The sequence below is a fragment of the Hemitrygon akajei genome, chromosome 5, assembly GCF_048418815.1.
Source record: "Hemitrygon akajei chromosome 5, sHemAka1.3, whole genome shotgun sequence".
In the NCBI taxonomy this organism is placed as follows: domain Eukaryota; kingdom Metazoa; phylum Chordata; class Chondrichthyes; order Myliobatiformes; family Dasyatidae; genus Hemitrygon; species Hemitrygon akajei.
Genome location: NC_133128.1, coordinates 123,447,309 through 123,591,487, shown reverse-complemented (window position 1 = coordinate 123,591,487; position 144,179 = coordinate 123,447,309). Strand labels below are relative to the sequence as shown.

The window sequence follows — 144,179 nt, the reverse complement described above, 5'->3', positions numbered from 1 at the left end:
ACCTACCACATTTCAATGGTTTTCCCAAACGATTGCATGTTTAAATTTGGAAAAGATTAGGAGCAGTACTATGGATCCCTCGGTTAAATTTGAAGAAACTTGGAAGTCTTTTATTCAATATTTTCATATGATGTAAGTTGACCCTTTCTGAATCCTTTTCTCAGTAATTTTTTTATGTATAGAGGAGTGGAGTTAATGACAAAATATAATTTTAACCGATGAATTATGGCAGTCCAATCTTTGTTTTTTAGGTTAGTTTGTTTTAGTTTTTTTTTTCTTTTTCTCTTTTTTATAATTATAATTATCTTTTTCATGGTTAATTACTAAGAGATTGGGAGGTTAGACTCCACTTGTTACTTGGAATATGTGTTTCTACATGTTAACCGTTATTAATGTAGTCCTGATCTCTATGTATTAGTATTAATATTGTTTATTGGAAACTTAATAAAAAGATTGAAAAAGAAAGAAAAAATTCAAAAGTTTGAAGTAGATTTATTATCAAAGTGTGTATACGTAACCACATACCATCCTGAGATTTATTTTCTTGCAGGCATTCACAGTAGATATGAAGAAACATAACAGAATCAATGAAAAATTACAAACTGACAATCGACCAACGTCCAAAAGAAGAGAAATAGAGCAAATGCAAACCCCACCCCCAAGTAATAATAAATAAATAAATAAATAGTACTGAGAACATGAGTTGTAGAGTTGGAAGTAACTCAGAAATAGCTCCGGTGGTCTCTAGTCTTGGCCTTCCATCTGCAAACATTTCATCGCCATACGAGGAGACACCATCAGTGCGCTGTTTGTTTGTGATGTGTCCTCCAATCGCTTGGGCCTTTATATACTTATCAATCAGCTGAATGGTCATCATTACAGAACCCAATTGTGACATAGGGAGGGATCTCATCGCTGATTGGTTGGGTCGCGAACTCTGAACATTGCTGTCTGGAATTTTGCCCACATTGGCTTAGGAATAGGATTGAGGTCTACATGTCTGTTTACAGAACTGTCTGCGGAAAACCATGATCCTAGGAATTCGCTTGCATGCTGCGTGCTTTCATGTGCCATGTCTTTCACTGATGCCCAGTCGAATTTGTGTCCCTCTCAATCTTCATGGGTAGAGACTAGGGAAAATTGGTCATGCCGCTTTACAGACAGTTGTTGCTCATGGGTCCTTGTGGATAGTTTGCTCCCAGTTTGGCAAATGTAATATCTGCAGCAGTCCCCACATTGGATTCTTTAGACCACATTGGTCTTGTCCAATAGCTTGGTTCATTCTTTTGGTCAGCAGAGAACTCTCCTCAATGTTGCATTTGGCTTCTGCGTGACTGAAATTCTATGTTCTTGGAGCAGTTGGGCCATCATTCCGAGCTGTTTTAAATGTATGGATGGACAACTGTTTCCTCGCTTCCTGGTTGTAAGTAAGTCTGTAGGTTGTGGAATCAGTTCTGAGTTGAGGTGAGGTTATCCACTTTGATTCAGGAGCCTGATGTGGTAATAACTGTTCCTGAACCTGGTGGTGTGGGACCTGAGGCTCCTGTACCACCTTTTTGATGGCAACAGTGAAAAGAGAGCAAGGCCTGGATGGTGGGGGTTCTTGATGATGGACGCTGCTTCCTTGTGGCAGTGCTCCTTGTAGATGTGCTCAACGGTGGGGAGACTCCAGAGTGAAGTTTTTCCAAGTCCACCCTATCCACGCCCCTCTTAGTTTTGTATTAATTTATCAGGCTCCCCTCTCCTCAGCCTCCTCAGCTGCAGGAAAAACAAACCCCGTCAATCTGGTCTTCACATATAACCGAAGCTCTCAGTCCCAGGCAACACTGGTCAGAGTTAGGGCATTGCTGGGGAGATAGTTAGTCTTTTTCTCAGGGTAGGGGAGTCTAAAGCCAGCAGGTATTAGTTTATGGTGAGAGGAAAGATCTAAAATGGACCTGGAGCAATTTTTTCACACAGAGGATGGTGAGTCTACGGAAGGAGTGAGATAGGTATAATATCAACACTCAATAGAGGGATATGGGCCAAATGAGGCAATTTGGCATCTGGTGGGCATTGGTCTGTAAGGTCCGCTTCCACACACAGTAAGGTGCAGTAATGTAGCATTTAGCATAATGCTTTACGACACCAGCGACTGCGAGCAGGGTTCAATTCCCACCATTGTCTGTAAGTAATTTGAACATTCTCCCTGTGAACGCAGGGGTTTCCTCCAGCTGCTCCAGTTTCCTCCCACATTCCTGAGACATATGGGTTAGCAGGTTAGTAAGTTGTGGGCACACCACATCGGTTCCGGAAACACGGCGACACTTGCAGGCTTTCTCCAACGCAATTCTCAGTCTGTGTTGGTCATTGATGTAAACGACACATTACACTGTATGTTTCGATGTACATGCGATAAATAAAGCTGATCCTTCAATCTCTATCAATCGTTTCTATGAAAACACCCTGATGAATCACTTCTGCTTCTTCTCTAGTGCGATCACATCTTTCCCAGTGAGTGGCGACCAGAACCACATATTGTACTCTAGCTGCGGCCTAACCAGCATCTACAAAGCGTGCCATAACTTCCCGGCTCTGGCGATCAAGGCTATTAACCTGTGTGTCTTCTTCACTGCTTGTGAAGGTAAGAATTTAAGAAGCAGGACCTTAAGGGTGATGATCTGTGGATTGTTCCCACTGTCTGCACGCTAGCCAGATATTGAAGGATAGCCAGATAAATTTGTGGCTGAAGCGCTAACACAGAATCAGGGATTCTGGTTCTTGGAATATTGGAATCTCTTCTGGGATAGAGGTGACCTGTACCAGGGGAACAGGTTATACTTGAACCAGAGAAGGCCATGAGGAACCAATGGTTTTGCTGGAGGCATGCTCTCCCAGCTCAAAGGCTTTGGACCCTTCTTCAGTGAATTGTTTCAGAATACCCAGGAAGAGATCAGACTCAGAGTCCGAAGAGTCATCGTTGGCCGTATCCATGTGGAAGAGTCAACCTGCCGCAGAGGCCTACGTAGTGTGAGTGCTGGTGACTGAGGATGCATTCAGTCAGGAGTTGGGACTTCATCCACCTTAATTTTCTATAAGTCTGTGCTATAGCCCTATTCCCAATTTTTCAACCACTAAATATCCTTCCACCATCAACCTTTGCCTCCCACAACCAAGTCAATTTTGGATCCAATTTGCCAACATCCTTGGATTGCTTGTGGCTCCTTACCGTTCAGACTGGTGCCCAATGTGAGACCATTTCAAAGGCCTCACTGAAGTGCATATAGACTACATCAACTGCACTGCTCCCAGAAATATACTATGGTTACCTCTCAGAGGGAGGGTCTTGTGAGTAAGAATCTTCAGTGAGGAGAGCATGTGGGTCTTCCTGAGCACCATATTTTGATTAGACAGTGTGGCATTGGTTCCTGTTAGGCATGTGGTTGGTGAGTATGTGGACTTTCACAGATCAAGAGTGCATGGGGTAAAGAGCATTGGTTATATATTAAGAGGTCCTCTCCAGAGAGACATTTCATTGAGTTGTACAATTACTGTACAATAGGGAGGTCTGAGACACTCCATGTGAACCGATTGACCACATCTGCAGGAATTGCTTCCTATTTGACCATTTGGGCATATCGGGCTTCAGTGCATCTGTGAGGCCGAGGACTTTGTCAGCGGAATGTTTGCAACATTTAAGGAAAGGCAGTCAGAGCAGGAATGGGTGACCAGCCAGTAGAGATGGGGAATGCATCTCACTACAAGACCACTTTGGAAAATGGTGAGTGTGGATATATCCCAAAGGAGTACAGGCAGAGCAAGGAGTCGTGTTCCACACTGGTCCTAACGACATGGGTCAGGGGTGGGGAGGGGGCACTAGTGAGGTTCCTCAACACAAATTTAGGGAGTTAGAAACAGATTTAAGAGCAAAACTTCTAAGGTTATAAGCTTTGGATTCTTGTGCCAGTGAAAATAGGAATAGAAAGGCAGGTTAGATGAATGTGCGGTCAGAGAAATGGAGTGATTTAAACTCTGGATCACTGAGACGGTTTCAGGGGAAGGTAGTCTGCACAAGGTACATGGTGTATGGGTTACACCCAAACCAGAAAAGATCCAAAATTCTTGCAGGGAGCTTTGCAAGTGTTATTGGAGATGAGTTAAACTCATTTGGCAGAAGAATGGGGCTCATAGTGGATACAGCAGTAGGGAGAGGGAAGGAGTAGTGAAATATAGAAGTGAAGCCAATGAGCCAGTCAGGTAGAGCACCATGGGTGTGGTGAGACACGTGGAAGGGATGTAAGGCTAAAATACAACTATTTAATGCAGGGAGCCTGACCAATAAAGAGGTTGAACCTAAGAGCTATGATCAAAGTTATTATCAAAATGCTTATATGTCACTATATGCTGCCCTGAGTTTCATTTGCTTGCAGACATTCACAGCAGAACAAAGAACTACAATTCACAGTGAGAAGCTGTGCATAAATACAGGTTAACAAACAACCAATGTGCAAAAGAAGACAAACTATGCAAATCAACAACAATAATAATACTGAGAACATGAGTCATTGAGTCCTCGAAAGTGAGTCTATAGGTTGTGGAATCAGTTCAATGTTGAGGTGAGTGAAGTTGTCCACTCTGGTTCGGGAGCCTGATGGTTGTAGGGTAATAAGTGTTCCTGAATCTGGTGATGTGGTACCTAAGGGCTCCTGTACCTCCAACGTGATGGTAGTAATGAGAAGAGGGCATGGCCTGGATGGTGGGGGTCCTTGATGGTGGATGCTGCCTTTTTGTGATAATGCTTCTTGTAGATGTGCTCAATGGTGGAGTAGGCTTTGCCTGGGATGGACTGGGCCATATCCTCTGCTTTCTAGTTCTTGAGCATTGGCATTTCCATACCAGGTTGTGATACAACCAGTCAGGACATTTTCCACTTGGCATCTATAAATGTTTGTCTAACATGGAAGTGCTGTTAACACTGAGATATGGCTAAAGGAAAGGCAGGACTGGTAACTAATCATTCTAGGGTACTGAAGCTTCAGGTGTAATGAGAAAAATATAAAGCAGTAGGAGGAGGTTTTGCAATACTAAGGTGTCGTTTATTGGGCCAACGTCTTTTGAAGCCTTTGGATAGAGCTCAGAAACATAAAGGAAGTGATTGCTTTGTTAGGGCTAGAGCTACACAAATTAAATTAAAATTCAAAGCAAATTTATTATCAAGGTACATATGTCACCACATATTACTCTGACATTCATTTTCTTGCAAGTATTCACAGTACATAGAACATCCAAGCACCTTAAAACTGTGCCACCTCATGCCAGCCATTTCAGCCCTGGGAAGAAACCTCTGACTATCCACACGATCAATGCCTCTCATCATCTTATACACCTCTATCAGCTCACCTCTCATCCTCCGTCGCTCCAAGGAGAAAAGGCCGAGTTCACTCAACCTATTCTCATAAGGCATGCTCCCCAATCCAGGCAACATCCTTGTAAATCTCCTCTGCACCCTTTCTATGGTTTCCACATCCTTCCTGTAGTGACAGAGATTTTCCATATTTATTAGCCACAAGAGAGGGCAGCAAATGTGGTGCCTTTCTTCAGAAGGTAAGTAGATGTAAGGGTAACAATACAGGCCAGTGAGTTTAACATCATTATTAGGAAATTATTGGCAAGGATTCTGAGGGACAGAATTAATCTGCATTTGAAAGGTCAGGGATTGATCAGGAACTGTCAGCGACTCGCCTCGATAGTTCTGGTGGACAAGAATACCCTCTCTGTCAAAGTTCCCTGCCACTTTCCAGGTCTGTTTTTGCCTGGCTTTTCCAGAATTTTCTCTAAAGTGCAAACAAACAGAATCAATGTTTGCAGAGTTTCCATATCAGTCTTCTCAAAGTCTCTCTTTACACTCAGAACAAAGAGCTTCATTATAAACTTCCCCTCTCTTTTCTCCACTTGTTTCCTCTGCAGTTTTAAATTAACTCGTTTACTCATTTGGCAGTTCTGACAAAGAAGGTTTCTGACCTGAAAGTTGCCTAACCTGCTGAATGTTTCCCCCATTTTTAGTCCGTACTATACACTTCCGGAATATGCAGTATTTCTCTTTATGATTGGTCCACTTCAGCCGCTGCTCAGTCCTGTGACACTGATATTCCGTGGCAGTGCTGTTGAAGAGAGGCTGGGATGGGGTTTAGAAAGTTTTGTAGATTTGGAACCAATCTTTTCCCTGGTGCTGTTTCAAATCATCCGAACAATTAACTATTCACTGGCAACCAAGACCAAGTCAGTCAGTTATTTAATTTCGATGGACGTGAGTCATACAGCACAAACCAGTTCCTTTCTCTGCCTCAACTGGTCCAGGCCAACCAAGGTTCCTCACAAAACTACTAGATATATTTCTGCTGAACTAAAATCATTGCAATCTGCAGTCTGTAACTTCGATTTGAGAGACATACATTTAACCATCTAAATGAACTTGGGATCATACGGCCTCTTGAAAGACTCAGCGAATTTGACTCTCAGGAAAGCAGGTATAACGCCTCGAAGTAGATGAAGGAAGAGCACCAGGGCTAGACTTCAAGCCAGACTAAAGCATCAGGGAGTGTGACTACCTCTCCCTAGCATATTAAACTGGAGAACAAGATAGAGGATATAAGGGCAAACTTGCTGCATTGGAGGAAAATAAGAGATTGCTGCATTCTCTGTCTCGCTGAGACATGGCTCACCCCTGATATTCCGGACACGGTATTCCAGCCTGCGGGCTTCCCAATCCACCGGATGAATCAAACTGCAGAACATTTGGGAAAGGCAAAAGGTGGTGAGTTGTGCTTCATGATAAACTCCTTGTGGTGCTCGGAAGAAGAGGCCTTCTTGCACTCTGGTTCTTCCAACCTGGAACATCTAATAATTAAACGCTTTCCATTCTACTTACCAAGGAGATTGTCGCTGGAATGCTGACTACAGCTTGCATACCGCCAAAGGCAGGTATCAAGCAAGCACTCAATGTATTGATTGCCATGATTAACAAACAAGAGACAGCCTTCCCCAATGCCTTTCAGATCCTTGCTGGGGACTTCAAACAGACTAGCTCGAAGAAATCACTGTCCAATTATCACCTGCAGCAGCAGAGGTCACAACACACTCAAACATTGTTCCATTGTGATCTGGAATGCCTACTGTTCCATCCCTAGACCACAGTTCAAGAAATCCGATCATCTGGCTGTCGTCCTCCTATCTGCACACAGGCAGAGGTTAAACATCTGCATACAGGCAGAGGCTAAGCATCTGCATACAGGCAGAGGCTAAACAGCAAGGCTAAACATCTGCATACAGGCAGAGGCTACACATCTGCATACAGGCAGAGGCTACACATCTGCATACAGGCAGAGGCTACACAGCAAGGCTAAACATCTGCATACAGGCAGAGGCTAAGCAGCAAGGCTAAACATCTGCATACAGGCAGAGGCTAAGCAGCAAGGCTAAACATCTGCATACAGGCAGAGGCTAAACATCTGCATACAGGCAGAGGCTAAGCAGCAAGGCTAAACATCTGCATACAGGCAGAGGCTAAGCAGCAAGGCTAAACATCTGCATACAGGCAGAGGCTAAACATCTGCATACAGGCAGAGGCTAAACATCTACATACAGGCAGAGGCTACACATCTGCATACAGGCAGAGGCTACACAGCAAGGCTAAACATCTGCATACAGGCAGAGGCTACACAGCAAGGCTAAACATCTGCATACAGGCAGAGGCTAAACATCTGCACACAGGCAGAGGCTACACAGCAAGGCACCGGAGCTGAGGGCAACAAAGAAGTGGCCATGAGAGGCAGAGGAGTGGCTTTGGGATTCCTTTGAGCCAGTAGACGTGGTCACGTTCAATGACTCATCGGAGAACCTGAATGAACACTCCACAGTTGTCATAGACTTCGTAAAGACACAAGTGGATCTGCTTGTCCCCACAGAATCATTGAGTCTTACACACAAGAGAAAATCTGCAGATGCTGGAAATCCGAGCAACACCCACAAAATGCTGGAGGAACTCAGCAGGCCAGGCAGCATCTAGGAAAAGAGTATATTCGATGCTTCGGGCTGAAACCTTTTGGTAGGACTTCTGAAGGGTCCTGCCGAGTCCGGCTGAAGGATTAAGGTCCAAAACATCGACTGTACCCTTTTCCATAGATGCTGCCTGGCTGCTGAGTTCCTCCAGCTTGTTTGTAGGAGCTGTTTTGTACTATATAATTCTATGTTTATTGAAATCAAATAACTGACTGTTTTGACTTTTATTGCTAGTGAGCAGTTAATAGATTGGACGATTTAAAAAGGCGTCATGAAAAAGATAAGTTCAAACCTCCATGTCAACCTCTCCTCTGCGGCATTCCCACCGGACATCAGTGTCACAGGGAAATTAGCACCGAGTGTAGACTGGGATGGACCAATCATAAAGCAGAATACTGCAGATGCTGGAAGTGTATAGAGCAGACGAAGAGAGGTGGAAGCATTCAGCAGGTCAGGCAACTTCCAGGTCAGGAAGGTTTTTTTTTGACAGAATTGCCAAATGATTAAACGAGTTAATTTTAAACTGCAGAGGAAGCAAGTGAAGAAAGCGGAGGGTAAGTTTGTAATGCAGCTCTTTGTTCTGATATTGGAGTGAAAAGAGAGGCTGTGAGGGGACCGTTAAGGAAATTCTGCAAATATTGGGCTTAAGAGAAATTTCCGGACAAGGTATGCAAGAAAAAAACCTGGAAAATGGAAGGGAACTTTAGCAGAGGGAATCCTTGTCCACCAGAGCTATTGAGGTTAATTACTGACAATACCTGATCAATCCCTGCCTTTCTAAATTCTGACCCTCAGAATTTTTTTTTCCAATTATTCCCTATCACTGTTGTTAAACTCACTGCTCTGCCTGGCTTGTGAAAAACCGTTGTGATGAAGTGCTTCTGGCCTGAAATGTTAACTCATCTTCTCTTTCCCGAGACTTGTCTGACCTGTTGAGTACTTTCAGCTTTTTCTGCTTTGATGAGATGTAGAAACAGAGTTCCTCCAGCATTTTGTGTGCGTTGCTTTGGATTTCCAGCACCTGCAGATTTTCTTGTGTTTAGAAACAGAAATGGAGTGCTTAGCTCCCATTGTCTGCTGTGCTAATGTTGGTCCTTTGCCTTGGTGTCGTTTCCGAATAAACACCATATCCCTCAGATCCATGAGCTTTGAACTCCAATTTGCAGATGCTCTGAAATTTGCATCTCAAATAATGATGAATTGGATAACAAGAAGCAGGTAAGAGCTTAGGGGCATGGTGTTGTGACAACAACCTTTCCCTCAATGCCAAAGCAGCAAAAGTGCTGGTCGTTGACTTCAGGAGGGGAGACAGTGCACATGCTCCTATCTACATCAACGGCCAGTTCCTAGGAGTGAATCGTATCAGTAGTCTGTCCTGGTCCAATCACATCGATCTCACAGCCAAGAAAGCTCACCAATGCCTTTATTCCCTCAGGAGGCTAAAGAAATTGGGCATGTCTCCGTCGACCCTTACCAATTTTTATTGATGGGAAGCATAACGTAGTCTGGATGCGTAACAGCTTGGCGTGGCAACTGCTCTGCAAGTGAGCATAAGAAACTGCAGAGCGTTATGGACACACACAGAAACTAGCCTCCCCTCTAATGGACTGCATCTACACCTTCTGCCGCCTCTTTAATCAAAGACCCCACCCACCTTGGACACCTCAACCATTGGGGGGAAGTTACAGAAGTCTGAAAGCATGTGCCACCAGGCTCAAGTATGGCTTCTGTCCTGCTCTTATCAGATTCCTCTGAAATGGTAAAATGGACTCTTGACCTGACAGTCTACCTCGTTTGGTTGAGAAACTGGTGCAGGGGGCAGGGCTTCAGGTTCTTGGATCATTGGGATCTCTTCTGGGGGAGGTATGTCTGTACAAAAGTGACGACTTGCACCTGATCCTGAGGGGAACCAATATTCTGGCAGGCAGGTTTTTAGGGCTGTTGGGGAGGGGGTTTAAGCTAACTTGGCAGGGGAGTGGGAACCGGAGTGAAGGGACTCAGGATAGGACAGAAGGTAAAAAAGCAAAGATAGCGTGCAGTTAGACTGTCAGGAAGGACAGGCAGATGATAGGGCATAATTGCAGCCAGCAGGGTGAGTATCAGTGCATTAGAGATGCAGAATCTAAAAGGGTAGCAAATACAGTACTCAAGGTGTTACACCTCAATGCGTGGAGTGTTGAAATAAGGTGGATGATCTTGTTACACTTTTACAGATGGCCAGGTATAACATCACTGAATCGTGGCTGAAGGACGGTTGTAATTGAGAGCTGGATGTCCAAGGTTACACGTTGTATCAGAGGGGTAGGAAGGTCGGCAGAGGGGATGGCATGGCTCTGCTGGTAAAGAACGGCAACACATTGGTAGAAAATGTGACATAGGATCGGAAGACATTAAATCCTTGTGGGTTGGGTTAAGAAACTGCAAGGGTAAAAGGACCCTGATGGCAGTTATATACAGGCCTCCCAACAGTGGCTGGGATGTGGACCACAGATTACAACAGGAAAAAGATAAGACATGTCTGAAGAGCAATGTTATGGTAGTCAAGGGAGATTTCAACATGCAGGTCGATTGGGAAAATCAGGTTGGAAATGGATCTCAAGCGAGTGAGTTTGTTGAATGCCTACGAGATGGCTTTTTAGAGCAGTTTGTCATTGAGCCTACTAGGGGATCAGCTACACTGGATTGGGTGTTATGAACCAGAGGTGATTAGGGAGCTTAAGGTAAAAGAACCCTTAAGAGGCAGTGATCACAATATATAAAGTCTGACACAGCAGTATTTCAGTGGAATAGAGGAAATATCAGTGGTACTGGCAGGGCTGACAGCAGAACGGCAATGGTGTGAGTTTCTGGGAAAAGAATGAGGTAGGTGCAGGATAGATGTGTTCCAAAAACAAAGAAATACTCCAACGGCAAAATAGTACAACCGTGGCTGAAAGGGAAGTTAAAGCCAGAGGGCATACAACAAAACAGAAATTAGTGGGAACACAGAGGACAGGGAAGCTTTTAAAAACATATGGAGACCAAGTAAAAGAATCATTAGAAGGGAAAAGATGAAATATGAAAGCAATCTAGCAAACAATATCAAAGTGGATATTGAAAGCTTTTTCAGGTATGTAAAAATAAGAGAGATGACAGTGGATATAGGACGCTAGAAAACAAGGCTGGAGAAATAATTACGAGAGACAAGGAGATGGCAGATAAACTAAATGAATATTTTGCAACTGTCTTCACTGTGGAAGACACTAGCAGTGTGCCAGATGTTGAAGGGTGTGAGGGAAGAGAAGTGAGTGGAGTTACTATTACAAAGGAGAAGGTGCTCAAAAAGCTGAAAGACCTGAGGGTGCATAAGTCACCCGGACCAGATGAACTGCACCCTAGGGTTCTGGAAGAGGTAACAGTGGAGATTGTGGAGACATTAGTAATAATCTTTCAAAAATCATTGGACTCTGGCATGATGTCATTGGACTGGAAAATTACAAATGTCACTCCACTCTTTAAGAAAGGAAGAAGACAGCAGAAAGGAAATTTTAGACCAGTTAACCTGGCCTCAGTGGTTGGGAAGATCTTAGAGTCAATTGTTAAGGATAAGGTTATGGAGTGCTTGGTGACACAGGACAAGACAGGACAAAGTCAGCATGGTTTCCTTTAGGGAAAATCTTGCCTGATGAACCTGTTGGAATTCTTTGAGGAGATTACATGTAGGATAGATAAAGGGGATGCAGTGGATGTTGTATATTTGGATTTTCAGAAGGCCTTTGACAAGGTGCCACACATGAGGCTGCTTACCAAGTTAAGAGCCCTTGGTATTACAGGAAAGTTACTAGTGTGGTTAGAGCATTGGCTGATTGGTAGGAGGCAGTGAGTGGGAGTAAAAGGATCCTTTTCAGGTTGGCTGCCAGTGACCAGTGGTGTTCCACAGCAGTCGGTGTTGGGACAGCTTCTTTTTATGCTGTATGTAAATGATTTAGAAGATGGAATAGATGGTTTAGTTGCTAACTTTGCAGATGATACGAAGATTGGTGGAGGGGCAGGTAATGTTGAGGAAACAGGTAGGCTGCAGAAGGATGAATATGCAGACTCTTTTCTAAACAGGGAGAAAATCCAAAAATCTGAGATGCAAAGGGACTTAGGAGTCCTTGTGCAGAACACCCTAAAGGTTAACTTACAGTTTGAGTTGATGGTGAGGAAGGCAAATGCAATGTTAGCATTCATTTCAAGCGGTCCAGAATACAAGAGCAAGGATGTGATGCTGAGGATTTAAAAGGCACTGGTGAGGCCTCACCTTGAGTATTGTGAACAGTTTTGAGCTCCTCATCTAAGAAAAGATGTGCTGGCATTGGAGAGGGTTCAGAGGAGGTTCACAAGGATGATTCCAGGAATGAAAGGGTTGCCGTATGAGGAATGTTTGATGGCTCTGGATCGGTACTCACTAGAATTTAGGATAAAGGGGGGGGATCTCATTGAAACATTTCGAATGTTGAAAGGACTAGACCTAGACAGAGTAGATATGGAAAAGATGTTTCCCATGGTGTGGGAGTCTAGGGCAAGAGGGCACAGCCTCAGGATAGAGGGGTGTCTATTTAAATCAGAGATGCAGAGATATTTCTTCAGCCTGAGGGTGGTGAATTTGTGGAATTTATTACCACAGGCAGCTGTGGAGGCCAGGTCGTTGGGTGTACTTAAGTCAGAGTTTAATAGGTGCTTGATTGGACACGGCATCAAAGGTTATGGGGAGAAGGCCAGGGAGTGGGGCTGAGGTGGGGAAAAAAGAATCAGCCGTGATTGAATGGCAGAGCAGACTCGAAGGGCCAAATGGCTTAATTCTGCTCCTATGTCTTATGGTCTTATGGTTATGATCTTGTACCTTATTTTGCACTGCTATTGTTTTTATCTCATTCTACCTCAATACTGTGTGTAAAGATCTGATTTGTACGAACAGGACGCAGGTCAAGCTCGCCCTGCAAGTGGCTGGGTGAGTGAGTAAGTTGCGCCATCTTGTGGAGACGGAAATCAGTGCAATGTGGACCTGCATATAGAGTGATTGAATACCTCAGCTGCTGTTAGTTCATGACCAGGCCAACTGGCAACATCAGTTATCCTCGACACTAGGGTTACAGTTTCTGGGTTAAATGATTTACTGGGAATTGGAAATGCGATATGTTTACTAATACCTTCCAGCATGGAATTTTCTTATAACACTTAAGGATTCCTTCATTTTAGCAAGTTGCACCAACACAGATAGTTGGAGTTTATGAAGGAAGATCATTGTGTGGAGAATAGCTCACACAGCTGGAGAATGAAGATAGCCGGTACACAGACACTGCAGCCTTTTATAAACATGAGCCAAGCGAATGACAATTTGCCACAGATGATCATGTTTCTATTTAAATCTTTAAACAAAGTCAGATAAATCAGGAATTTGGAACTCTTTAACCAAATAGTTTGTGGAGGCTCAGGCACTGAGAATATTTAGAACATACAGCACAGGAACAGGCCCCTAATCCCATAATGTTGTGATTATAATGCCTCACAAAATGAAGCAAATCATTACACAATGTCCACGTCCCTCCATTCGCTGCACATTCATGTACCTAAGTGCCTCTTAAATGCCTCTATCACATTTGCCTCCATCCCACTGCAGCCAGTGCATACAGGCACTCACCACTCACTGTGTAAAAAAAACCTTGCCCCAGTTCACCTCCTTTGAACTTTCCCCCACACATGGCCTCCAGTATTAGATATTCCGACCTGAGGAAAGAGATACAGGCAGTCAACCCATGTCCCTCTTAATCTTATAAACCCTCTGTCAGGCCTCCCCTCAGCTTCTGCTGCTCCAGAGAAAACAACCCCAAGTTTGTTCAGCTTTTCCTTACAGCACATGCTGTCTAATCCAGGCAGCATCCTGAACTCTCTCCAAAGCCTCGACATTCTTCCTATAATGGGGTGACCTGGAATGTATGGAATGCTCCGGATGCGGAAAGTTATGAATAACTTCCTGACTGGGGCTCAATTCCTTGACTAATGGAAGCAAACAGGTGATATGCCTTCTTTACCATCCAATCAACTTGTGCAGCCACCTCGTATATTATAAAAATCAAAGGATACGGAAATAGGAGAGGTAAGAGTCTCTCGTGCACGGTCTCACTGAATAGCGGAGCAGGTGCCGGGGGGTTCTCCTTCTCCTGTTCCTTATGTTTATATTCATTAGTTTTCATGTTTAGAATGGATCAATACATTATAATACGAGGAAATGCAAAAGTAAATCAAGGAATGCAACAAAAATTCAAAGTTCAAAACTCAATTTAAAGTAAATTTAATACCTAAGTACATACAGTGGCATGCAAAAGTTTGGGCACCCCTGGTCAAAATATCTGTTCCTGTGAATAGCTGTAAAAGATGACCTGATTTCCAAAAGGCATAATGTTAAAGATGACACATTTTTTAATATTTTAAGCAAGATTACTTTTTATTTCCACCTTTTACAGATTCAAAATAACAAAAAAGGAAAAGGGCTCAAAGGAAAAGTTTGGGCACCCTGTATGGTCAGTACTTAGTAACACCCCCTTTGGCAAGTGTCACAGTTTGCAAATGTTTTCTGTAGTCAGCTTTCTGTCTTTCAATTCTTGTTTGGGGGATTTTCACCCATTCTTCTAGTTCTGTGAGATTCTTGGGCCGTCTTGCATGCACTGCTCTTTTGAGGTCTGTCCACGGATTTTTGATGATGTTTAGGTCGGGGGACTGTGAGGGCCACGGCAAAACCAGCTTGTGCCTCTTGAGGTAGTCCAGTGTGGATTTTGAGGTGTGTTTAGGATCATTATCCTGTTGTAGAAGCCATCCTCTTTTCATCTTTAGCTTTTTTACAGACGGTGTGATGTTTGCTTCCAGAGTTTGCTGGTATTTAATTGAATTCATTCTTCTCTCTACCAGTGAAATGTTCCCCGTGCCACTGGCTGCAACACAAGCCCAAAGCATGATCGATCCACCCCTGTGATTAACAGTTGGAGGGGTGTTCTTTTCATGAAATTCTGCACCCTTTTTTCTCCAAACATAACTTTGCTCATTGCGGCCAAAAAGTTCTATTTCAACTTCATCAGTCCACAGGACTTGTTTCCAAAATGCATCATGCTTGTTTAGATGTTTCTTTGCAAATTTCTGACGCTGAATTTTGTGGTGAGGACGCAGGAAAGGTTTTCTTCTGATGACTCTTCCATGAAGGTCATATTTGTGCAGGTGTCGCTGCACAGTAGAACAGTGCACCACCACTCCAGAGTCTGCTAAATCTTCCTGAAGGTCTTTTGCAGTGAAACGGGGGTTTTGATTTGCCTTTCCAGCAATCCTACGAGCAGTTCTCTCGGAAAGTTTTCTTGGTCTTCCAGACCTCAACTTGACCTCCACAGTTCCTGCTAACTGCCATTTCTTAATTACATTATGAACTGAGGAAACGGCTATCTGAAAACACTTTGCTATCTTCTTATAGCCTTCTCCTGCTTTGTGGCATCATTTATTTTAACTTTCAGAGTGCTAGGCAGCTGTTTAGAGGAGCCCATGGCTGCTGATTGTTGGGACAAGGTTTGAAGAGTCAGGGTATTTATAAAGCCTTGAAATTTGCATCACCTGGCCTTTCCTCACAATGACTGTGAACAAGCCATAGCCCTAACAAGCTAATTAAGGTTTGAGACTTTGGTAAAAGTTATCTGAGAGCTCAAATCTCTTGGAGTGGCCAAACTTTTGCATGGTGCTTCTTTCTTTTTTTCACTCTAAAATTGTACAAAACAAAAATAATATACTAATCTTGCTTAAAATGTTAAAAAGAATGTTTCATCTTTAACTTTATAACTTTTGGAAATCAGTTCATCTTCTACTCACTTAACTATTCACAGTAAGAGAAATTCTGACCGGGGTGCCCAAACTTTTGCATGTCACTGTGTATGCTACTCTGAGATTCATTTCCTTGTGGGAATTCAGAGTAAATAGAAAAAACACAATAGAATCAGTGAGAAATGGCACAGGACAGAGATGGACAAACAACCAATGTGCAAAAGACAACAAACTGTGCAAATACAAAGCGAAATGAAAAAAATACATAAGCAATAAATATTGAGAACACGAGCTGTAGAGTCATACAAAGTGAGTCAATAGGCTGTGGAATCAGTTCAGTGAGGGGGTGATTAAAGTTAGCCCCGCTGGTTCAAGAACGTAATGGCTGAGGGGTAATAACTTCTCCTGAACCTGGTGGTGTGGGTCCTGAGGCTCCTGCACCCACTTCCTGATAGCAATAGCATCTCCTGAATAGTGGGGGTCCTTAATGATGGATGCTGCTTTCTTGCAACAGTGCTCCGTGTAGATGTGCTCAATCATGCGGAGGGCTTTACCTGTGACGGACTGGGCTGGATCCACTACTCTCTGCAGTTTTTCCTGTTCAAGAGCGTTGGTGTTTCCATATCAGGCCGTGATGCAACAAGTCAGTGTCCTCTCCACTGTTCATCCATCGAAGTTTGTCGAAGTTTTAGATAACATGTCGAGTCTGCACAAGCTTCTGAGCAAGTAGAGGTGCCGCCGTGCCTTTGTAAGGGCACTGCATGCTGCACTCAGGGGAGATCCTCCGAAATGATAATGCCCAGAAATTTAAAGTTGCTGACTCTCTCCACCTTTGATCCCCTGCTGAGGTCTGGCTCTTGGATCTCTGGTTCCCTCCTCCTGTAGTCAATAATCAGCTCTTTGGTTTTGCTGACTTTGAGAGAGAGGTGGTTGTTGTGACTCCATTCAGCCATATTCTCAATCTCTCTGCTTTATGCTGATTCATCACCGCCTTTGATAGGGCTTCCAACAGGAGTGTCATCAGCAAAGTTAAACATGGCATTGGAGCTACACTTAGCCTCACAGTCGTACGTTTAAAGTGAGTAGAGTGGGGGCTGAGCACAGAGTCCTGTACTAATGGTGACTGCGGAGGAGATGTTGTCGCCATTCCAAACTGATTGGGGTCTACAAGTGAGGAGATCAAAAAATGGTCTTTGAAAAGAATACATCTCAAGGTTTACAATCTCTAGGATCCCACAGCATTACATTACAGCTCTCCACTCTACTTAAGGAGGGATAAATTAGCGGAGAGGAAAATCAGAGAAGGTTCATTAGATTGAGTCCTAAGTGAATGATTTGACAGATGAGGACAGATTGTGCCTAAGCTCATTAGGGTTGAGATCGAGAATGAACAGACACACAAAACTCCGAGGGAGCTGACGGGCTGATGCTGAGAGAGTGTTTTCTCTGGTGAAGGCATAGCAGGGAAGTACGGCAGAGTAGAGGTTAGCATAACACTTTACAGCACCAACGATCAGAGTTTAAATCTGCCGCAGACTGTGAGGAGTTTGCACGTTCTTCCCGTGACCACGTGGGCTTCCTCCAGGTGCTTCGGCTTCCTCCCACGTTCCAAGACATATGAATTTGTCATGGTCCGGTCCGTGAAATCCGCATTCCGGTTCAAGGGCCGGTCCATCTTCCTTATTCCACGTTTTCCAGGTTTCCCCAGTTTCTGTTCAGGCAACTGATTCTTGTTCGGGCTGGCCTCAGAAATAGCTTCAGGAATCAGCCTCTGGCTGCTGGATTGTTCCTGTCCAAACCTCCTATTGGTATCCCTTCCCTTCACCTTCCTGCCTGGAGCCTTGCCTCGCCTTGCTTCTGCCTTGCCTTGCCTCGCCTCGCCTCTGCCTGGATCCTTGCCTCACCTCTGCCTGGATCCTCGCCTTGCCTCTGCCTGGAGACTCGCCTCGCCTCTGCCTGGAGACTCGCCCTGTTTGGAACTGTCTGTCTGTGTCCACGCCTTCGCTAGGAAGGTCTGGCTGTTTGCTGCTTCCTAGTGTTGGGAACTGAGTCCACGCCTTCGCTAGGTAGGTCCAGCCATTTTGCCGCTACCTAGTGTTGGGAACTGTCTTGTCATGTTCAGTGTTCTGAGTAATGAGTCCCGGCCCTATGTCCTGTATCCAAGGAAGGGTCCCGGTTCGGTGTTCCATGTTCCTGTTTCTCCCTCGACCTAGGCTCTGGGTTCTCGTCATGTCCATGTACCTCGCCCAGCCCGGGAGTACCTTCCCCAGCCCGGTGCTGGGATTCCCTCGTCCTGTGCTGAGGTTCCCTTGTCCAGGAGCCTCACATCCAGTCCTGTTGTCTCTCCCTCGACCGAGGCTCTGGGTTCTCATCTTGTCCATGTGCCTCGCCCAGCCCAGGAATTCCTTGCCTGGCCCGGTGCTGGGATTCCCTCGTCCTGTGCTGGGGTTCTCTCGTCCCGTCCAGGAGTCTCTCGTCCCGTCCAGGAGTCTCTCGTCCCGTCTAGGAGTCTCTCGTCCCGTCCAGGAGTCTCTCGTCCCGTCTAGGAGTCTCTCGTCCCGTCTTGTGCTGCTCCTCGTCCTGTAACCTTGTCACGTCCTTGCCTAGTTCTGGGGTCTGAGCCCAAGTCAAGACCCAGATTCTGGGTCCTTGTCCAGTTTCTGGCTCGGAGTCCAAGCCCAGGCTCCTGGTTCCCAGTTCCATGTCCTGGTTCCGCTATCCTCGTCAAGTCCTAGCCCAGGCCCGGAGTCCTTGTCTCGTCTGGGGCCTGTGTCATGTCCAGCGTCCTTTCTTCCTCACTTTCCTTGCTTCCTTCTCACACCTAGTCCTGTTCCTGGTAGTTCAGTGTCTGTGCCTTGCATTTGGGTCCATTCTCAACGCCCACATTATGACAGAATTAGCAGGATAATTGGTCACATGGGTGTGATTGTGCACCATGGGCTTGTTGGCCCTGAAGGGCCTGTTACTGTGCTGTATCTCAACAAAAATCACAGAATACCAGAATAACTGCAGCCTAAGGGGTCACTGACGTCAGATGGTGACGAACAGGAATTTCTGCTCTCAGAAGGTCATGAGATCTAAAATCTGCCTTTAGGTATGAAAAACGATGACTTAGTACTTGGACAAATAGATAGTGATCAAATAGCCAGCACTGGTTTGTAACAAGCAACTCACTGTGGTCACTGATACAGTAACTTAGGGAATATTGCAATAGGAGTCATTAATATGAAAATCCAGAAAACGTCTGAAAAAAGTGAATTTGTGGTACAGGGCCAAAAGGCTCAGGAAATTCCACATGCCTCTGATGAACCTCGTTAATTGATACAGGAAGCATTCAATCAGATACATCACTGCGTTACCTCCTCTGCCTGAGGCAGCACGAATTGCAGGGTTGTAGACGCAGCCCAGTCCATCGCACACACCAATCTCCTCACCACAGCCTCTGTCTTCAATTCCCAGTGTCCTGAGGAGTTCACGGTCACCCGTGCAAGAGAAGTGCTATGACACAGAGAGTCCAGCGACCCGGAGGCCTCACACGCTGGCATTGAGGTGAGGACGGGCAGGAGGTGGAGGGCACGGGATGCAGTTGAACAAGCTGTGCCATGGTGTGCCAGGATGGGCAGGCCTGCTTGCCAACAGTCCGCTATGATACGGAGCAAGGAAGAGCGAATCACCGGCTGGTCCAGCAGGGGGTACGAGCTGCTGTGGAGGAGTTACGGGCCAGCAGCAACAAGGTGCTTGGACAAGTTGGGACCAGGTAACGGAGCACAACATCTCGCCGGAGGACATTTGGTGAGCTGAGCCCCACCGAGTGAAGTTCCTGATCCAGTCAGTCTACGACGTCTTGCCAAGCCCAGCGAACCTCTACTGCTGGGGCAAGGCCGAAGCACCAACCGAGGGAGGGGGACACTGGACACATCCTCAGCTGCTGCCCAAATGCCCTGGGCGAGGGGTGTTATCGTTGGCCCAGGTGCTGGAGACAGTGGCTGACACCTTGTGCACAGCCCTCGCCCAGCAAAGCAAGCAATTGCTTTTATCAAGGCAGAGGAGAAGGCTGAAACCCAATCCAAGGAGCATGCGGGCATCCTAGGAACGGCGTAGGGCTGGTAACAGAGTCGACCTAGGGAGGCAGCTCAGATTCCCAGAGCACATCTCCTGGACCGTGCTGAGCCAAACAGTGCTGTTGTCAGAGTCGTCTGGGCAGGTGGTCATGTTGGGGTTGACCGTTCCCTGGGAACACCGGGTGGACGAGGCCTATGAAAGTACCATGACTTGGTGAGGGAGTGCTGCAGCAAGGGGTGGCAGCCACACACGATGCCCACAGAAGTGGACTGCAGAGGGTTTATTGGTCAATCCCTCTGCTGGGCCCTCAGCCAGATGGGCGTCTCAGGAGCCCATAAGAGGAAAGCCACCAGGTACGCAGCTGAGCGAGCCTCGAGATGGCTGTGGATCAGGAGGAGTGATCCGTGGCTGAATGCCACTCAGGCACAAGCCAGGGCCCGATCAACCCCGGCCAGGTACCCGAAACACCCTGTGACCCTGGGTTACATCACTGATGACGTGTCTGACTGCATCACAAGATGCATCATTCTATCACTATGATATAACAATACCTATACAAAGACTGCGCTTGGAGACAGCTGTTCCTTTGCATATAAAGGGATTCCAATATTGAGATGTTTAAAAAATTGAAGCAAGTCATAATGGTACACAGGAAGCAGTGACATTACCTGGTGGGTCATCACCTTAGTGTTACAGTGCAGACATTGGGTCACACAGGAAGCAGTGACATTACCTGGTGGGACATCACCTTAGTGTTACAGTGCAGACATTGGGTCACACAGGAAGCAGTGACGTTACCTGGTGGGACATCACCTTACTATTACAGTGCAGACATTGGGTCACACAGGTATCAGTGCACTGTGTAAAGAGGAATGTCAGTCTGGTGCCCCCTCTCCCATAAAGATCAACTGCAAATGGCAGAACAGAGGCTGCTAGGTTGTTGTAAGTGTTAAATGTTGTTTCCACCACTTGTCCCATGGGAACGTGCTTTATTCTGATTGTCGAACGTCACTTCCATTGTGATTGGTTAGTTTAGAAGCTGCATCTGCTTTTCCCATTGGACAACTGCCTGGCGGACAGTTTCAAATATCCTGGGTATATAAAATAGCACATGGAAGGGGCCTGCTCGCTTCTTGCTTTGCTTAAGGCAAGGGTGCACATGATCTTTGGGAAGGTATGCTCAGCACAAACTTTTAACTCAGTATGTATGTTGAGTTTTCAGCTTTGTAGTGTCTGTAACTTGGGGAACATGAATGTTTGGGCAAATTTTTACTGTTTGTAAGTAAATGATTAATATATCTATTTGAAATCTGTGCGTTTCCTGTCTCACTTGCTGGACTCACAAACCTGATTCAACATTACACCACCTTCTCAAGTAATGTGTTCAGGACTTCATCTACCCTCTTGTTGAAGCCTTTTCCTCAGAACCATTCTAATCCTCTTATTCTCATACCTACGCCATTTAGTTTTAGGTCAAAATTCAAAGTAAATTTATTATCAAAATACAGATACGTCACCATATACAAACCCGAGATTCATTTTCTTGCAGACGTTCATAGTAAATACAAGAAACACAATAGAATCAATGAAAGACCGTACCCAACAGAATGGACAAGCAACCAATCTGCAAAAGTCAGCAAACCATGCAAATACAAAAAGTAATAATAATAATAATAATAAATAAGCAATAAATATTGAGAACATGAGATGAAAAATCTTGAAAGTAAATCTACAGCTTGTGAGAACAGTTCAGTGATGGGGTGAATGAAGTTTATCCCCTCTGGTTCAAGAGCCTGTTGGTTGAGGTGTAGTAACTGTTCCTGAACCTGTTAGTGTGGGTCCTGAGGCTCCTGTACCTCCTCATGACAGCAGTGAGAAGAGAGTATGGACTGGATGTTGAGGATCCTTGATGATGGATGCTACTTTCCAGTAACACTGTTCCATGTAGATGTTCTCAATGATGGGGAGAGCTCTACTAGTGATGGGCTGGGGCATGTCCACTACCTTATACAGGCTTTTCCATTCAAGGGCATTGACGATTCCATACCTGGCCATGATACAGCTGGTCAGCACTCTCCAGCACACATCTGTAGACGTTTGTCAGTTTTAAATGACATGCCAAATCTTTGCAAATGTCTAAGAAAATAGAAGCACTTTTGTGACCGTTCTGAAATGATAACACTGAGGAATTTGAAGTTGCTGATCCTCTCCACCTCTGATCTCCTGATGAGGTCTGGCTCATGGACCTCTGGTTTCCTCCTCCTGGTCAATGACCAGCTCCTTGGTTCTGGAGACATTGAGTGAGAGGTTATTGTGACACCACTCAGCCAGATTTTCAATCTCCCTCCAATATGCTGATTTGTCACCACCTTTGATTCGGCCAAAGACAGTGATGTCGTCAGCAAATTTAAATATGGCGTTGGAGCTGTGCTTAGCCTTCCGATCAAAAGTATGAAGTGAGTAGAGCAGGGGGCTAAGCACACAGCCTTGTGGTGAACTTGTGCTGAAGGAGATTGTGGGACAGATATTGTTGCCAATCAAAGCTTACTGGGGTCTGCAAGTGAGGAGATTGAGGATTCAGCTGTACGAGATATTGAAGCCAGGGTCTTGAAGCTTATTGATCAGTCTTGAGGGGATGATCATATTGAATGCCAAGCTGTAGTCAATGAAGAGCATCCTAATGTATGCATCTTCACTGTCCAGATGTTCCAGAGCTGAGTGAAATGGCATCTGCTGTTGACCGGTAGGCAAATTGGAGCGGATCCAAGTCGCTTCTCAAGCAGGAGTTGATCCATTTCATCACTAACCTCTCAAAGCACTTTATCTTAGTGTATGTGAGCGCTGCAGGATGATAGTCACTGGAGAAGGCTACTAAGCTCTTCTTTAGCACCAGTTTAGTTGAAGCTTGCTTGAAGCAGGTGGGTATCTCATTCTGCTGAAGCGAAAGGTTAAAGATATCAGTGAACAGTCGAGCCAATAGATCAGCACAGATGTTTAGTACTCAGCCAGATACCCCATCTGGGCTGGATGCTTTCTGTGAGTTCACCCTCCTGAAGGATACTCTCACGTTGCCCTCAGAGACTGAAATCACAGTGTCATCGGTGGTTACGGGAGATTGAAGATGTTTTGACTCTAAGCAAGCATAAGAAGCATTGAACTCATTTGGGAGAGAAGCTTTATCACCACAGCCGCCAGCTGCCTTATCTATGCTCTCATAATTCTGTATACTGCTGTCAGGACCCTCCCTTTATTTTCCTTGCTCCAAGAGATCTCATTGAAACCAATTGAATATTGAAAGACCTAGATAGAGTGAATGTGAAGAGAATGTTTCCTCTAGTGGGTGAGTCCAGGACCAAAGGACACAGTCTCTGAATAGATGGGCATCCCTTTAGGACAGAGATGAGAAGTTCTTTAGCCAGATGGTAGTGAGTCTGTAGAACTAATTTCTATAAACAAGCTATTGGGTATATTTAAAGTGGAGGTTGATAGGTTCTTGATTAATAAGGGTGTCAAAGGTTACAGGGAGAATGCAGGGGAATGGGATTCAGAGGGATAGTAAATCAGCCAAGATGAAATGGCAGAGCAGATTCGATGGGACAAATGGTCTAATTCTGCTCCTATATGTTATGCCTGTAGGTAAAACACACTCAGCCTGTCTGTTCTTTCCTCAAAACCAAAATGCTCCATCCCAGAAACATCCTGTTGGTTCCCCTCTTCACCCTCTCCAGAGCAGACGTGTCCTTCCTACCGTGTGTCAACTGGAAGTGCCCACAATGTTCCAGTTGTGAAGTTGCCCCATCGTCTCCCTGCTCTCATGTTCTATATCCTGGCAAATCAAGGCAAGTAGCTGGTCTGCTTTGTGTGCCACTCAATCTACCTGTGCCGTCAGCTTCAGGGATCTGTGCATTTGTAGACCAAGGTTCCTCTATTCCTTAATACTCCAAAGAAAGCTAACATTCACCAAAACGCATTAAATCATTCGGATCAGAACATGGAATACTACAATACTGTACAGGCCCTTTGCCCCACAATGTTTCGCCAACCATTTAGTCTACCCTAAGATTAATCTAACCTTTACTTCCTACATAACTCCATATCTCGATCATCTAAAATCAGAATCGGACTCAGGTTTAATATCATTGGCATATGTGGTGAATTTGTTGTTTTGCGGCAGCAGTACAGTGCAATATATACAGTAACAATAAAAACTATAAATTACAATAATGACAATATAATGGAGAGCACTCGGTAAACACACTCCTTGCACACAGAAACATTGCCTTATCATTCTGCTGTCGCTATGCACTTCAATGTTTTCTCGGCTGTATTCTCACAGTGGGTCCAGAACAAGATGTGTAGATGTATATATGTTGTTTGTATACTGCATTTAAGGTAGAAGCTCCTGTTTATTTTGTAATATGATTGTAACTGTATTGTGGGGTGTATCATAGTATGGGGCTGTTATTATGTTTTCTGGTAGCTATCTTTTTGTCAATATTGGCTGTTTTCTTTTCAATACTTTTTGTAAATTTGATTTTTGATGCACCCTTGCACTAAAGTGCTAAGCGACTCCAGCTATTTCTCTTTTGGTCATAAGCAGGTATTTAACACATGGTGGTCGCTGTGGGATGGCCAGTCGCAAAAGGGTGAGTTCAACTTGGAGAAGAGTGGGATTGGGGTCCCAAGTCAGGAAACCCCCTGAGGCTAATAATGAAGCAGATGCCTAGGAATTAGCAGAGACCTCAGAGCAGGAGGAACTTCAGCCCAGGCTCAAACTCAGGCCAGAAGCAGAAGGGCCTTCAAGTTGTACCACCTCCAGACCCTCCCTGGGAAATCTGTTCGGAGACTTTTCACCTGCGCGGCAGAGAGACGATGCTTTCAGGAAACTTTGACATCCAGTCAAAATGGCGTCTGCATACAATACTCCTTCAGCCAACATCTTCTAGAAAGATAGTGAAACATATATTTCCAAAGAAAATCTACAGATGCTAGAAATCCAAGTGTAACCCGAGGTTCATCTAGCAGCTTAATCTAGGGGGAGACAGCCCCCGGCCCGGCCAGACTTAAGAACTCTTGTTTGGGGGGATGCCGCGTGATGCGTCCCCTGTTTCAAATCAGTACCCCGAAACAACAAACAGTACACAATATGCGATTAAACAATTGAGCTTTATAATTCTTAATTTGACTATAGGGTTAGTAAAGAAACAGAGAAAAGGGCTCATTCTCATGAAGGAGTCTAATGTACATGTTGGAGCTCACAGTTCCATCCATTCGTTCCCTGTCAAACTTCTCCAAGCGCAACTGACCCTCGGACCCTTGCTCCAAGTCCACTCTGTCTGGCGGTTTACCAACTCTCTCCATTTGTGTCTTCTCTCTTCATTTCTCCCTGACAAAAGACTGCCGTATCCCTTCTCTCAGATCCATAAGAAAGAACAACATGTTTCTCATTGGACAGCATGCATTCCAAAGCTCCCGTTATCTTTAGTTATAACTCTAACATTGCTACTACAGAGAAGTCATTACATTAGCAGTGAAACCTTACAGCGCATTTCACAAGCAACACACACAAAATGCTGGAGGGACTCAGCAGGTCAGGCAGGTCATGGGTAAGAATACAGTCAACATTTCTGGCCAGGGGTCCTGCCAAAGGGTCTCGGCCTGAAATGTTGACTGTTCTCTTTTCCATAAATGCTGCCTTGCCTTTTGAGTTCCTCCAGCATTTTGTGTGTGTGCTGCTTCAAACCATATATTTCTTTTATGTTTGTATTTCCTCTTGAATGTGATTATGGAACTGTTGGGGCCTGTGATTGCTGTCTGGAGATTGTTTGGGTGTTCCAGCTCTCTGCAGTCTCCAAGAAGATTTTAGGAGGCAGATGTGGCATGTGTGAAACCCATGGTGGGCAGGCTGCGGGATGGGGTGCAAGCTGATGTTTGACTCCATTTCGCTGATTAAAGCTTCCATTGTGCAACAATTACGGCGATGAGGGAGATTGATGTACCTAGGCGAGTGCAGAGGGTGAGCTCCAGCCGCCTGCCTTTTGATCGCTCTGCTATGGAGAGGGAAGAGCCTGCCTACAGAGTGTTGCCCATGCTGTCTGCGTTTCGGGTGTGGACTTGGACTATAGACCACCCTCCCGCCCCACCCCCCCCCCCCCCCCCCCGTCTTGTAGCTTTTTATATTCTGTGTTTTCCTCTCGATCTTTCTCTTTTTGTTTTGTGTGGGGAATGCTATTTGGCGGTTGATGTGCCTATTCCGTTTTGCTTGATTCTTTGTGTAGGAGGAGGGATTTGGGGGTTTCTGGCCTGTTCCGTTTCTGTTCTTTTTTTGTGCGGGGAGGTGGGGGGGGATCGTGCTGCCTTTCTTCTCTTTCTTGGTTTCATGGCTACCCGGAGAAGAATTTCAGAGCTGTGTACACAGTACTTTGATAATAAATGAACCTTTGAACTCCAAAGCCTGGGGAAGGGCCCCAAGATGCCTTCCTATCAATAAGGTGACACCATTGGGAACTATCTCTTCAGGTTCGAGGGGTAATGGTAATAGCCAGAGGAGGAGTGGACCTGCCAGCCAGTGCACTACTGATGGGTAAAGCTCTCAAAGCCTGCACTGCAATGGATGAAGAAAGGTCCAACAACTGCCCTGACCCGAAGGAGGTGCTTTTGGCTAAATCTGATATCCTTTGCCAGCACTTCTGTTCCAGCATTCTACCACCCACTGAGAATACCGTCGCCTGAGGAGGTCCCTACCGGCGATGGATTTGACTAGAGCAGGAGATCGGTGAGATCACTTTTCTAGAGCAGTTGCTATGGGTTCTTCTTCCGGATACCAGAGCATGAGTAAGCGGATGGACCCACGGCAGCTCGACATACCCTGCAGTACCTCAATGCCCACAAGGGGGCACCCTCATTCAGCAGCAACAGAGACTATAACCAGCTTCCGACGGACTCTCAGGGCAACTCTGTGGAATTGGGGAGTGGGAGAAATGGGTGCAAAGAACCTTTAGTAGTTTCTTCTAAGACTTCTTGCTACCATTGTCAGCAGCCGTGTCATAATTCCTCTGTATGTCGTGTCAAGAAACCCAAATTGTCAAGGATGTGCGCTACGTACCAAGAGAGGGAGGATGTGATGATGACGATAACCACTGTAATGTTTGTGAGCATGGGAATGGAAAACAAGCAGGGTGTGAGGAGATAGAGCCCATGTTTATAATAGTCAAAGTTAATGGAAAACCTGCTGAAGCTCTTTTAGATTCTGGTAGTTCACTGTCATTTATTAAGAAAAATCACGCCTCTTCCTTTAGTGTCACCAAAGTACAGTCACTAAACACCCGTCCAAGGTGTCTTTGGTGACTGGAAGTTTCAGCCACCAGCAGAACTCGCTACTCAGCTGGATGACCACAAGTACTTAATGAAACTGGGCGTGCTGGGAAGATATTCGCCCACGTCACGTGAGTCACATCCATCTGTTACTCCAGGAGTAAATAGTGCTCTTTCTTATTTTGTCATGGCTCATGCTACGACCAAAGCAATGGCCCGTTACACTCTCTGCCTGCTTTTAATGCTAGTCTGCGTGAGGGAGAAACTGAAAGGGACAGGAAGTCATGACAGCAACAGCACCATGAGAAATATGCTGGTGTTCCTGTCTCTGTTGATACTTGCACAGATTTACCCATTGAGGATGACTCGGGAGGCGTTGCGAAGGACTGGAAGTGGCCTGGAGAGGTGGACCCCTCCCATCTTGATGGCAGTCAATCAATGTTCTGACTTTCCTCAGCTGTTCCAGCGGAGACCAGAGCTGACAAAGGTCCTAAAACATCCCATCAGGATCAGACCTGACCAGGTTCAGTACCCCCACGCTGCTACAGAGTGCCAGAGTGGTGCGGGGGCTCTGAAGGATGAGATTCAGACTATGCTGGAGCTAGGAGCCACTGAGTCTTCAAATTGTTGGTGGAGCAGTCCCATCATTATCGTCTCCAAGAAGAATGGCACCCTGTGAGTATGCACTGATTTCTGAAAGTTAAACGCCATTTCTTTTTTTTTATGCTTATCCTATGCTCTGCTAGACCTGCTAGAAAAGTTTGGAAGGACTAACTACGTCACCTCACTGGACCTTTGTAAAGACTAATGGGAGGTTCCGTTGGATGACCAGTCCAAACCCCTCACTGCCCTCTCCAGAGCCCTGTGTCTCTTTCAATTCACTGTGAAGACCTTTGGTCTTCATGGTGCACTAGAAATCTTCCAGTGGCTGATGGATTGGTTTCTCCAAGGCTTTGAAGACTCCAGTGTGGCTTACCTAGATGATGTGGTTGTCTATAGCCAGATGTGGTCAGAGAACCTGGTCGTCTGCATTGGGCTTTGGGAATATTCATGCTACCGGTCTCACCCTCAATCTACAAAAATGTGAGTGGGCAAAAAGGGAAACCAGATACCTTGGCTACCAGCTGGAATGTGGAGAGGTTCAGGCACAGGTGGACAACCTAGAAGTGATCCACAACAGTCCTCAACCTCACACTAAGAGGAAAGTCAAATCTGGTAGGGTGGTTCATTCCCCAATGTGCTACTCTGGCCGCACCCCTGAATAATCTTACTGGGAAGCTTGTAAGCAATCCAGTGACCTGGCCAAATGAGTGTGAGAACACTTCACAAACCCTTAAAGCTCAGGTCTGTTCTTCAGCTGCCCTCCAGAGCTCAGACGGTTCCTTGTCCAGATGGGTGTCTCAGGAGTCGGTGTTGGAGCAGTACTGGCCCAAGGAGAACCTGGAGAAGGACAACCTAGACTTTACCGGAGCCAAAAACTCCCCCCAAGGGAAACCAGGTACTCCACCATCGAAAAGGAGTGTTTGGACATTAGGTGGGCCTTGACATCCTCTGATACCAGCTCCTTGTCAGGGAGTTTGACCTTTACACAGACCACAGAGTGCGATTCAGACAATGAAAGACCATAATCCCAGAGTGACACAGTGGTACCTGGAGCTCAAACCCTTCAAATTCTGTGTCCACTGTAAAGCAGGGAAAGGAAATGATTCTGCAGACTACCTGTCTTTACTGCTGAGCGTTGTCGGCGCAGGAGAGAGGGATCGTAATGTGACGGAGGGCACTCTTCACACACACACACACTGCCTTGTCATTTTGCTGTGGTTGTACTGAGTGTATTCACTTTCCAGCACTGTTCTCGGAGTGGGTCCTGTGCTCGGGTTGGCTCTACAGTGCCTTTCCCACCACGTATGGTGGAATTCTCCATTTTTTAGCAATGGAGATGTTTAAATGTGTAAATGTTGTTTGCACACTGTATTTAAGGTAGATACTTCTGTTTGTTTTGTAATATATTGTGTTGTGCATCATTTTCTAATTCATGTGCAGTCTTACGTTAACTTTGTGGGCAATTAAAGATGATATGTCCTGGTGCCTAATAAATGGGGCTGTTAGCTCTCAGTTGGAGAGAGAAATTGGGGCTACCAGGAGTTCACACCGGACAAAGTACGATGCTGTTATTGTGATTTATGGTAGATATAATTTAATCAATATTAACAATTTACTTTTCACTATTTTTATTAATCTTTGTAAGTTTGATTTTTGACACACCTAATAAATATCCTTGCTCTAAAGCGTTAAGTGAATCCAGCCATTTTTCCTTTGGTCATAACACATGCGTTTTATATGCATAAATTAAATAAGCACTGCAAAAAGAAATATCTACAGCATAACAGTAGAAATCTTAACCAGGGCATTACACACGTTTACTATGTTTATTACGGTAACTGGTCAAATTAGTGGGGGCATGGTAAAAGCAAAGGGAATAAGTTACTTATTCTTGTTTATTTTGTAGCTCGGGACTGGTGGAGATCGTATCTTCTGCTGACTGCTGCAATAACGTTCAAAAATGCTCAATTGTATGTTTGCTAATTGCTGATTAAAAAATTGAATAAGGGTTCGACTTATGAGGATTGGAGAATGGCTAATGTTATCCCACTTTTTAAGAAAGGAGGGAGGGAGAAAACAGAGAACTATCGACCTGTCAGCCTGACATCGGTGGTGGGAAAGATGCTAGAGTCCATTATTAAGGATGAAATAGTGGCATATCTAGATAGCAGTGATAGGATTGGGCCGAGCCAGCATGGATTTACCAAGGGTAAATCATGCTCGACTAATCTGTTGGAGTTTTTCGAGGATGTAACCAGGAAGTTAGACGGGGAAGATCCAGTGGATGTAGTGTACCTCGATTTTCAGAAGGCATTTGATAAGGTCCCACATAGAAGATTGGTGGGTAAAATCAAAGCTCAGGGCATTGGGGGGAAGGCATTGACATGGATAGAAAACTGGTTGGCAGATAGAAAGCAAAGGGTAGCGGTGAATGGGTGTTTCTTGGAATGGCAGGTGGTGACTAGTGGGGTGCCACAGGGCTCGGTATTGGGACCACAGCTGTTTACCATTTACGTTAACGATTTGGATGAAGGCATAGAAAATAACATCAGCAAATTTGCTGATGATACTAAGCTGGGTGGCAGTGTGACATGTGATGAGGATGTTAGGAGAATTCAGGGTGACTTGGATAGGCTGGGTGAGTGGGCAGATACTTGGCAGATGGCGTTTAATGTGAATAAGTGTGAGGTTATCCACTTTGGGAGTAAGAACAGGAAGGCAGATTTTTATCTGAACAGTGTAGAGTTGGGTAAGGGAGAAATACAAAGAGATCTAGGAGTCCTTGTTCATCAGTCACTGAAGGTGAATGAGCAAGTGCAGCAGGCAGTGAAGAAGGCTAATGGAATGTTGGCCTTTATTACAAAGGGAATTGAGTACAAGAGCAAGGAAATCCTCTTGCATTTGTACAGAGCCCTGGTGAGACCATACCTGGAGTATTGTGTACAGTTTTGGTCTCCAGGGTTAAGGAAGGACATCCTGGCTATAGAGGAAGTGCAGCGTAGATTCACGAGGTTAATTCCTGGGATGTCTGGACTGTCTTACGCAGAGAGGTTAGAGAGACTGGGCTTGTACACGCTGGAATTAAGGAGATTGAGAGGGGATCTGATTGAAACATATAAGATTATTAAGGGATTGGACAAGATAGAGGCAGGAAATATGTTCCAGATGCTGGGAGAGTCCAGTACCAGAGGGCATGGTTTGAGAATAAGGGGTAGGTCATTTAGGACAGAGTTAAGGAAAAACTTCTCCCAGAGAGTTGTGAGGGTCTGGAATGCACTGCCTCGGAAGGTAGTGGAGGCCAATTCTCTGGATGCTTTCAAGAAGGAGCTAGATAGGTATCTTATGGATAGGGGAATCAAGGGATATGGGGACAAGGCAGGAACCGGGTATTGATAGTAATTGATCAGCTATGATCCCAAAATGGCGGTGCAGGCTCGAAGGGCTGAATGGTCTACTTCAGCACCTATTGTCTATTGCATATTGTCTATTGACTTTTGGAGCAATCACTGGAGCTGTGGGCATATTACACAAGTATAACAGTCTGCATATTCGCAGGCAATTGGCAATTGTTTTGTTTTGATTTTGGATTAGTTTTGTCAATACAAGGCCTATTGTATAATCCTAACAAAACTATCAGCCTATGCAGTGCTTATAAAAAGTATTCAACCCCCTTAGAATTGTTCATGTTGTTTTGTTTTGCAATATTGAATCACAGGAGATTTAATCTGGCTTTTTTGACAATGGCTTCTTTACAAAACTGCTCAAGCTCTGTCAAATTGCACGGGGATCGAGAGTGAACAGTCCATTTCAAGTCCAACCGCAAATTCTAAATTGGATTGAGGTCTGGACTCTGACTTGGCCACTCCAGGACATTAACTTTGTTGTCTTTAAGCCATTTCTCTGTGGCTTTGGCTTTATGCTTGGGGTCATTGTCTTGCTGGAAAACAAATCTTCTTCCAAGACACAGTTCTCTTGCAGACTGTATCAGGTTTTCCTCCAGGATTTCCCTAAATTTTGCTGTGTTGATTTGACCCTCTACTTTCACAGGCCTTCCAGGGTCTGCTGCAGTGAAATATCCCCACAGAATGATGCAGCTACCACCAGGCTTCATGGTAGGGTGGGGTTTTTTTGATGCAGGCTTAGTAATCTGATGGCCAAAAAGCTCAATTTTGGTTTCATTATACCATAGGACCTTCTTCCAGCTGACTTTGCAGCCTCTCACATGCCTTCTGGCAAACTCTTGCCAAGATTCATGTGAGTTTTTTTCAACAGTGGCTTTCTCTTGATCACTCTCCCATAAAGCCGTGACTGGTGAAGCACCATGCAACAGTGATATGTGTAGTCTCTCCCATCTCAGCCATTGAAGCTTGTAACTCCTTCAGAGTTGTCATAGGTCTCTTGGTGGCCTCTCTCACTAGTCCCCTGCTTGCACAGTCACTCATTTTTTGAGGAGGGCCTGCTCTAGGTAGATTTACAGTTGTGCCATATTCTTTCCACTAACTGTACTCCAAAGGATAGTCAGTGAGTTGGAGATTTTCTTATATCTATCTCTTGACTTTGGTTTTTCCTAAAACCTTTTTGCGACGTTGCTTGAAGTGTTCTTTTGTCTTCATGGTGTAGTTTTTGCCAGGATACTGACTCACCAGCAGTTGGACCATTCAGATACAGGTGCACTTTTACTACAATCAATTGAAACACCTTGACTGCACACAGGTGATCTCCAATTAACTAGTTATGTGACTTGTAAAACTAATTGGCTGCACCAGTGATGATTTGGTGTGTCATTTTAAAGGGGGGGGGGGTGAATACTTATGCAATCATTTTGTGTTTTATATTTGTAATTATTTAGATCACTTTGTAGAAATCTGTTTTCACTTTGACACGAAAGTCTTTTTCTGTTGATTAGTGTCAAAAAAGCCAAATTAAATCCATTGTGATTCAATGTTGTAAAACAATAAAACATGAAAACTTCCAAGGGGAGGTGAATACCTTTTATAGGCACTGTATATTTTTTCATTTTTGAGATTCCCTCTGTCCGCGTTTGAAGAGACTTCTGGGATATCTCCCCTCAGTATTGCGGTGATGTTGCAATGACCCCACCCTTGTATATTCCCCTTCTCTCCAGCCTCTTCATACATGAAGCTTCTATGCCCTAGAGTAGTGGTCACCGACCTTTTTAAGCCCAAGATCCCCTACCTTGGCTTCAGTAAAAGGCAAGATCGACCCCACATCAATTAGTTACACGCATGCGCACCGGGGCAGAAAAGACCGGAAGTAAAACCCCGCAGCCCGGAAGTAGAAATAATGTATAAACACCGGGGATACCCGCCCCTTTTTTGGCACCGCGGACCGGTTTAATATTGACAATATTCTTGCGGACCGGCCGACAAGGTGGCGGGGAGGTGTTAAACACAACGGGAGTACAGCGATACTCGAAGCAGGATCCTTATGTCCAGTATATTCCGCATTTTAGCTTTCGCAGCTCTCGGCACTTAACTTCTGCCCCACGTGCTCACGTTCTTTTCGCTGAAAAAACTCAGCAGGTTTATCTTTAAGTGCAGGGTGCTTGGACTCAGGGTACCGAAGCAGCTTTGAGGGCTTCATTGCCTCGGACAGCCTCCCGGCCCGAACTGCAGCCTCCGCCCGCCCGCCGCCAGCCGCCTTGGCCAGGTGCGGCTGGTCATGGGTGGGGTGAGAGGACAAGGTCAGGGCCGGAGGTCCCCATAGCGGGGCTGCAGCGGTCGCATTCCGGAACGAGCGGCCGACCAAGCGAGGAGTGCGACAGGGCGCCCCTCCCCCCCCCCCACCCGTAGGATCTATCGGCTGACAAAAGTTTGTTTCAGTAGATTGCAGCGCGGTAGCTGCTCTGCTACTTACGGAACCCTGAGCCCGAATTAGGTCGTCTGTGAATATTTTAGCACCGGGTTCCCCACGAACATTCGATGTGCTGAACAGGTTCAGAGGCAGCGCTTCAGGCCAGTAGCGACGGCACTTCCCGCCAGCCGCCAAGGGCGTGACCTCGCGTGGGTTCAAGTTCAACAGTGGGCGTGACAGGGAATGAGGAAAGGTGCAGCTGACTCGTGCTTGGGGACCACTGGGAGCTACACGCATGCGCACTGGGCAGAAAGAACGGAACTAAAACCCCGCAACCCGGAAACAATCTCTCAACAGTATTTGTGTATTTATTTTTCATTCTTTTTCGGTATCAACTGGGAAAGTCTCAAAGATTGACCAGTCGATCGTGATCGACGGGTTGGCGACCTCTACCCTAGAGTACTGAGTTACCAGTCTCATTCCTCTTTCAACATGTTTCAGTGATTGTAAGAATATCAGGGTCTCTTCCTATGATATATTGTTCTATATTCTTTCTTCTCAGATGCTGATCTACATTTTAAGTTCACCTGTCTGGTGAGTCAGGAGTCTTGTATCAAAATTTAACTTTCCAGTCCTCCCCTGTGTCTTACCAAACCTTGTTTTTGGTGGCTCAGGCATAGCAATATCACTGTCAGAGCCCTACCGGAGGCTGAGAGAGAGAGAGAGAGAGGTTGAGAGAGAGGGGCTGAGAAAGAGAGAGAGGTTGAGAGAGAGAGAAAGAGAGAGATATGAGTAGCCCAGTTAAGGCTGGTCTTTCTCGGCTGTACAGGCGTGGTAAGAGTTGGCATCAGAGGCCTAAACTCAACAGTAAATGAAAAGAAGATAGGATCAAGCGGAGTGGCCATTGTTGGTGTGTGCCAGGTTTAAGAGCGGGAAGGCTTTATCTTAACAGGCTTCGGCGAGAACAAGCAGAGGCACAGATAAGAAGAGGCAAGCTTTGTTTTCTTGTTGACTGTGAAGTTCTGTTTCTTTCATACAAAATAGTCAGGTTGGAATGCTCCTCCTGCCAGATGTGGGAATTCTGGATATCTGATGGCTTCCCTGTTGACTACATCTGCAGAAAGTGCACCCAACATCAGCTCCTGACTGACCGGGTCAAAGAGTTGGAGCTGGAGTTCTATGTACTCACGATGCAACTTCCACCTTCTGCCCCCCGCCCCCCCCCCCCCATTCTCCTTTTATATCTTTTCTAAAACTTTGAAAACCAGGTACATTTATTGCTCATTCCTGCCCCTCTCTCAACCCAGTCTCTATATTGCTCACAACATCATAGTTCCATGAACTGATCCATGCTCTGTTACCCATAATGCCCCTGGCATTAAAACACACACTTCAAACTATCCGTCCCATCATACCTGTTATTTTGATTTTGCTTTTCTATACTTTCCCTGACATCTACCTTCTTGTCCAATCCTTCACTTACTGACCTGGCGCTCCAGTTCCCAGACCCCTACAAAACTAGTTTAAACCCTCCTGAGTAGCATTAGCAAATCTCCTAGCCAGGATACTGGTTCTCCTCCAGTTTAGGTGCAACCCGTCCCTCTTGTACAGCACACCCCTTCCCCAGAAAAGTCAAGAATGCGCAAATCTGCCCTCCAAACTAGCCACTTTTTCATCTGTGCTTTCATCCCCTTCCTACCTGTATAGGCTCGTGGAACCAGGAGTAATCTGGAGATTACTACCTTGGAGGTCCTTCTCTTTAGCCTCTTTCCTAACTCCATATACTCACTTGGTAGGACCTCTTCTCTTTTTCTGCCAATGTCCTTGGTGCCAATATGCACCACGGCCTCCGGCTGTTCACCCTCCCCCTTGAGAATATTCTGCAGCTGTGATACATCCTGGACCCCAGCACCTGGGAGGCAACACACCATCCTGGTGTCTCTTCCTGGCCACAGAATCTCCTGTCTTCCCCCCCTAACTATTGAGTCCCCTATCACTACCAAACTGCCCGACTGTACCCTTCCCTGCTGAGAGTCAGAGCCAGCCACAGTGACACAAGCTTGGCAGCCGCAGCTGTGCCCTGACAGTCCCCCACAGCAGCATCCGAAGAGGTATGCTTGTTGTTGAGGGGCATGACCACAGGGGAGCCCTACAATTACTGCTTAATCCCTTACTCTACTGGCGGTCACCCATCTATTGTCTAAAGCTTTTACTCTGGGTATGATCACCTCAGTGGGCGAGCAGTTCGGGAACAGTGACCACAGCTCCTTGACTTTCAGGACAGTTGTAGATAAGGATAGGCACGGTCCTTGCAGGTTAGTTTTATATTGGAGTAGGGCAAATTATGAGGGCATTAGGCAGGAACTAAGGAGAGTTAATTAGGAGCATTTTTCTTCTGGTAAGTCCCCATCAGACATGAGGAGGGTGTTTAAAGATTAATTGTGTGATATACAGGAAAGATACAGGGATGAAAGATAAGAGAACCTTGGGCGTCCAGAGAGGTGATGAATTTCATCAAGGAGATAAAGGAAAAATATGTAAAGCTTTGGAAGTTAGGATCAAATGAAGCATAGGAGGATTATAGAGAAGCCAGGAAAGAACTAAGGAAGGGAATTAGGAAAGCCAGGAGGGGCCATGAAAAGTCCTTGACAAAGAAGAGGATAGGACCACTCACGCATAAAGAGGAGAACATTTGCTTGGATGAGGAGAATGTGAGTGAGATACTTAATGAGTACTTTACTTTAGTATTTACCACGTAGAAGGACATGGAGGGCCTGCAGATCAGTGCTGAGTGTATAAATAAGTTAGGGCGTTTAGAGGTCAAGGAGCGGGAAGCGTTGTGTCTCCTCAGGATCAGTTCCTGAGGATTGGAGAATGGCTAATGTTATCCCACTTTTTAAGAAAGGAGGGAGGGAGAAAACAGAGAACTATCGTCCTGTCATCCTAACATCAGTAGTGGGGAAGATGCTAGAGTCCATTATTAAGGATGAAATAGTGGCATATCTAGATAGCAGTGATAGGATTGGGCCGAGCCAGCATGGATTTACCAAGGGCAAATCATGCTTGACTAATCTGTTGGAGTTTTTCGAGGATGTAACCAGGAAGTTAGACAAGGGAGATCCGGTGGATGTAGTGTACCTCGATTTTCAGAAGGCATTTGATAAGGTCCCACATAGGAGATTGGTGGGCAAAATCAAAGCTCATGGCATTGGGGGGAAGGCATTGACATGGATAGAAAACTGGTTGGCAGATAGAAAGCAAAGGGTAGCGGTGAATGGGTGTTTCTTGGAATGGCAGGTGGTGACTAGTGGGGTGCCACAGGGCTCGGTGTTGGGACCACAGCTGTTTACCATTTACGTTAACGATTTGGATGAAGGCATAGAAAATAACATCGGCAAATTTGCTGATGATACTAAGCTGGGTGGCAGTGTGACATGTGATGAGGATGTTAGGAGAATTCAGGGTGACTTGGATAGGCTGAGTGAGTGGGCAGATACTTGGCAGATGACGTTTAATGTGAATAAGTGTGAGGTTATCCACTTTGGGAGTAAGAACAGGAAGGCAGATTATTATCTGAATGGTGTAGAGTTAGGTAAGGGAGAAATACAAAGAGATCTCGGAGTCCTTGTTCATCAGTCACTGAAGGTGAATGAGCAAGTGCAGCAGGCAGTGAAGAAGGCTAATGGAACATTGGCCTTTATTACAAAGGGAATTGAGTACAAGAGCAAGGAAATCCTCTTGCATTTGTACAGAGCCCTGGTGAGACCACACCTGGAGTATTGTGTACAGTTTTGGTCTCCAGGGTTAAGGAAGGACATCCTGGCTGTAAAGGAAGTGCAGCGTAGATTCACGAGGTTAATTCCTGGGATGTCTGGACTGTCTTACGCAGAGAGGTTAGAGAGACTGGGCTTGTACACACTGGAATTAAGGAGATTGAGAGGGGATCTGATTGAAACATATAAGATTATTAAGGGATTGGACAAGATAGAGGCAGGAAATATGTTCCAGATGCTGGGAGAGTCCAGTACCAGAGGGCATGGTTTGAGAATAAGGGGTAGGTCATTTAGGACAGAGTTAAGGAAAAACCTCTTCTCCCAGAGAGTTGTGGGGGTCTGGAATGCACTGCCTTGGAAGGCAGTGGAGGCCAATTCTCTGGATGCTTTCAAGAAGGAGCTAGATAGGTATCTTATGGATAGGGGAATCAAGGGATATGGGGACAAGGCAGGAACCGGGTATTGATAGTAATTGATCAGCCATGATCTCAGAATGGCAGTGCAGGCTCAAAGGGCCAAATGGTCTACTTCTGCACCTATTGTCTATTGTCTATAATGAGTGTTAAGGAGACTAAGACCCCAGAGCCTGATGGGATTTGCCTCGTTATTGAGGGAGGCAAGAGATGAGATTACTGGGACCTTGACCAGTATCTTTGTGCCCTCTCTAGGCACAGGCAAGGTCCTGGAGGACCAGATATGAATGCACAATATTAAAAAACACTGAACAATTACAACGTTTAAAAGACACAGACAGATACCCAGAAGCAAAAAGAGGATATGGACCAAAGTGTGTAGATGGGACTAAGTTAAGTCTACAACATAAATGAAGGACCTGTTTCCATGGTGTATAAATCAATGGCACTAATAAAGAAATAATAGTGGTGTAAGTGTTTGAAAAAAATCCTAGTTGTAACTTACTGTATGGTAACTTGTGAAATCATTCACCAATTTACTTTGAGATTTCTTTATTATCTGGAGGACACAGAAACATAACTTGGATTTCCTTCCTACTTGTGGCCTCTTTTCCAGTTTGACCAGTGGAGATGAGATTGCTTTGAGTTGCTTTGTGGATGGTTTTGGAGAGTGGAGTAGGGACTTTGACCTTTCTATACCCTGCTCTGTTTGTAGGTAACTCTGTGACTCTTTCAGCCAAACAACTATACAACCAGCAACATGAAAAAATTACCATGATGTTTCTTAACCATACAACCTATAAGTGTAAACACCTAAGCTTTCCAATTGCCTCTTCTTGCACACCCATTTATCTGTAAAATGGCAGACTCATCACCAGTGCCAACAAACATCAGTTCCTCACTAATAATATAATCACTAATACTCACTACTTATTTTCCTAGAAACATTTCACTCTGAGCCTCATTTAGACCATAAGACATAGAAGCAGAATTAGGCCATTCAGCCCATTGAGTCTGCTCCTCCATCATGGTTGATTTACTATCCCCTCAACCCCTGCCATTCTCCTGCCTTCTCCCGTTAACCTTTGACACCCTTACAATCTAGCCTTGATTCAAAGATTAACACAAAAATTGAATTTCTGAGTATTTCTTTAGTTGCCCTCACTACAAAAGAAACATCTAAAGGAGTTTTGAAACAATCACAAGAGAAGCAGATATCAATCTGAATTAACAAATCTGGCACAAGGTTATAGATATTAATGTGTAATCATGGGGCATCCACCTGTATTTAAAAAAAAGGATTTTTAATATGCTAAAAAGCTACAGAGAGCTTCACAAGGGTATTATCAAGCAAATTTTGACACCAATCACAGATATTAGGGGGTGTAACCAACATCTGAGGCAAAGTGTTATGTTTTGGTGGTGGCATCTGTTGGTCTTGAGAGACCATGGATCTGCCCTGGAGTTTCCAGGGCGCAGGCCTGGGCACGGTTGTATGGGAGACCGGCAGTTGCCCAAGCTGCAGGCCTTACCCTCTCCACGCCACCAATGTTGTCCAAGGGAAGGGCACTAGGACCCATGCAGCTTGGCACCGGTGACATCGCAGAGCAATGTGTTGTTAAGTGCCTTGCTCAAGGACACAAACACGCTGCCCCAGCTGAGGCTCGAACCAGTGACCTTCAGGTTACTAGTCTGATGCCTTGCCCACTAGGCTACGCGCCAACACATGTTTTAAGGAGCATCTTAAAGCAGCAGTGGGAGGCAGATATTGTCGGGGAATGAATTCCACAGATTCTGGCCTGAACAGCTGAAGGCACAGCTGCCAAGAGCAGGGTGAGTTCAGTCAGAGACTGGCAAACAGCCACAGCAAGTGGAGTGTCAACATCATGAAGGCTGTGAGGGGGGAGGGTGGTGCTGAGAGAGTTCAAGGGAAGCAGGCTTGTGAAGAGGAACTCTTAGACTGTGGTGATGGGAGACAGGAGGGCTCTACAATGGGTAGTTACAGTGGAATGCAAAAGTTGGGGCACCCCTGGTCAAAATTTCTCTTACTGTGAATAGTTAAGTGAGTAGAAGATGAACTGATCTCCAAAAGTCATAAAGTTAAAGATGAAACATTCTTTTCAATATTTTAAGCAAGATTAGTGTATTATTTTTGCTTTGTACAATTTTGAAGTGGGGGAAAAAAGGAAAGCAGCACCATGCAAAAGTTTGGGCACCCCTAGAGAGTTGAGCTCTCAGATAACTTTTACCAAGATCTCAGACCTTAATTAGCTTGTTAGGGCTATGGCTTGTTCACAGTCATCATTAGGAAAGGCCAGGTGATGCAAATTTCAAAGCTTTATAAATACCCTCACTCCTCAAACCTAGTCCCAACAATCAGCCATGGGCCCCTCTAATCAGCTGCCTAGCACTCTGAAAATTAAAATAAATGATGCCCACAAAGCAGGAGAAGGCTATAAGAAGATAGCAAAGTGTTTTCAGGTAGCTGTTTCCTCAGTTTGTAATGTAATTAAGAAATGCCAGTTAACAGGAACAGTGGAGTTCAAGTGGAGGACTTGAAGACCAAGAAAACTTTCCAAAAGAACTGCTCATAGGATTGCTAGAAAGACAAATCAAAACCCCTGTTTGACTGCAAAATAAACTTCAGGAAGATTTAGCAGACTCTGGAGTGGTGGTGCACTGTTCTAGTGTGTAGTGACACCTGCACAAATATGACCTTCATTGAAGAGTCATCAGAAGAAAACCTTTCCTGCGTTCTCACCACAAAATTCAACGTCAGAAGTTTGCAAAGGAACATCTAAACAAGCCTGATGCATTTTGGAAACAAGTCCTGTGGACTGATGAAGTTGAAATAGAACTTTTTGGCTGCAATGAGCAAAGGTATGTTTGGAGAAAAAAGGGTGCAGAATTTCATGAAAAGAACACCCCTCCAACTGTTAATCACAGGGGTGGATTGATCATGCTTTGGGCTTGTGTTGCAGCCAGTGGCACGGGGAACATTTCACTGGTAGAGGGAAGAATGAATTCAATTAAATACCAGCAAATTCTGGAAGCAAACATCACACCGTCTGTAAAAGAGCTGAAGATGTAAAGAGGATGGCTTCTACAACAGGATAATGATCCTAAGCACACCTCAAAATCCACAATGGACTACCTCAAGAGGCACAAGCTGAAGGTTTTGCCATGGCCCTCACAGTCCCCAGCCTAAACGTCATTGAAAATCTGTGGATGGACCTCAAAAGAGTAGTGCATGCAAGACGGCCCAAGAATCTCACAGAACTGGAAGCCTTTTGCAAGGAAGAGTGGGCAAAAATCCCCAAAACAAGAATTGAAAGACTCTTAGCTGGCTACAGAAAGTGTTTACAAGCTGTGATACTTGCCAAAGGGGGTGTTACTAAGTACTGACCATGCAGGATGCCCAAACTTTTGCTTTGGGCCCTTTTCCTTTTTTGTTATTTTGAAACTGTAAAAGATGGAAATAAAAAGTAATCTTGCTTAAAATATTAAAGAAATGTGTCATCTTTCACTTTATGCCTTTTGGAAATCACTTTTGCATGCCACTGTATCTGCCACCAAGGACTTGCATTCAGAAAGGTGCCAGAAAAAGGACAGTAATATCATGAAGGATCCCACCCACCCTACTTATGGACTCTGCCTCACTCCCATCAGGGAAGAGGCTGTGCAGTGACCATGACAGGTCCACCAGGCTCCTAAACAGTTACTTCCTCCAAGACATCAGGCTGATCAAGACCTCCACCCATTCATTCCCACCCCCCTCACCATCACTACATAACTTCACTTCGCGTCACTTTATGCACAGGTATAAAGTCTATGTATATAACAGTTGCTTGTACATTGCATTTTATAGGATTGCTTCTATATTTATATTTGTTGTGTATTTTTTTTTGCTTGTGTATTTTTATGCTGCAGTGTATTCAGAGTAACAATCATTTTGTTCTCCATTACACATGTGTGCTGAAGAGTGAATCTTGAGTGATGGTGAATAGGAGTTGCTGTGAATTACAGTATAAACAGAAGCATTTCGGGTGGGCACTAAGACTTACTGAAAGTGCACAATGAAAGAGCAGATGGGAGACTCTGCAAAGCCTGGGGCAGCAGTGCAGAATGTTTCTTAGAGTGCTGCTCCTTCCAAATTCACCAGCTGTGCACATATCCCTGTTGGCATTCAAACTGTTACACACCAAATATTTCGCCTAGCAGTACACACCAGTCTCATCTGAATCAGGTTGAAATAAACAAAATAATCATTAGACCGATTAATAATTTAACTATAAATAATCACATTTTGCAATGCTATTATAAAAGGGATACATCTGAAATAGAAACAGGAAATGCTGGAAATACACAGAATCTGAGAACAAACCAGGAGCTGGGGTAGGGTTCCAGTTTGCTCTGCCATTTGATAAAACCTTGACTGATCTGACTAACCACAACCCTATTTGCCATCTTTATTGTTGACATCCTTCATCTCATTGGCTTAAACCTGCCACAGGAGATCCCAATTACAAACGCGTTTGTACATATAGAAGGGACAACAGATTTTTCAACCTCAGCTGGTTCAAAGCCGACACAAGGTCAGCACTACCACTATCATGGAGCTTCAGTAGGTGGATGACAACACCATTGCAGCACTCTTTGTAGAGGACAAAAGACATATCATATATCAGGAACCACACACCCAGCCATTTATCCAGCTCCTCCATAAAGGTTGAATATATCACCCTTGAAAATGTAGACCATTTCCCCTTGGTAGCATTCTCTCTTCAAAAGGAGACATCAACTCAGAGATTAATCACATGGGTGTAGTTGGGTAGCATGGTCTCCTTTCACCAGAAGGGCCTGTTACTGTGCTGCATCTCTTAAAAAAAACTTTGTAAATTGGACAGGCCTAGATTTTCTTCTATATTTTATGAATGCATGAATAAATGAAATTAACTGGAGAGAGTTCAGAGAAGATTCACAAGGATGATTCCTGGAATGCAGGAACTAACATATGAGGAGCGTTTGTTGGCTCTTGGATTGTATTCATTAGAGTTTAGAAGAATGAGAGGGGATCTCATAGAAACATTTCGAATGTTGAAAGGGTTGGACAGAATAGACGTGGAAAGGCTGTTTCCCTTGGTGGGTGAGTCCAGGTCACAGTCTTAGAATTAGAGGGTACCCATTTAAAACAGAGATGAGGAGAAATTTTTTTAGCCAGAGGGTCGTGGATTTATGGAATTCGTTGCCACATACAGCTGTGGAGACCCAATCATTGAAGGTGTTTAAGGAGGAGATTGACAGGTATCTAATAAGTCAGGGTATCAAGGGATATGGGGAAAAAGCCAGAAATTGGAACTAGATGGGAGAATAGTTTAGCTCATGTTGGAGTGGCGGAGCGGACTCGATGGGCTGAATGGCCTACTTCTGCTCCTTTGTCTTGTGATCTTGTGATTTATTTCGGTCAGTACAAACGTAACAAAAAGCATCATTTACAATGATGATTTCATAACGATGATTTCGTAGGACAAAATTACAACAAAAAACATAGATATTCTTTAAAGCAGACCAAAAGGGTGTAGGCTAAAGATGCAGCTTATTATGCCTACCCCTTTTACTTACACAACAACATATTTAGTGTCAATCATCCCATCAAAAACAAACATTTCATAAACTTTTAACACAAAATCCAATTCCAAATGTTATTTATTTACATTACTCCCATTTATTTTAAATCATATATTTTATATATGTTCATTAAATAATTTTTAAACTTGTTAAGTGCGGTGCATGTTTTTAAATTCTCACAACAGTTCCATAGATTCACCCCTCTGACTGAAATACAATGATTTTTTACATTTGTTCTTATCCTGTTTTTGAAATATACATGTTCCTCTCAAATCATGTTGACTTTCTCTCATTTTAAACCACCTTTGGATACTTTGTGGTAGCTGTCCATGTTTTACTTGATACATAATTTGTATTATTTTAAAATCTACAAAATCTCTGAATTTGACTGAATATCTTCTCCCCTTCTGTGCATTTACTCTGTTTTCCATTCCCTTTTTAGTTTGGAAACTCCCAATAAGCATATCGGATTAATTGCAGCTTAGGTGCCAACTAAGCTGTGTTGTTGGAGTTGCAATTGTGTAAGTTGTGCTAAGGTAGGAGCACAGCAACAAATTCCAAATTGTTTGGGCATCAGTTTTCATACTGCTTTGCTGAGGTACATTGTTTTAAACTTTAATTAATAAACTCAGTGGCCACTTTTAATAAGGTACTGAAGAGGAACGCCATGTAGTCTTCTGCTGCTGTAGCCATCCACCTCAAGTTTTGACATGCTGTGCATTCAGAGATGTTCTGCACAGCACTGTTTGTAACTCTAGTTATTTGAGTTACAGTTGCCTTCCTGTGAGCTTCAAATCTTCAGAGAATATGAAGAGAATCAAGGGATGAGAATTGGTGGTAGCATCATCATAACCTTCATTATGCTGATGACACAATACTGGCTGAAGATGAATAAGACCTGAAGCCACTGCTAATCAACATGAAAGACCATCGGCTCAAGATGGGTCTGCACCTTAACCTGAAGAAGGCTAAGATTATGACTACAGGGAGGAAGAAACACAAGGTGAAACACCTTGTGTTTCTTCTTCCACCAACCCCCCACCCCCACTTCTTACTCTGACTTCTCATCTTTTTTTTCTCCAGTCTTGATGAAGGGTCTCAGCCCGAAACGAAGACTACTCTTTTCCTAGGTGCTGCCTGGCCTGCTGAGTTCCTCCAGCATTTTGTGTGTGTTGCTTGGATTTCTAGCATCTGCAGATTTTCTCTTGTCTAAGATTATGAATACTTGTGCCACTACCAATTTTAAACTTGATAGAAGGGAAATTGAAGTGGTTGACAGTTTCAGTTTACCTGGATAATTGATTAACACCAAAGTGGTAAGCAGTCAAGAAATTTAATGAAGCATTGCCCTTGGCAAAGCAGCCATGAAGGATTTAGAGAAGATCCTTGGGAACAGGAATCTATCTCAAAGTTGATAGATGTATAATACAAAGATTCAACTTGTGCAGACGATGATATTCTCAATGATGTCATATGGATGTGAAAGTTGAATAGTAAAGAAGGAAGATAGAAAGCATACCAACACCTTTGAACTGTGGTGCTGGAGAAAAATACTACGAATCTTGTGGACCTCTTATAGAACAAACTAATTGTACTTAACGAGATCAAACCAAGTCTCTTTCTGGAGGCTCAAATGACAAGACTCCACCTATCGTACTTTGGGCACGTGATACAAAGAAACAGCTCCCTGGAAAAGGATATCATGCTCAGCAACGTAGAAGGACAATGGAAGAGAGGAAGGCTGCTAATCAGATGGATTGGCACAATAAGGACAACTATGAACTCAATGTTATCTACAAGGAGCTGCCTTTGTGAGGATCAAATTAATTTAAGGCAACTATCCATGGGTAGCAATGAGTCGATGATGGCACACAACAACAACAGAGGATTGGGAAGTTTTTAACAATCAAGGTAATTAAAAAGTCCTAAAGAAGGGAAGGATAGACTATGAAGATAATATTAAAGAGGATATCAACGTTACTTCAGATATAAATTATAAATGAGAGGTGAGAGTAGATACTGGACTGCTGGAAAATGATGCTGAAGAGATGGCATTGGGGACAAGGAGATGGTGGACAAACTAAATAAGTATTTTACATCAGTCTTCACTGTGGAAGACACTAGCAGCACGTGGCCATGTTTGCAGACGATACAAAGATAGGCGGAGGGGCAGGTAGTGTAGTGAAAGCCAAAAGGCTATAGAATGGCTTAAGATAGATGGGCTGAATGGGCAAAGAAGTGGCAAATGGAATACAGTGTCAGGAAGTGTATGGTCATGCACTTTGGTAGAAGAAATAAAAGTGTAGATTATTTTCTAAATGGAGAGAAAATTTAAAAAAAAATCGAAGTGTAAAGGGACTTGGGAGTCCTCTTTCAGGATTCGCTAAAGGTTAATTTGCAGGTTAAGAGGGTGGTGAGGAAGGCAAATGCAATATTAGCAATCATTTGAAGACTAGAATATAAAAGCAAAGATGTAATGTTGAGGCCTTATAAGGCACTGATGAGGCTTCACGGAGTATTGATTTAAGAAAGAGTGTGCTGACCTTAGAGAGGGTTCAAAGGATGATTCTGGGATTGAAAGCCTTATGATATGAGGAGTGTTCGATGGCAGGAGACTGGAGTTGAGAGGGAAATGGATCAACCATGATGAAATGGCAGAGCAGACTTAATAGGCCAAATGGCCGAATTCTGCTCCTATATCTTATGGTCTTTAGCCCATTATGTCTGTGCCACACAGAGTATCAAATTAAACCAGTATTATTATAAAGATTAAAAAGATGTTAAAAACACGCTTAACTAGGTCACATCAAAATATATAATGAACTCTATTATTTGCATCAAATCAGATTAGTGAAGATGTGCTGCTCTGTCTGCGAGAATCCTGGCCTGTATGTCTTTGGAATGTGGGAGGAAACCCACACTGTCACAGGGAGAACATACCAAATCCTTACAGACAGCAGTGGTTGCTGGTGCTATAATAGTGTTACGCTGACCACTACACTACTGTGCCCCAATTTGCCTGCACATGATCCATACCCTTCCATTCCCTGCCTATTTGTGTGTCTAAATGCCTCTTGAAAATTGCTGTCATACCTGCTTTTACCACTTCCACAGTAGTGTGTTTTAGGCACTTACCATTTTCTGTATTAAAAAAAGAAACACCTCCCCCCTCCCCTGAAAGTTATCTCCCCTAGTATATATTTCTACCCAGGCAAAAATACTCTATTTACCTTAACTATGCCTCTCATAATTTCATTAACTTCTATTAGGTCACCCCTCAGCCTCTGATACTCCAGAGAAATCAACCTCGTGTCCAACTTCACCTTATCTTCTTCAGTCCTGGGAACATGCTGGTGAACCTCTTCTACACCCTCCACATCCTTCCTGTAATGCAGCATCCGGAACTGGACACAGTACTCCAAATACATTCATCAGAAGGCATGTCCCCACAAACACTACTATATTTGTTTACAGATGCAGTACATAAAGTGCTCCATCTGGATGCATCATGGGTTTGTATGGCAGCAGCTCTGTTTAAGACCTCAAGTCATTTTGAACACAACCCAATCTATCCTTGAAACCAGTTTCCCCTCTACTGATTTTGTCTACACTTTCCCCTGGTTTGGGAGAACACCAACATAACCTTTCACCCAGATTATTTTCCTTTGTCCTTCTATCAGGCAGAAGACACAAAAGCCTGAGAATGATCTGACAGCTCCTAACCTGCTGACCTGGCCTGTTGTATGATACAGATGAACACTTGATCTCTCATTCTATCATGTCATGCACTTTGTTTACCTGCACTGCACTTTCTATGCAACTGCAAAAATTATATTCTGCATTCCATTATTTATCCTTTTGTACTACCTCAACGTACTAATGGATGGAATGATCTGTCCAAATGGCATGCGAAGTTTTTCACTGTATCTTATTACATGTGACAATAATAAACTATTTACTAATACGGCCTCAGCAGTTTTACACAGCTGCAACAGAGCTTTACACTATAATGAAAATGAAATCCACCATTACATGGTTTCTTCAGTGGAGTCGTAGAGAAGGGCCAGGCTACAAAGAGAAAAGAGACAAATGATGTCCAGGATTTAATTGAAGAACGCCCTTGGTGTCTTTTGTGTACATCCAGCTGATCTATCAATGATTTTTTCCTTATACAATAGTTGGAATGATTTGTTCAGTTTTACCGATGCTCAATTGGATAAAGAAACAGCATGGTAAATCATATTTGGTTGGTAGGAGACAGGCAACATTCATATGCAATAATACCATCTTGATGAATGAAAAGCCTCTTCCTACATCTCAAGGAAATGAGAAGACTCTGAGCCCTCTCCATCCTGGTTACATTAGAAATTGAATCAAACAGCTATATCATCGCTGTGGTTCAGGAGGGCGGCAAAATCTGGACAATCTACAACACCATTTCATATCTTGATCCCTAAAATATCTCCAAGAATGAATAATTGGCCACGTGGATAGATGCTAGTGCAAAAACACTTTAAAAACTTAACACAATTCAGTACAGCCTGCATGATTTGTACCACTGCTATGTAACTCTGTATCACCACCTTGCAGGATGAATGAGAACTTCAACAAGATCTCAAGTAGAGGGAGGCAGGAGGTGATGAGATGAGAAGGTAAAAGGTATCAGTGATGCTATTGCAGGAGTTGCCAATACTGGACTTGAAAAATTATGGGCATGTGAATGGGACACACACATGTCCATAATTATTAGGAACATCTTGAGCATACTGTAGCCATAGAGAAGATTGTTCTGAGATACCTATCAGCTCATCCCGAGATGAGAAGAGAGCCCAGGAAGTGCCTGGTTGAGGGAATTACAAAAAAATCATTGACCTATAACAATATCTCACAGAAGTCAATTTCCTATTTAAATTGGAAGAGTCTCATTCAAGTGGGCAAGCCTACTCTTCCACAGTGTTGGGAATGTGCTATTGAATAAAGATCTGTGACCCCATTGCTGGGGGTGGGGCTGCTGGTACCACACAGAGGTGGAGAAAGGCCAGCAATATCATGAAGGATCCCACCCATGTTGCTCATGGACTGTTTGTTCCAATCTCATTAGAGAGGAGGCTATGTAGCATCCATGCCAGGATCACTAGACACAGTTACTTTCCCCAAGCAGTATGGCTGATCAACACTTTCACCCCTAATCCACTTCACCATGCACCCCACCATCAGTACTTTATTTCTTGTCAGTCACCTTATGTACAGATCCTCCTATACTTAGCGTCACTTTATGGACAGTCAATATACAGTGTGCATATAAGATATCTAAGCCATCTTATATTTATATTTATTGCTTTTTTTATTATTGTGTTCTTTATCTTAATTGTGTATTTTTGCGCTGCACTGGATCTGTACTAACAACTATTTCATTCTTCTTTACACTTGTGTACTGGAAGTGACATTAAACAATCTTGAATCGGAATCCGAGATAAAGGGATCACAAATAAAAACTTAATGTTTCTAATTATTTGAAAGTTTTTGCTTGACATTAAATATTTTAAATATTAATTGTTTACATATTTATAATAGCTTTAAATACTTCTGAATGGTAAAATAATTTTAAAACATGTCAAAATCCCAACAGCTTGGACAGCTGACTTCCAGAAGAGTTGAAGGAAAGACTTCTCCCTCACATCACTGAGGACTTAACACTGGACCCTAGAATAGTTCACGCCTGTAAGATAGTAAAATCTAGTTCAAAGGAAGCAGAATATACAACCAATGTATTTGAAGAAATTTTAATTTGCTTCTATTGACAAGTTATTTTGCAAATTGCTTTCTCTCAATTAAGTCATACATTTTGAGATAAAATCAACTTAGCACAGAATGTAGAGTAGAAAGGAAGCCATATCCCACAGTTAAGTGGTTATCCATATCCAGCAGTTACTCAGTTTTCAGTAAATATGGAACTATATACTTCTCACATCATGCCAGAAATTTAATATTTAACATCAGCAATGTTGAATCAAAGTTGAACAACACATTTATAGAATGCAAACAATATATTTGTTATGCAAACAACAGGTTAAACCAGAGCAATCAATACAAAAATAGCACAGGTTAACAATAGTTTTTCCTCACTGGCCAGTTCTCAATACCAGTTTTAAGATTGCTACAATCACAAAATAATGTATTTTATGTTGGTAATTGAGTGGCATTTTTTAATTACATTTTCCACATCATTTTTGAAATATATGTTCACGTGTCTTGGTTTTCAACAATCAACTAACATACTTCATAAAATGACTTGCCTTATTGGGCAACTGATCTTCAAAGATTATACAGCTATAATAAACGGTGACAAAAATACTTAAATATACGAAACAAAATTGTACACACCTCTGTTTTAATTTGTTACTTTGTTTCAGATAAACACATCAAACAAAGGTTTTAAACAAATTAAATGTGCAGCACTGTCAGTACTGTTATAATATGGCTATTCAAAGCTTTGAGAACTCATTGCATCTGCGGCTGGCAGACACCGTAGTACAGAAAAGAGAAATATTTCACTACATTCCTCTTAAGACATTGGAGTTAGCAGAGGAGCGCTACTGATGGCTTAAGTGAATCTCTCCATTGGCAGTATGTTCCACACCCAAAACAAAACTACGCATCATGCAATATGAAGATTGTATCACATCCAATAGCTTATATTCATACCATGTATGATTTATACTTCAAATGCAGGGAACTTTGCCTTTGTGGGCTGCAGCATGTCAGCAAGGAAGTAAATGGTTCCTGCTATTCCTTAAATGAAATTAACAAAATGATTAGTTCTGTTTAGCAATTGATAATCATAAAAATAAACTGCATTGTTTTTGTAACACACGAGACATGGATATATCAAAATTACTTGTAAAAGACATTAATTTCTCAATTCCTTTTAAAATGCATTGCCACCATTTAACTCCATGCTTTCTCTTAACCTTGATACTAAACAGAATATAAAGATACAACAAGCAAACAGAAAGGCAAATATTTATGTTGACTTCTAGAAGGCAGAAGGAGAGTAGAGTAGAAGGGCCTCTTCCTGTGCTGTACTGTTCAATGTTCTACTATAAGAAGGTTTGTGAACAAAAGCAGAGATGTCTTACTTCAGTTACATACAGTCCGGGTGAGTGGGCTTCTGGAATACAGGTGTACGGTCTGGTCAGGCTACTCAAGGAAAGCTACACTTGTGATAAAAGGATACAGTGAAGATTTCATCAGCTTAATTCCTGGGTTGGGTGAGGTGACTGCAGATTAAACGTCCTGGGCCTGCATTCTTTCTCTACTGTTGTGTCTCACACCAGGAGTCTCAAAATGAAGTGTCAGTCATTCTGGACTCCAGAGAGCGGTGAGTTTTTAGAATTTACTATCCAAGAAACCCAGTCACTAAATATATTCAGGAAATTATTGACAGATTTTTGTAAATCATTGAGTCAAGGGAAATGGTCTAGAGTAAGGAAGCAGAGCTGAGGTGAAAGATCAATTGTGAGCTTATTGAACACTGAGCGGGCTCAAGGGGCCAAATAATCCATTCCTACTTCCATCTGTGTTTTTATGCTTTTAAACAGGAAGAAGGATCCCACTGCCCCAAGCAGTGATCTTCAGCTGAGTATTACCGTAGATTCCGGACTACAGAGCGCACCTGATTAAAAGCCGCTGGCTCTAATTTTAGAAATAAAATCAATTTTTTACTTGTAAAGGCCGCACCGGATTTTTGGCCGCAGGTGTCCCACGTTGTAATATGAGATATTTACACAGAAAGATATTATACGTGAGGATTTTTTAACTTTTAATTAAATCCATATGGTAACAAAAACAAATACATATTGCAAATGCTTTTTTTCGAACGGTGCCCGTAACGCGGCTACTTTTAAATATACGTTGCGTATACTTCTTTACTGAACAACATTCCAATATCTCCTAACGACTGGTAAAAAATATATATACTGCAGCCTACCAGGAAAAGTTATTGATCGCCTTTAACTTAAAAGCAGCGTTTTCGCTCCGCCGCTCGACCCCCTCCTTCCCGTTTATCGCAAACCGGTATCCCACAAGACGCAGCGAAACCGGGTGTGACGTCATAGCATCCCGCGATGTAGTACAGAAAACAAATATAGTTAAAACTCTTCTAACTTTAACTAGAAAATGAATTACTAAGCGAAAATATTATAAACTAAATAACTGCCATAAGGCAGCACAATGCTTCGAGTGTTTTCCATGTTGATGAGGGTGAGTACAAATGACTGATTTACAATAATTTAATTGTGAAAGTGCGCTTGATTTATCGTACAATTTCATTGGACCTCTGTGAACTACTCATCAATTTTATTGGTCTACTGTTACGAGGCAAAATGTTTACGAGGTGGCATGAAAAAAAATAATGCATTAGCCGCTCCGTATTAAAGGCCGCAAAGTTCAAAGCTGTTCAAAATGTGGGAAAAAAGTAGCGGCTTAAAATCCGGAATCTACGGTAGTTGCTTCTATGTTTCTTTTGTAGCTTCAGGTTTCAAAATTTGATAGGAAAAGTGCTGTAAAACATTTGGTTGACTTTAAACCTTCAGAAACTACTTGCTCATGTTCGGGGCACAGAAATGGCTTTTTTTTTTGCTGGAAGTGAATGCAACTCTGAGAATGAGCAGAGGCACAAAGAATGAGTTGAGATAGCAGCAGTTGTCAGCAGCAGGCTTTAATCACTCAGGATGTTTTGGGACTAATCCACCTCCTGAATCTCAGTTATGAGCAGTGTTTCAGAAGCCTGTTCATGCGTGGATGTCATCACTGAAATGTGCTAATTTCTGTGGTCACAACTCCAACTTTCGACCAGCTCAAGGATCACAGCATCAGTGTCATCATATCATCCAAATGTGTGCCTGGCTCCTTCCGGAGCTTTTCGCAACATCACACCAGAGTGTAGAAAGTAGAACAAACACAATTTTTTTGCATTGGGGGCATCCCAGAGAACAAAGTGTGAATTGACTGCCTGCACATGACTTTGCTGAGCCACAGGTCATCTCTGGCATTTACTCAAAGCTCTCCTTTGAGATGCAGCTGGCTTGTGTGCTTACAGCCAGCACATTGTGCAAGTTAGTGCACTGTTTTCAGGTAAAATTCATCCAGTATCAGCACTTGCAAGTGCAACTTCCGGGACAGACTTCTAGTCAAGATGGTGCCTGCGTACAACCCTCCTTCAGTCAACATCTTCTGGATAGATCACGAAAGCATATATTTTACCTTTGTTTTATGGTTTAAGTATACTTTACATTTGTTTTTAAAAAAATTTGGAATGAGATTCTGGAACTGTTGGAGCCTTTGATTTGCAGTTTGGAGATTGTTTGAGTGTTTCAGCACTCTGCAGTTTCCAAGAGGATTCCAGATGGAAGAGGCAGCATGTGGAAACCTTGTGGTGAGAAGGCTGTGGATCGTGAGCAGATGCTTGACTCTATTTCGCCGATTAAAATGAAGAGCGAGATTGAAACATTGAGGTGAATGTGAAAGGCCAGTGCTGATTGCCTGCCTTTTGATCGCTGGTGGGACTACTCTGCTGCTGGACAGGGGAGACAGCTTTGCTGCCAGAGAGGGGAAATTGTCTTTTGATCACTGGTGGGAACGCTCTACTACGGGCAGCGAAAGGCCTGCTGCTGGTGCCGGAGAATGCTACCCAGATTTTCTGTGTAATGGATATGGACTTGGACTATAGACTTTTTTTTCAGTCTCAGTTTTTTTAATATTCTGTGGTTTTTGTCTGATCTTCCTCATTTTTTTGTGTATGAGGGAGGGGGATTTGGAGGTCAATGTGCCTGCACTGTTTTTGTTTGATTTTTGTGTGGGGAAGAGGGATTTGGAGGTTGATGATCATGTAGTTAAGATGGCGCCGGTATCTGGTGGCTCTGCGCGTGCTCTCCCGAGCAAACTGCCCTCTACACTATCCTATAACCGAGAAACCCTTCTAAACCTCCAATTTGCTACATCTAGCAAGATCAACAACACCCTAGCGAAGTTACTGACCCAGCTGGAGATCACCGATGTGCCAGAATTGCTTCAACTCTGGACGGCACCTGGACTTGATCATCAAGGCCTGGTCCGAGGTCCACCATGTTCCTGTAGACTCGTGGCCTGCTACCATGTTGGAGGGCCTGCAGATGCGGCCCATTCCGACCAGCACCTCTCCGAAGCAGACGACCACACAGAAGTGACGTCGGAGACCTCAAGGTACCCCAGACGCTTCTCTGGAGCAACCACCGTAGAGCCTCGTTGGTGGCCATCTACAGCTGCCAGAAATTAGGCCTCCGCCGCCGACCTTGGAAATCGAGCCTGGGGCTCAGCTGGAGCGGAGGCCCCCGCAACTGTGACTCAGTTCACTGACTTGTTTCAGCCCTCCGGGATTAAGTGTCGGCTTCGGGGCCCGACCCGATCGACAGCCTGGGCCCCCGACAGTTGGAAGTGGCAGCGGAGCCTCCCCCGTCACTCGGACCGACCTGGAGCGCCCGACGGCGCAACCCACCGATCGATCCCCGCAGGACGCGTCCACCAACCTCAAAGAGCTGCCAACAGCACACTGCATCGATGGAAACCTGGAAAGATGCACTTTTACTGAGGAAGCGTGGGAAAAGAGCTGGGCTGCTGGTCAGATTGAAGCAGAGGGGCTTTAGGGTCCATCTGCCTGCCATCCTACTAGCTAATGTGCAAGCCATAGGGAACAAGGTGGATGATCTTAAAGGGAGACTCACCTACTGGAGGGAGATGCAGAACTGCTCTGTATTCTGTCTCACAGAGACCTGGCTCTCCCCTGCCACCCCCGACTGTGCCATCCAACCAGAGGGATTTTCGATCCAACAGATGGACCGCATGGCGTCTTCGGGCAAGACGAAGGGAGGTGGTGTCTGCCTACTGATCAACACTGCGTGGTGCTCAGACACAGTGGCACTGACAGGCTCCTGCAGTCCGGACCTGGAACATCTGTTGGTGAAGTGTCGACCCTATTATCTGCCACGGGAATTCACCTCGGTCATACTGACAGCGGTCTACATCCCCCCCCCCCCCCCCCCCCCAGGCGGACGTGGAGTGTGCTGCGAATACACTGTATGCCAACATCAGTGAACTTGAGACCAGGTATCTGGAGGCTTTGCTAATTACAGCTGGGAACTTTAACCAGGCCAACCTCAGAAAAGCGCTGCCAAAGTTATACCAACATGTCTCCTGCTCCACTAGAGGCCCGAGTATACTTGACCACTGCTACACAGCAGTCAAGGATGCCTATCATTCCCTCCAACGACCTCACTTCGGAAAAATCGGACCATCAGGCCGTACTCCTCCTCCCGGCTTACAAACAGAAACTGAAGTGGGAGGTCATGGTGTCAAAAGTGGTGTTGTGTTGGACAGAGGAAACGGATGAGGTCCTCCATGACTGCTTTGAATTGGTTGACTGGCTAGTATTCAAGGACTCGGCAGTTAACCTCGAGGAGTATGCCTCAGCTGTCATGGACTTTATCTGGAAATGCACAGAGGACTGTTTGTCTCGCAAGATGATCCGGGTATTCCCTCACCGGAAACCTTGGATGAATTATGACATCCAGTCCCTTTTGAAGGCTAGAGCTGCAGCTTTTAGGTCCGGGGATACCAGTTGCTACATGGAATCCAGGCGTGAACTCCGGAAAGCCATTAAGGGTGCCAAGAGGCAATATCGAGCCAAGTTGGAAGCCCAGGCTAACCACAGGGATGCCAGTAGACAATGGCAGGGTCTAAATGAGATCACTGGGCGCAAAGAAAAGGCTGGGAATATCAATAACTGTAGCGCTTCTCTTCCTGACGAACTTAACGTATTCTACGCAAGATTCGAACAGAAGAGGAGCGTCCCACCCCCTCCGGATGAACCGGACCTGGTGGCAGCGAGATTCATCGTCACCGAGGAAGATGTTAGAAGAGCCTTCCTGAAGATAAATCCAAGGAAGACGACGGGCCCAGATAGTGTCCTGGGACGGGTTCTCCAGGCCTGTGCAAGCGAGCTAGCTGGAGTGTTTGCTGACATCTTCAACTGCTCCCTGCTTCAGTTTAAGATCCCCTCGTGTTTTAAGAAGGCAACGATAATCCTGGTGCCGAAGAAAAGCAAGGTGGCGTGCCTGAATGACTATCGACCTGTGACTCTGACATCAATTGCTATGAAGTGCTTCGAGTGATTGGTTATGGCACACATCAACCATAACCTGCTGGTCAACCTTGACGCTTTGCAATTCGCCTACCAGAGCAACAGGTCAACGGCAGATGCCATCTCTCTGGCACTACATTCCTCCTTAGAACACCTGGAGAATAAAGACGCATATGTAAGGCTCCTTTTCATTGACTACAGCTCTGCCTTTAATACCATCATTCCAAATAAACTGATTCCTAAGCTCCGGAACCTGGGTCTTAGCACTCAGATCTGCAGTTGGATCTTCAACTTCCTCACAGACAGGACCCAAGCTGTAAAAATAGGGGACAAGCTCTCCTCTACAATCACTCTGAGCACTGGTGCCCCACAAGGCTGTGTACTCAGCCCCCAGCTGTACTCACTGTACACCCATGAATGTGTAGCCAAGTTTCCATCAAACTCAATATATAAGTTTGCTGATGACACAATTGTAGGCTGTATCTTGGGTAATGATGAGTCTGAGTACAGAGAGGAAATTAAGAACCTGGTGGCATAGTGCGAAGACAATAACCTATCCCTCAACGTCAGCAAGATGAAGGAATTGGTTGTTGACTTCAGAAGGAGTAGCGGACCACACGACCCCATCTATATCGGTGGTGCGCAGGTGGAACAGGTCAAAAGTTTTAAGTTCCTCGGAGTGAATATCACAAATGACCTGACTTGGTCTAACCAAGCACAGTCCACTGCCAAGAAGGCCCACCAGCACCCTTTACTTCCTGAGAAAGCTGAAGAAATTTGGCCTGTCCCCTAAAATCCTCACTAATTTTTTTACAGGTGCACCGTAGAAAGCATTCTTCTAGGGTGAATCACACCCTGGTATGGAAGTTGTCCTGTCCAAGACTGGAAGAAGCTGCAGAAGATCGTGAACATAGCCCAGCACATCACACAAACCAATCTTCCATCCTTGGACTCACTTTACATGCACACTGTCAGAGCAGTGCTGCCAGGATAATCAAGGACACGACCCACCCAGCCAACACACTTTTTGTCCCTCTTCGCTCCGGGAGAAGGTTCAGGAGCTTGAAGATTCGTACGGCCAGATTTGGGAACAGCTTCTTTCCAACTGTGATAAGACTGCTGAACGGATCCTGACCGGGATCTGGGCCATACCTTCCAAATATCCGAACCTGACTTGCCCTACCTTACTTTCCCTTTTCTATTTTCTAAATATGATTTATAATTTAAATTTTTATTATATTTACTTCGATTTGTATTTCAGGGAGCACGAAGCGCAGATTCAAATATTGCTGTGATGATTGTACGCACTAGTATCAATTGTTTGGTGACAATAAAAGTAAAGCATAGAAATACAGTTGTTCTTTTTCTTGGTTTCACAGCTATCTGGAGAAGAAGAATTTCAGAGTTGCATACTTTGACAATTAATGAACCTTTGAACCTCTGAACTCAAATAGCCCTCTCACAACAGCGATACAAACCTTACCTTCACTATGCAGTAACCATTAATAATATTGTATTTTGCAATTCAGGTTTTTCAATAAGGCCATGCCATATTGTATAGCAAATAAATCAATCTTAACATGTATCCCCTTGGAGCCTCAAGAGGCTGCAGATGCTGGAATTGGCACAAATTTACACAAATAACACAATCTACCACAAAATCTACACAAAACACTGAATGAACTCATTGGGTCAGGCAGCATCAATGGAGGGAAACGGACAGTTGACATTTCAGGTTAAGACCCTTCATTTGGCCTGAAAGATAGAGGGGAGATGGCCAATATAAAATGTGGAGGGAAAGGGTGGCCCAGGAACTGGCAATGATGGGTGGTTTTAAGTGAGGGAGGCTGGGGAGAGTGGGAATCATGTCAGAGGCTGGGAGGTGATAGTTGAAAGTGACAAAGGGCTAAAGAGGATTGAATCAGATGGGAGCGTAAGGTAGAGCAATGGAGCAATGGAATAAAAGGAGGGAGATGGGGAAGGTGCTAGTGGGAGAAGTGGATGGGTGATAGGCAGATGGAGAGAATGAGGAGAGTAAAAGATACGGTGATAGAAACTGTTGGATAAGTAGGAATATAAAAGGGTCAATGGGGAATAGTTACCAGAAGTTTGAGAATTCAGTGTTCATGCATCAGACTGAAGACTGCTCAGGCGGAATATGATGTGCTGTTCCTATAATTCACATTTAGTCTTGATCTGGCAGTGAAGGAGACCAGTGACAGTCATGTCAGTGTGGGAATGGGAAGTCAAATTGAAATGGCTGGCTGAAGATTCAATCATCTTCAGTAAAACGATCCACCAATCTGCATCTGACTCAAACTTTCCTCCCACTTACTCCAAACCAAGGATGTCACCATGGGCAATTGCATGGGCCCCAGTTATGCCTGCCTTTTTAATTGACTACATGGAGCAATCCACGTTCCAAACTTACACCTACACTACTCCCGGTTCCTTTTCTGTTACTCTGATGACTGCACTGGTGCTGCCTTTTGTACCTATGCAGAACTTGTTAATTTCATCAATTTCAAGAGCCAACTTCCAGTTTGCCTTCAAATTCATTGGGTCCATCTCTGACATCTCTCTCCCCTTTCCTAATGTCTCTGTCCCCATTTCAAGAGACATATTATTCACCAACATCTATTAAAACCCACTGACTGCACCACCTCCCACCTGGTAATTTGCCTTGTTGATAAGGGAGGACATATCTGAGAGGATATTCTTGAAGGATCATCAAATAAAAAGTGGATAGTCACCTTGATATAAGAGACGACCAATGCTCCCATCTGACCCCCCACTCCTGCCCTCACCCCCAGTAGTTAGGAGGAACTTGAGAAGCAGATTTGTTGAAAAATTGCACACAAGAATAGTAGGGTAGTGGTAGTGAGAGGTTTACATTTTCTTGGTTTCAACTAGCCACCCAGAGCACAAGGCGCCTGGATGGGATGGAACTTATATGGTACACCCAAGACAGTTTCCTCAAACTATAGAGGAACATTAGTACATGGAGAGGAGCAACACTAGACTTCCTCTTACGGAACGAGGAGAGTCAAGTAACTGAAGTGGCAGTAGGGAGCCAGTTTGAATCCAGTGATCACAAATGTATTACACAATTCTGTTAGTTTTAAAACAATTATGGAAAACAGACAGAACTGGCCCACAGGTCAAAGTCTTGACATAGAGCAGGACCATCTTCGAAGGCATGTTTGGGGGGGACCTAGTTATTCTATATAAAGCTAAACGCACAGTTGACAAATGATCACCAAGATCTCCCTTGTTCATTCACTCCCAAATAAAGTACAATTACAGTAACTTTTGTTCATCTGAACATCAATGAATTTGCTTCAGATTATTACTTTAATTTCATATCAGAGATCTAATTCCAGTTCAAAGTAATCTATTATCAAAGTACATACATGTCAAGGTACAGTATACTACCATGAAATTCATTTTCTTGCAGGCACTCATAGCCGAAAAGGGAAATACAATGAAGAATCATACACAAACAAAGAGAGGCAAACAGCCACTGTGCAAATAAAAAATTAGTAAATAAATAATTCTGAGAACATGAGTTGTAGGGTCCTTAAAAGTGAATCCATAGGTTGTGGTGAATGAAGTGTTGACCATGACAGATTTAAAATATGGAAGAAAACGTCAAACTCGAATACGGTCAAGGACAATGGAAGCAGACAAATCAATTGTCTTTGTTCTTGCCATGTGCTTGGAGATGGAGGCTGCCATTTTGTGGAACTATTTTACATCCTCCATTTTGTGAGATGAAGTTGCTTGGCTTTTAGTGTTTTAAAGTATACACAAGTGCTTTGGGTAATCTGATTAGACTAAAGGCTATTTCCAAATAAGAAGTTATTTGTGAGGTGTTCTTTGATACAATATAACATGCAGGTTTGTGAATGTTGGGGTCTGTGCCTGCCTGGGATGATTTGAGCTGGTTACTGAAGAGAACAAAGAGCCATGAATTACCAGTTGTGATTTTTGGATCAGACCCAATAAACAGGTATTAAAGGTCAATCAAGTGACATACAGCTAATGACAGTGAAAGGCAATGTTTGTATTGATAAGGAATGAATATAAAAGCAAGAGCACTATCAGTGATAACTTTTTCCTGAGAATCACCATTGCAAGGAAGAACCCCTATGCCAGGGACAGGGAGAAGACAGGGTCAATCATCTGGCCATTGGAGACCCCTTATTTTGGTGTGGTAAATTGGGATAGTGGTCTGAGTGCGTATTGGTAGAGCAAACAGCAAAATTTATGTTTTAAGTTGTCAGCCCTGGGTCAACATAGTTATGTTGTTGTTTGTACACAGACAATAAAGTGCAAGCTTCGATTAATTATGAGTTGCATCATTAATTTCCTAACCTAGTTCTATTGATGAATGGTCAACGTTTTATTCACACTGGTTTGAGAGCCTGATGTTTGAGGGGTAATAACTATTGCTAAACCTAGTGGTGTGGGAGCTAAGGCTCCTGTAGCTCCTGTCCAATTAGTACTAGTGAGAAGAGAGCATAACCTGGATGATGGGGGTCCTTGTTGATGGATGTTGCTTTCTTGTGGCAGTGCTCTTTGTAGATATTCTCAGTGATGGGGAAAGTTTTGCCTGTGATGGACTGGGCTGTGTCCAGCACATTTTGTAGACTTTTCTGTTCTTGGGCATTGGTGTTTCCAAACCAGGCCATGATGTAACCTGGCACTCTCCACTGTGAGGTTTGTCAATGTCATGCCATTCCATGTCATCAGTCAATCATCAGCAATATGCTATCTGCATGCGAACTCCTCACTGCCTTTGCTATCTACCTTGCGATCCCTGCTGCACTTAGCCATTGTTTCTGGACAGATTGCAAGGGCAGTGAGATTGTAGGTATGCATTCACAAATCAATCAAGGTGACATGGCAATTTGGGCATAATGATCCCTACTGTTTCCTTTCATAGGTCAGAAGCTGAATGTGTGCCTCTTCTCCTTGAGCTTGTTTCAACAAGGAAGTTATATGGAACCTTAAACTAGAACAGTGCACAATTCAGGTCACTGCATTATTGGAAGGATGTGAAGACATTACAGAGGGTCCAAAAAGATTTAAGAAAATGGTTCCTGAGATAAGGAACTGACAGGTCCAAGGGCAGATTACACAAGCTGTGTGTAATTTCTCTAAGGAAACAAAAAGGAAGAGTAAGGAGCGATCTCATAGACACATACAAAATAACAGGGGTCTGGACAGAGTGAATCGTTGGAGGCCTTTTTTCCTTGGGTCACAGTTGTAAAATACAAGGATAAAGAAACAAGGACACAGGGGAAAACTTCCATATTGGACTCTGAATTTATTACTTACAGATATGAAGAAAAATAGTAAAATGATGGAGAAAGGGTTGAACAAAACAGGAAAAGCAGATTCTAGATATAAAGAGATTCTAATCCCTTATTACCTTCAAAGAGGGAGAAAGGAGAGTCCGGTGTCCGACAGCCATGTTTCCCATAATCAAGGCACCATTCTGCAAACTTAAAACCAAATATCTTCAGTTAGAGGAAATGCATTAAACATGAAACAAAGATACATAATAATGTGACAGTGGAAAAGCGTGTATGGAACTGGAGATAGCAGAGGTACTTAATGAATACTTTGCTTCAGTATTCACTACAGAAAAGGATCTTGGTGATTATAGGGATGACTACAGCGGATTGAAAAGCTTGAACATGTAGATATTAAGCAAGAGGATGTGCTGGAGCTTTTGGAAAGCATCCGGGACTGGACGAGATGTACCCCAGGTTACTGTGGGAGGCGAGGGAGGAGATTGCTCAGCCTCTGGCAATGATTTTGGCATCATCAACGGGGACAGGAGAGGTTCCGGAGGATTGGAGGGCTGTGGATGTTGTTCCCTTATTCAAGAAAGGGAGCAGAGATAGCCCAGGAAATTACAGACCAGTGAGTCTTACTTCAGTGGTTGGTAAGTTGATGGAAAAGATACTGAGAGGCAGGATTTATGAACATTTGGAGAGGCATAATATGATTAGAAGTAGTCAGCATGGCTTTGTCAAAGGCAGGCCATGCCTTACGAGCCTGATGAATTTTTTGAGGATGTGACTAAACACACTTGATGAAGGAAGAGCAGTAGATGTAGCGTATATGGATTTCAGCAAGGCATTTGATAAGGAACACCATGTAAGGCTTAGTGAGAAAGTAAGGAGGCATGGGATCCAAGGGTACACTGCTTTGTGGATCCAGAACTGGCTTGCCTACAGAAGGCAGAGTGGTTGTAGACGGGTCATATTTTGCATGGAGGTCGGTGACCAGTGGTGTACCTCAGGGATCTGTTCTGGGACCCCTACCCTTCGTGATTTTTATAAACGACCTGGACGAGGAAGTGGAGGGATGGGTTAGTAAATCTGCTGATGACACAAAGGTTGGGGGTATTGTGGATAGTGTGCAGGGCTGTCAGAGGTTACAGCGGGACATTGTAGAATGTAAATCTGGGCTGAGAAGTGGCAGATGGAGTTCAACCTAGATAAGTGTGAGGTGGTTCATTTTGATAGATCAAATATGATGGCATAATATAGTATTAATGGTACGACTCTTGGCAGTGTGGAGGATCAGAGGGATCTTGGGGTCTGAGTCCATAGGACACTCAAAGCTGCTGTGCAGGTTGACCCTGTGGTTAAGAAGGCATACAGTGCATTGGCCTTCATCAATCATGGGATTGTGTTTAGGAGCCGAGAGGTAATGTTGCAGCTATATAGGACCTTGGTCAGATCCCACTTGGAGTACTGAGCTCAGTTCTGGTGGCCTCACTACATGAAGGATGTGGAAACCATAGAAAGGATGCAGAGGAGATTTACAAGAATGTTGCCTGGATTGGGGAGCATGCCTTATGAGAACAGGTTGAGTGAACTTGGCCTTTTCTCCTTGGAGCAATGGAGGATGAGAGCTGACCTGATAGAGATGTATAAGATGATAAGGGGCAATGATTGTGTGGATAGCCAAAGGCTTTTTCCCAGGGCTGAAATGGCTAGCACGAGAGGGCGCAGTTTTAAGGTGCTTGGAAGGAGGTACAGAGGAGATTTTTAAAAATATAAATGCAGAGAGTGGTGAGTCCGTGGAATGGGCTGCCGGCGACAGTGGTGGAGGTGGATACGATAGGGTCTTTTAAGAGACTCCTGGATAGGTACATGGAGCTTAGAAAAATAGAGGGCTTTGGGTAACCCTAGGTCATTTCTAAGGTAAGGACATGTTCGGCACAGCTTTGTGGGCTGAAAGGCCTGTATTGTGCTGTAGGTTTTTCTATGTTTCTACATTAAATTCTCTTTTAATGTCCTATAATGCTGGTGATAACTTTGTTGAGGATCCTCTCAGCAAAGACTGGAATATAGTGGCAATTTGCAGATTGTGCAGGTGTGCAGCACTATGCTGCACCAAATCACTTTCACCAATGTTACTCATCTCATAGGTGATGAAGTACTTTAGTAAAGGTGTGCAGATATAAAATAACTTTCTATGCTCAATGAAAAAGCAGAACAAGCTTCTATTTGTTAACTGCAATCCCAGAATATAATAGGCAAATTATCTTCCCAATCTACATTTCCTCACAACAAACAGTGCTCAGTGCCAGAACAACGTGTAACGTGATCCCCAGCGCTGCCACCAGGAAGCTAACAAAATAATAAAATGTTTTGCTTTCCTGTTCTTTTTCCCAACAGTTCAATTCTCACAGCTTCCAGCTAACATAAAGCAGACCAAAGTGTGCCAACTGTAAATACGTTGAAGTGCCAAGTGAGTAACATATTAATGTATTTATATTTAAGCATTTTCTTTGATAAATAACTTTTATTTATTTACTTAGAGATCAGCACAGTAACAGGCCCTTCCAGCCCAACAAATCTGTGCCGCCGAGTTACACCCATGTGACTAATTAACCTTTGGAATGTGGGAGGAAACTGGAGCACCCAGAGGAAACCTATGCAGTCACAGGAAGAACTCTAAGACAGCAGTGAGCAGAGGAGCAGAGTTCCTTACAGACAGCCGTGAGAATTGAACCCAAGTTGCTGGTGCTGTAAAGCAATGCACTAATCACTATGCCACCATGCTGCCACAATAATGTGTTGGGAATGTCTGGTGTGTCTCCCTACAAATAGACACTACTACATACCTTGCAGGCTCTGTACAAATACTTCTTATCTTGAGTAAGATTGAACATGGCTAGAAATCCATAAGCATTCCCAGCAGGCCCATGGCATAGTCCATATCCTTTCTTTAACAGTCCTCTCTGCCAAATTACTTCAGTGGAATCAAAAGCGTCTTTCAGGTATTTTTCATCCTTGAACATCTATTGTCAAATTAAAGAACAGATTAAATAAAAGCAGACAAAGCCACAGGAAACCTGCACACATTACAAAAAGATGCCATTAAATCTGGTTATTTAACTCAATTCATAGCTGACAATGTTCAGAATCAAAATCTGGTTTATTATCAACTTACATGGTGTGAAATTGTGATTTTACAACAGCAGTACAGTATAAAGACAGAAAATACTAGAAGTTACAAAAATAAATAAAAATTGCAAAAAGATTAATTGCTCCTCTATCTCTTCCCCGATGGTAGTAATAAAAAGAGATGGTGAGAGTCTTTAATGATAGAAGCCGCCTTCTTGAGACATCAGCTCTTGAAGATGTCCTCAATGGCGGGAGGACTGAGTCGGCGATGGAACTGGCTTAGCCTACAGTCCTTTGCAGCCTCTCATGATCCTGTGCATAGGAGGCTTCATACTAGTGTGTGATGCAACTATTTAGAATGCACTCAACTATATGCCTCTAGTAATTTGCAAGTCTTTGGTGACATATCAAATCTCCTCAAACTCATAATGAAGTAGAGATGCCTGTGTGCCTTCTATGTGACATCAATGTATTGGGCCTAGGATAGATTCTCCAAGATGCTGATGCCCAGGACCTTGAAGCTACTCACCCTTTCCACTGCAGACCCCTAAATGAGTATGCATGTTCTCCTGACTTCCCTTGGTCCACAATCAATTCCACGGTCATGTTGATGTTGAGTGCAAGATTGTTTTTACAACACCTCAACCAGCCGATCTACCTTACTCCTGTACACCACCTTGTCACCATCTGAGATTTTACCAACAACTGGGATGTCATCTGGGAATTAATAGATGGCACTTGAGCTCTGCTTAGTGACACACTCATGAGTGCAGACAGCATAGAGGAGTGGGCTAAGTATGCATCTTTGATTGTTAGGAATGAACATGTTATTGCTGGATCTGAACTATGGCTACTCAATTTCAGATTCAGATTCCGTTTACTGTCATTTATAAACCACAAATACAATCCAGTTAAAAAATGAGACAACGTTCTCCGGAATGATATCACGAAAAAGCACAGAACAGACCACACAAGAAAAACCACATAACGTTTGGTAATCCCCAATCCAGAGTCCGGAGAGGCTGCTGCGTATCGATATCGCGCTACCGTCTTAGCACGTTCCCCGGAAAGGAACTACAAACCCATCGGACAAACCTAAAACTACAAGACCTACACAAAACCACGAAGTTACATATAGTTATAGTTAACATATAGTTTCAACAGTGCAGACAATACCATAATTGATAAAAGACTAACTGACAAAGACCACATAATTATAACACAGTTTCAACAGTGCAAAGCAATACCGTAATCTGATAAAGAGCAGTCCATGGCACGGTTTAAAAGAAAGTCTCAAAGTCCCGACAGCCCATCATCTCACACAGATGGTAGAAGGAAGAAAAACTCTTCTTGCCATGAACCTCCAGCGCCGCAGCTTGCCGATACAGCACTTTGGGAGCCCCGACCACAGCCAACTCCAAGTCTGTCCGAAAACTTCCGAGCCTCCGACCAGCCCTCCGACACCAAGCACCATCTCCACCGAGTGCTAAGATACTAAGAGATACTAAGGGATGATGGCATTGAATGGCGAGCTATGATCAATATTAACATTAGCTTGATATATGTTTTGTTGTTGTCTAGGCACTCCAAAGAGAGTGGAGAGCTATGGAGATTGCATCCGTTGCAGCAGTAGGCAAATAGTAGCGGGTCCAGATCCTCACTTGGGCACAACATAATACTAGCCAGAAGCAAATCTCAAAAGTAACCCATTACAGTAGATGTGAGAGCTATTGGCAGGCAATCCTTTAGGTAAGGTAGCACACCCTGCTCTTCTTGGGCAGCAGTATGGTTGCTGTCCTTTTGAAGGAACAATATTATTCAAGAAATGTTTCGTCCTTCCCCAATTTCCTTCTCCCTAACTGGCCAACGCTTTTTTAAAATAAATATTTAAAGATATGGTTAAACTGGAATGAGCGCAGAACCGATTTGAGGTTATAGCCAGGACTTGAGGATTGGACTGTAGGGAGAGATTAGCCAGGTTATGCCTTTACTCCTTAGGATGAAGGCTGAAGGGACATAGATAAGGTGCATGTTAACAGTCTTTACCCTCAGGTAGGGGAATTCAAAACTAGGGGGACATAGATTTAGGGTGAAAGGGGAAAGATTTAAAAGGGACTTGAGGGAAAAGCTTTTCAGGCAGAAGGTAATAACTTTTCCTTCCTGATTATCAAAGATATGTAATTAACCCACTGCTTTATTCTCTCTACACTAACGAAGGTGTGGCTGGGCTCAGATCAAATGGCATCTACAAATACGTCAATGACACCACTGTTGTTGGCAGAGTCTCAGATGGCAACAAGGTGGTGCACGGGAGTGAAATAGATTGGCTGGTTGAGTCCTCTCACAACCGCAGCCTTGTGCTCAACATCAGTAAGACCAAGAAATTGATTGTAGATTTCAGAAGTCAGGAGAATACACACCCCTCACTAAGGGGTAAACAGTGGGAAGGGTGAGCAGTTTCAAGTCCACATCTCTGAGGATCTATGCTGGGCACAACATATTCATGCAATCATGAAGACACACTAGCAGCAAAACTTTATTAGGAATTTGAGGAGATTTGGTATGGCATCAAAAACTCTAGCAAATTTCTATGGATGTACAGTGAGAGCATTCTGACTGGTTGTATCACTGCCTGGTATGGAGGCTCCAACGTGCACGGTCGGAAGAAGCTGCACAGAATTGTAGACACAGCCAGCTCAAACATAGGCACAACTCTCTCTGTCATCGAGAACATCCTGGTGACGCCTCAAGAAAGCATCCTTGATGTGTCCTCTTTTCATTACTACCATCAGGGAGGCGGTACAGGACCTGAGGACCAACACTCTGTTTTAGGAATACATTCTTCCCTGCTGCCATCAGATTTCGGAATGGTCCATGCACACTGCCCCACTATTCCTCTTTTGCAGTATTTACTTGTTGGAATTTACAGTATATTTATGTCTTGCACTGTACTGTTGCCACATAACACATTTCACCTGTGTCAGTGATGATAAACCTGATTCTGATGAATATTTAGAACAAGCTGACAAAGGAAGTGGTTGAAGCAGGTACAATAGTATCATTTAAGAAGTACTTTGATAGGTACATGAAGGAGCAGAGCAGAGAAGGATATGGACAGACTGCAGGAATTTGGAACTAGCTGAGTGGGTACAGTGGTTGACATGGATCCAATGGGCCAAAGGGCCTGTAGCTGCACTACATTGCTCTGTGACTCTACCTACTATTCACTTCAACCATTTATCCATTCATCATCAAAAGAGGTTTTCTCTGAAATCACCACTGGATTTCTAAGTGACCATTTCTAACTGACAGCCTCCAGTTCTGTTCTCCTGAGGTGGAAGCATTCCCATACCCATTCTGTCAAAAACTTTCACCAAGTAGTGTCTACTTCTCATCAGTCCTCTGAGTTACTTACACCTTTTTCTAATGAATGGTTCTGCAATAAAAGAACATAGAATAGTACAGTACAGCACAGAAACAAGCCCTTCAATCTATGACATTGTGAAAAACTAAACTAGTAATTAAATGCCTAACTAAACTAATCCCTTCTGCCCACGCAATATCCTTATTTCTCCATTCTCTGCACATTCATGTGCCTATCTAAGGAGCTATACTTTATTAGGAGTTTGAAGAGATTTGGCATGTCAACAAATACACTCAAAAACTTCTATAGTTGTACCATGGAGAGCATTCTGACAGGCTGCATCACTGTCTGGTATGGTGGGGTTACTGCACAGGACCGAAAGAAGCTGCAGAAGGTTGTAAATCTAGTCAGCTCCATCTTGGGTACTAGCCTACAAAGCACCCAGGACATCTATAAGGAACGGTGTCTCAGAAAGGCAGCATCCATTATTAAGGATCTCTAGCACCCAGGGCATGCCCTTTTCTCACTGTTACCATCAGGCAGGAGGTACAGAAGCCTGAAGGCACAAACTCAGTGATTCAGGAACAGCTTCTTCCCCTCTGCTATCCGATTCCTAAATGAACATTGAATCTTTGGACACCACCTCACGTTTTATTTCGGTTTTTGGACTTTTTAAAAATCTATTCAATATACAAAATTGACTTACTTGTTTATTTATTATTATTATTTATTTTATTCATTTATTTTTTCTCTGCTAGGTTATGTATTACATTGAACTGCTGCTGCTAAGTTAACAAATTTCACGTCACATACCAGTGATAAGAAACCTGATTTTGATTTTGATTTTAACTGCTTCTATCCTATTTGTTTCCACACCATCCCTGGCAATGTATTCCAGGCAAGTTGTTTTAAAAAAAACTTGTTCTTCACACTTACTTTTAATTTACTCCCTTTGACCTTAAATACATGCCTTATGCATTCCAGCCCTGGGAAAAATATACCAGTTGCCTACTCTATATAGGCTTCTCATAATCTTATGGAAGTTTATAAGATCAGGTCTCCTCTCAGCCTCTCCAACTTCAGAAAAAACAATGCCAGTTGGTCTAATATCTCATGGCATAAGCCCTGTAATCCAATCAGCTTCCTGGTACAACTCTTCTGCACCTTTAAAAGCCACCACATCTTTCCTATAATAGGGAACCAGAATTGAATGGAGTATGACGGATGCAGCTTAATAGGAATAATGTGAAGCTGCAACATACCCTTCCAACTATTGAACATAATGCCTCAACTACTAAAGGCAAGTATGTCATATGACTTCTTTATCACCCTATCAACTGTAACACATCTCTGCTATCTTGTTCTGAGAGTCCTTTAGGGTGACCAATGATTTTAACCTCTCTGAATGCGATTATTTGATACAGCTCATTCTTGTATTTTAAAAGCACTTATCCTATTACCCAGCTCATCAACAAAAGACATCCACCTGCACAATATACCCTCAAAGCAGTGATTTGATATGTATGCCACTTTCCTAGGCAAAGGTGGTATTGTCCTGTTTATGTCTTAAAAGCCTTGTTCACATTCCATCCTTCCTTGTTTACTGATCTTTCTGTCAGCTCACATTGCAATCACTGGCTTTAGGAAGCTTGAGCACTTCTGTCACTTTCACTTGTCCATTTAAAATTTCCTGATGTGTTACCAAATGTACAGCAATTATGGACTAGAAAAAATTAATTGGCCCATCTAGCCTGACTCACACAACTGCAGAGCTTTTTGTAAACAATCTTTACACATCCCGTTTTACTTTGGAGGCTCCAAACAGGAAATGGTACAGTATCTCACTAAAGTTGCTAATATCCAGAAGCAAGACACTCAGTGTTAAAAACAGTTTAGTTATTGGGCTGCACTGCCTCCTGATAGCTGGATGACGTATTTTCATGAATAAGTTGAGTTGGTTGGGTAGCACCATACAGATGGATAGCTAGTAGCACATTATTCTCTCCTGTCTTGCTCCCATTACAGTTTTTAAGGAGATGGTAACTGATAGTTTGTACTGCGGATAAGGCAATGTTTGAAATTTTTTTACTCTTCACTCTGCCTTTGGTGCAGCTTGCAGCTCCAACCAATAAGTTAATTAATTGGCACAAGTCCATGGCCACACTAAAGGCTTGCGAGGCAGAAATAAAAACAGTGTAGAGAAACACTGTTCATTCATTTTCCTTCCTTTTTTGTGGGAAAATGCTATACATGTATGTATTTCCATATATGTGTATTTCCATTCTATCCACATCCACAACACCAGCAATTCAGCAAATCATGCTAGCTATGAATCTATAGCTCACTGATCTGAGTGGCATTAACTGTAATATTGTGGAAAAATTTCAACTCCATAAATCTGTATACAAAATAACAGGCCTATAGAGCACATAAAATATACAGTGATGAAATGGACATATGATATTTATCTCTACATCACATGAGACTGTTCTCATTATATCCAACTCTGCATAATTTTAATTCCTTTATTCTTCATGTAATTACTTAGCTTCTCTTAAAGCTATGCTTGCTGATGGGAACACATCTTATTTACGGGAAACCTGAGATGCTCTTAGAAGAGAGGGATCCTTTCACCTTCAGTCACCTTCCAGAGTGCTAACTCCATGGCTGTCACAATGCAGCTCATTAAAAAAAAGTTGTCATTTATCATAAAACAATGCAAAAATAATGATGTTCTATCTGAAAAGTAAATTTAAAAGGAAAATATAACAAATCAAAATGAATGGCAGATCATTTCTGTTGAGCTTTAGTATTTGATGCTTGTAGTTATCAGGTTATAAAATAGTGATGTTTAATGTGGCTTTTCCTCAATCTAAGCTCAAATCAGTATATTTTTGAGAATTACTGATGATTATGTTACAACCTAATTTAGTTAAAACTATAGTTGACAAAGCAATCAATGGGTAGAATCCAGATCTTTGCTACAAACACAAGTTTACTTAAAGTTATATTTGCCTCAAGTGTAACGAACAAATTAATATAAACATAAACATTTTCTTTAACTCTTGAAATGATCCTGCTAAAATGATAAAAATGTAAATAACATAAAGTCACTATTTAAAATTCTTTGTATTTCCAATTAGATTGTTTTCAAGAGTACAAAGGATAAGCTGGATGGCCCCTTGAATCTATTTTACTGTACGATTATGGCTTACCTTCAAGTCATAATTTCTGTACTATCCCCACTTGCCTTCACCTTTTTAGTCCAAACATAGAATGATCTTAATCACAAAAGATTATTTTAGATTATGAAACAGAACATCATTGTCAATGTTGTAATTAAGGACAAATACCTTTACCTATTCTGCAAAGAATGTTAAATATAATCAATAATGCAGATTTTATTCATGATACTTGTAGTCACAGAATACCTTATAGGCTTGTATGAGCATATAAATGACTCCGGGTGACCCATGGCACCAGTGAACTAGATTATCTCTGGATTCACCGATACATGGAGGATAATTTCCAGATGAAAATTTCAGTTGACATACATAATCCACACTGGGCTTCACCATATTTTGGAGTATATCTTGTTCAATCCCCAACTCTGGCTAAAGAGAAGAAAAAAAGAGAACAATAGGAATAAGAGTTTTCCTCCTAAAGTGGCAATCAGGATTTGAAATAGTCATTCCTTACTTTCAAGACTGTATGCATAATTTTGGATAAATTGCTAAATCATTACCTGTCAGATAAATTCACAGCTCAGATTCAGAATGGGAAGATGTAATAAGCAGGAGGAATGCAGCTGCAATTTAGTAACTATTTATGGGAGGACACATCAGCAACAGACACTGCTTTCTTTCATTTACATTAATACAATCATTACGGGGCAGTCAAATTTGTAAATAAAAACTAGTTGTGAAGAGGCAATGCAGAATCTTGAAAAGTGATTTAGAAAAGTAGATTATAAAACAGAACATTAGCTAATGAAAATTAGTATAACTGGTATGAATTTATGTGTACGTGAATAATTAGATTTAGAACAGCACAGGAACAGACCCACAATGTCTGTCTTTATTTCAGAAACATAGACATAGAAAATCCACAGCGCATTACAGGCCCTTCGGCCCACAATGTTGTGCCAACCATGTAACCTACTCTAGAAACTGCTGAGTCCTCTAGTCCTCTAAGCTCCATGTACCTATCTAAGAGGTTTCTTAAAATACCCTATTGAATCCATCTCTACCACCTTCACTGTCAGTGCATTCAATGCACCCACCACTCTCTGAGTAAAAATTACTTCTGACTTCCACCATGTACCTACTTCCAAGCACCTTAGAACAATGCCCCCTCATGTTAGCCATTTCAACTCTGGGAAAAAGCCTCTGGCTATCCACATGATCAATTCCTCTCATCATCTTATACACCTCTATCAGGTCACCTCCCATCCTCTGTCGCTTCAAGGAAAAAAGGCCAAGTTCAGTCAACCTATTCTCATAAGGCATGCTGTCCAATCCAGGCAATATCCTAGTAAATCTCCTCTGTACTCTCTCTATAGCATCCACATCCTTCCCATAATGGGGTGACCAGAAATGAACACAGTACTCCAAGTGGGGGTCTAACTAAGATCTTATATAGCTATAACATTACCTCACTGCTTTTGAACTCAATCCCACAGTTGATGAAGGCCAACACACCATAAGCCTTCTTAACAACACTGTCAACCTGCGCAGCAGCTTTGAGTGTCCTACTGACATGGACCCCAAGATCTCGCTGATCCTCCACTCTGCCAGCCAAGAGTCTTACCATTAATATTATATTTTATCTTCAAATTTGCTCTACTGAAGTGAACCACTTCACACTTATCTGGGTTGAACTCTATCCACTACTTCTCAGTCCAGTTCTGCATCCTATCAATGTTGTGCTGACAACCCTCCAGACTATGCACAATACCCCCATCTTTTGTATCATCAGCAAACTTACTAACCCACCCTTCTACTTCCCCATCATTTGTCATTTATAAAAATCACAAAGAGGAGGGGTCCCAGAACAGATACCTGCAGAACACCACTGGTACCCGTCCTCCACGCAGAATACAAACCATCCACAACCACCCTTTGCCTTCTGTAGTCAAGCCAATTCTGGATCCACAAAGCAAGGTCTTCTTGGATCCCATGCCTCTTTCTGAATAAACCTCACATGGAGAACCTTATCAAACTTATTTAATAGTGCTGTGACATTCACTACTTTCCAATCTGTGGGAACTTCTTAACCACTCCTGTCAAACAGCATCAAACCCAGATCACGAGAGGTATGAAGTGGCAGCATTAATTCCTTTCACTGCCACATAGTCTTCTTAGGTTTATATGGATCCAATTATTAATTTGGTGGGATGATGCTCTGTCTTTCAGCAGTTAAAACATAACACCAACATCTATACATAACTTCCTTCAATGAAAAATTTAAAATATCATATGACAAGTTAAACATTAAAAGCTTTATGTGCTAAGCCATCAATCCAGTTGGCAGGTAAATTGGCCATTATAAATTCTGCCAATGAGCAGGTAAATCATGCAACTGGGGAAGTTGAAGGCAATGTTAGATTGGTCTTACAGTAGGTTAAGATGTTGGCACAACATAGTGGGCCAAAGGGCCCGTACTATGCTGTAATGTTCTATGTTAATATGAGAAGAATAAAATGAGATGATTGCAGTATTAGTATAGATGGGCATTTAATGATTGGTGTGGATTCAGTGGACCAAGGTGACTGTTTCTGGACTTATATCTCAGTTCTATGCCAATGTGACAGGTGGAAAGATGAAATCAGTCAGCTTTCTCTATATTGTTAGCTTTCTTTACAATTTTATTTTAACTGCTTGTTCTACTGGCATTTGATACACTAGGTGGCAGCCTATTCCACAACTGATAATTAATTGCAATGGAACTATTGTTAAACTAAAAGTATATTTCCATGAAACATACGGCTTCATGTACACAATCATGGGCAAAGTGAGAGCATTTAGAACACACACCTTTGGGTGGAGAACAGGGCTTACTTACCAGAATAATATCTTGATTAATTTACAAAAAAATTGACAGACAACCCAGGCCTTTCAGAAGTGAAGTTAAAGAATACTTACGCTCACAAAACATCTCCTTCTATAGCAAATGATACAATTGTTAACTCTAAATATGAAACGGACAGATTTTGTTAAGCAAAAACTAAGGAAGATAGCTATAGAATTGTAAGAAAGAAGTCACAAGAGTCTACAGATGCTGAACCTGGAGTGAAAAGTAAACTGCTGGGTAAACTGCAGGTCAGTATCTGTGGAGGCAGAGGAATGATCGATATTTCGGGTCAAGACCCTGCATTAGGACTGAGTGTGTAGAAGGAAGATGGCCAGTATATAGAATAAAAAGATTGTTGTTCCAGAACATTGAACATAGAAAAGGGATTGTTGGGCATGGAACATCTTTCAGGAGTTATGAGACAGTGCTTGCAGACAGTTAATATAAACAGGAACCAGTCTTCAGAAAGAAAGAACATTTAAAGACACTGAAACACGCCAATGGATGTGGGATAGTCTGATTTTGCACCACCGTAATAGTCAAAGTTAGACAATAATCAATTTATGTTAATCGTCCCTGATTAATACTCCTAGATGAGATCATGGAAGGTATGAAGTAGCCACCTCTGTATACACATAGTTAGAGACATATCCCTGCCACTTAACACATTCAAGGCATACTTGTTTTGTCAATTAATATTCTGGGTGTTTGTATATCCAAGGGGCAGCACCGTGCCCAACACTTATAAAAGAACTATATTCTGCATGTCTGGGGTTTTGTGCTCAGAGCTCTTCAGGCTATTCAGCAGTATATGAATAGTTAAAGATGTCTTGCAGCTGTGAACATAGGACATAGAAATCTACAGCACATTACAGGCACCACCGCCCACAATGTTGTGCCAACCATATAACCTACTCTAGAAACTGCCTAGAAATCCCCTACTGTGTAGCCCTCTATTTTTCTAAGCTCCATGTATCTTTTTAAGAATCTGTTAAAAGACCCAATTGTATCCACCTCTACCACTGATGCTGGCAGTGCATTCCATGCATCCACCACTCTGTGTGAAAAACTTAACTCTGACATTCCCCTTTGTACCTACTTCCAAGCACTTTAAAACTAATTATAGTTATGTGCTCATACTATAAATATCTAATTCTTCAAATTTACTTGTCTACACCCAAAATGTTAACATAGGTAATAACAACAATTCCTCTTGCTGTCTGTAAAGAGTTTGCATAGTCTCCCTGTGACCACTGGGTTTCCTCCAAGTGCTCAGGTTTCCTCCCACACTGCAAAGATCACATGGGTGTAACTGGGTGGCACGGGCTCATTGGACTGGAAGGGCCTGTCACTGTGTTGTATCTCTAAATAAATGATTGAAACTGTCTTCAATAACCTATTATTATCCTTCTGTTCATAAATTATAAATTTTTACATTACCACGGAGATAAAGAGAAATAAATATATTCTATAGAAGACCTTCTTGTCCTACTGAATAAGACCCTTCGCATCTCTAACTCAAGTCAGCGTGCGTGGCTCATTCACTGTCAAAACACTTTTTTACCGCCTATCCATTTGTGTCGCTATTGTCTGGGAGCTATGGAGTTGCACTCCAGGTTCTCTCTGTACATCAATTCTTATAGATTCTTCCAGAAAATATGTTGTACACATTGGCATCAATGACATAGGTAGAAAAGGGGGTGAGGTCCTGAAGACTGAATACAGGGAGTTAGGCAACAGGTTAAAAAGTAGGACATCAAAGGTTGTAATTTCTGGATTATTCCCAGAGCCATTTGGTAGTAAGGGTAGGAATTTTCCATCTGGGCACATTGCCTTCTGGACTCAATACTGAATATTGCAACTTCAGGGAGTAGAGGATAAGCCTGGCCTGAGATTCTGAGTTTGTCGTGTTGTCTGTATTTTGTAACTCCTACATTCTTTTCTCTAGGCTCCTCCCATTCACTCATTGACTAAATAGCCTTGTTTATTGCTTATTCCAAGGTTACTCTGGTTTTACCCTATCAGACAACGCTGCCGTCACCTTTGCTGCAGCTAAACAAGTTTCTTTTGTCTCCTTTTCAATTCTAATGAAGAGTCTCTGAGCCGAAACAATGACTCTATTACTTTTATCATACAGATACAGCCTGACTTGTTGAGTACTTCACCAGTTCCTGGGTTTGTTCTAAATGCTCTTTGCATATCATATCACTAAGAGCAAAAAAATCAGAAAGATGAGACAAATGTTGACATTTTTAGAATGGAGCAATACTTCCCTTCCTGCTATCTCTATCTTCCTATGTTCTCTTTGCTATCTCAATTTTGCTTGCATATGCTCTGGAAAACACCTGTCACTTACATTACAGCAGAGTATGGGCCTTTCAGCCCAAGATGTTGTGCCAGCCCTTTAACCAAATCTAAGATCAACCTAATGCTTCCCTTCTACATAGCCCTCTATTTTTCTATCATCCATGTGTCTATCTATGAGATTTTAAATGCCCCTAATACATTTTTAAAAAGTTATTGACATACAGTGTGGAATAAGCCCTTCTGGCCCGTCGGAGCTGAGCTGGCCAGTAATCCCCCAATCTAATCCTGCTCCAATCATGGGACAATTTACAATGACCAATTAGCCTACCAACTGGTATATCTTTGGACCGTGAAGGAAACCGAAGGAAACCTACGAGGTCACAGGGAGAACAAACAAACTCTGAACAGGCAATGGGGGAAATCAAACCCGGGTCGCTGGTACTACAATACATTGTGGTAACCACTACGCTACCAGGTCTCTATTACAACTCCTGGCTGGGCATTCGATGTACCCACCACTCCCTGTGTAAAAAACTTGCCTGTGAATATTCCCCATATACTTGGAAAAACTCTCTAGCTGTTCACTCTTCAAGTCACCTCTCACCTTCCTTCACTCCAAAGACAAAAGCCCTAGCTCACTCAATGTATTTTCATCAAACATACTCACTAAGCCAGGCAATATTCTGAAAAATCTCCTCTACACTCTAAAGCTTCTTCATTCTTCCTACATGAGGCAAATGGAATTGAACAAAATATTCCAAGTGTGATTTAACCAGGGTTACATTACTTTGCAGCTCTTCAACTTAGTCCCCAACTAATAAAGGCCAACACACTATATACCTTCTTGACAACCCTATCAACTTGTGCTGCAACTTTGACAAGTTCTATAGACATGGTCCCAAGATCCTTCTGTTCCACCACACTGCTATGAATCCTTCCATTATCTCCTTCTCAAATGTGGCTTTCCAAAATCAAACACTTCACACTTTTCTGGGTTGAACTCCATCGGCTACTTCTCAGCTCATTACCCATCGTGTCAATATCTCATTGTGACTTACGACAACCTTCAACACTATCTACAACACCAGTAACCTTCATGTTACCTGCAAACTTACTAACCCACCCTTTCACTTCTTTATTCAAGTCATTTATTAATATCACAAAGCACAGGGGTCAAGTACACATCCCTGCAGAACATCACTGATCACTGACTTCCATGTAGAAAATGTAGAAAATGTAGAAAACACCCTCTGCCTTCCATGGGCAAGTCAATTCCTAAACCACACAGCCAAGTTTCCCTAGATCCCATACTTCCTGCCTACCATATTAAATGCCTTATTAAAATCCGTATACACGTCATCCATCATCCAGTGCAATACCTTCATCAATGTGCTTTGTCACATCTTCAAGAATTCAATCAGGCTTGTGAGGCAAAACCTGCCCCTTACAAAAGCAATGCTGATCATTCCTAACCAGACTACGCTTCTCCAAATATTCTCAAATCCTATCTCTAAGAATCCTTTCTCTGTTTTGAAGTAGTGAGTGAGAGAGCAACATCTTGTAGGGCGGGAGACATTTGAAAACTGCAAGTCTCATTGGGAAGTACATTTTTAGTAGGTTTTTTTCCTGTTAGTACATAGTATGCTGAGAATGGGTTCAGAGTCAGGGGTATGTTCCTTGGGTTAAAATGTGGGAACTTCAGGAGATCTCCAGTTTCCTTGATACCTACATCTGCACGAAGTGCACAGAGCTGCAGCTCCTTAGAGAAAGTGTTAAGGAACTGGAGCTATAACTCGATGACCTTCGGCTCATACGGGAGAATGAGGAGGTGATAGATAGGAGCTACAAGGAGGCAGTCAACCCCAGGTTGCAGGAGGAAGGTACCTGGGTGACTGTCAGGAGAGGGAAAGGAAAAAGGCAGCTAGTGCAGAGTTCCCCTGTAGCCGTTCCTCTCAATAATAAGTATACTGCTTTGGATACTTTTTGGGGGGGGGGGGTGCAAGGATGACCTACCAGGGAGCAAGTCTCTAACACTGAGTGTAGAGCTGTGGGTCAGAAGGGAAGAGGGGACAAGGGGCGAACAGTAGTGATCGGGGATTTGTTAGTTAGAGGAACAGAAAGGAAATTCTGTAGATGAGAGCAAGATTCCTGGATGGTTTGTTGCCCCCCCCCCCCCCCGGCACTCCCCCAGATGCCAGGGTCAGGGACATCTCGGATTGAGACCACAGCATTGTTAAATGGGAGGGTGAGCCGCCAGAGGTTGTGGTCCACATTGGATAGGATGGATGACGAGGTCTTGCAAAGTGAATCCAGGGAATTAGATACCAAGTTAAAGGACAGGACCTCCAGGGCTGTGACTTCAGGTTTGCTACCTGTGTCACGTGCTAGTGAGGGGAGAAGTAACAAGATCATACAGTTTAATATGCAGGGTAAGGAGTTGGTGCAGGAGGGAGGGTTTCATATTTTTGGAATACTGGGTTCTCTTCCAGGGAAAGTGGGATCTCTACAGAAGGGACAGTTTGCATCTGAACTGGAAGAGGACTAACTTTCCTGCTAGGACATTTACTGTGCTGCACAGGGGTGTGTAAACTAGAGTTGCTGGGGGGAGGGGGGGTGTAGATAAGCCTGCAGGAATCAGAAGGTTGAGCAATGTGGGATTAATATCCTGAGCTGCATATATTTCAATGCAAACAGTATTGTAGGAGAGATGGATTGTAGCCGTTAGTGAGACTTGGTTGCAGGAATGGCAGGACTGGCAGCTCAGTGTTCCAGGTTTCTGTTGTATTGGATGAAATAGAGTGGGAGGGATTAAGTGGGGGGGGGGGGGGGAAGGAAGTGTGGCATTACTAGTGAGGGAAAAAAAAAATCACAGCAGTGCTCAGATAGGGCAGACTAGAGAGCTTGTCTATTTAGGCTTTATGGGTAGAACTGAAGAATAAGAAAGGTATGACCATGTTTATGGGATTATAACATAGACCATACAACAGTTTGAGGAATTTAGAGGAGTAAATTTGTAGAGAGATCAGCGATAGTTGCAAAAACATAAGGTTGTGATAGTAGGTGCTTTTAACTTTCCACATATTGACTGGAACTCCCATAATGCAAAAGGGCTGGTTGGGAAAGAACTTGTCAAATGTGTTCAGTAAAGTTTTCTTAATCAGTACATAGAAGTCTTTACTAGAGAGTGCAATACTAGAAATCCAATTAAGGAATGAGACCAAGCAGGAGACAGAAGTCTGTGTAAGGGAACACTTTGCATCTAGCGATCCTAATGCCATTATAACTTGATCTGAAATTTTGAGAGTACAGAGTTTGTATGTTCCTGGCAGAATAAAAGCCAAGGATAACAGGTTTAGGGAATCTTGATTTTCAAGAGTATTGAGGCCCTGGTTAAGAAAAAGGAGGAGGTGCGTAGCAGGAAAAGGCAGGAAGGAACAAATGAAGCACTTGAGGAGTATAGGAAATGCAAGAGAACACTTAAGAAGAAAATCAGGAGAGCTAAAAGAAGACATGGGATTGCTCTAGAAGACAAGGTGAAGGAAGATCATAAGGGCTTCTACAGATAGATTAAGAGCAAACAGATAGCAAGAGACAAAATTGGTGCTCTGGAAGATCAGAGTGGCAATCTACGCGTGGAGCCCAAGAGATGGGGGAGATCTTAAATGGATTTTTTGCATCTGTATTTACTCGGGAAACAATGAGGAAATGCAGCAGAGATGTCATGAGCCCTATACAGATTATAGAGGAAGAGATGTTTGCTGTCTTGAGGCAAATTAGGGTGGATAAATCCCCAGGGCTTTGCAAAGTGTTCCCCTTGGACCCTGTGGGAGGCTAGTGCAGAAATTGTGGGGTCCTTACAGAGATTCTTAAAATATTGTTAGCCACAGTTAAGGTGCAGGAGGATTGGAGGATAGCTAATGCTGTTCTGTTGCTCAAGACAGGCTCTAAGAATAAGCCAAGTAATTATTGGTCATTGAAGCTGACATCAGTAGTGGGAAAATTATTGGAAGGGACCTGATATAAAAGCATTTGGATAAACAGGGATGGATTACAGTAAGTCAACATGGCTTTGTGCGTGGTAAATTGTGTTTAACCAATCTTACAAGAATTTTTTGAGGAAGTTACCAGGATAGTTAGAAAGCAAGGCAGAGGATGTTGTCTACATGGTCTTTAGTAAGGCATTTGACAAGTTCTCCCATGGGAGGTTGGCCAAGAAAGTTCAGTCACTCAGCATTCAAGATGAATTAGTAAATTGGAATAGACATAGGCTTTGTGGGAGAAGCCGGTGTGGAAGTAGATGGCTGCTACTCTGACTGGAGGGCTGTGACTAGTGGATGGACTCAGTGATCGGTGCTGGGTCCATTGTTGTATATCATCTGTATCAATGATCTGGATAATACTGGATTAGCAAATTTGCAGGTGACATCAAGACTGGGGGTGCAGTAGACAGGGAGGAAGGCTATCATGGTTTGCAGTGGGATCTGGACCAGCTGTAGAACTAGGCTAAAAAATTGCAGATGGAGTTTTAACGCAGACAAGTGTGAGGTGTTGAACTATGGGAGGACCAACCAGGGTAGATACAGTAGAAAGGGTTGTAAAGAAAGCTTTTAGTACAATAGCCTTCAGAAATCAAAGTATTAAGTACAGAAATTGGGATGTAATGTTAAAACTGATTAAGATGTTGGAGAGACCTAATTTGGAGTATTGTGCAGTTTTGCTTACCTCCCTATAGGACAGATGTAAATAAGATTGAAAGAGTGTTGAGAAAATTTGTAAGGATGTTACCGGGACCTAAGGTCCTTTAGGAAAAGGTTGAATAGGTTAGGAGTTTATTCCCTACAGTGTAGAAGATTGAGAGGAGTGGTATAGATAGGGTAAGTGCAACAGTCTTTTTCCATTAGAGGTTATGGGTTAAGGGTAAAAGGTGAAGTATTTAAGGGGAGCATGAGGGGAAGCTTCTTCACTCAGAGGGTGGTGGGAGTATGGAACAAGCTTCCAGGTGGATGCATGGTTGATTTCAACATTTAAGAGAAATTTGGATAGATACATAGATGAGAGGGGTATGGAGGGCTATGGTCTGGGTGCAGTTCATGGGAGAAGGATAGATTAATGGCTTGGCAGAGAATAGATGGACCAACGGGTCTGTTTCTGTGCTGTAGTGTTCTATGACTCTATGACTAAGTATTTCACTTTGGAATAGCGTTTGCAAGATCTGTGCGAGGGCAAGACCATTAAAAACACGTCTCGCTGCAAGTCAGTTTCACTTGAACCAATAAAAAGAAGTGGGTATTGAGGGAGCAGCCATTGTTGGAGCACGCCAGTATCAGAGTGAGAAATTGAAGCTGCGGATCAAGAGGCTTTGGTGAGAAGAGGTAGAGGCAATTTTCAATAGGCCATTGTATGAGTGGCCTAGTGGAGGAGTCTAAGATCTGAGGTTTTGGCTCAAGAGGCTTCAGAAAGGAGGCATAGGTGAGTAGTAGGTAGTAGGCAGAAACATTATATAGATTGTATCTAAAAAGATACCAAATTACAACAAATAGGGATGCATGATGTGGGAGCTGGTGGACTCCATTGAGATTCCTGGTGACATCAGCAGCAAGTGTTGGGCACTTGAAGAACTCAGGTTCAAAGTTGATAACCTGTAATCTGACCTTCAAACACTGATGTGGGGGGGGGGGGGTAAGTTATCTGGACATTGTGTTACAGGAGGGCAGCTGCATCTATTAGGTTAACTACAGTGGATTCTGGTTGATTGGAGCAGCCACTTACTTTGGACAACTCATAAATAACAAAACCTAATCAAGAAAATAGCAGGATTCCCTATGTTTATTTCAGATACTATGCCTCTTAATTGGGACAGGAGACAGTTATCAAACAGTTTCCAACTAGCGTCAACATGTGCACTTGTGTGCGCTTGTCTTCAGAAAGCAGCAATTTTTGTCACTTATAGTTAGGGAGAAATAAGCAGCAAGACAATTCAGAACAGTTTTGCTTACTGTAGTTTTAAGGATTCATGATTGGAAATGCTAGAAACAGGGAGTGAAAATGAAATGATTTTGCTGCTTCAAAAAGTTAGAAACTACGGAGAACTTGAAGGTATCAACAATCATCTTGAATGTTACAATGAAAAAGAAGATTTGGAAATCGTTGACAGCATTGTATGAAGACAGTACATTATCTGCATTAGGTGTATGTGCTGATTTTGTTCATTTGTAGTTAGAAGAATTGCTCCATCAATAAACATTAGGAACTAATACACAGTTTTATAGCACTGCAGTAGTATTGGTAGAATTTTAATTTGTTTTATATGTCATTTAAATACATAATTTGTTACTGAGTATGTCTTTTTTTAAATACCTTTTTAAACTATTTCAATGAAAATTCAGTTAATTAGGACAGCTGCTTTATTGGCCCAAAACATATTGGTCTGAGTGTAACTGGAATCACTGTACTTCAAATTCACTATGTGGCCAGGGACAAGAGAGTGTGACTGCAAGTGAGGCAGGTAGGGGATCCAAGAGCTAGTGCTGGAGGAGCCCTTGAGCCTGCCCAATAGTTCTGAGATAGTTGCTCCCTCTGAAGATAAGAGAGGGGGCTATAGGAAGGATGAGCAACCAAATCATGTCTCCAAGGTTCTGGAAGCCATTCAAGGGGGTGGGGGAGAAGAGAAGAGAAATGTAGTTGTAATTGGGGATGGTGTCATCAAGGGAATAGACATAATTTAAGTTCAACTTTCCACATGTTTGCTCAGCATTCCTGTAACTACTATTTGCTCATCTCCAACTTTCCTACGTGGGTCCCACTAAAACAATCCCATACTCTAGCCAGGCCATTCACCTGGAACCAATCCCAATCTCCATTCCTTTAAGTTTAAGGGGCATACTGTAGACCTGAACATACATCATGAACAACCAGATTTATTTGGGCCATATCAAACCACTTCTCTGTGAAGACATTCACTACTGCAATCCATCTCAGAATGTACTACATTTTGAACTTTGTCCCCACCAATTATATCCTCATCTCTGACAATTAATGCAAAAAGCTTATTGTTGGCATAAAATCATTATTTAAATAATTAGAAATATTAAGTAATGAGTGGGACCTGCACTATTGATGCAATACACTGTATTGACACTTCTTTACCTGCTAATGAGGGAAACTTCAGAGGATTAGGATTTAACCACGTACTTGCATCAGGTAATAATAGATTCCCGCTAAGCCATGAGCTGCTCCAACATAATGCTCCTGGTACCATTCATACATCAATGGACTTTTGGAATAACTTGTTCTGCTGCCTAGTTTTTCTCCAGAAGTTATAACAGCAGTACAGATCTTGAAAGACACAAAGAAGTTCCACAATATAATTTTTGATTTAATATATTTGGTATATATCACGTTAGCACAGAATGATAATTTAATGAGAAGAATACAATCAATGAAGTAAAATATTGCTCTGAGATTTAAGGTGAAAGAGATTGAGGCAATTACCGTAGATTCCGGATTTTAAGCCGCTACTTTTTTCCCACATTTTGAACAGCTTTGAACTTTGCGGCCTATAATCCAGAGCGGCTAATACATGGTTTTTTTTCATGCCGCCTCGTAAACATTTTGCCTCATAACAGTAGACCAATAAAATTGATGAGTAGTTCACAGAGGTCCAATGAAATTGTACGATAAATCAAGCGCACTTTCACAATTAAATTATTGTAAATCAGTCATTTGTACTCACCCTCATCAACATGGAAAACACTCGAAGCATTGTGCTGCCTTATGGCAGTTACTTAGTTTATAATATTTTCGCTTAGTAATTCATTTTCTAGTTAAAGTTAGAAGAGTTTTAACTATATTTGTTTTCTGTACTACATCGCGGGATGCTATGACGTCACACCCGGTTTCGCGGTGTCTTGTGGGAAAATGCTGGTTTGCGATGAAACGGGACGGAGGGAGGGAGCGCATTACGCGAGCGGCTTTGGATCTGAGCGAACGCTGCTTTTAAGTTAAAGGTGATCAATAACTTTTCCTGGTAGGCTGCAATATATATATTTTTTACCAGTCGTTAGGAGATATTGGAATGTTGTTCAGTAAAGAAGTATACGCAACGTATATTTAAAAGTAGCCGCGTACGGGCACGGTTCGAAAAAAAGCATTTGCAATATGTATTTGTTTTTGTTACCATATGGATTTAATTAAAAGTTAAAAAAATCCTCACGTGTAATATCTTTCTGTGTAAATATCTCATATTACAACGTGGGACACCTGCGGCCGAAAATCCGGTGCGGCCTTTACAATTAAAAAATTGATTTTATTTCTAAAATTAGAGCCAGCGGCTTTTAATCAGGTGCGCTCTGTAGTCCGGAATCTACGGTACTCATTTTCCGATGGTGACTAGGAGAGTGAGGATGAATTAAGTTAGACAGAGTACCTACACCTTATATTTAAATACCACCTTTGTCATTGTGTGCAGCTTTTCGTGGTTTCTATTGTGAATACCTGCAAGAAAATGAATCTCAAGGTTGTTATACAAGACCATAAGATACAGGAGCAGAATTAAGACTGTAACGTTCTCGCTTGGGTGTAACGAAACCCGAATTAAACGTCGAGTTAAACTGTAGTCAATGAAAACAAGGTCGCAGTAAGATTAACCATTTACTGTTCACTCTTCACATTAACGTATGGTGAAAACTGTTGACAAAACAATACAAGATTGGTACAGTGTTTGTTTCCTCCTAAATATCACATTTACATCGTGAATACTTGCAAAGGTAAAACTACAATAACTACATTACATTAAAGTGCAGCATACAGTCAGAATCTACCTGCTCCATTGACTGCTTTAAATACACTTCAACACAAACTATCCCGACTCTTTAACTAACGAAAACATAAACCTTATCGACCGTTGTTACTTTTAACAGAATCAGCGTTAACATTTTAATTCAACATATCGATTATCTCATGACTTACAGCGTTGCTTTCACTGTGTCTCTGGTGCGTAGAGAACAACCTTAACTTGCGCTGAACTGTCACATGTGAGCGCCCCCCACCCTTGCGTTTATCCCAAACCAGTATTTTCCCACAAGACGCGGCGAAACCGGATGTGACGTCATCGCAGCCGCGATATATTATGGACAAATGAATTTACTTAAACAATCCTAACTTTAACTAAAAAATGCTAACAAACAAATTACTAAGCGAAAATATTATAAACTAAATAACTGCCATAAAGGCAGCACAAAGACATTTGGCTCATTGAGTCTGCTCCATCATGGCTGATCCAATTTTCCTTTCAGCTCCAATCTCTTGCCTTCTCCCTGTATCCCTTCAAGTCCTGACCAATCAAGAATCTATGAACATCTGCCTTAAATATACATAAAGACTTGGCTTCTACAGCTTCCTGTGGCAAAGAATTCCACAAATTCAACACCTTCTGGCTAAAGCAATTCTTCCTCATCTTTGTCCTAAAAGGATGCCCCTCTATTCTGAGGCTGTATCCTCTGGTCTTAGACTCTTCAACCATAGGAAACATCCTCTTCACATTCACTCTAACATGGCCTTTCAATATTTGGTATGTTTTAATGAGGTTCTTCTGAATTCTAGTGGATACAGGCCCAGAACCATCATATGCTCTTCATATGATAAGCCATTCAATCCTGGAATCATTTTTATGAACCTCCTTTGAACCCTCTCCAGTTTCAACAACACACATAAAATGCTGGAGGAGTTCAGCAGGCCAGGCAGCATCTACGGAAAAGAGTAGTCTGGACGTTTTGGGCCGAAACCCTTCATCAGGACTGGAAAAATAGATGAGGAATCAAAGTAAGAGAATGGGGGAGGGGGGAGGGGAGGAAGAACCACAAGTGAAACCAGGAAGTGGGGGGCAGGGGTGAAGTAGAAAGCTGGGAAGTTGATTGGTGAAAACGATACAGGGCTGAGAAGGGGGAAATCTGATAGGAGAAGACAGAAAGCAATGCAAGAAAGAAAAGGGGGAGAAACATCAGCCCAGAGGGAGGGAGGTGATAGGTTGGTAAGGAGATAATGTGAGAGGGAAATCGGAATGGGGAATGGTGGGGGGAGGAATGCTTTGTCAGAAGTTTGAGAAATCGATGCTCATGCCATCAGGTTGGAGGCTACCCAGACGGAATACAAGATGTTTTTCGTCCAACCTGAGTGTGGCCTCATCGCAACAGTAGACGAGGTCATGGACTAAAATGTCAGAATTGGATAAGGAAGTGGAATTAAAATGAGTGGCCACTGGGAGATACCACCTTTTTTGGGCAGACAGAGCATAGGTGCTTGGTGAAATGGTCTCCTGATCTGCATCGGGTATCACCGATATAGAGGAGGCCACCCTGGGAGCACCAGATACAGTAGATGACCCCTAATGATTCACAGGTGAAGTGTTGCTTCAGCTGGAAGGACTGTTTGAGGCCCTGAATAGTTGTGAGAGAGGAGATGTATCAGTGAGGAAGGACGAATGCACAAGGGTGTTGCATAGGAAGTGATCTGTGCAGAAAGCAGGAAGTGGGGGGAGGAGGGGAGGGAAAAATGTGCTTGGTTGTGGGATCTCACTGAACTTGGTGGAAGTTATGGAGATTTATGTGCTGAACGCGGAGGCTAGTGGGCTGGTAGAACAAGAGGAACACAATCCCAGTGGGGTGGTGGGAGGATGGGGTGAGGGCAGATGTGTGCGAAATAGACGAGATGCGATTGAGGGCAGCGTTGATGATGGAGGAAGGGAAGCTCCTTTCTTTGGAGGAGGACATCTCCTTAGTTCTGGAATGAAAAACCTCATCCTGAGAGCAATGCGGCGGAGATAGAGGAATTGAGAGAAGGGGATGTTGATTTTACAGGTAACAGGGTAGGAAGAGGTATTGTCCAGGTAGCTGTGAGAGTCAATGTGTTTATAATAGACATCAGATCGGGGAGACCCAACGCAGACTGGGAGAACGCTTCGTCGAGCACCAGTAAAAGCCGGATCTCCCGGTGGCCACCCATTTTAATTTTACTTCCCATTCCCTTCTGACAGGTCAGTCCACGGCCTCCTCTACTGTTATGAAGAGGCCACACCCAAATTGGAGGAGCAACACCTTATATTCTGTCTGGGTAGCCTCCAACCCGATGGCATGAACATTGATTCTCGAACTTCTGGTAATGCCCTCCCCCCAACCTCATTCACCATTTCCCTCTCATCTTATCTCCTTACCTACTCATCATATCCCCTTGGTGCTCCTCTCCCTTTACTTTCTTCCACGGCCGTCTGTCTTCTCCCATCAGATTCCCCCTTCTCCAACCCTGTGTCTCTTTCACCAATCAACTTCCCAGCTTTTTACTTCACCCTTCCCCACCTCCCGGGTTCACCTATCACCTTGTGTTTCTTCCACCCCTCCCTCCACTTTCTTACCCTGACTCCTCATCTTTGCTTCCAGTCCTGATGAAGGATTTCGGCCTGAAACATTGACTATACTCTTTTCCATAGATGCTGCCAAGCCTGTTGAGTTCCTTCAGCATTTTGTGTGTGTTGCTTGGATTTCCAGCATCTGTCGATTGTCTCCAGTTTCAGCCCATCCTTTCTAAGCTAAGGGGCCCAAACCTGCTCACAATACTCCAAGTGAGACCTGACCAGTGCTTTATAAAGTTTCAACACTACATCCCTGCTTTTATATTCTAGTCCTCATGAAATTAATGTTACCATTGCACTTGCCGTACTCACCACAGAGTCAACCTGCAAACTAACCTTTCAGGAATCCTGCATAAGGACTCCCAAATCCCTTTGCACCTCAGTTTTTTGTATTTTCTCTCCAGTTAGAAATTAGTCAACCCTTTCCTTTCTTCTATCAAAGTGCATGACCATATATTTCCCAAAACTGTATTCCATCTGCTATTTCTTTGCCATTCTCCTAATCTCTGTCCTTCTGCAGCCTCTCCACTTTCTCAAAACTACATGCCCCTCCAACTAGTTTCATATTGTCTGCAAACTTTACAAAGCCATCAATTCCGTCATCCAAATCATTGACATATACCTCTGTGGAACACCCCTAGTCACGAGCAGCCAGTCAGAAAAGGCTCTCTTGATTCCCACTCTTTGTGTCCTGCCAATCAGCCACTACTTTATCCATGTTAGAATCTTTCCTGTAATATCATGGACTCGTAGCTTGTTAAGCAGCCTCATGTGTGGCACCTTGTTGAAGGCCTTATGAAAATCCAAGTACACAACATCAACCAATTCTCCTTTGTCTATTCTACTTGTTACTTCTTCAAAGAATTCCAATAGATTTGTCAGGCAAGATTTTCCCTTGAGGAAACAATGCTGACTATGGCCTATTTTATCACATGCCTCCAAATAACCTGAGACCTCATCCTTAATAATTGATTCCAACCACTGAGGTCAGACTAACTGGCCTATAGTTTCTAGGGTGACATATACAGTATGTATTTTGATTATACATTTACTTTGAACTTGAACTTTGAAGTGGTATATAAGTTGTCAGTCAAGACCCTTCAATATCTTTACTTTTGTTGTGGGACAGTCAAAATGGCTTTGTGAGAGACAATCCTTGTCTCACTGATTGAGTATTTTGAGGAGGAAACAAAGGAGATTGATGAAGATACACTGGTAGATGTCATATATATGGATTTTTGACAAACTGCCAAATGATTAGCTTGTTCATAGGAGTCAGAGGACAGGACTGGAATGATACATTTTTGATTACAATGTACCAAGGAACAGGGATTCCTGCTGGGATCTTTCGTATATTAATGATAAGGATATGACTGTAAAAAGTATGATTATTAAGATGACACAAAGGTTAGTGGTGTTGTGGATAGGGAGGAAGATTTACTTAGGCTACAGCAGAAAACACACTCAGTGGCCACTTTATTAGCTGTACCTGATCGCTAATGCAAATATCTAATCATGTGGCAGCAATTCAATGCATAAAAAACATGCAGACATGGTCAAGAGGTTCAGTTGTTGTTCAGAACAAACATCAGAATAGTGAAGAAATGTGATCTAAATGATTTCCACCATGGAACAATTGTTGGTGCCACATAGGGTGGTTTGAGTATCTCAGAAATTGCTGATCTCCGAGGATTTTCACACAGAAGTCACAGCCAGAGAAAAGTATAGTGCAGAAACAGCCCCTTTGGCCCATCTAGTGTGTCAAACCATTTAATTTGTCTAATCCCATCAAGCTGCCCTCCATCCCCCTGCCAACCAACAACCTATTCAAACTTCTCTTAACAGCTGAAATCAACACTGCATGCATTACTTGCATTGGCAGCTCGTTTCACCCTCTAAGTAAAGAAATTTCCCCTCATGTTCCCCTTAAACTTTTCACCTCTCACACATGACCTCTTGCAGTCCCACCCAAAATGAGTGGAAAAAGCCTGCTTGCATTTATCCTATCTATACCCATCATGATGTTATATACTTCTATCAAATATCCCCCTAATCTTCTAAATTCCAAAGAATGAAGTCCCAAGCTGTTCAATCTTTCATTATAGCTCAGGTCCTCCAGTCCCAGCAACCTTCTAAACTTTCTCTGTACTCACTCAACTTTATCTACATCTTTTCTGTAGGTAGGTAACCAAAACTACATACAAAACTCAAAATTAGGCCTCACCAACTTCCTATACAACTTCAACATAACATCCCATCACCTTAACTCATTACTTTGATTTATGAAAACCAATGCACCAAAAGCTGTCTTAATGACCTATCTACCTGTGCTGCCACTTTCAATGAATTATGGACCTGTAGTCCCAGATCCCTTTGTTCTAATGCACTCCTCAGCATCCTCCCGTTCACTGTGTGAGACCAACTCTGGTTGGTCCTACCAAAGAGCAAAACCTCGCACTTGTCTGTATTAAATTCCATCTGTTCTTTTCTCAGCTCATTTTTCCAGCTGCTCCAGATCCCATTGCAACTCTGATAGACTTCCTCACTGTCCACTACAGCCCCCAACCTGATGTCATCTGCAAATTTGCTAATCCAATTAACCATATTATCATCCAGATCATTGATACAGAAGACAAACAACAATGGACCCAGCACCGATCCCAATGGCACCCCACTATTCACAGACCTTCAGATAGAAGGGCAACCATCTACTACCACTCTCTAGTTTGTCCCACAAAGCCAATGTCAAATCCAATTTACTACCTCAACTTGAATGCCAAATGACTAAAACTTCTTGACCAACCTCTCAAGTGGGACATCATCAAATGCCTTGCTAAAGTCCATTTAGTCAACATTCACTACCTTGCCTTCGTCAACATTACTGGTAACTTCTTTGAACAACTGTATAAGACTGGTTAGATACGACCTATCATGCACAAAGATGCCGACTATCCCTAATCAGTCTCTGTCTATCCAAATATTTATATATCCTGACCCTTACAATAACTTTGCTACTACTGATGTCAGGCTCACTGGCCTATAATTTCCTGTTTTGCTTTTACAGCCTTTTTTAAACAGCAGAACATTAGCTATCCTCCAAACTTCTGGAACCTCACCTGTTGCCAAGGATAATTTAAATATCTCTGCTAGGTTCCCTACATTTTCTGCACTTGCCTCCCACAGGGTCCAAGGGAACACTTTGTCAGGATCAGGTCCTGGGATCTATCCACTCTAATTTGCCTAAAGACAGCAACACCTCCTCCTCTGTAATCTGTATAGGGTCAATCACCTCTCTGTTGTTTTGCCTCACTTCCGTAGATTCTATGCCCGTCTCCCGAGTAAATGCAGATGTAAAAAATCTATTTAAGATCTTCCCCATCTCTTTTAGTTCCATGTACAGATTACCGTTCAGATCTTCCAGAACAATTTTGTCCCCTGCAATCCTTTTGTTCTTAATTTATCCGTAGAATCCCTCAGGATTCCCCTTCACTTTGTCTGCTACGACAACCTCATTCCTTCCTTTAGTTCTCCTGATTTCCTTTTTAAATGTTCTCTTGCACTTCTTATACTCCATAAGTACCTCATTTCTTTCTACCTGTCTATTCCTGCTGTACATCTCCTCTTTTATCTTCTTAACCTGCACCTCAATATCTCCTGAAGGCCAAGGTTCCCTAAACGTGTTAGCTTTACCTTTTATTCTGACAGGCACTCAAGCTTTTTACTCTCAAAATGTCACTTTCGGAAGGCCCCCGAATTACTAAGTAACTTTTGTCAGAAAACAGCCTGTCCCAATCCATGTATGCCAGATCATTTCTGATACAATCAAAACTGACCTTCCTCCAGTTTAGAATCTAAACCTGCGAATCAGAACTATCCTTTTCCATTTTTATTTTGAAACTAAAGGCATTCTGATCACTAGATTCAAAGTGTTACCTATACAAACTTCTGTCACCTGCCCTGTCTCATTCCCTAATAGGAGATCTAGTATTGCACTGTTGAGTTGAGACTTCTATGTACTGATGAAGGAAACTTCCTGAATACATTTGACAATTTTTTTCCCATCCAACCCTTTTAGTTTGGGAGTCCCAGTCAATATGTGGAAAGTTTAAATCACCTACTATTATAACCTTATGTTCCTGCAATCTCTCTACAAATTTGTTCATCTAAACCCCATGGACTGTTGAGCGGTCTATAATTTAGCCCCATTAACATGGTCATACATTTCTTATTCCGTGTTTCTACCCATAAAACCCCACTAGATGAGTTCTCCAGCCTGTCCTGACTAAACACTGCTGTGACATTTTCCCTGACTAGTAATAGAAACATAGAAAACCTATAGCACAATACAGGCCCTTCCGCCCTCAAAGTTGAGCCGAACATGTCCCTACCTTAGAAATTACTAGGCTTACCTATAGCCCTCTATTTTTTTAAGCTCCATATACCTATCCAAAAGTCTCTTAAAGACCCTATTGTATCCGCCTCCACCACCATTGCCAGCAGCCCATTCCATGCACTCACTACTCTCTGAGTAGAACATAGAATAGTACAGCATAATACAGGCCCTTCGGCCCACGATGTTGTGCCGACCCTCAAATCCTGCCTCCCGTATAACCCTTAAATTCCTCCATATACCTGTCTAGTAGTCTCTTAAACTTCACTAGTGTATCTGCCTCCACCACTGATTCAGGCAGTGCATTCCATGCACCAACCACTCTCTGAGTAAAAAACCTTCCTCTAATATCCCCCTTGAACTTCCCTCCCCTTACCTTAAAGCCATAAAAAAACTTACCCCTGACATCTCCTCTGTACCTACTCCCCAGCACCTTAAACCTGTGTACTCTTGTGGCAACCATTTCAGACCTGGGAAAAAGCCTCCGACCATCCACATGATCAATGCCTCTCATCATCTTATACACCTCTATCAGGTCACCTCTCATCCTCTGTCGCTCCAAGGAGAAAAGTCAGAGTTCACTCAACCTGTTCTCATAAGGCATGCTCCCCAATCCAGGTAACATCCTTGTAAATCTACTCTGCACCCTTTCTAAGGCTTCCACATCCTTCCTAAAGTGAGGCAACCAAGTGAGGTCTGACCAGGGTCCTACATAGCTGTAGCATTACCTCTCAGTTCCTAAATTCTATACCATGATTGATGAAGGCCAATACACCGTATACCTTCTTAACCACAGAGTCAACCTGCGCAGCTGCTTTGAGTGTCCTATGGACTCGGACCCCAAGATCCCTCTGATTCTCCACTGCCATCATATTTGACCTACCAAAATGAACCACTTCACACTTATCAGAGTTGAACTCCATCTGCCACTTCTCAGCCCAGTTTTGCATCCTATCAGTGCTACTCCTTACCCTTTAATCCTGCCTGTTCTATCACATCTAAAACAATGGAATTACGAACTATCGAGCTGCCAGTCCTGCTCGTCCTGCAATCGTCTCACTAATGGCTACAATATCATAATTCCAGGTGTTGATTCCTGAGTTCTTCTGCCGTTCCTATGGTACTTTTTGCACTGAAATATTGGCAGCTCAGAACGTTAGTTGAACCATGTTCCATCTTTTGATTCCTGCCTCTACAACTTCACAACCTCTCCACTATCTGCTCCGGCTATCTGGTTGCCATTCCCCTGTAACTCTACTTTAAACCAAGAACTCTGGCCGCTCTCCCTCCCACTTAAGAATCCTCAATCTGAGATGTGCCAGACCCTGGCATCCAGGAGGCAACATACCTTCTGGGAATCTTGTTCTCGTCCAGAACCTCCCTTCTGCTCCCACAAGTAATGAATCCCCTATCACCACAGGTTACCTCTTATCTCCCTTCTCTTCTGAGTCACAGTCAAACTCAGTGCCAGAGACCCCATTGCTGTGACTTTCCTCTGCTAGGTCATCCCTCCCAACCGTATCCAAAGTGGTATACCCGTTGTTGAGGGGAATGGCCACAGTGGTATTCTGCATTGGCTACTTAACCCCTTTCTCCTTCCTGATTGTCACCCAATCTCCGGTGCCCTGCACCTTGGGTGCAACTACCTCTCTATATATCTTATCTATCACCCTCTCAAACTCCCGAATTAACTGAAGTTCATCCAGTTCAAACTCCTTACAGTGAAGTGTTGGAAGCTGCAGCAGGATGCACTTGCAGATGAAGTCATCAGGGACACGGAGGTCTCCCTGCCTTCCCACATCCTGCAAGAGCAGCATTCTATTATCTTGCCTGGAATCCCTACTGTTCCAACTGTGCAAATACAAAGGAGGAGACACTACATAAGCTGTGGGAAAAAAATATACCTGCAGCCTTTCTGCCTTCTCTCACTCAAGCTTCAAAGAGCTGAAGCCTCAAATAACCACTCTAACACTGCCCACTTCAACAACAGGCACTCTGCTTGTCCCTGCCTTATTTTTATTTGTTCTTGCCAATCAATCTCAACTGCTGATTGCCTACTGTTCAAAAGCCAAACTGCCGTGAGTCAATGCTTTACGTACTTAAATCAGCGAACCTGAGTGAGCAATGTCTTCTCACGTTTCCAATCGCTGATTGGCTGCTGCTCAAAAGTCTGTAGAGTTTATAGACAATGGTGTGAAAAACAAACTGCATCCAGTGAGTGACAGTTCTGTGGATGTAAACACCTTGTTAATGTGAGAAGTCAGAGGAGAATGGCCAGCCTGGTTCAAACTGAAAGGAAGACAACAGTAACTCAAATAACCACGTGTTTGTAAATCACAGAATGAAGGTTTGTTAATGAATATAGACTTGGGTCCAAGTCGATAGTTTTCTGAAGTGGGTGGCACACGTGGATCTGGTGGTGAAGAAAGCAAATGGCATGCTTGCCTTCATAGGTCAGGGAAAAGAGATAGGACATAACGCTGCAATTTCACAAAGCACTGATTAGACCGCACTTGGTGTATTGTGTGGTATTCTGATCACCACAGTGTTAAAATGTCAAAGTAAATTTATTATCAAAGTACACATATTATTACCATATACTACGTTGAGATTCATTTTCCTCCAGACATTTAGTCATAGAAAACTACAGTACAGAAACAGGCCCTTCTAATCCAGTTGATCTATTAATCGGCCTAGTCCCATCGATCTGCACCTGGACCATAGCACTCCCATCCATGTGACTATCCAAATTTCTCTTAAATGTTGAAATTGAACCCGCATCTATCACTTCTGCTGGCAACTCGTTCCACACTTCCACCATATTCTGAGTGAAGAAATTCCCCCTCATTTTCATCTTAAACATCACACCTTTCACACTTCACTCATGACTTCTAGTTCCAGTTGCACCCAACTTCAATGGAAATAGCCTGCTTGCCTTCACCCTATCTGTACCCTCATAATTTTGTATACAGTACCTCTATAAAATCTTCCCTCATTCTACTATGCTCTAGAGAATATCTTAACCCATTCAATCTTTCCCTATAACTTGGGACCTCAAGCCTTGGCAACACTCTTGTAAACTTTTTCTGCACTCTTTCAATCTTATTGACATCTTTCCTACAGGTAGGTGACCAAAGCTGGACACAGTACTCCAAATTAGGCCTCACTAACGTCTTCCACAACTTCAACATAATGTCCTAACTCCTGCACTCAATGCTTTCATTTATTTTTTTTTAATTTATTAATTTTTAAGAGAATTACATAAAATGAATAGAATATTAAAATATTCTAATGCTTTCATTTATGAAGGCAAATGTGCCAGAAGTTTTCTTTATGGCCCTATTTACCCGTGTCACCAATTTCAAGGAATTATGGATCTATATTCTCAGATCCCTGTGTTGTACCACACTCAGTGCCTTACTGCTACACGTGCAGGACATGCAAGTCCTACTTTATTTGCCCTTCCAAAGTGCAGCACCTCACACTTATCTGCACTAAAATTCTATCCGCTATTTGTCAGCCCATTTTTCCAGCTGGTCCAGATCCCACTGTAAGTCTTCCTTGCTGTCCATTATGCCTCCATTTTGATGTTATCCAGAAATCTGCTGATTCAGCTTAACACATTATCATCCAGATCTTTGATATAAATGAAAAACAATGGAATGAGCACCAATCGCTGTGGCACACCACTAGTTACACGCCTCCTGTCTGAGAGGCAACCATCTACTACCATTATTGCCAAACAACTGAATTTTCTTGACCAACCTCCCGTGTAAGACCTTGTCAAAAGCCTTACTAAAGTCCAATCTAGAAAATATCCACTGCCTTGCCTTCATCAACTTTCCTGGTAACTTCCTCAAGAACTTCAAAGAATTGGTTAGACACAATACACCACGTACAAAGTCATGTTGACTATCCCAAATCAGTCATTGTCAATCCAAATTCTTATACATTTGATTCCTTAGAATACCCTCCAATAACTTACCCATTATTGATATCAGTCACACCAGTTTATAATTTCCTGGCTTATTCTCAGAGCCCTTCTTAAATAACGGAGCAACATTAGCTGTCCTCCAATCCTCCGGCACCATACCCATGGCTAAGGATGTTTTAATTATCTCTGCTAGGCCCTCTGTAATTTCTGCACTGGCCTCCCAGAGTCCAAGGGAACAAACTGTCAGACCCTGTAGATTTTTCCACCCTGATTTGCCTCAAGACAGCAAACACCTTCTCCTTCTCTGTAGCACAAACAAGACCTCACTGCTGCTTTGCCTCACTTCTTTAGAATCTATCCATCTACTGAGTAAATACAGATGCAAAACATCTATTTAAGGGCTCCCCCATCTATTTTGGCACCATGTGTAGATTACCACTCATCTTCCAGAGGGCCAATTTTGTCCCTTGGTATCCTTTCGCCCTTAATACATCTCTTTCACCTTGTCTGCTAGAGTAGCTCCATGCCTTCTTTTAGCCCTCAAAATTTCCTTCTTAAGTGTTCTCTTGCATTTCTCATACTCAATTACTTCAGTAGCTTCTTCCTGTCTACATCTGTTAAGCAGCTCCTTCTAGTCCTTAACCAGGGCCTCAACAAAGGTTCTCAACATCTGCTTTCCTTGTTTTTTATTCTGACAGGCATATACAAACTCTGTACACTCAAAATTTTACTTCTGAAGTCCTTCCATTCACCAAATACAACTTTGCCGGAAAACAACCTACCCAAATCCACACTTGCCAGATACTTTACCATCAAAATTAGGAAAAAAAGGAATACAATAGAATTTTACAAAAAACTATAGAATACATGAACAGCTAAAGACTAACAAACAACCAATGTACAAGACAAACTATGCAAATAAAAAATAATACTGAGAACATGAGTTGTAAAGAGTCCTTGAAAGTGAGCCTGTAGATTGTAGAATTAGTTCAGAGCAGTGGTGAAAGAAATTATCCACACCAGTTCAGAATCCTGGTGGTTGTAGGGTAGTAACTGTTCCTGAAACTCGTGGCATGGGTCCTAAAACTCCTATACCTCCTGCCTGATGGTAGTAGCAAGAGCAGGGTGCGGTCTGAATGTTGAAGGACATTGATGATGGATACTGCTTTTTTGTGGCAATGCTCCATGTAAATATAGTCAATGGTGGGGAAGGCTTTGCCAGCAATGGACTGGGCTGTATCCACCATTTTCTACAGCCTTTTCCACTCCCGGGCACTTGTGTTTTCATACCAGGCCATGATGCAACCAGTTAAGATACTCTTCACTGTGCATCTGTATAAGGTTTCGTTTCTGGAAGACTCAATGCCTTTTATACTCACTTTAACTGACAGAACATGGATGCACCTTCACAACACCCCCACAGGCCCTGCTGAGCCTGTAATCTCCTCTGGAGCTGATGTGAGAGCATCCTTTGGGGGGTGGGGGGGGGTGAATCCATGAAAAGCATCTGGCCCAGATGGCATACCTGGCTCAGTATTGAAGTCCTGTGTTAATCAAATGGCTGTAGTTTTTAAAACTGACATAGTCAACCTCTTGCTTTGGCAGTCTGAAGTACCCTCCTGCTTCACGCAGGTACCAATCATACCAATACCCCACAAGAACATGGTAACTTGCCTGAGTGTCTATTATGATGAAGTGCTTCGAGAGATTGGCCATGAAACATATCAACTCCTGCCTGAGCAGTGATCTGGATCCGCTCCAAACTGTCTACTATCACAACAAGTCAACAGCAAATACCATTTCACTGGCTCTTCACTCAGATCTTGAAGACATGGACAATGAAAATGCCTCTTCATTGACTACAGCACAGCATTCAACACCATCATCCCCTCAAAACTCATGACTAAGCTCCAAAACCTGGGCATTGGTACCTCCATGATCAACTGGATTCTTGATACTGTTACGTAACCTCGTAACCAGGTAACTTACCAGCAAAGATAGCGGGATCAGCTGAGGCGGATGCTACTATTTTCAAACGTTTTATTCAAAAAGGGGCACAAACGTATGGTTAATACAAAACATTCAGATCATATACATCGTCAAAACTCAATCTAATACACCTGTGTAATAATAATCAATCAGAAATAAGCTCTATAGTTGTCTAGGGGATAATACTGAGTCCAATTGAAATATAAAGAGTCACTCAGAAGTTTGCAGGCTTTTCCCTTTTGGGAACCGCTGGGGTTTCACGTTGTGGAGAGAGAGAGATGGTTGAGAAAGGATAAACACTTGCCCGTTGTCTTTACAGAGCAAATCCTTGGAATCAGGGGAGCAGGCTTCCCCGTTGTTATTTAAACGCGGTCTTCCAAGGTTCTAGCCACAGATTCAAAATTCGGAATCTAACGCACGTGGCTTCCTTCAAAATGGCTTCCCGCTCCCACGGGAATCGGTATCGTGCTTCCTTGGTGTCTCCTTGGTGCGTCTGAGGGTTGTCCCCCCCTCAGACCCTCCTTTATATTTCTTCACGGGATCGCAGGTGTCAATCAGGTTGCAGGTGATGCGATCTCTCTCTCAACCAGCCCACTTTGCCCGAGGGCTTTTCACGTGGTCTTCATGAGACAATAGTCAATATCGCCTTTATTCTGCTTCTTGGGAGAACGTGGTCTTCTGCACGTCTCTCTCTCTCTCTCCCATTTCCTATGTCTATTCAGCACGTCTCTCCCCCTCTTGGGTCAGTTGACCCCCCCCCTTGACTAGGGCTCTTGCGATTCTCACAAAGGAGGGGGCCGAGGTCATAACAATACCCTGACAGATCCCAGTTAGTATGGATTGGCAGCAGTATTGTGAGGATGTGACTGTGCTGGGCAGTAGCTGAGAATGCTAGAATTATGTAGTTATACAGCTCAGAAACAGGTCCTTTGGCCCACATTGTCCATGCCAACAAGATGCCAATCAAGCTAGCTTCATTTGCCTGCATTTGTCCTTTATCCCATTCAACCTTACCAATCCATACACAGTGGATTCCAGTTAATTGGTCAAATGGTTAATTGGGACAGCCACTTATTTGGGACAATTCTTAAAGAAGTACAACTAATCAAGAAAATTGCCAGGATTCTCTTTGTTTATGTTGCAGGAGACTGTTGCCAAACAGGTTCTAACTAGCATCAGTCATGCGCATTTGCATGGCTGTTAGGCGCTACACTGTGCTTCAAAGGAGCAGAATAGGTTGCCTGTGTTTGCATTCAAAAAGCAGTGATTCAGTGATTTTTTTTGTCACTGGTAGTTCATGACAAATAAGCAGTAAGACAATTCAGAACTGTCTTGCTCACTGTGTTTTTAAGCATTTTGGCTTGGAGACCAGAAACAGCCGATAGTAGAAATGAACCTATTTCACTATTTGAACAAGTTAGGAACTACGAATAATTTGAAGGTATCAACAATCATCTTGAATGTTACAATGAAAAAATGAAGATTTGGAGGATGAAATCGTCGATAGCATTGTATGAAGGCAATCCATTATCTGTACTGATTTTGCTCAAACGTACACTGGATGAATTCCTCTGTCATTACTATTAGGAACTAATACAGTTTTATAGTACTGCAGTACCATTGGTAGTGTTCTAATTTGTTCCATACTTCATTTAAATACACAATTTTTTTACTTAGCAAACACGAGGAAATCTGCAGATGCTGGAAATTCAAACAACAACACACATAAAATGCTGGTGGAAAACAGCAGGCCAGGTAGCATCTATAGGAGAAGTACTGTTGACGTTTTGGGCCGAGACCCTTTATTACTCAGTTTGTGTTTTTTAAAATACATTTCCATGAAACTTCAGCTAATTGGGTCAGCTATGTCCCAATCAGAATCCACTGTACCTGTCTAAGTATCTTTTAAACATTGTAAGTGTACCTACTTTTACCACTTCTTCTGGCAATTTGCTTTATACTCACAGCTCTCCGGGAAAAATGTCGTCCTTCAAATAGCCTTTAAGTAATTCCCCCACCCCCTTACCTTAAACATGCCCTGTAGTTTTAGATTCTCCTACCATGGGAAAAAGACTGAGATCATAAACCTCCCATGGCCCTCCTGATTTTATAAGTCTCTAAAAAATAAGTAATCGCTCAGCCCCTTTCACTCCAGAGAGAACAGCCCAGCTTATCCAGCCTGTCCTTATTACTCAAGATTTCATATTTGTGGAGCTTTTCTGCATCCTTTTTAGCTTCATAATATCCTTTGGCTAATCAGCATGACAGGGCTTCTGCTTCCTTAGAAGTTTGCAAACATTTGGCATGACTTCTAAAACTTTGACAAACTTCTAAAGATGTGTGGTAGGGACTATATTGACTGACTGCATCACTGCTTGGTATGAAAACACCAATGGCCTTGAACGGATGTTTCCTTTACATTGTTATAGCTGGGGGAGGGGTAATGGGGACAAACTCCCACTACCTATTAAATGCTCCTAATGGCGTGCTCCTCAAATAGCTTACAACCAAGTCCAGCTCCTAACCTTCATATGTGGCTTAGCTACTAAGCCTGGTGGAACCATTTCTACTGACAGGAGAAGGGGCAAAGGCTGGTTACTGGTGCCTTAAAATCAGTCACTTTGGGAAGATGGGGCTCTTCAGCCACGGTTGGCAGCTCATCTAGGATAAGGAAAACTCTGACCTCAAAGTTCTGCTGTCTTGCAGCTATACCCACTCATGAGGAGTAAACCCTGAGGGAAAAATCCAGAGCTTAAGTCCCTCAGGCAGTCCTACATTGAGTTCAACATTGACTGGCAATTCCTGCAATGCTGTTGGTACCAAATTGTATTGGTCTCTACCGTTCCTTTGGGTTCATCAGATGCTTGGGGAGAGGGTGCTTGCTTCATGTGCAACAGCTTGCTCTTCATATTGTACTGCCCAGGCTTGCGTATCTAGACAGCTAGGACGCAATATCCATGGTCAACTCTTGACCAACGGAGGCCTTAGATCTTGAATGGAAAATCCTACAAAAAGTAGTGGATACAGCCAAGTCCATCATGGATAAAGCCCTCCCCACTACTGAGCACATCTACACAGTGGTGTTGCAGGAAAGCAGCATCCATCATCATGAACCTCCACCACCCATGACACGCTCTCTTCTCGCTGCTGTTATCAGGAAGAAGGTACAGGAGCCTCAGGACTCACACCAACATGTTAAGGAACAGTTATTGTTCGTCAACCATCAGGATCTTGAACCAGACGGGATAACTTCTTTCAATTTCACTCATCCCATGAGTGAACTGTTCCCACAACCTATGGACTCACTTTTAAGGACTTTTCATGTCAGGTTCTCGATGTTTATTGCTTATGTTATTATTATTATTATTATTATTATTTATTTTTGATTTGAACCACTTGTTGTCTTTTACACACCTGTTGTCTACCCTGTTGGTGTGGTATTTCATCGATTCTATTATGGTTATTGGATTCATTGAGTGTGCCTGCAAGAAATGAATCTCAGGGTTGTATGTAGTGACATATGTACTTGGATAATAGATTTACTTTGAAGTTTTAAGTCTATAGCTAGGTGACCAGAACTAAACACAATAGTCAAATTGTGGTCTTACCAATGTCTTGTACAGCTATAACATCACTTAACAACTCTTACACTCAATGACCTGAGTAATGAAGACTGGTGTACCAAACACCTTCTTCACCATCCACTCTTTACTGTGTTATCATTTTCATGGAACAGAGGGGTCTCTGCTCTACCACGCTCCCCTGTGTTCTGCCACAAACTGTGCATGTCCTGTCCTGGTTCAGTTTCTCAAAACACAATAAGCAGCACTTGCCCAAGTTAAATTTCATCTCTCATTCTTTGGCCTACTTCCCCAGTTGACCTACTGCCTGGATTGGAATACATTTATTAAAGGAATAAAATTGTGTACACTGTGCTTGTTGTCCCTAGAGTGAAGACATGGGTTGACCAGTTTAAAGTGTGTAGACTGACAAGTACAGACAGAGTTGATGGTCAGAGTCTTCCTCCAAGGTGGAAATGTCAAATATCAGAGGGTACAGGTTTATCATAAGGGGTAGATTAAAGATTTATGGGGCAAGTTTTTCTTTTATTATATGGAGTGGTAGGAGTATGGAAAATGCTGACTGGGGAAATGGTGGAAGCAGACATGATAGCAATGTTTACGATGCCCTTACATGAACAGGGCAAGAATGGAGTGAATGGCCCATGTACGTGGCAGATGGGATTAGTTTAGGTCACCATTATGATCATTGGAAACATTGTGGGCTGAAGGGCGTGATTCTGCGCTGACTGTCCCACATTCTACTGAACTTTCATTGTCTATTAACTTTAAAGGTAGTAAAATATCCTAAGCAACTTCACAGAACTGCAATCAGGAAAAAAAAACCTTGGAGGGCTATCTATCATGGTTAGGCTTAGGAGGAATTACAAACCTAAAAGGGTTGAATTGGAGGAACATGGTATGTTAAGAAAGTTGTGAAGGGTGGAAGAGCTTACAGAGATAGAATACCGGTTGCATCACAGTCTGATATGGGAACACTAATGCCTAGGAACGGAAAAAGCTACACAGGCTAGTAGATGCAACCCAGACCATCAAAGGCAAAACCCTCCCCACAAATGAGTACACTTACATGGAGCACTGCCACAAGAAAGCAGCATCCATCAAAGACGACCCCCCCACTCCCCGCCATCCAAGCCATGTCACCTTTTCACTACTACCATCAGGCAGGAGGGTAAAGAAGCCTTAAATACCACATCACCAGGTTCAGGAGCAGTTATTACCCTACAACCATTATGAACCAATGTGTGTAACTTCAATCACCACTATTCTGAACTGAGTCAACGACCTACACACTCACTTTCAAGGACTCTTTACAACTCAAGTTCTCAGTGTTTTTTTTATTTGCGCAGTTTATCTTCTTTTGCACTTTGGTTGTTTGTCAGTTTTTGTTCACTTAAGTAGAGCTTTTCATAAATTTTATTGTACTTCTTTTTCCACCCCTGTAAATGCCTACAAGAAAATGAATCTCAAGGTAGCATATTTGTATTTTAATAAATTTACTTGAAACTTGAAAGTGTGAGGCCATGAAGGGATTCAAGTACTATGACAAGAATTTTAAAATCTTCATTCTGTTTGGTGGAATCCAACATAGGTTAGGGAGCACAGTGGCAGATAACAATAGACTAGAGTGGAAAATTGGAGGCAACCTTTGCAATGGTCAAAACTAGAGATAAATTCCACTGTGATTTACATTAACTACTGGAAAAAGTACAGAGGAGATTTATGAGAATGAGCTATGGAGAGTTATGACTACTCATTAGAATGTAGGAGAATGAGAGGTGATCGTTATGAGGTTTATAAAGTCACAAGGGGCATAGGGTAAATGTACACAGTCTTTTATCCAGGGATGGGGAATCAAGAGCTAGAAAGCATAGATTTAAGGTGAGAGGAAAAAAATTAATAGGAAACAGAGAGGCAACACAAGCAGAGGATAAACTCAAGTGATTCTGTAGGTGCTGGAAATCCACAGCACCACACACAGTATGCTGGATGAACTCAGCAGGTCATGCAGCATCTACAGAGAGGAATAAACAGTCGACATTTTGGGCCAAGACCCTTTATCAGGACTCGGAAGGGGATAATGTAGCTAGTGATAAAGGCTGCAGAGATGAAAGACAAGGACAATGTAAGTTTTAAAATGAATAGAGATGAACTGTGCAAAATAAGTGACAGAGAATTTCAAAAAGGGAGTTAATAGAAGACTGAAACACATTTGAATCTGCATTATGCATATGGTTACTGGACAGGCAAAGGAGAATGGGGATGCAGCTATAGTTACAAAGGTCTAGTGGGTTAGTTTATGCTTTCATGTTCACTCACTGCTCATGATTGGCAAACTTGAATTGAAGGGAGACCATGTCATCAAGTTGGCAGATCAACAGCCACGAGGAACTGGAAGGGAAGTTGAATGATCAGGATTGAACCTGGTTTGCATGAGCCATGTGGCAACTGTTTGTCAGTTGACATACTAAGTCAAAGCAATGGAGGGCTATCATTGTACAATACAAAAAAAATAATTTGGATTATTACTCTTTATTAATCTTTTTGGCAGAGCAGAAGAGTCAAATCTTTATAAATCTGACCCGTGGGCAACAAACTCATTAGCTTCAATCAAATGATTTTTACTTAATTAACACATTTTCTACAGTTCACTAAACTGAGACCCAAAGATTATTGTGTTGTAAACTTGCAAACAAATTTAACCTAAATATTGTCAAGTAATGCAATAAAATGGACCATACTTTGGAATTAAGTTACAACAAAACTCTGCTGCTGACCATAAAATCCACTCCAGCATGCTCTGATAACATATCACAGCATGTTTACAAAGACTCTTAGTTTCAGAAAGCACGTGAGGGTAGGTGATAAGTGGGAAAGATAAAATGCTTTATTATAAAATTATTCATTCCATTAGAAAAATGTACACCTACCTCTTTCATGTACTGCAAAGGGATCCTCTCACTGCCAAACTGCTCATTAACAAATAGTAATGCATACAGATAACCCATCCGACCATACAGGAGCTCATTTGGTAATTTTGAACTTGACTTCACTGCAGATTGACGTAGATGGAGAAGTCTGTACAACACATTTTTAAAAAATAGCAAAATTCAGGAATTTTAATTTGAAAATAAGAGTGATATTCCTTATTTATAGAACAGTACAGCTTAGGAAAAGGCCATTCACACCACCCTGTTTGCACCCACCATGATGTCAATCTAAACAGAGGTTCCCAACTGGTCCAGAGACCCCTTGGTTAATGGTAAGGGTCCCATGTCATAAAAAAGGTTGTGAACCCCTGATCTAATCTAATTCCATCTGCCTTAGCATGATCCATTTAATCTATTCCTTGCCTGTTGCTGTGTCTATCTACTTGCCTCTTAAATGTTGCTATCATATCTGTTTCTACCACTTCCCCTGGCAATACACTCTTGGCACCTATCACTCCAGGTAAAAATCTTTATTCACAAATCTTTAAACTTTGTCCCCTCTCACTTTAAACCTATACCCTCTAGCATTTGATATTTCCGCTTGGGAAAATATTCTGTCTGCCTTATCAATGTTTCACATAATTTTACAAAATCTTGGTAGGTCTCCCTTTAGCCTCTAATACTCCAGAGAAAACAACTCAAGTTTGTCCAACTTCTCTCTTGTTAATGTACTCCAAAGCAGACAGGATCCTAGTGCATTTTTTCTGTACCTTTTCCAAAGCCTCCAAATCCTTTGACATTCTGGCAACCAGAACTGCACACAATACTCTAAATACAGGGTAACCAAAGTCTTGTACAGCTGCAACATGAATTCCCATCTTTTATCATCAATGCCCTGGCTGAAGATGAGGAAGGCATCTGACTGTATGCCTTGTTTGCCACCCTCTCTACTTGTGTTGCCACTGTCAGGAAGCTATGAGCCTGCAAAGGAAGATCTCTCTGTACATTAATGCTCTTAAAATGCATCATCTCACTTTTCTGGATGTAACTCCACCTAAATTTCCAACTGATCTATATCCTGACATATAATTTGGAAACCTTCCTCGTTAAAACATAATCCCACTAATATCCCTTCATAATTTTGGAGTGAAGAGTGAGTTTGTAAATCTGGCAGAGCAAAGTATGCTGGGAATGGTGAGGGTGGAACACTGTGGGAGGGGTGTGGGACAGGTGGCAGAAAGGAGTACTAGGGTGGAGGATGGTGTGGGTGCAGATGCATCCAACCCTGAGACACCAGGAAAGGTCATTTGATTCCACACCATTGGTTAATTGATTATTACAGAATGTCTCTCTGGTGCTTCCTGTTCCCTCCCCTCTCCCTTCTTATTTTCCCAACCATGATTCCCCTCTTCTGGACCCCTTCTTACTCTCCATCCACACTGGAGACCTACATCAGAATCAGGTTTATCATCACTTACACATGTAATGATTTTTGTTTAAATGGCAGTAGTACAGTGCAATACATAAAATTACTACAGTTCTGTGCAAAAGTCTTAGGCACCCTAACTATATATATGTGCCTAAGGCTTTTGCGCAGCACTGTACATTCAATATACTTTGAAAGGACTAATATTGGTAGTAAAATGAATGGTCAGGCCTTTAGGTGTACTGAGGAACAGACAGATCTTGGAATACAAGCCCAAAAATCCCTGAAGGAGGCAGAATAGTTTGATAAGGCAGTGAAGAAAGTTGTATGTTCTACTTAGATACTTGCCTTTATTAATCAGGGCATATATTATATAAGAGAAAGAACTTCCTGGCCTAGGTTACATAATAGCTGGAGTACTGATGAATACAAGGTAGGAAGGATATGTAAAACAAAAACAGAAACTCTAGTGTTTCAGGTAGGTCCTCCTGGCGCTGTTTCTCTTTCCACAGATGTGACCTGATCTCCTGAGGATTTCTAGCATTTTATGCTTTTGTTTTATATTTCCTTCATATGCACCTATTTTTAAATTTTCACCATAGTAAAGACATTATAGCACTGGAGCTATCCCAGTTTGGTGTCTGGGATGGAACATTTCAGTTGTGAGGAGAAAATGGTTAGGTAGCATTTGTGGAGGCGGAGGTGGGGACCCTAACAGGTCCTGTATATGCAAGATTGAAGATAATATGATTAGTAAAGATGGGTACTTGATAGTTGAGTTGGACCTGGTGGGGCAAAGGACCTTTTTCTGTGTTGTGTACGTATAGTAGAAAAATACAGTATACATTACCATTAGTAACAACAGAAGGCTGCTTTATTAACGATTTGAAAACTTGAGCATAAAATGCCTTCTTCTCCAGTTTACAGGGAGAAAGGAAGGGATTTCTATCCAAATACCTTCAAGGCACTGAAATCGATTGAGGCACCCTAATTATTACTTCAGCTGAAAATCAATATTCACTGCAAACACTGGTAATCAAATTTCCTCTGCTGTGTGTCTTACACAAGAAAAGTTACAAATCCACAGCAGTTCCATGCTGCAGAAAAGGTCCTTGAAAAACACTACCAATTTACTGATAATATAAAGTATATTTTGAGTTGTGGGAATGGAAGTAACACTTTAGTCTGAAAGAAATCGTAACCTTTGCCTTTAGCACTGCTTTTTAATAAATAGTCCAGATTCCAATTGACCAAAGTGCAATGACCAAGCAGGCAGTGCGTAAAAGGCAGAAAGTTGTACAATTGATGTTTCTCAGAAGCTAGAGCCAGAGCTGACCCTTTGTTAAATCAGAAATCTTTGAACCATTCACATTACACCACTGCTTTCAAAGATTAACCAAAGAATACACAACCATGCAATAGTGGCACTGAACTGTCAACATTGTAAGATTAAATCAACCAAAATCAGTTTTTAAAAAAATCTAACCTTTAATTCACCAAAAATAATTAAACAAGTGAACTGTATTGTATTCAAGTCACGAAGATATAGATGCTATCATGGCCTAAGTGATTTTCCTTATATTGATCACCATAACTTCCAACAAAGTAAAAGTTTCATCATAAAAATCATAATATCTCACTCCAGTACAGCTTCTTTAGAAATGTGATTCCTGTAGTTTTTAAGCTAACATCAAATTTCATTGTTTTCTTCACAAATTTTGTTTTGGACGGGCAAATGTAGCATATTTTGGAACATATGTTAACAAGCTTTTTTTCAAAAATGGTGGGAGAGAGACTCAGGGGATCAAGTCCATAGTTCATTTAAAATGGCAGTACAGGTTCACAGAGTGGTGTAAAAGACATACGGCAAGCTTACCTTCATAGGCTGGAAACTGAAGAGCTGGGACATTATGCTACTTCTTTACAAAACATTTTGCTGCACTTGCGTGCAACTTGTTACCCCTCTATAGAGAGGGTGCAACTGCATTGAAAACGGAGATAGGAAATTGTCCAGGGCTTTGGCTGGATTGAAGGACATTAGTTATGGATGGAACTCGATAGTTTCTGGCTTATTTTCCACAGACAGTGAGATATACACATAAAATTATGAGAGGCATAGAAAGGCTAAACAGTCAAAATCTTTTTACTATGGTCAGTGTGTGAATACAAAAGGAGACAGGTCTGGAGGGAGAGGAAGAAGTTTTCAAAGGGGTTTTATTTTAAAAAGGAGTGGTGTCTGATACCTAGAGACAGTGTAATGAATGACAATTACTATGTTTAAGTGGCATTAAAGAGGGACTTAAATAGGCAATGCTTAAAGGGATATGATCCTGACACTGAAAAATGGGACTAATGAAGATGGGGAAAAAGGTTAGCTTGCACAAAAGATACCATTTCATTTTATGTGACTCCATGACCATAAAACATACATGACAATGCTCTCATTCCGTTGCTAACACTGCAACATATATTTCAGGTATGGCCTCACCAGAGCCCCACCTACATGCAGTAGGAGCAAAGAGTTTTTCAGCAATATGAGAGTCAGAGGCAGAAATAAATTGAGGCATAACCCAGAAGGGGAATTTAACCAAGAAGCAAATTTTTAAGGTAATCACAGAATTAGGAGCTAATGCTGATGCAGGTCAGAAAAAGAGGTGCTGGACAAGAAAATTTATGAAATACCCAAATTCTTGTTTGTCAAGGAAACCGTTACTTACTTGTTGATATAATTGTCTGATTCTTGTATTTGCTGCAGCTTATGGCACACAACTGCAGCTATGGCCAGGGGTCCTGCATCGCCGCACAGGAAAGTCACCACACGCCCAGTAAGGCATTTCAAGCTTTTATTAACGTACTCAGCAGCTTTTTGCAGAAAATTTTGATCACCATACACATTGTGCAAGTGTAGGTACAGCAAAGCAATCCCTGAAGGAATACAAATACATTGTTATACACAAGAAGTTATAAAGCATTTCCATTGCCAAACAATCAGGCATAAACTATTGTGTCCAAAATCAGTTTATGAAGAAAGGCCAAAATGGCTTAACCCTTCTCATGAAAGGGGTACTTTCTCAGATATAGTCAATCATTTGGGCCAAGAACATGACCAATTGTCAATATTGACACTTTCCAAGTACAGCTATAGGTTACCCATGATATTTCTAGATAGTACTCCTGAAGATTCACAAACTGCTGTTAATACAATTATACTATTTAACTAACATAGAGCACTGAATAGTACACACATGGGCCTGTCAGCCTATGAAGCTGAGTCAACTTATATAAACCTCCTCCATGATCAGTCTACCCCCTTCCCTCCTACATAGCTTGTAACCTCCATTCTTCTTAAATTCATGTGGCTATCTAGGAGTCTTTTAAATACTCCTGCAGTACCAGCATTTCCCACCACCCCAGCTGTGTAGTCCGGGCACCCACCACTCGCTGTGTAAAAAAACCTACCTCTAGCATCTCCCCTAAACTTTCCTCCTCTCATTTTGAATGCATGCCTCCTGGCATTGGCCACTGGTGCCTAGGAAAAATATGTTGGCTGTCCAGTCCATCTATGTCTCCTGTAACAGCGTCATCTCTCATCCTGCCACCTCAAAGATAAAAGCCCTAGCTCACTCAACTTTCCTTGTGAGACATGATCTTTAATCCAAGCAGCATGGTGATAAATCTCTTCTGCACTCTCTCTAAAACTTCCACATCGTTCTAAAATAAAGAGGTGACCAGAACTGAACACATTACTCCAAGTGTGGTCTAACCAGAGTTTTATAGAGTTGCAACATTATTTCACAGATCTTGAACTCAAACCCTGAACTAACAAAGGCAAGCACATCATACACCTTCTTAACCATCCTATCAACTTGCTCAACAACTTTGAGGGATCTATGAACTTGGACCCCAAGGTCCTTCATTCCTCCATAATGCTACAAATCCTGCCTTGTACTCAACTTCAAATTAGATTTTCCTGAGCATCACTTCACACTTTTTCGGACTGAATTCCACTTTCCACTTATTTGACTAACTCAACACCTGTCTATATCTCATTGTAAACCCTCAACAACCCACTCTATCCACAACACCTTCAACTTTGTTTCATCTGCAAATTTATTAGCTATCTCTCCACTTCTTCATTCAAGTCATTTATAAAAATCACAAAGAGCAGGGGTCCTGGACAGAGCTATGTTTCACCTACTACCACCCCCTGCCTTTTAATACAAATATAATCAATAATTAACAAGATGATGACAGATGACAGATTAACTTGTTTCACTCACACCATCCAATATTTTGTTAATGGCAGCACTGCCTCATTTAGTCAGAATAGGTCTATTGGAGATGTTCCTTGCTTCACTTGGGAGCTCTCAAAACCAGTTAGTAATAAGTAAGACTTATTCCAATGATGACAACCTGTAACCCAGTCGAAAAACAGAAAATTCTGAAACATTTTAGCAGATCAGGCAGCATTTGTGAAAGGAGAAATAGTTAGATTCAGGGTGAAGTCCCTTCTTTGCAATTGAGGAAGAGAGAAAACAAGTTAGTTTTAGGCGGAACAGAAGTGTTCCACGGCGGTCAGGTCACTAACACTGAGGCTATTTTAGTGGCTGCAAAAGGGAAGAGGAGAGAAGAAAGCGGTAGTGATAGGCAATTCATTGGTCAGGGGAATAAAAGAAAGAATCTGTAGATTACAATAAAATGCCTGGATGGTATGTTGCCTCCCAGGTGTCAGATCAATCAAGTCCACAGCATTCTTAAAGGAGAAGGTAAAGTAGCCATAAGTCGTGGTACACATTTGAACCAGTAACATAGACAGAATAAGGGATGAGACCCTGAAGGGGGAATATAGAGAGTGAGAAAGGAAGCTCAGCAGGACCTCAAAGGTAAGTAATCTCTGAATTGCTACCTGTGTTACACACCAGTGAGGGTAAGATGAATGCATGGCTGAGGAGTTGGTGCAGGAGGCAGGGTTTCTGATTTACAAATCATCGGGATCTTTTCTGGGTAAGGTATGACCTGTCAACTGAACTCAAAAGGACCAATATCCTTGCTGGCAGGTTTACTAGAGTTGTTGATGAGCGATTAAACTAGGTTGGCAGGGGTATGGGAACCAGAGTTAGGACAGATGATGGAGCAATGGATGTAAAGATAGGTGCAATTCACAAAGAGACTGTAAGGAAGGACAGGCAGTAGATAGGGCTTCCCTATGATTCTGCCTCTCTCAGCTGGATGGGTTGAAATGTGTTTGACATGAGAAGCATTAAGAATAAGGGGGATGAACTCAGCATAGAGCAGCATGTGGAATTATGATTTTGTGGCCATTACAGAGACCATACTGTTGCAAGGGCAGGATTGGCTGCTCATGTTTTGAGGTCCAGATGCTTCAGAAGGGACAAGGAGGGAGTTAAAAGAAGTGGGGGAGGGGAAAGAGTAGTTTTGTTAATCAAGGATGGTAAAACAGCTGCAGAAATGGAAGATGCAATAGAGTAATGACTTTATTGGCAGTATCCTATAGGTTCCCGAACAGCCACTGGAACGTCCAGGAACAGATAAGCAGGCAGATATTGGTAAGGAAAAATAACAAAGCTGTTGTCATGGGTGACTTCAACTTCATAATATTCATTGGTATCTCCTCAGTGCAAAAAGTTTAAATGTTTAAGAATTTGTTAGGTGTGTCCAGAAGGATTCCTGACATAATATGTGCACAGGCTGACTAAAGGAGAGGCCATATTGGATCTGTTACTAGGTAAAGAGCCTGGCCAGCTGACAGACCTCTCCATGGATAAGCATTTTGGAGATAGCAACCACAACTCCCTGACCTTGGGGGAAGGGCTAATTAAGATGTATTAGTCAGAAACCTTGAGGCACAAATTGGGAACGATGTTCTCAGGGAAATTCACCATAGAAATGTGGCAGTTGTTTAAGGAGCACTTGCACAGGGTTCTGGATAGGTTTGCCCAGATAGATAGGGAAAAGATGGTAGGCTGAAGGAGCCATGGTTGACAAGAGAGGTGGAATGTTTAGTTAAGAGGAAGAAGGAAGCATACTTCAGGTTTAGGAAGCAAGAATCACGAATGGTTCTTGAGAATTATAAGGTAGTCACTAGGAAGAAGATTGAGAAGGGACTTTGGAGAGCTAGAAAGGACATGAATAGGCCTTGGCAAGTAGGATTAAGAAAACTCCAAGGCATTCAACATGCATGTGAGAACAGGAGGATGACTTGCACAAGGGCAAGTCTGCTTTAGGGATAAAGAAAGAAACGTGCCTGGAGATGGAAACATAAGAGAGGTCCTTTTGCTTCAGTGTTCACAAGGAGGGTGCCGCTGACAAAAATGAGGTCAGTGTAGAACAGGCTAATGTACTAGAACATGTCAAGGTTGAGAAAAATACAGTGCTGCAGCTTCCCAGAAGCATTAGGATAGGGAAGTCACTATACCAGCTGAGATGTACTTCAGGTTACTTTGGGAAGGGGTATAAGACCTAGACTTTCACACCTCCCTGTGCAAATGGATTTTCAATTTCCTCAATTGTAGACTTTCACACCTCCCTGTGCAAATGGATTTTCAATTTCCTCAATTGTAGTTAGTATGGATTGGCAACAATAACCATCAGCACAAGTACACCATATAAGGCTGTGTGCTTAGCCCCTTACTCTACTAACTTTATACCTATGACTGTGAGGCCAAGCACAGCTCCAATGCCACACTTAATTTGGCTGATGACACCACTGTTTTTGGCCAAATCAAAGGTGGCAATGAATCAACATACATAGGGGAGAATGGAAATCTGGTTGAATGGTGCCACAACAACCTCTCATGCAACATCAGCAAAACCACAGAGCTAATTATTGACTACAGGAAGCAAAAAAAAGCAGAGCCCTCATTAGAGGATCAGAAATGGAGAGGGTCAGTTACTTTAAATTCCTTGGCGTTATCACAGCAGAGGACCAGTACGCAAATGCCATCAGAAAGACACGGCAGCATCTCTACATTCTAAGTTTGCACAGATTTGGCATGTTGTCTAAAACTTTGACAAACTTCTACAGATGCACAGTGGAGAATATCCTGACTGGTTACATCATGGCCCATTATTGAAACACCAATATATAGGAGCAGAAAAGTCTACAGCTGGATACAGTCCAGTACATCACAGGAAAATCCCTCCCCACCATTCAGCATATCTACATGTGCATTGCCACGAGAAAGCAGCATCCACCATCAAGGACTTCCATCATCCAGGCCAAGCTCTCTTCTAGTTATGATCATTGGGTAGGAGGAACAGGATCCTTAGGTTCCACACCACCAGGTTCAGGAACAGTTATTACCCTATACCCTCCAGGCTCCTGAACAAGTGTAGATAACTTCACTTGTCTCAACTCTTGAACTGATTCGGCAACCTACAGACTCATTTTCATGGACTCTACAACTCATGTCTCAGTATTAGTTATTTATTAATATTATTATTTATTTTTTTCTTTTGTATTTGCACTGTTTGCCTTTTTCACATTGGTTGTTTGTCAATCTTTGTTGTGGGTAGTTTTTCAAGAATCTATTGCATTTCTTTGTCCTACTGTGAATGCCTGCACAAAAATGAATTTTGGGATAGTATATAGTGACATATACCTGTACGTTCTTTGATAGTAAATTTCTGATAGAGGAGCATGGCTTACTGATTCCATGAGCACCAGGACAGACCATTACTTAACAAAACCATGGGACAACACACCCATTTAAATCACAACGGTTCAGATATTTGTGAGGAGGAAGTTGCTTGCAAGGTGAGTTGAGCTGGGAGCAATCTTCCTGTGACTGAAGTCAGTGGTTAGGTTGCTGGATGGTCATTCTGCTCCAAAGCAATGGTTACAATACAATGGAATTGTTTGATTGGGCATTTTATGGGCAGTTAAACAGTCATCCACATTGCTCATTTTGGAGTTACACATTGGTTAAACTGGGTAAGGAATGCAGGTTTCCTCCCTCAAATGACAGTGGTGAACCAAAGGAGCTTTTACAATAACTCAATTGTTTCATATTCATCCTTACTATGACTGTTTTTTGAACAAAAATTTCACATTATTAACAAAATTTAAATTCCAGAGCTATCAAGATAGGCTTGAACTTGCATTTCTAGAATGTTAGTCTGGACCTCTGAGTGAGGCAACTCAACAACTTACATCACCACCAAACTGCTTTTATGTGTGAATGTAAAAGATTTCATTTGTGCAAAGGGAAAGTGGAATTCTCCTGATAACCATCTCTCATTCATCATAAACTAGCCAATTGTTGAATTCACTTTGGTTTGTAAGATCTTTCTTTGTTCAAAATAATTACTATATTCCTGACTATTACAAAACAAAAATAACTTGGCTTTTATTTTCCTGTGGTTTAGGGCAGTGATCAATTTGCCTGGGGAGGGAAAATAAATCAACATTGGTTTCTAATGCTGATCATAAAATGGAAACACACATGAACAGAATCAAAATCAAATTGTTAACTTACCCTCAACTGTTAACACTAGACTATCATATTAGGAGTGGCTACTTGCTGAACTAGCTGATGAGTAACCAACATCCATGAAATAACACTCCCAAATCAGCAGCTTCAGCAGAAGGGTGGGTACAAACTAGCAAAGAAACTCTGTAAACAACTAAAGAGTATATGACGCTGAGAGACAGGTCAATGAAATGAAATGTTGATTTCAACAGAGGAGCAGATTAATTGTATCTTGATTGTTCAAGATTAGCCAAAAATTCTTGAGCCTCGCAGTATATTGGGGGAGGGGGTTGGAAAGCTGAAACAGACATATGCAATAATCATTTCAGGTTTTGCTGTAATTATGCACTTCCAAATCTCATTATAAATTAGTTCCAAACATAGATGACTGAATTTTTGGAGCTGAGGTGAAAGTGATTGCCTTCAACATTAGAACAGAATTGACTGAAGATGGAAAACTGAGGCTAATGCTCTCATGACTAAACTATTACATAATACTTTGGAGGGTAGTTGTGTCTGTTGAAGCTAGTGGTGTCAGCCCCAAGGCTTTGTCACAGAATTACTTTACAGCATGTTCCCAGCCCAGCTATTTTCAGCTGTATCATAATATCTTTACCCACCAACATTCAGGGCAAAAGGCAAGGATGTTCACAGATAATTGGACAATTATACAGATAATTGCAATCATACATACAACAAAACAGGCATTCCTTACAACCTAAAAAAGTAGTTTTAGTTCAGTAAGTTACAATTAATCTTTAGACAAGGTCCTGCATTGTAAACTGGTGCAGAAAGTTAAGGCACAAGGGATCTGAAGTGTGTTAGCCAACAAGATCCAAATGTGGTTGGGCAGCATCCGTGGAAATGAACAGTCAACGTTTCGGGCTGAGACCCTTCGTCAGGACTGAAGAGGGAGGGGGTAGGGGCCCTATAAAGATGGTGGGGGGAGGGTGGGAAGGAGAAGGCTGGTAGGTGCCAGGTGAAAAACCAATGAGGAAGATCAAGGGATGGGGAGGAGAAGCAGGGAGGGGATAGGCAGGAAAGGTGAAGAAGGGATGTAAGGGGACAGCACTATGTGTAGTAGAAGAAGGCAGAATCATGAGAGAGGTGATAGGTAGAGGAGGCCATGTATGGACGTATCGACTACACTGGTGCTGTTTCCTGCACCCATGCTGAGCTTGTCAATTTCATCGACTTTGCCTCTAATTTCCACCCAGCCCTCAAATTCACTTGGTCCATCTGAGACAGTTCTCTCCCCTTTCTCAATCTCTTGGTCTTCATCTCTGGAGACAGTCTGTCCACTGATATCTTCTATCAACCCACTGACTCTCATAACTACCTCAACTATACCTCTTCCCACCCTGCCAAACACAAAAATGCTATTCCCTATTCCCAGTTCCTCCGTCTCTGCTGCATCTGCTCCCAGGATGAGGCTTTCCGTTCCAGGACATCTCAAATGTCCTCTTTCTTTAAGAATCATGGTTTCTCCTCTGCCACCCTCACCCGCATCTCCTCCATTTCCCGCACTTCGGCCCCACACCAGGGACCAAGTTCCCCTTGTCCTCACCTACCACCCCACCAGCCTCCAGATCCAGCATATTATCCTCCGCAACTTCTGCCACCTTCAACAGGACCCCACCACTAAACATATCTTTTCACAGGGATCGTTCTCCGCAACTGTCTGGTCCACACATCCCTCCCCACAGATCTCCCACCTGGCACTTACCCTGCAAGCGTAAGTGCTACACCTGTCCCCACACCTCTCTGCTACCACCATTCAGGGCCCCAAACAGCCCTTCCAGGTGAGGCAACACTTCACTTGTGAGTCTGTTGGGGTAATCTATTGCATCTGGTGCTCCTGGTGCGGCCTCCTCTACATCGGTGAGAACCGACGCAGATTGGGGGTCTGCTTCATCGAGCACCTCCACTCCGTCTGCCACAACAGACAGGATCTCCCGGTTGCCACCCACTTCAAATCTGCTTCACATTCCCATTCAGATATGTCCATACATGGCCTCCTCCACTGGCATGATGAGGCCAAACTCATGTTGGAGGAGCAACACCTCATATACTGTCTGGGTAGACTCCAGCCCCTTGGCATGAACATTGAATTCTCGAACTTCCAGTAATTCCCTCCTTTTCCCTTCCCCCATCCCAGTTTCACTCTGCCTCCTCCTCCAGCTACCTATCACCTCTCTGGTTCTGCCTTCTTCTACTACACATAGTGCTTTCCCCTTACATTCTTTCACCACCTTTCCTGCCTATCCCCTCCCTGCTTCCCCTTCCCTACCCCTTGCTCTTCCTCTTATTGGTTTTTCACCTGGCACCTCCCAGCCTTCTTCCCACCCTCCCCCTACCTTCTTTATAGGGCCCCTGCCCCCTTCCTCTTCAGTCCTGACGAAGGGTCTCAGCCCAAAACGTTGACTGTTCATTTCCACGGATGCTGCCCTGACCTGCTGAGTTCCTCCATCTTGTCGTAAGAGGATAGTGATGGACGGGTGCATTTCTGACTGGAAATTTACAATAAGTGGTGCACCATAGAAATGAAAGTCAGAACCTTTATTCTTGTGGTAAATGGCCTGGATGAGAATGCAGGGTGTATGATTAGCAAGTCTGCATATGACACATAAATTGGTGGAGTATTAGACAGCAAAGAAAGTTGTTTAAGTATATAGCAGGACACTGGAAAGTTGGGTGGAGTGACGGCAGATGGAAATTAATCCAGATATGTGTAGTAATGTAGGTTCCAGAATCAAATTCTGGTAGGATATTTAGAATAAATGGCAGCATGCAAACAATGTTAGAATACAACCAGTGTATTGTGGTTGACAGGGGTACCATCTAGAAGATTCACTGAAGCAGCTCATGAAAACAACTTTGACAACACCCAAATTGATGACCTCAATCATCTGGAAGGGTGTAGGAAGCTGGCACAAGAATTTCTCTGCCTTTGTCCCCTTCCCACACTGCATGCTGTTCAGACTTAAAAGTATATAGCAATTGAGACATTTTCACTGGTTATAAGTCCTGAAATTGCTAACACACACATTACTGGTGCCCCTTCACCAGGTAGACTGCAGTAGTTTAAACAGCTGGCATAACAGTGCCTTAAAGATACAGTGGATGCACAGTAATTCCTAGTCTTGCTGCTGTTGTTGAGTTCTGCAGCTGAATAAGAATTAGTTTCTGGAGGAAAAGAAGTAGTAGAGCAATACAAAGGCCCAATTTTAACAAGTACAAAGAGGCCTGGAAATTATTGTTGAAAAATTCCAACAAACAAAAATAGAATTTGTAAACATTTGGAAAGACAGGGGTTGTTCAGGGATAGTGAGTATGGCTTTGTGTGTCAGGGAATCCTGTCTCACTGTTGGATTGAGTTGTTTAAGAAGTTACGAAAAAGATTGACTGAAGGACTTCAGTAAGGCATCTGATAAGGTCCTACATGGTAGGCTGGTCCAGAAAGTTAATGAGCATGGCAAACTAGTTTATAGGGAATTTGTGTTATGTCCCAAGGTACAGTGAAAATCTTGTCTGCATACTGTTCATACACATCAATTCATTATACATGTGCATTGAGGTAATACAGGTAAAATAACAGAGTGCAGCAGCTACAAAGAAAGTGCAGTGCAGGCAAACAATATTGTGCAGATTCATAATGAGGTAGATTTTAAGGTCAGGAGTCCATCTTATCATAGTAGGGAACCATTCAATAGTCTTACAATTGTGGAATTCAAGCTGTCCTTCTAGGCTTTTGTACCTTCTGCCTGATGGGAGGGAGAAGAGAGAAGGTGGGGTCTTTGATAATTCTGGCTGCTTCACCAAGGCAGAAAGGAATGTATACATAGTCTATAGAGGGAAGACCGGTGTTCTGGTACAGTTTTTTGCAGAGATTGGATTTACAGTTGGATTCTATCGAATCCCCATGACTATTGCTCCGCCTGACTTCACACTACCCTTCTAAGGCTCAGAGCTGACCACAGTGCTATTGGTTTGGCTGCTGCTGCCTTGCCCAGATAGGTCATCCCCCTCAGAAGTATCCAAAGGGGTATACCAGTTGCTGAAGGGAATGACCACAGAGGAACCCTGCCCCGACTTCCTTCTCCCTTTACCTCTCTTGGTGTTCACCCACCTACTCCCCAAATTCTGCACTCTGGGTGTAACCACTTGTCAAAAGTTGAATCTATCAATTGCTCTGCCTCCCAGATGATCCTAAGTTCATCTAACTCCAGCTCCAGCTCCTTAATGCTATCTTTCATGAGCTGGAGTTGGGTACACTTCCTGCAGATGTTATCAGAGAGACTATCAGGTTCCATGAATTCTCACATCCTCGAGGAGCATCCCACTGCCATATCTGCCATCCTGCTTGCACTGTACAATGGGCAACCAAGACCAGATCTCCTAACCTGTGTTTTTGGCCTCAGCCCCTTCTCGCTGAAGCCTCTTGGGTCAAAGCCTGACACTCCTACTCTCACTGTTGGCCTACTTCCAACAATGACTGTCCCGTTTGCCCCTTCCGTACTTTTATTTAATTCGAAGTACTTTGCTCCCGCTGCTGATTGGGTCCCCGTAATGTCCAAATGCCTGTGAAGCTCTCCTTTTATACAAGCTTTGTCAACCTACAAGTAACCTTTTTGAAATGTTCTGCTCCTGAAGCTGACTGGGCCTCCGGAATGTTGTCTAAAAACCCATTTAGTAGACACTCTACAAATTTTTCCTCCTGTAACCTAGCACCAACCTGATTTTCTTAATTGACCTGCATATTGAAATCCCCCAGGACTATTGTAACATTGCCCTTTTTACATGCATTTTCTATCTTGGATTGCAATTTCCAGACCACATCTTTACTCCCGTTGGGAGGTCTGGATATAACTCCAATTAGGTCTTTTTTACCCTTGCAGTTCCTTAACTCTACTAACAATGATTCTACACCTCCAATCCTATGTTACCTCTTTCTAAGGTGATTTGATTTATTTTTTTTCACAACAGAGCCCCCTCACCAACCCCTCTGCCTACCTCTTCAATATAAAGTTTCCTTGGAAATTAAGCTCCCAGCTATGATCTTCTTGCAGCCATGATTTTGAGATGCCTACATCACATATGCCAATATTAATTGTGCTATTAGCTCATCTACCTTATTCTGTATATTGCTTGTATTCAAAAATAACACATTCTGTCCTGCATTAATCCTTTTCAATGTAGTCCACCTTTTACATTGCAACTCATCCTGATCATCACAATTTTAGCCATCATCAGACTCTCCTTACTAGCAGTCTCCACTACACATTGCCTGTTTGTAACCAACCACCCCATCCTCAGCACTATCATTCCTATTCCCAATCCCCCCAGCCAAATGGTCCCCCTCACATTCAGTTGTAACCCATCCCTTTGTACAGGTTGTACCTTCCTGAGAAGAGATCCCAATGATCCATAAATCTGAACCCCTGGACCCTGCACCAGTTCACTAGCCACACATTCATCTGCCAAATCATCACCCTATTCTCACCCTCACTGGTACGTGGTACGAGAATTAATCCAAAGATTATTACCCAGGAGGACCTGCATATCAGTTTTCTATATAGCTCCCTAAAATCTCTCTTCAGGACCTCTTCACCTTTCCTGAGTCATTGGTGCCATATGTACCAAGACTTCTGCGTGCTTTAGAATGCTGTGGACCCAAACCGAAACATCTCTGATCTTGGCACCTAGGAGGTAAATACCATCTAGGTGTTTCTATCGCGCCCACAGAATCTTTCCTCTGTTGCTCTGACTATCGATCTCCAATCACCACTGCAGTCCTCTTCATCTCTATTCTCTTCGGCACCAGACTCGGTGCCAGAGACCCAGTCGCTGCAGCTACCACCCCCCCCCCCCCACCCCCCGCCCTGGTAGGTCATCTCCCTCAACAGTATTCAAAGTGATATACTTATTCTTGAGGGGAATGTCCACACAGGTACATTGAACTGGCCACCCACTTCCCTTCCTTCTCCTGACAGTCACCCAGTTACCTGCCTCCTACAACTTAGGGTGGTCAACTCCCTATAGCTCCAATTGACCACTTCCTCAATCTCCTGTATAAGCCAAAGCTCATTGAGCTACAGGTCCAGTTCCTTAACACATTCTCTGAAGAGCTGCAGCTTGGTGCAAAGTTACTTTTAACTTTGATGATGAAAATCTAGCCCCAGAATGCTGTTTTTGTTACCCTGCACACATTATACTATGGTACGTAATCATCTTTTACTGTTAAGTACATATATGTAATGAACAAGTGTAAAACAAAGACTGCTTACTGGTAGCATATAAATTCAGAGTCTGAAAAGATAGTGATCCCAAGCTATCTCATTATGTATTCCAAAATCCAAAACACTTCCAGCTCCAAGCATTTCGGATAAGAGGTACTCAATCTGAATGGTTCCCCAGTATGATAAAATGGACTCACAATCTATCTCATTGTGACCTTCATCCTTATTGTCTACCCACATTGTACTTTCTCTATACTCCAGCACATTGTTCTGCAGTCAGCTAGTGTTTTACCATGTATACCTCAATGCACTATGGCAATGAATGCAAGACAGGTTTTTCACTGTACTGTACCTAAATATGCAAGACAAGTTCTTCACTGAACGTAGGTACATGCAACAATAGTAAATGAATTTCCCAACTTAAGTCTTGACACAGGTGCAGAAATTAACTGGAGTGGTACCAGAATGGTACTGTCGTTGGCAGTTCTGAATTCTTGAACTGGGAGTCGTGGTGAAAGCTTAAAATACAGCACTGAACCCCAGTAAGAACAAAACGTGTTTGAGATAGGGAAAGGTTTTGCATTTCATCTGCTTTCATAGATGGTATTTGCTTTTATTTTATAGGAGTAATAAACAGATAAAACAATTTAAATAATTCACTGTTTCTGCCGTGCAAACACAGTATTTAACTATTGGCAAACAGCTAATGATCTACAGAACTGAAAATCAGTGTCCTAATATCTTTGAGCAACTTCCATACTTTAAAACTATAAGCCTAGTGTGTAACCATTGTTTAGTGAATGGCTGTTGATTAATGTCCTCACAAACCAATTCCAAGGTTATAAGAATTAATAGATAAGAACTAGTCACATGCTATTCGGCCACCAATTTTGATTGCAAATGAAACTATAGCAAATAAAAAAATGACAAAAACATTCTCAACTCTTGATCAAACTACACTACTTCCAACAAATCCCCTCAAGCCCAGTCAATGTGTGTTGTCATCACTACTGCCTTCACCAAGGTTATTGATGTTTACTGGTATTTTTCCATATAAAGACAATCAATAAAACCTCAAAATCAGCAACTCCAAAGAAACACTAATGCAAACAGCAATGAGGGCAAACAAATTGTGATGTTCCTAAACATATACACTACACCTGGAAATCAGTTCTAGAAAATGACAATATTCAGTAGAAATCCACACAGCCCAGTGATGCACGTTCATGCAGCCAAGCTGATGAAGAAATCAGCAGCCAAGTTACACATACTTCACCACAGCCTCTTACAAACATGTGTTACAACTCCACTGGAAGATCTTGGTTTGAGACAATGTTCATCAGCTTTCAAATGTTATTGCTGTTTTTGCTATATCCATATTTTTAGCTCATCTTGACTTTATTTTGGAATTATCTCACATTATTCTTTACTTTATCTTCCAGTCAAGATGGCACCAGCATAAAACACTCCCTTAGACAACATTTTTCAGATAACAAACGAAAATATCTTTTTTACTCTTTTACATCTGTTTTTAGCCTTAAATGTGCTTCTGGGACTGTTAGAGCCCATGATTTACAGTTTGGAGATCATTTGAGTGATCCAGCACTTTGCTGTCTCCAAGAAGATTCCTGGAAGCGAGCACTTGCATAGTCTTGACACAAAGAAACTTCGAGATGAGGTGCAACCAAATGTTTTAGACTCCATTTCGTTGGTTAAAGCATCTATTAATCACCAATTCAAGTATCGATGAAGATTGAGACATTGAGATGAATGCCGAAGGCAAGCAAGAGTTTCAACGCCAACTGCCTGCCTTTTGATTGTTGTTGGAGAAGGAATCTATGAGTGACCTATTGCTGTGTGGCTCGTTGAGGCAGGCAGGTAGGCCTCCCTGCCTCATGCGGCATCCTTCTCTTTTGATGAATGTCAGTGATATTGGAGGATGGTATTTTGGTTCTGCATTTATGGACTGGACTATTGGGTTTATGCACTGTGGACTTCTTTCAGACTTACAGTTTTTAATATTCTGTGTTCTTTTAAAATCACTCTTTCCTTTTCCATTTTGTTGTGCGAGGGGAGGGTGTTTGGGGGTTGATGTTCTGTTTGTTTTGTGCAGGGAAGGGGGTTTTGGGGGAGGGGTTGATGATCAGGATGCCATTCTTTTTTGTATGGGGGGTGCGAGTCTGAATAATTTTCATGTTCTTTGTTTTGTGGCTATCTGGAGAATACAAATTTCAGACCTGTATATGGAATACATGCTTTAGGATAAATGAACATTTGAACTTCAGTCTATCTTCAGACAAAAACCTATCCAGATGCCTGTTGAATATGCAGTATTTATACCAAGAAAGAAATTGATAGGTCTATCATCAGGGTCAAATCCTGTTATGTAGGACACCGTTAAACTAGAATATGTATCAGGTAATACAAAGCTTAGGTTTTAAACATAAATTGATATAGATTTATGGCTGTATTTAAAACGGTAGCTTTCACAACCTCAGGGTATCCTAAAATTGTTTCATTACTCAATGAAGTACTTTTGAAGTATGGTCATAGTTGCAAAGCAGACACAGCAGCTAACTTACATGCTGAAAGTAAACACAACAATAATACAACAAATAAAAAAACAAACCACTTGTGGAACTCAATGATTTTGGAGGGAAATGGACAGTCGACAATTTGGGTTCAGACCCTTCATCGGAACTTAAGTGGTAATATAGTGAAAATAATATAATCATTGTACAAGAGGTGTCTCATCTCTCTTTCAAAACAGTGCACAGGAACTTCTATCTCCTCCTCTTTCTCCCATGGTCCCTTCTCCTTTCCTATTATTCCTTCTTCTTCAGCCCTTTACCTTTTCCACCCATCACCTCCCAGATTCTCACTTCTTCTCCCTCCTGCACCCACCTACTTTCTCCCCCTTGCCTGGTTTCACCTACCAGCTTGTACTCCTCCCCTCCCTCCCTGCCTTTCCTTTCAAGTCCTGATAAAGGGTCTTGGTCTCCATTCCTCTCCAAAGATACTGCCTGACCTGCTGAGTTCCTCCAGCATTGTGTGTGTGTTACTTTGGATTTCCAACATCTGCAGAATTTGTGCTTGTGTATGAATAGCTTAATATCTCATGTGAAAGGTGTCAACTATGTAGCACACGCTGTGGAGCATGCCACTCAAGACTCAATTTCAAATGCAACTTGGACTTCTCAACCATAGAACCATAGAACACTACAGCACAGTACAGGCCCTTCCTTCAGCCCTCCATGTTGTGCTGACCATATAATCCTTAAAAAAAAGTACTAAACCCACAGTACCCCATATCCCTCCATTTTTCTTTCATCCATGTGCCTGTCCAAGAGGCTCTTAAATACCCCTAATGTTTTAGCCTCCACCACCATCCCTGGCAAGTCATTCCAGGGACTTACAACCCTCTGTGTAAAAAACTTACCCCGATGTCTCCCCTAAACTTCCCTCCCTTAATTTTGTACATATGCCCTCTGGTGTTTGCTATTGGTGCCCTGGGAAACAGGTACTGACTATCCACCCTATCTATGCCTCTCATAATCTTGTAGACCTCTATCAAGTCCCCTCTCGTTCTTCTACACTCCAAAGAGAAAAGTCCCAGTTCTGCTAACCTTGCTTCATATGACTTGTTCTCCAATCCAGGCAACATCCTGGTAAATCACCTCTGCATAGCTTCCACATCCTTCCTATAATGAGGTGACCAGAACTGAACACAATACTCTAAGTGCAGTCTCACCAGAGATTTGTAGAGTTGCAACATGACCTCACTACTCTTGAATTCAATCCCCCGTGTTAATGAAGCCTAGCATCCCATAGGCCTTCTTAACTACCCTATCAACCTGTGCAGCGACCTTGAGGAATGTATGGATTTGAACCCCAAGGTCCCTTTGTTCATCCACACTCTTAAGTAACTGACCATTAATCCTGTACTCAGTCTTCTGCTTTGTCCTTCCAAAATGCATCACCTCACACTTGTCTGGATTGAACTCCATCTACCATTTTTCTGCCCAACTCTGCAGCCTGTCTATATCATCTTGTAACCTTTGACCACCTATAGCTCCATCCACAACTCATCCAATCTTTGTGTCATCTGCAAACTTACTCACCCATCCTTCCACCTTTACATCCAGGTCATTTATAAAAATCACAAATAGCAAGGGTCCCAGGACAGATTCCTGTGGCACTCCACTAGTCACCGACCTCCAGGCAGAATACTTTCTTCCTTTAAGCCAATTTTTTATCCAATCTTTTATCCAATTTTTTCTCACTCAGAAGGCTACCGACTAACCAGTTTATTCCAGAACTACTTATATTAAATAGTTGTCTGTATCTCTAACACCTTCTCATGTGTAATATTATGTGTTCTCTACCTTAGGACAATATAATTTACGTATGTAATTATTTTCAGATATTCAGTGCTCACAGTACCTGCCCATCCAGTGTAGGTGCTGCAATCAGTTTGATCAGCTTTTAAAAGCCCATTTTCCATATACTGCAGAAAATCACTGATCTTGCTCTGCAGATGTTGAATGAAGCTGCTGGTTAACTGTAAAGAGTTAATAAAAGGAGATTTTTTTTCAAAGATTAGATCACCAGAAAAGAAAGCACACAACTTATTCAGGTATCTTCATCTGTTCTGCTCTTAACGAAGTTCCAAATAAAAAGCCTAGCTTCATAAATCTCCAACCATAACAGAATCCCTCATCTAGTAGACTATGCTTCAATCAATAGAAGTATCTTTTACAGTTTATCTATCAGCTTATCTTATCTATTAATCCTTCCATAATCAGGGATCTGTAAATTATCTATTTCATGTGGTCTCTATACTTCTTACCATTTTACCATTTACTGTGTGTGGAAAGTTTGAGCTCTCCAAATAGATAGATAGATAGATAGATAGATACTTTATTCATCCCCATGGGGAAATTCAACGTTTTTCCAATGTCCCATACACTTGTTGTAGCAAAACTAATTACATACAATACTTAACTCAGTAAAAAATATGATATGCATCTAAATCACTATCTCAAAAAGCATTAATAATAGCTTTTAAAAAGTTCTTAAGTCCTGGCGGTTGAATTGTAAAGCCTAATGGCATTGGGGAGTATTGACCTCTTCATCCTGTCAGAGGAGCATTGCATCGACAGTAACCTGTCGCTGAAACTGCTTCTCTGTCTCTGGATGGTGCTATGTAGAGGATGTTCAGAGTTAGATGATTCACCTTACACTTCACTGAAAGCTCCTTTGCCAAGTTTTAGTCTCTTAACTAGTTTAATATTAGTAGTATACACAATTTTAAAAAAATCCTTTTTTCATTGGATGGCGATGGCCTTCCTGAACAGCTGCAGTCAGTCCTGCCGACCTTCTCACCGCTACAGAAAGCAATCTTCAGAAGATTCAGTTCACTGCAGACAATACCAAGGAATACTGAATGCATGGGTACATCAACGACTAGATGGTTGAACTGTAGTACAGCCTCTACTACTAATCCTGACTATTCATTCCAAGCTCTTATCTCTCTCCGTATAAAAAAATGAGCCAGTAACATCTCTCCTAAACTTTCCTTGGTTATAGTTCTGTATAAAACAGCCACATCTCCAGCTTACCGGTTTCAGTGCAACCTGAACAACGGCAGGTCCCTCAGAATGTTAAGAATTGCCAAGGTATGTCTTGTTCACAATTGAGCTGCATGTTCTATTCCCAAAACTTAATCAAGGAGTCAGCGTATCACACTGCATGGAAAAGGCCCATTTGCACCACTATATCTGTACTTAACAGCGGGCACCCATCCATATTAATCCCATCTTTCAGCACTTGGTGGAAAGCCTTCAATGCCCAGATCATTTAAGTGCCTGTCTAGACACATCTTAACTGCTGTCAGTGACTATTTCCACACTTCCTCTGCAGTGCACTCCAGATACATACCACTCTTTAGGTGACAAAATTCCCTCTCAGATCCCCTCTAAATCTCTTATCCCTGACCCAAAATCTATATCCTCTAGTTTTATCTATCTTTGATAAAGAAGATTTCCTGCAGTGATCCTCTGATCACAAGAAATGAATCAGTCTACTCTCAATCATTAAATGTGTCATCAACAATATTATGAGTATAGATAGGTTAAATACAAGTAGGTTTTTTCTACTGAGGTTGGATGAGACTAGAACGAAAGGTCATGGGTTAATGGTGAAACATGAGGGGGAACTTCTTCACTCAGAGAGTGGTGAGTGTGTGGAACGAGCTGCCAGCGGAGGTGGGGGATACAGAATCAATTGTAGCATTTAAGGAAAGCTTGGATAAGTACTTAGATGGGAGAGGGGTGGAGGGCTATGGTCCATGTGCAGGTTGATGGGACTAGGTAGAATAACAGCTTGGGCTTGTTTCTGTGCTGTAGCTCTCTATGACTTAATCAAGAAACACTTACTTATAAAATAACTGACCCGCATATGCTTAGTTGGGTTTTGGCAGAATTACTTAGCTTTAGACATCACAAGCCTTTACCAGAGAAGATACGCGGGCTGTTTTTTTTAAAACTACACAGAGTTGTGTGTACCTGGAATGTTCTGCCATACTTAGTAATGGGTGCAAATATGAGAGGGGCATATTAACACTGCAGGAAAAAGGTTTAGTTTTAGAACACAGAATAGTCTAGCACAGTATGGGATCTTCTGCAACAATAATGTGCTGACATATACAGTACAGTGCCTATAAAAAGTATTCACCCTCTCCCTTTGGAAGTTTTCATGTTTTACTATTTTGCAACATTGAATCACAGTGGATTTAATTTGGCTTTTTTTTTAAAACATTGATCAACAGAAAAACTGATCTCTATAAAATAATCTAGAACATTTACAAATATAAAACACAAAATAATTGATTGCATAAGCATTCACCCCATCCCCCCCCCCCTTAATATGACACAGCACATCATCACTGGTGCAGCCAATTGGTTTTAGATGCCAAATAGTTAGTTAAATGGAGATTTGTTTTTTGAGACCTGTGTGCAATCAAGGTGTTTCAATGGATTGTAGTAAAAATACCTGTATCTGGAAGGTCCAACTACGGGTGAGTCAGTGTCCTGGCAAAAACTACACCTTGAAGGCAAAATAACACTTCAAGCAACTCTGTGAAAAGGTTATTGGAAACCACAAGTCAGTAGATGGATACAAGAAAATTTCTAAGTCTTTGAATATCCCTTGGAGTACAGTTAAGGCAATCATCAAGAAATGGAAAAAATATGGCACAGGTGTAAATCTGCATAGAGCAGGCTGTGCTCAAAAACTGAGTGACCATGCAAGAAGGGGACCAGTGAGGGAGGCCACCAAGGCACCTATGACAACTCTGGAGGAGTTGCAAGCTTCAGTGACTGAGATGGGAGAGACTGTGCATACAACAACTGTTGCCCGGGTGCTTCACCAGTCGCAGCTTCATGGGAGAATGGCAAAGAGAAAGCCACTGTTGAAATAAACTCACATGAAATCCCAACTACAGTATGCCAGAAGACATGTGGGAGACTCTGAAGTCAGCTGGAAGAAGGTTCTATGGTCTGAGGAACTAAATATTGAGCTTTTTGGTCATCAGATTAAACACTATATTTGGTGTAAGCCAAGCAACGCACATCATCCAAAATGCATCATCCCTACCGTGAAGCATGGTGTGGGGATGCTGCGCTGCAGCAGGCCCTGGAAGGCTTCTAAAGGTAGAGGGTAAAATGAATGCAGCAAAATACAGGTAAATCCTGGAGGAAAACCTGATGCAATCTGCAAGAGAACTATGACTTGGGAGAAGATTTGTTTTCCAGCAAGACACTGACCCCAAGTATAAAGCCAAACCTACAGAGAAATGGCTTAAAAACAACACAGTTAATGTCTTGGAGTGGCCAAGTCAGAGTCAAGACCTCAATCCAATTGAGAATTTGTGGCTGGACTTGTAAAGGACTGTTCACTCATGATCCCCATGCAATCTAAGTTGAGCAGTTTTATAAAGAAGAATGGGGAAAAATTGCAGTATCCAGATGTGCAAAGCTGATAGAGACCTATCCACACAAGGCTTAAGGCTGTAATTACTGCCAAAGGTACATTTACTAAATACTGACTTGAAGGGGTTGAATATTTATGCAATAATTATTTTGTGTTTTATATTTGTAATTAATTTAGATCACTTTGTAGAGATCAGTTTTCACTTTGCCACGAAAGAGTCTTTTTCTTTTGATCAGTGTCAAAAAAGCCAAATTAAATCCACTGTGATTCAATGTTGTAAAACAATAAAAACTTGAAAACTTTCAAAGAGGGTGAATACTTTTTATAAGCACTGTATAAACCTACTCCATGATCAATCTAACTCCTCCCTCCGACATAGCCCATGACCCTCCATTTTACTTTCATCCATGTACCTATGTAAATCTCTTAAATATCCCTACTCTATCAGCCTCTACCACCAACCCCAACAGTTCATTCCAGGCACTTACTATTTTTCTGTGTATAAAAATCTGCCCATGACATCTCCCCTAAACTTTCCTCCAGTAAGCTTAAAAGGATATCAATTACTACCCTAAGAAAAGTCGCTGGCTGTCCACCCTGTTCATGCTTCTTATAGTCTTATACATCTCTATCGTCGCTTCTCATCTTTTCAAAGCGAAAAGCCCTAGCTCAAGCAACCTTTCCATATTAGACATGTTCTCTATCTGAGCAGCATTCTGTTAAATCTCCTTTGCACCCTCTCTAAACCTTCCACATCTTTTCATAATGGGGAGATCAGAACTAAACACAATACTCCATGTGTGCCCTAATCAGAGTTTCATAGAGCTGAAATATTACATTGCAGACCTTGAACTCAATCCCATAAGTAATGAAGGTCAACACACCATTATGCTTTCTTAAACATCCTATTAACAACTTGTGCAACAACTTTGAGGAGTCTATAGATGTGTAATTCCCAAGACCTCTCTGGTTCTCCACACTGCTAAGAATCCTGTTAGTAGCCACCCTGTACTCTGCCTTTAAGTTCGACCTTCCAAGGCAAATCACTTCACGCTTTTCCAGACTGAATTCCATCTGTTACTTCTCAGCCCAGCTCTGCATCCCCTCAATGTCCTGTTGTAACCTATGACAACTTTCTATGCTATCATCAATACCATCAGTATTTGTGTCATGTGCAAACTGACTAACCCACCCTCTATTTCCTTGCCCAAGTCACCTAATAGAAATCACAATCTGCAGTGGTTCCACAACAGATCCCTATGGAACACCACTAGTCGCTGACCTCCAGACAGAATACATTCCATCTATTATCACACTTCGTATTCTGTAAGCAAGCCAATTCTGTATCCACACAGCCAAGTTTCCATGAATCCATTTATACCACATTGACTGCTCTACTTTTAACATTTTGTTTTGTCACTTCCTTGAAAAGAATTGATCAGGTCTTGAGGCACAACCTTCATCTCACAAAGCCATGCTGATTATCCCTAATGAGACTTTAGTTCTCCACAAGGTTGTAAATCCTGCCCCTAAGAATCCTTTTCATTAGTTGGCAATCGCTGATATAAGATTCATTGGTCTATGACTGCCAGGACTATTCCTACTCCCTTTCCTGAACAAAGAAATAACATTTGCCATCTTCTGGTACTACTCCTGTGGCCACAAAGATCATCATCAATGCCTCAACAGCCTCTTCCTTCAATTTCTGTAATAACCCAAGGTAATATCCTGTCTGACACTTTCTCTTTCTTATCCTCAACACCTTCCAGCATATCAGTCTGTTCTACACTGACCTCACATCTGTCAAGGTCCCTCTCCCTGGTAAACAATGAAGCAAAGTATTCACTTAGGATTTTCCCTACATCGTCTGCCTCCAAGCCTTTATCTTTGAGCAGCCCTACCTTACTCTAGTCATCCTCCTGTTCTTCACATATGTATAGAATACCTTGGGGTTTCCTTAGTCCTATTCACGTACTCTTCTAGCTCTGCCAACTCACTTCTTAAGCTCCTTCCTGGCTACCTTATAACTTACAAGAACCCCATCTGGTTTTTTCTTCCCAGACCTTAAGTATACTTCCTTCTTCCTTGTAACCAAATATTCCATCTGTCCTGTCAACTACACACTAGCATCCTTCCCGTCTCAATGGAACAAACCTATCCAGAACCCCATACAAGTGCTCCCTTAACAATCTCCACATTTTCACTGTGTATTTCCCTGAAATCTGTTCCCAATATGTTTCAAAAGTCCTGCCTAATATCATTGTAATTATCACTCCTAAAATTAAGTACTTTCTCATACTTATTGCTCCTGCCTTTGTTTATGCCAAAGGCCAGGGAGATGTTGTCACTATTTCCAAAATGCTCGCCCACCAACAGATCTGTCACCTGATCAGGTTCATTATCTAGTACTAGATCCAGTAAGGCCTCTCCTCTAGTCAGCCTGTACACATACTATGTCAGGAATCCTTCCTGGACAAACTAACACATTCTGCCCCAACTAAAACCAATGCACTAAGGAAGAGTCAGTTAGGGAAGTTGGAGTCTTCCATGCTAACAACAGTTATTTTTGCACATTTCTAAAATCTGCCTATTACCTACTCTTCAGTATCCTGTTGCATTTGGACGTTCAATAGAGTATCCCCAACACAGTGATTGGTCCCTTCCTGTTTCTAACTACCCACCGACACTGAATCAATAGATAATTATGCTACAATATCCAACCTTTCTGCAGTTGTGATACTATCCCTGATTATCAATGTCACTTTTTCCCTTCTTTTACCTCGATGTCTAAGCTCCCGAATATCAAGCAGCCAATCCTGCCCTGCATCAGCCAGGTCTTGGTAATGGCTACAACATCATAATTCTATGTACTGATTCTTGCTGTAAGTTCATCATCCTTGTTCTTAGTACTTCTCGGGTTAAAGTAAACACATTTCAACTCATCCAACAGACTGCATTTATGCCTTATCTACTGCCTATCCTTCCTCAATTACTCTGCACATTGTATTCTTGTAGAATTCTTAAGTTTTGTGAATATAGCAGATATTAATTCACACAAGCTGTCATCAGTTGTTAATGTTAATTGCAAGCAATAATTAGTTAAAAGGATAGCTTTGAAAACAAACAGCACTGTCTACAGAGAACAGGCCCACAGCACAGGGCTGGCTGCTCAAGAGCTGAAGTTGTCACTAGGCACATCAAACACGGTCACAGATATAGGTGATTAATCAATACTTTGGTTATTTGTGGACTCAGAGAGTCGGCCCTCACAACATTAATTTTGGGTGTCTGGGATCTTTCTCCCCAAAAGCTTTTAGGCCATTTGTGTGAATGACTTTATCCCAGCTAAAGAGTTTGAACATTCAAAGATGACGCCCATTGTAGATATGTAACTCAAAGAAAGCACTGGCAACCCAAAATATTGGAAGTATACAATGCTATTGTAACTATTGAAATTGTATTGAATCTCCTATAAAAAAATGTGCTGCACTTTGTGTTTAAGGGACCCTACCGAGAGGGTCTCCAGAAGAATATCTAATTATCCTGCTGTATAAGTCTTTCTGTCACCAGCTTCACTGTCTCGCAGTCACAACATGCATCTACTGTACATTTACACCAACTGCTCCATCATCTGACCTAATGCCCTGGTTCCTAAAACCCTGCCAATCTCATTTAAAGCCTACCCAACAGTTTTAGCAAACCCGCCTGCAAGGACGTTGAGCCCTCTCAAGTTCAGGTATAAGTCATCCCTTTTGTACAGGTCATACCTTACCCAGATGAGAACTTGATGATCCACAAATCTGACAGCCTGTACTAACTCTTCAGACATGCATTCATCTACCAAATCATCCTATTCTTACCATCACTGCCAAGCGGCACAGGCAGTAATCCAATGATTACTACCCTTGAGGTACTGCATTTTAGCTTCTTCCTATTGCTCCATATTTACTTTTAGGCTCTTTAGTTAAGCACTTAATTATTAGTTTAATTAGCTTAGCATAATAGACCAAAGAACCTGTCTGTGACCTGCTCCTCCATGTTTCAGAGAATGATTATTTTTGTCATCAGGCATTGCTGCAGAATGAAACCAAGAATCTTGGTAAAACTGAAATAAATGGGTCACAAGGGAAAATGTTCTAATATGGATACAGCCCAGTCCATTACAGGAAAAGCCCTCTCCATCACTGAGCACATCTCAATGGAGCGCTGCCACAAGAAAGCTGCATCCATCATCAAGGACCCACACCATCCAGGCCATATTCTCTTCTTGCTGCTGCCACCATTGGGAATGAGGTACAAGAGCTCTGGGCCCCAGAGTCATCATGGATAACTTCATTCACCTCAACTCTGAACAGATTCCACAATTTATGGACTCACTTTCAAGGACTTTACAACTCATGTTATCAACATTATTTATATATTTACTTATTTAACATTATTATTTGTTTTTTTTATTTGCAGAGCTTGTCTTTTGCACATTGGTTGCTTGTCACTGTGTGTAGTTTTTCATTAATATTATTTTATTTCTTTGTTCTACTGAGAATACCTCTGAGAAAATGGATGGTGACATACATGCGCTTTGATAATAAATTTACTTTGTCATTGTAGTCATTTACTTTGACAAATGTCAAAGTAAATTTACTTTGTCAATGTAGTCATTGTTGGAAAATAGCTTGCTCAATGGAAGATTGTTGTAACTGCTGAAGGACTATTATCTTGGGCACAGCCATCTACAGTTACTTCATCATCGACTTTCATGGGGTACCTGCTGATGACTGCATGATGTTCAATTCCATTCACAACTTCTCAACAAGTGACTCAGTCCATGCCTACATACTGCAAGACACAGATAACATTCATTCATGGGCAAAAATGACTGCTTCCAACAAATAAGTATCTTACTCCCTATTCTTGACATTTAATGGTAATACTATCACCAGGTATCTTGGGGCTCTCTACTGACTACAGCTCAAGCTACAAGTACTGTGTCTACAAGAATAGTCAAAGGCTGATGTCCTGCACTGAGTGGATCACCTCCTAACACGCCAAAGATGCAAATAATCGAATTATAGAGGAAAATCTTTTCCCTCTCACCTGAAACTTATGCCTTTTAGCTTAGGCTCCCCTCTACTGGAAAAATGAGGCCAAAGTAAATTTGTTACCCAAGTATGGATATGTCACCACCTTGAGATTCATTTTCTTGTAGGCATTCACGGTAAAACAAAGAAGCACAAAAGAACTGATTAAAACACACTAAGATAAAGAAAACTAATTTTAAAAAATCACAATAAAAATAAATACACAAGATAACTTATATACTGTACATACTTTGTATGTACATAAAATGATAGTAGGTTCAGGAATGTCTGTACATAAGGTGACTCTGACAGGAAATGATAAAGAAGGTGGTGATTTTGAGTCTGGTGGTTTTGGCATGAATAATAAGTAGCCTACTTCCTGATGGGAGTGGGACAAACAGAACATGAGCAGGGTGGATGGGTTCCTTCATGACATTGCTGGCCCCTTTCCAGCACATTTCTGTATATATGTCCTTGATGGCCGGCAGGCTGGTGCCGGTGATGCATTGGGCAGTTTCCATACCATGCAGTGTTACAGTATGTTAGGATGGTCTCTACTGTACATCTGGAGCATTGGTGTGTTTCCTCAGAAAGTAGAAGCATTGTGAGCTTTCTTGATTGCGTAGGTTGCATTCTGGGATTTTGAAAGGTCGTATGAGATGTGCACTCCCAGGAGTTTGAAACTGCTTGCAGTTTCCACTTCTGTAAATGGGTGTGTGAGTGGTGTGTGTCCTCCTGAAGTCGATAACCATCTCCTTTGTCTTGCTGACACTAAGGAAGAAGTTATTTGCATGGCACTAGGTATCAAGCTCATCTACCTTCTCTCTGTAGCTATCTCATTGTAGTTGGTGATGCGCCCTACTACTGTTGAACTTGACAATATGATTATTCGAGTGTTTGGCCGTGTAGTCCTGTGTGAGCAGAGCGTACAGCAATGGACTCAGCACACAACCCTGGGGATCACCTGTGTTTAGGATGACAGGGAGGGAAGGAATGGTGTGCATCCTGTCTATCTGAGGTCTGTTGGTTAGGAAGTCCAACACCCAGTTGCACAGTGGCGTATTTACATCAAGGAGTTTTGTTCACTTGTATTGAATGCTGAATTGAAATCTAGAAACAATATTCTGACACAAGTGTCCTTGTTTTCTAGGTGTATCAGGGTCAAGTGCATGACAGATGCTATGGCATCTGTTGCAGAGTGGCTCTGTTGATAGGCATATTGTTAAGTGTGCAGTGTGGCAAAAATTGAGTTTTTTTTTATGTGTGTCATTACCATCCTCTGGTTCCTTAAGGTTGTTATAGCCAGGAGTGGCAGTGGGGATAAGCTCCTACTACATATTAAATGTTCCCAATGGCATGCATCACAAATAGCCTCTGAAGACCAAGTCCAGCTCCAGGCCTTCATGTGTGGCTTAGCTACTAAGCCCGGCAGAACCATTTCTACTGACAGGAGAAGGGAAAAGATGGGTTACTGGCACCTTAAAACCAGTTGCTTCAGGCCGTTGGGCTCATCAGCCATGGATAGCAGCTCATCTAGGTAAAGGAGATCTCTGATCTCAAACATCTGCTGTCTTGCAGCTATACCTACTCATGGGAAAGGCTTTGGGAGTAAACACCAAGGAAAAATCTGGAGCTGGTGTCCCTAAGGCAGTCCTACGTTAAGTTCAATGCTGACTGGCTACTCCTGTGACGCTGCTGGAGCCAAATTGTATCAGTCTCTGCCATTACTTTAGATTCATCAGCTGTGTGCAGAGGGAGAGCCTGTTTCATAGAAAACAGCTTTCTATCCACATCACACTGTCTTGGCTTGTGCATCATGTAGACGGCTGGGGCACAATGTCTACCGTCAACCCTGACTAACGAAGGGTCTCACCAGCCATTCAAAGCACTTCATGATGATTGGTGTCAGTGCCACCAGATGCTAGTCATTTAGTTCTGAAGGTGTAGAGTTCTTTGGTACAGAGATGTTAGTGGCTTTTGAAACATATGAGGTCAGCAGCCTAGATAAGTGAAGTGTTGAATATGTCTGCGAAGACATTAGTGAGTTGGTGTGCATACTCACTGAGTACTCAGCCAGAGATGCTGTCTGGCATGCCAGCCTTATTGGGGTTGACTCTGTGCAGAGTTCTTCTCACATCTGCTGCTGTTTCAGAAAGTGGCTGCTCACTGGAAAGGGAGGGCAGCATTCGTGGCTAGTGTTGTGTTGCATGCCTCGAAGCATGCATAAAAGTTATTTAGAGTGTCAGGGAGGGTGGTGTCACTAGTACAGTTGATGCTTTTTTTTCTCCCATTGTCAGTAATGCTCTTGATGCCTAGTTACATATGCCGAGGCTTGTTATCGGATAGGTGTTTCGGAAGTTTTGTGCATAGGTGATCTTTGCCCTCCTGATGCCCAAGTTGAGGGTTCCCCTGGCTGTTCTGTCTCCAGACTTGAAGGCACTATCCCAGCACACCTCAGCATTCAGCAGGGCTTCTGGTTGGCCATGAGATGACTGTACTTGAGGAACTAATGCCGTCTACACACTTACAAATGCAGCCGGTTACAGATGAGGTATATCCTTCAAGGCCTGTGTCTTCCCTGTTTCTGGCAGAGCCTCTTTGAACATCTGCCAGCTAGTCCATCCAAAACAATCCTGAAGCATAGAGATTACCTCATTAGGCCATACAGTGATGTTGCTCTAACTGGTTTATCCACTTTCAGCAGCGGTTGGTATGCTAGGATTAACATTATGGAGATGTGGTCAGAAAGGTCAAGATGAGGGCATGGGATGGCTTTGTAAGTATCATGTCTGTTTGTTCCCCTAATGGTCACGGTGATGTTTTGGTAGAATTTGGGTGAAAATATCCTGCAGGTTAACATGACTGAAGTCTCCTTTAATTATGGTCATGAAGTCTCTCTTCAATTATGAAGAGAGCGTCGAGATGCTTGCTTTGTAGAGAGCTGACAATGCTGTAAAGCTCTACTAGTGTGTCCTTGGCATTTACGCTTGGGGGAATGTAGACAGCAGGAAAATCTCTGTGCAGGTAATTTGTCTAGCATTTAATTGTAAGATGTTCAAATGCCACAGAACAGTGACTGTTAACTACAGATGAGTTTGTGCATCAACCAATAAATAATACTGAGAACATGAGTTGTAGAACCTTGAAAGTGAATCAATAGATTGTGGAATCAGCTTAGAGTTGAGATTACTTAGGTTATCCACACTGGTTCAGGAGCCCAATGGTTGAGGAGAAAAAGACTGTAAGGATTCATCTTATCTATGTCCCTCATGATTAATCTACTCCTTTAAGGTTAGCCCTCAGCTTCCGTTACCCTAGGGAAACAGACCGAGACTATCCAGCTCTCTTCATAATACAGGCCCTACAATCCTCTGCGCACCCTTTCCAACTTAACAACATCATTTCCATAGGTGAATGACCAGAACCAAATGCAATACTCCCAAGTGTGGTTTCAGCTGTGACTTCTGTAGCTGTAACATGACATCTCAACTTCTGTACTCAAAGCCATGATTGTGAAGACAAGCGTGTCAAATGCCTGTCAACCTGCGTCTCCACTTTCAATGACCCGTAATTTACTGTGCAAATCCTCTGCCATGTTTAACTTACCAAAGTACATCTTGCACTTGTCAGAGATAAATTCCAACTACTATGTTTGGCCCACTTCTACAGTTGACCTGGATACTCTTGTAATCTTAGATAACCCTCTTCACTGTCTCCTATACCACCAAATATTGTTGTCATCTGCGAACTTACTAGACAAGGCCAACTACACTCTCATCTAGATTGTTAATATAGATGACAAACAGCAGTGGACCCAGCAGAAATTCTTCAAGCATGCCACTACTCACAGGCTTCCAATCTGAAAAAATCAACTGTCCACTTCCACCAAGCCAATTTTGTATCCAATTGGCGAGCCCAACTTGGATCCATGTGTTCTAATCTGCCAAACTATCCTACCACGAGACCTCATCAGAGACTGCAAAAGTCAACATAATTCATATACACTGTTGTGCCCTTGTCAAATGTTTTTATCACCTCTTCAAAAAAAAATCTTCCACCAAATATGACATGATTTTCCACGCACAAAGCCATTCTATCTCTAATCTACCCTAGTCTTCCCAATGCTGGTCCACTCTGTCCCTCAAAAAACCAAAAACACCTCCAGCAACTCTCTCGCCACTTCTGTCAGGTCCACTGGTGTTTAGTTCCATGGCCCTTTTTAAATAAAAGTGAAATATTAACCATCCTTCAGTCTTCTGATACCTCGCCCATGGCAAAAGATGATGCAAATTTTTGCAAGGGGCCATGCAATTTCTCCCCCAACTTCTCATAATGTCTAAGGATACACCTAATTGGGTTCTGGGTATTCATCCACCCAAAGATGCTTTAAGAACAACCAGTACTTTCTCTTTTATAACGTGGACATGTTCCAAGACATCACCATTCATTTCCCTTAAGTCTTTAGCTTCCAAGACCTTCTCCATGGTAGATAAAGATCAGCAATATTTATTTTAAATGGAGTCTTGCTGTAATATAGAATGGAAATAGACCATTTAACCCCAATTTTCCATTCAGACCAAGGTGTTCACTAACATCAGTCCCATTTGCCCTATATCCGTCAAAAACCTTCTTATCCAATGTCTTTTAAATGTTATCTTGTTCATCTTATTTGGCTCCACACAGAGATGGCCACATTGACCCTGAATGGGACTTATTCCTTCCCTAGTCACCCTCTAGGCTGCGGCTTCCCTAGTAGGCTACGGTCAATTATGGATAACTCTGAACATCCTCTACATAGCACCATCCAGAGACAGAGAAGCAGTTTCAGCGACAGGTTACTATCGATGCAATGCTCCTCTGACAGGATGAAGAGGTCAATACTCCCCAATGCCATTAGGCTTTACAATTCTACCGCCAGGACTTAAGAACTTTTTAAAAGCTATTATTAATGCTTTTTGAGATAGTGATTTAGATGCATATCATATTTTTTACTGAGTTAAGTATTGTATGTAATTAGTTTTGCTACAACAAGTGTATGGAACATTGGAAAAAAAGTTGAATTTCCCCATGGGGATGAATAAAGTATCTATCTATCTATCTCTCAATATCATTGTAAAATCTCTTCACATTCTCCTTTACTTTATATGCCAAAGCTATCTCATATCTCTTTCTGTCCTCCTAATTTCCCCTTCTGGTGTACTCCTTATAGTCATTATAAGACTTGCTTGATCACAGCTGCCTAGACCCATAATGCAGCTCCTCGTTTTTCCTGGCCAAGGCCTCAATATCAATCCCAGTGCTCCCAAATTCTGCCAGTCTCTCTATCTACTCCACCAGGAACATGCTGTCTCTGAACTCTCCATGTCTCAATGCTAAAAGCCTCCCACTTGCCAGACATCTCCTTACCTACAAACAGCCAGTCTGAATCAACTTTTGCATGATCCTGTCAAATGTCTTCATAATTTGCCTTGCTCCAGTTTAGGACTTTACCTCATGAACTACTCTTATCTTTTTCCATAACTATTTTAAAAACTAATCAAATTATGGTTGTTGGTCCCAAACTACTCTCCTACTTACACTCATTCATGTATCTTACTTCATTCCCAAAAGGAGGTGCAGGCTTCCCGCTCTCTAGTAGGGCTATCTACATATTGTTGGAGAAAACTCTCCCAGATAAATTTAACAAATTCCACCCCATCCAGTCTCTTTGCACAAAGGCATTCTTAACCAATATGAGCGACGTTAAAATCACCTTCCATTACAACCCTTTCATTCTTAGACATCTGTAATCTCTACATGTTTTGCCTAATCTAATTCCCTCAGACTGTTGGGGGTTGACATGGGTTATAACAGAACCACATCAAAGTGATCATACTCTCTCCCAGAAAGAAAACCAGAAATATTCTTAACTGAAGAAGTTCAGCACCATTTGAGACAAAGCAGCCTGCATAATTAATACTACACTCTCTAACTTCAATATTCATTCTCTCCACCCATAAATGCACTAGGCCACTCCTACACTGCTTCCAAAACCTTACCCATGAAGACAAGGGCAGCAGGCATGAAGAAATACCACCAGCTGCATGTTCCCCTCCAAGACCTGTGTCATCCTCACTTCGAAATGTATTGTCCTTAATGTCCTGGATCTACGCTAGCATAGCATGACTATTACAGTTCAGGGCGTTAGAGTTCAATTCCAGCACCATCTCCATGAACGTCCTTCCCGTGAAGCATGTGGGTCTCATCTGGGTATTCAGTTTCCTCCCATGTTCCACAGATTAGTAGGTTAATTGGTCATTGTAAATTGCCCTGTGATTAGGCTAGGGTTAAATAGGTGTGTTGCTGGGTGGCACAGCTTATTAGGCTGGATGGGCCTGTTCTGCGCTGTATCTGTAAAAAAAATTCCACTTCAGATACTATGGAAGTATCTTTAGCAGAAAGCCTGCAGCAGTTCGCAGGTATTCTTACCACCATCTTCTAGAAGCATTTAGGGATGGAATACATACACTGAAAATTTTACGAACTAGAAAAGAAATTCCACTGTTTTTGGGTGGAACTCCTGGATTTAGACCATTAGATAGCAGCAGTAGCATGCCTTTGTAGGTCAGGATAGCATACGAGTTTGAGAACTCACTGGTGCTCCTATGTCTGACATCACTAACTCATCCTAAAAAAAATCATTTCACATTAAAGACTCAATCCCTCATCTTCAGTTAAACTGATTTTATATTACTAAAATAATCTTTAAAAAGTACCTAGACCATTTCCTTGCTAGATTGTAACACTGTGAAAAATTCAAAAATAAAATGTTTTTAACGAAACCCAATTTCCCTCGGGATCAATAAAGTATGTCTGTCTGTCTGATTGTCTGTATTGCATTCAAAAAACATCAAAATTAATTTTGGGAATTTGTTTCAAGTTCTCCAAAGGAGTGCCTCTGGGACACACCAGTAGTGCATGCAGAGTCTATTTTTGGCAGAATATTTCTGAAGATTGTAGGTTTAGAATTGCACAATATTTTACAAAGACTGGTTCATTTTGTTAAATCTGTGCCAGAAAGAAAAACTCTTGATTTATTAAGTGCCATTCCAACTTAAGATACTTCCTATCATTCAGCAGAAAATAATGTGGCTGACAGGCACTCTATCTCCCACCTTCAATATTTATTCGATATGGCTGTGGCATTATCTACAAGGTGCATAGCAACCCTTGTGACTGCACCTTTGAAACCCGCAACATTTACCACCTTAAAGGATAAAGGAAGCCACAAAATACTCAATCTCAAGTCCAAATACTTGTGAGTACTCACTGAGCCAAAACTCTACCCCTCATTTTTTGCAGTTTTAAATCTTTCTTGCTGCAATTTTGCACTTCACGTCCAACAGTGGAATAGACCCAATCTTCTGAATTTTTGGAAAACTGATCAGCCTATGGCAACCACAATTTAGAACCCCAATTACCCAAACTCCAGCAGTTATTCTGTGGTACACAGATGGCAATTGTGTTTGGGTATGCCCAGTTTGCAATTCCAAGCCAACGTAGCCTCATTCACTAAAGCATGTGGAAGGATGGACCTTGAACTTAACATTTGAAAGATGAAGATCCTTTGTCCCCAATATGTTACTGATTTCTTTTACTTCCTTCCTTGCATGGACTCTTGGACCATCAGTATTTTGCGAAAGGTTTTTATGTCTCTTTCTTTAATTTAGCGTTATCTTTCCATTCGCATACTAAGTCCTGTCAATGTTGAGGATGGTGATGTTCTCAGAGCCTGCACTCCTGTTAATTGTCTAAATGTTGCCGCTGTTCACAAATGGATGTGACAAGACACAGAGCTTAATCTGTACAGTTAGTTGTGCACATTCTACTATATGTCATGCTCACAGTTCAGCATACATGTTGTCTTGGGTTGCAGCTCCACCATGTTGGTTAGCATTTCATTTGCAGGTGTTGCTTCCAGTTTTCTCACATGTCAATCGCATTTTTGAACTACGCTCCTAAACTGTGAAATTCAATACCTGAAGCTACAAGGGATGCAGACTAGGATGACAATTTTAAACACCAGCTCAAAACTTATTTCTTTAACCTTCTTTTTAACTAACATCTTTTTGTTTTTTATTTCCAGAGGTTTTTTTTATACTTAATTTTTATGGTTGTACTTTTATCCCATTGTAAAACATTTCAAACTACATGGTCTTTATGAAAATTGGTCTATAAAGTTATTATATATTAAATATAGAAGTTTGTAGATAAATACAAATATAAAATGGAACTGATTCCCCAAAATTCTTGATGATTATGTACAAATTTTGTCTCCAACATCAACTTCCCTTAGTTCCCATGGGCTTTTAGTGTTTTGGTCATTGCGCAATTTGGACTTTGCTAAAAATTCACACTTTGGGGTCAATTCACAAGGTTTTGATATAATTACAACTATAAGGAGACACACAATTAGTACAAAATTTTTACGTTTTAATAACAGGATCCCCACTTATTGACATTTTCACCAACCATTTATCAATTATCATATTGCTGTGGATGCAGCATGAGCAAATGTCAATGATAAAATTGATCACTGTCTTCAAATGTGGCAGCACCAACTTTGGCTGATGAGGATAAGGATATCTGAAGATGAAGAGATCAGACTCAGCTCAAAGCTTGTGGTCTTCTTGGATGCACCTTGCAGCACTGGAAAGGCATCACCGTTGTCTCCTCAAAAAAAAGTTACACAATAGATAAGCAGCACACAAAAAAGGCTGGAGGAACTCAAGTCAGACAGCATCTATTTCTTGTTGAAACCCTTCAATCAGGACAGGTCTTAGTGAAGGATCACGGCCAGAAACACTGACTGTTCATTTACCCCCACAGATGCTGCCTGACCTGCTAAATTCCTCCAACATTTTGTGTGTGTTGTTTCAGATAGCTGAGCAGGCCTGGGAACCCAAGCATCCATGGGTCAAGTTCCAGCCCAGGCCCAGATCCAGATCCAGATCCAACCCGTAGTTATTCAGGTCCCCCTCTTTCCCAGGCCAGCCTAGTTCTTTCACCCTGGACTACCCCCGCCCGGTCCTGCCCCCTCCTCTCCAGAGGAGATTCCTCTGCATCCTACTGACCAGCCGTCCCTCCCAGACTTAGACTCAGGCCCATCACGACACAGAAAAACCTCAATCAAAAATCCAATTCACATCTCTCCCAGCACCCGACTACACCCTCTCGCATCACCGGGGCTACGTCCTTACCACCCCCCCCCCCCCCCTCCCCATCCTCATCTCCCAGACTGCAGCTTCTAGGACCCTGTCTCCCACACTCACATGTCCTGCGGAGTCGAACAGTTTTTCGGTAGATGCTGGGCCCTCATAGTCCAAATAGGGGTTTTTGAAGAACCGCGAATCCATCCCTCAATCAGTTTGATGGGGCCTTAAACTTCAATCAAGTTCGGGGTTCGCACAGTGCAGACAACCCACTAGGCCTCGGTAACCACAGCAACCAGCTCCAACCGCCCAAAGCGCACCAACGCAGATTGTCGATCACATCGACGGCCCCGCCCACCGCTGGGCTGTCACAAATAACCTACCCCTTAACCTCGGGCAGCTGCCAATCAGAAGGCGAGGTCTTTTGTTAACGCAGGGATTATAGGCAGAATCTACTGTCAGTCACAGCAATCCCACCGCCTTATCGGCGCTACGAAACTCCTGTCAGAAAATTGGCGGAAGCACCGCTGCAGGCTAGAGAAAATCTGCAGATGCTGGAAATCCAAACAACACACACTAAATGTTCGAGGAACTCAGCAGGCCAGGCAGTATCTACCCTTATTTTACCACGGCTATCAGCTGTCGCAGCAGAGCAGGTGATGTGCTTCATAAGGTAACTTTTGGAAACCATAGGGACCCATCGTGCAGGGCGCAGAAAAGAAGGGAATATGTCTATAATTCACTGGCGAGGTAGGGTGTGATGTTCAGTTGTCAAATATGTTCAGGACACTGAACATACTTCTACTTCTATCATGTCCCCAATCATCCTGTTTTTCCCCTCTTCCACCTAAACCATCTGCCCATCACTCACACTACTCCATCCACTGATTCCTTTCACCACCTCCCTCCCTTGATTCCATGCTCCATTTGCCTTTCCATCGTCTGTAGTCCCCTGGAAACAAAAGAGACTGCAGATGCTAGAAATCTGGAGCAACACACCAAGGAGCTAGAGAAATTAATTGGGTCAGGCGGCATCTAAGGGGAGAAATGAACAGTCAATGTTTCGGGCCAGGACCAGTCACAGATCACACCCGATATTATTCCCATTCTCCCCCTCCCCTCTTCACCTGCAAAATTTTGTTCCATCCTTTCTTGACACCTTTTTGGTACTGCCTAATTACTGTACCTCTTCCATTGCAGTACAAGTGAAGGGTCCTGATCCAAAAAAAAATGACTAATTCCCTTCATAGATGCTACCTGACCTGCTGAGTTCCCCCAATTTCTTTGTGTATGTGCAGCCCTTTATGCCGTTATTTCCACTCTCCCCTCTTCCATCTGCCTCCTCACCTGAATCCACCTATACAGACTATCGGTTCCATGCCTTCCCTACGCTTATTTATAATGGCTATCTCCCCTCTGTCTTTCAGCCCAGGAAAAGGGTTTTGTCCAGAAATGTCAGCTGTTCATTTCTTTCCACAGATACTGCCTGATCTGCTGAGTTCCTCAAACTTTTTGTGTAGGCTCTATATTCAGCAAAAAAGATTGATGGATTTTTGAATATTATGAGAATCAAGAGTCATGGGGCTTCTGCTAGAAAATTATGCTAATGTAAAACAGAGATGTGCTTTTATTGGATAGCAAATAAGATGAGGGGCTGGCAGTCTAATAATAATAAATCCAGCATTATTTGTGCTCATGATGGTCTGTGATGCAGGCATCTT

The 144,179-nt window shown here is 42.5% G+C and overlaps 1 protein-coding gene across 1 annotated transcript; it reads right to left on the bottom strand.

Annotated features, from left to right (window-relative positions):
* Positions 1 to 49,229: 49,229 nt before the first annotated feature.
* Positions 49,230 to 142,806, bottom strand: lancl1 (LanC antibiotic synthetase component C-like 1 (bacterial)). The gene is made up of 9 exons (XM_073046357.1): positions 142,579 to 142,806; positions 124,641 to 124,758; positions 108,184 to 108,391; positions 104,041 to 104,188; positions 83,007 to 83,150; positions 70,868 to 71,050; positions 63,790 to 63,966; positions 61,075 to 61,147; positions 49,230 to 50,254 (listed from the first exon to the last, which is right to left on the bottom strand). The coding sequence occupies exons 1-9, from the start codon at positions 142,660 to 142,662 to the stop codon at positions 50,178 to 50,180; spliced, it is 1,212 nt and encodes a 403-aa protein (XP_072902458.1). The 5' UTR covers positions 142,663 to 142,806; the 3' UTR covers positions 49,230 to 50,177.
* Between the last annotated feature and the right edge of the window lie 1,373 nt (positions 142,807 to 144,179).

What these genes read in the sequence shown, in the direction of transcription:
- lancl1 (XM_073046357.1), bottom strand. Translation starts at nt 142,662, where the DNA reads ATGGATTCGCGGTTCTTCAAAAACCCCTATTTGGACTATGAGGGCCCA. An exon ending in TGCTCATACAAGCCTATAAG is followed by an intron (nt 63,967 to 70,867) that starts GTATTCTGTGAC and finishes ATTTGACAATAG; the next exon opens with ATGTTCAAGGATGAAAAATA. An exon ending in TCCTTTCTCCCTCTTTGAAG is followed by an intron (nt 50,255 to 61,074) that starts GTAATAAGGGAT and finishes ATTTCATTTAAG; the next exon opens with GAATAGCAGGAACCATTTAC.